Source organism: Tursiops truncatus, chromosome 15 (genome assembly GCF_011762595.2).
Source record: "Tursiops truncatus isolate mTurTru1 chromosome 15, mTurTru1.mat.Y, whole genome shotgun sequence".
Lineage (NCBI taxonomy): Eukaryota > Metazoa > Chordata > Mammalia > Artiodactyla > Delphinidae > Tursiops > Tursiops truncatus.
In genome coordinates, this window is record NC_047048.1 from 55868296 (window position 1) to 56012474 (window position 144179).

Sequence of the window (144179 nt, forward strand, 5' to 3'; positions counted from 1 at the left end):
CCAACACAACCAAAACTAAATATATTAATTATTTTTTTAAAGTAAAAGAAAATATGACAACCTCAAACCTATGGGATGCAGCAAAAGCAGGTATAAGAGGCAAGTTTATAGTAATTCAATCTCACCTCAAGAAACAAGAAAAATCTCAAATAAAAAATCTAACCTTACACCTAAAGCAACTAGATAAGGAATGAAGGAAACCTAGGGTCAGGAGAAGGAATGAAATCATAAAGATCAGAGCAGAAATAAATGAAATAGAAATGAAGAAAATAGCAAAGATCAATAAACTAAAAGTTGGTTCTTTGAGAAGATAAAAAAATGGATAAACTGTTAGCCACACTCACCAAAAAAAAAGGGAGAGGACACAAACAAATAAAATTAGAAATGAAAAAGGAGAAATCAGAACTGACACCACAGAAATACAAAGGATTATAAGAGAATACTATAAACAGTTATATGCCAATAAAGTGGACAACCACAAAGAAATGGACAAATTCTTGGAAAAGTACAATTTTCCAAGACTGAACCAAGAAGAATTAGAAAGTATAAACAAGCCTATCACAACTAATAAAATTGAAACTGTAATTAAAAATCTTCCAACAAACAAAAGTCCAGGACCAGATGGCTTAACAGGCGAATTCTATCAAACATTTAGACAAGAGCTAACACCTACTGTTCCAAAAATTGCAGAGGAAGGAACACTCCCAAGCTCATCCTATGAGGCCACCATCACCCTAATACCAAAACCAGACAAAGATGCAACAAAAAAAGAAAATTACAGACCAATCTCACTGATGAATATAGATGCAAAAATCCTGAACAAAATCCTAGCAGACAGAATCCAACAGCACATTAAAAGGATCATACACCATGACCAAGTGACATTTATCCCAAGGATGCAAGGATTCTTCAATATATGCAAAACAGTCAATGTGATACACCATATTAACAAATTAAAGAATAAAAACTGGGCTTCCCTGGTGGCGCAGTGTTTGAGAGTCCACCTGCCGATGCAGGGGACGCGGGCTCATGCCCCAGTCTGGGAAGATCCCACATGCCACGGAGCAGCTGGGCCCGTGAGCCATGGCCACTGAGCCTGTGCATCCGGAGCCTGTGCTCTGCAATGGGAGAGGCCACAACAGTGAGAGGCCCGCATACTGCAAAAAAAAAAAAAAAAAAAAAAAAAGAATAAAAACCGTATGATCATCTCAACAGATGCAGAAAATGCTTTTGACAAAATTCAACACCCATTTACAATAAAAACTCTCTAGAAAGTGGGAATAGAGGGAACCTACCCCAACATAATAAAGGCCATATGTGACAAACCCACAGCAAACATCATTCTCAATGGTGAAAAACTAAAAGCAGTTCCACTAAGATCAGTAACAAGACAAGGATGTCTACTCTCGCCACTCATATTCAACATAGTTTTGGAAGTCCTAGCCATGGCAATCAGAGAAGAAAAAGAAATAAAAGGAATACAGATTGGAAAAGAAGAAGTAAAACTGTCTACTGTTTGCAGATGACATGATACTATACATAGAGAATCCTAAAGATGCCACCAGAAAACTACTAGAGCTAATCAATGAATTTGGTAAAGTTGCAGGATACAAAATTAATGCACAGAAATCTCTTGCATTCCTATACACTAACAACAAAAGATCAGAAAGAGAAATTAAGGAAACAGTCCCATTGACCATTGCAACAAAAAGAATAAAATATCGAGGAATAAAACTACCTAAGGAGACAAAAGACTTGTACTCAGAAAACTATAAGACACTGATGAAAGAAATCAAAGATGACAGAAACAGATGGAGAGATACCCCATGTTCTTGAATTGGAAGAATCACTATTGTGAAAATGACTATACTACCCAAAGCAATCTACAGATTCAATGCAATAACTATCAAATTACCAGTGGCATTTTTTACAGAACTAGAACAAAAATTCTTAAAATATGTATGGAGACACAAAAAGCCCCAAATAGCAAAAGCACTCTTGAGGGAAAAAAACAGAGCTGGAGGAATCAGACTCGCTGACTTCAGACTATACTATAAAGCTACAGTAATCAAGACAGTATGATACTGGCACAAAAGCAGAAATACAGGTCAAAGGAACAGGATAGAAAGCCCAGAGATAAACCTACACACCAATGGTCAACTAATCTCTGACAAAGGAGGCAAGGATATACAATGGAGAAAAGACAGTCTCTTCAATAAGTGGTGCTGGGAAAACTGAACAGTACATGTAAAAGAATGAAATTAGAACAGTCCCTGACACCATACAAAACAATAAACTCAAAATGGATTAGAGACCTAAATGTAAGACCAGACACTATAAAACTCTTAGAGGAAAAGATAGGAAGAACACTCTTTGACATAAATCACAGTGAGATCTTTTTTGATCCACCTCCTAGAGTAATGGAAATGAAAACAAAAATAAACAAATGGGACCTAATTAAACTTAAAAGCTTTTTCAAAGCAAAGGAAACTACAAACAAGATGAAAAGACAACCCTGAGAATGGGAGAAAATATTTGTACATGAATCAATGGACAAAGGATTAATCTCAAAAATCTCCAAGCAGCTCATGCAGCTCAATATTTAAAATAAAAAAAAAACCCAATCAAAAGATAGGCAGAAGTCCTAAATAGACATTTCTCCAAAGAACACATAAAGATGGCCAAGACGCACATGAAAAGCTGCTCAACATCACTAATTATTAGAGAAATGTAAATCAAAACTACAATGAGGTATCACCTTACACCAGTTAGAATGGGCATCATCAGAAAATCTACACACAACAAATGCTGGAGAGGGTGTGGAGAAAAGGGAACCCTCTTGCATTGTTGCTGGGAATGTAAATTGATACAGCCACTATGGAGAACAGTACGGAGGTTCCTTAAAGAACTAAAAATAGAACTATCATATGACCCAGCAATTCCATTACTGGGCATATACCCAGAGAAAACCATAATTCAAAAAGACACATGCACCCCAATGTTCATTGTAGCACTATTTACAATAGCCAGGTCATGGAAGCAACCTAAATGCCCATCGGCAGATGAATGGATAAAGAAGATGTGGTACATATATACAATGGAATATTACCCAGCCATAAAAAGGAATGAAACTGAGTCATTTGTAGAGGCATGGATGGACCTACAGACCATCATACAGAGTGAAGTAAGTCAGAAGTGCAAAGCAAATATCATATGTTAACGCATATATGTGGAATCTAGAAAAGTGGTACAGATGAACTGGTTTGCAAGGCAGAAACAAAGACAAGACGTAGAGAACAAACGTATGGACATGAAGAGGGGAAAGCCAGGGATAGGGTGGTGGTGGGATGAATTGGGAGATTGGGATTGACATATATACATTAATATGTATAAAATAGATAACTAATAAGAAGCTGCTGTATAAATAAATAAATTAAAAAAAAAAACACTACTTAACACCATACACAAAAATAAACTCCAAATAGATTAAAGACCTAAATGTAAGACCAGACACTATAAAAACTTTTAGAGGAAAACATAGGAAAAACACTCTTTGACATAAACCACTGCAAGATCCTTTTGACCCACCTCCTAGAATAATGAAAATAAAAACAAAAATGAAAAATGGGACCTAATGAAACTTAAAAGCTTTTGCACAACAAAGGAAATCATAAGCAAGATGAAAAGGCAACCCTCAGAATGGGAGAAAATATTTGCAAATGAAGCAACAGACAAAGGATTAATCTCCAAAATATATAAACAGCCCATGGAGCTCAATATCATAAAAACAAACAACACAATTAAAAAATAGGCAGAAGACCTAAATAGATATTTCACCAGAGAAGGCATATAGATGGCCAAGAGGCACATGAAAAGATGCTCAACATCACTAATTATTAGAGAAATGCAAATCAAAACTACATTGAGGTAGCACCTCACACTGGTCAGAATGGCCATCATCAAAAAATCTACAAACAATAAATGCTGGAGAGGGTGTGGAGAAAATGGAACCCTTTTGCACTGTTGGTGGGAATGTAAATTGATACAGCCACTACGGAGAACCTTAAAAAACTAAAAATAAAACTACCATATGACCCAGCAATCCCACTACTAGGCATACACCCTGAGAAAACCATAATTCAAAAGGACACTTATATCCCAATGATGATTACAGCACTATTTACCATAGCCAGGACATGGAAACAACCTAAATGTCCATCAACAGATGAATGGATGAAGAAGATGTGACACACATATACAATGTAACATTACTCAGACATAAAAAGAGATGAAATTGAGTTATTTGTAGTGAGGTGGATGCACCTATAGTCTGTCATACAGAGTGAAGTAAGTCAGAAAGAGAAAAATAAATAACATATGCATATATATATATATATATATATATAAACAAAAAATAATAAAAGGTTCTGATGAACCTAGGCACAGGACAGGAATAAAGATGCAGACCTTCAGAATGTACTTGAGGACATGGGGAGGGGGAAGGGTAAGTTGGGACGAAGTGAGAGAGTAGCATTGACATATATACACTACCAAATGTAAAATAGATAATGGGTAGCAGCTGCATAGCACAGGGAAATCAGCTTGGTGCTTTGTGACCACCGAGAGGGGTGGGATAAGGAGGGTGGGACGGAGACACAAGAAGGAGGGGATATTGGGATATATGTATACATATAGATGATTCACTTTGTTATACAGCAGAAACTAACACAACATTGTAAAGCAATTATACTCCAATAAAGATGTTAAAAAAAAAAGGTGTGGTACATATATACAATGGAATATTACTCAGCCATAAAAAGGAATGAAATTGGGTCATTTGTAGAGATGTAGTTGGACCTAGAGTCTGTTACACAGAGTGAAGTAAGCCAGAAAGAGAAAAATGAATATCATATATTAACGCATATACGTGGAATCTAGAAAAATGGTACAGATGAACCTATTTCCAGGGCAGGAATAGGGAAGCAGATGTAGAGAAAGACATGTGAACACAGGGAGAAAGGGGAGGGTGGGGCGAATTGGGAGATTAGGTTTGACATAAATACACTACCATGTGTAAAATGATAGCTAGTGGGAACCTGATGACTAGCACAGGGAGTGCAGCTCAGTGCTCTGTGACAACCTAGATGAGTGGGATTGGGGGAGTGGGAGGGAGGTCCAATGGGGAGGGGATATAGGTATACATATAGCTGATTCAGTTAATTGTATAGAAGAAACTAATACAACATTGGAAAGCAATTATACTCCAATAAAAAAATAAAAAGCATTTGCTGGACACTTGTAAATCTCTTGCAAGCAGGAAGCATGTGGAATGGTCAAGCTCATAATCAGAAGAGTTGCTTCTACCTTAGATGGTCAGTGGGTCAGTCATGATGAGTGACCCAAGCCCAGAGTGGAAACCCAAGGGTGAACAGAACCCCCATGCTCCTGCCCGCAGGGAGCCTCGAGTCTAGTGGGAGAGGCAGCCATGAACCATATCATCAGTTCAGGTGAGGACTGAAGGAAAGATGGCTGTCCTGCAGGAGCCCCTAACTAAGGGGCCTCACCAGGACTGGCAGCTGAGAAGGGCCAGTTGCTCACCAAGAGTCTCCAGTGGGATGAGAGTGGGTTAACATTGGGTTTCTTGATCTGGGCAATGGTTACACAGGTAGGTTTACTTTGTGAAAATTCAGCAAGCTATTTACCTATGATTTGTTCATTTTTCTCTATATATGTTATACTTTAAAAGTTTACTCAAAAACATTCCATTGTGTAGAAATTTGAAGTTAAATACAGATGCACAGATTTCTACATCCCTGTGTGCCCCCAGCTTCCTCTCTAGCAGCAACTCATGCCCTCAATCCTCATACTCTATGCTCTAAGCTCACCAGCCTTCATTTGGTGCCAAGAATGCCAAGATTTTCCTGGTCTGAGACTTTTCTACTCACTTTTCTTATGTCTGAGGTGCATTTGTCTGCTCTTCACAAACCTGGTATTTCTGAAAATCCAATCTCAGTTGAAATGCCACACTCTCACCTAAGTTGCCCAGTGCCCTCCATGATCCGGCACAGTGCCTTGTGTGTGTTCCTTGCACTAGATTCATTGCACTTTTGTTTTTATCATCTGTCTCCCATGATAGACTATAAGACCTGTGAAAGTCAGAGCTGTGTCTTGCTCAACATTTTATCACCAGTGACCAGTAAAGTGCCAAATATATAGTGCCTGATACACTTGTAATTCATATTTGAATGAATGAATCAAGAAATGGAAGGCAATGCTCAACCCAAAAGAGTGGAGCAATATGTGGCCTTTCTGGCACTGTGGTAAGGAGTGAGTGAGGTTTCAAAGATGACATAAATGTATGGAGAAATATACCATGTTCTTGGATTGGAAGAATCAATATTGTGAAAATGACAATACTACCCAAAGCAATCTACAGATTCAATGCAATCCCTATCAAACTACCAATGGCATTCTTCACAAAATTAGAACAAAAAATGTTACTATTCATATGGAAACACAAAAGACTCCAAATAGTCAAAGCAATCTTGAGAAAGAAAAATGGAGTTGGAGGAATCAGGCTCCCTGACTTCAAACTATACTACAAAGTTACAGTAATCAAGACAATATGGTACTGGCACAAAAACAGAAATATAGATCAATGGTACCGGATAGAATGCCCAGAGCTAAACCCATGCACATATGGTCACCTAATTTATGACAAAGGAGGCAAGAATATACAATGGAGGAAAAACAGCCTCTTTAATAAGTGGTGCTGGGAAAACTGGACAGCTACATGTAAAAGAATGAAATTAGAACACTACCTAACACCATACACAAAAATAAACTCCAAATGGATTAAAGACCTAAATGTAAGACCAGACACTATAAAACTCTTAAAGGAAAACATAGGAAAAACAATTTTTGACATAAAACACAGCAAGATATTTTTTGACCCACCTCCTACAGTAATGAAAATAAAAACAAAAATGAACGAATAGGACCTAATTAAACTTAAAAGATTTTGCACAGCAAAGGAAACCATAAACAAGACAAAAAGACAACACTTACAATGGGAGAAAATATTTGCAAATGAAACAACTGACAAAGGATTAATCGCCAAAATATACAAACAGCTCATGGAACTCAATATCAAAAACACAAACAATCCAATTAAAAAATGGGCGGGAAACCTAAATAGACATTTCACCAAGGAAGATATACAGATGGCCAAGAGGCACATGAAAAGATGCTCAACACCAAATGCATTATCTATAGATAATAATACATGAACCCCTTGCGCCTTGCTGCTCATGGCTTGTCAGATTCATGCCAACCTGGTAAATCAGCACTGGGCTTGAACTCCACACCCTTTGTATTGAATTCTCAGCTGTTTATTACCAGTTTAGCACCCAGGTTTTGTTATTGGTTCCCATTTGTTTGCATCGTTGGTGGAATTAGGACATTCCTTTTCATCTTTTTGGTTCTCTTTTATGCTTCTATTTTGAGTGATGCTGTTAAAGTTGTTTTTTGTCACAAGAAGGAGAAGCACAAGGAAAAACACAGACATAGGCCCCCTTTAGGCTTGTTGATCAAGCCAGCCTCATACCCCTCATAGGTGACTTTGTGGTTCTCATTTATACTGGCTGTAGGTCACCAATAAAACTGGGTAACATTCTTCTTTCATCCCAACACTTTTCCCAGACAGAGTATTCTCCCTGGTTTTCTGTAGGGAGTAAATTGTCAGCTCTGCATTTGGAGACAGCCAACTGTCAAGCTGAGGGTCCGAGACACAAGATGCCCAAACATCACATTTCTATCCACCATTGCCAGCTCTCATGGGGTCATCAAAATCCTCTCCTCCTCCAGGAAAAACTACTGGTTTTTGTATGTATTCTCATTAGAATCCTAATTCTCTCTCTAAATGGATAAACTTCATCAGGGATCATTTGGACCTGCAATTGCCACTCTAGGAAATATGTGACTTGAACAAAATTGTTCATTTTAGAGGTGCTTTAGAAAACAAAAGGAATAAGATACTTTGATCAGTATTCAGAGGCTTCCAAAGGAAATTCTGATTTTAAAACTGCTTCACTAAAAGATTCTTTGGCCTATAATGAGCAATAGGCCAAACTTAGGCAACAACAAACTAGACTCATTTTTATAATAAATCTCCCCCGTCCTTTTCCTCCAGTTAATTCTTTAGATCTAATCCTACCTCTTCCACCTTCTCCTCCCAAATGTTCAGCCTTCACACCTCCACTGATGCTTCCCTCCTCATCCCCTGTCTAGGCCTTACACTTTCCTAACAAATCCAAAGATCTTTAAATATCAGTTACCTCTAAAGATATAGATAGCCCTTCCATAAGGTAGCTATGCAGACAGCTGTAGAATTTAAACCTTGGACCAGAGCTGAATTAATGACTATAATTAAGGATTGTCCTAAACCCAGACAAGACCAGCAGCTAGTCACAGAAGAATTTAGAATTCTTTTGGGCACATATGACCCAGGGTTTCCTGACCTATATCAATTTTTTACATGTTGGTCAGAACCTCAGGTACTGAATCATGGATGACAAAAGCTGATTAGACTGACTTAGATTCCTCTTTCTACTATAAACTTGAAGGTCAAAAACAGGTCCAAAAAGCAGGGTAAAGTCTCCTAAAAGCCATAGCTAAAACATTTCTATAAAAATCTATTGGCCCATAATTCAATTATGCAAAAGTATAAAAGTTGGGCTATGGTTCCCTGTTGTTTGCTCAAACACTAACCTAGGTGTTGCAGTGAAGGTATGTTGTAGATGAGATTAACATCTACAATCAGTTTACTTAAAATAAAGGATACTACCCTCAATAATGTGGGTGGGCTTCATCCAATCAATTGATGGTATTAGGAGCATAAACTGAGGTTTCCCAGAGAAAAGAAATTCTGCCTAAATAATGTAAAATAGGGGAGAGCAGCCAAGATGGCAGAATAGAAAGACCCTGAGCTCAGCTCTTTTCATGAGCACACCAAAATCACAATTATCTACAAACCAATCACAGATTAAAAAGACTGGAACCTACCAGAAAAGCTCTTCTATGACTAAAGATATAGAGAAGGAAGCACAATGAGACAGGTAGGAGGGGCAAATTCATGATATAATTAAGTTCCATACCCTCGGTGGGTGATGCACAAACTGGAGAATAATTATATTGCAGAGGTTCTCACACAAGAGTGAGAGTTCTGAGCCCTACATCAGGCTCCCCAGTCTGGGGGTCCTGCACTGAGAAAACAAGGCCAGCAGGGCTTAGTTTTGGGAGCCCCACAGGACTGGGGAAAATAGAGACTTCACTCTTAAAGGGCACACACAAAATCTCATGCACACTGGGACTCAGGGCTAAAGAAGTAATTTGATAGGAGTCAGGGTCAGACACACTTGCTGGTCTTGGAGAGTCTCCTTAAATGTAAATGGAGTGAATGCCCCAACCAAAAGACACAGAGTGGCTGAATACATACAAAAACAAGACCTGTATATATACTGCCTATAAGAGACTCACTTCAGCTCTAGAGACACATACACACTGAAAGTAAAGAGATGGAAAAAGATATTCCATATAAATGGAAACCAAAAGAAAGCTGGAGCAGCTATACTTACATAAGCTAAATAGACTTTAAAATAAAAACTGTTACAAGAGACAAAGAACCCTAAAGATGCTACCAGAAAACTACTAGAGCTAATCAATGAATTTGGTAAAGTAGCAGGATACAAAATTAATGCACAGAAATCTCTTGCATTCCTATACACTAATGATAAAAAATCTGAAAATGAAATTAAGAAAACACTCCCATTTACCACTGCAACAAAAAGAATAAAATATTTAGGAAGAAACCTACCTAAGGAGACAAAAGCCCTGTATGCAGAAAATTATAAGACACTGATGAAAGAAATTAAAGTTGATATAAATAGATGGAGAGATATATCGTGTTCTTGGGTTGGAAGAATCAACATTATGAAAATGACTCTACTACCCAAAGCATTCTACAGATTCAATGCAATCCCTATCAAACTACCACTGGCATTTTTCACAGAACTAGAACAAAAAATTTCACAATTTGTATGGAAACACAAAAGACCCTGAATAGACAAATCAATATTGAGAAAGAAAAACGGAGCTGGAGAAATCAGGCTCCCTGACTTCAGTCTATACTACAAAGCTATAGTAATCAAGACAATATGGTACTGGCAAAGAAACAGAAATATAGATCAATGGAACAGGATAGAAAGCCCAGAGATAAAGCCACACACATATGGTCACCTTATCTTTGATAAAGGAGGCAAGAATATACAATGGAGAAAAGACAGCCTCTTCAATAAGTGGTGCTGGGAAAACTGGAGAGCTACATGTAAAACAGTGAAATTAGAACACTCCCTAACACCATACACAAAAATAAAATCAAAATGGATTAAAGACCTAAATTTAAGGCCAGACACCATCAAACTCTTAGAGGAAAACATAGGCAGAACACTCTTTGACATAAATCACAGCAAGATCCTTTTGACCCACCTCCTAGAGAAATGGAAATAAAAACAAAAATAAACAAATGGGACCTAATGAAACTTAACAGCTTTTGCACAGCAAAGGAAACCATAAACAAGATGAAAAGAGAAAACTCAGAATGGGAGAAAATATTTGCAAATGAAGCAACTGACAAAGGATTAATCTCCAAAACTTACAAGCAGCCCATGCAGCTCAGTAACAAAAAAACAAACAACCCAATCCAAAAATGGGCGGAAGACCTACATAGACATTTCTCCAAAGAGGACATACAGATTGCCAACAAACACATGAAAGAATGCTCAACATCATTAATCATTAGAGAAATGCAAATCAAAACTACAATGAGATATCATCTCACACCAGTCAGAATGGCCATCATCAAAAAATCTAGAAACAATAAATGCTGGAGAGGGTGTGGAGAAAAGGGAACACTCTTGCACTGTTGGTGGGAATGTAAATGATACAGCCACTATGGAGAATAGTATGGAGGTTCCTTAAAAAACTAAAAATAGACCTACCATATGACCCAGCAATCCCACTACTGGGCATATACCCTGAGAAAACCATAATTCAAAAAGAGTCATGTACCAAAATGTTCATTGCAGCTCTATTTACAATAGCCAGGAGATGGAAGCAACCTAAGTGTCCAACAACAGATGAATGGATAAAGAAGGTGTGGCACATATATAAAATGGAATATTACTCAGCCATAAAAAGAAACGAAATTGAGATATTCAATTTCATAGTGAGGTGGATGGACCTAGAGTCTGTCACACAGAGTGAAGTAAGTCAGAAAGAGAAAAACAAATACTGTATGCTAACACATATGTATGGAATCTAAGAAGAAAAATAATGTCATGAAGAACCTAGGGGTAGGACGGGAATAAAGAAACAGACCTACTAGAGCAAGGACTTGAGGATATGGGGAGGGGATAGGGTAAGCTGTGACAAAGTGAGAGAGTGGCATGGACATATATACACAACCAAACGCAAAATAGATAGCTAGTGGGAAGCAGCCGCATAGCACAGGGAGATCAGCTCAGTGCTTTGTGACCACCTAGAGGGGTGGGATAGGGAGGGTGGGAGGGAGGGAGATGCAAGAGGGAAGAGATATGGGAACATATGTATATGTATAACTGATTTACTTTGTTATAAAGCAGAAACTAACACACCATTGTAAAGCAATTATACTCCAATAAAGATGTTAAAAAAAAAACTAAAAATAGAACGACCATGCGACCAAGCAATCCCACTACTGAGCATATACCCTGAGAATACCATAATTCAAAAAGAGTCATGTACCAAAATATTCATTGCAGCTCTATTTACAATAGCCAGGACATGGAAGCAACCTAAGTGTCCATCAACAGATGAATGGATAAAGAAGGTGTGGCACATACATACAATGGAATATTACTGAGCCATAAAAAGGAACAAAACTGAGTTATTTGTAGTGAGGTGGCTGGACCTAGAGTCTGTCATACAGAGTGAAGTAAGTCAGAAGGAGAAAAACAAATACCATATGCTAACACATACGTATGGAATCTAAAAAAAAAATGGTCATGAAGAACCTAGAGGCAAGATGGGAATAAAGATGCAGACCTACTAAAGAATGGACTTGAGGATATGGCGAGGGGGAAGGGTAAGCTGGGAAAAAATGAGAGAGTGGCATGGACATATATACACTACCAAACGTAAAATAGATAGCTAGTGAGAAGCAGCCACATAGCACAGGGAGATCAGCTCAGTGCTTTATGACCAGATAGAGGGGTGGGATAGGGAGGGTGGGAGGGTGGGAGATGCAAGAGGGAAGAGATATGGGGACATACATATATGTATAACTGATTCACTTTGTTATAAAGCAGAAACTAACACACCATTGTAAAGCAATTATACTCCAATAGAGATGTTTTTAAAAAAAGACGAAGAAGGACACTACATACTGATCAAGGGATCAGATGAAGAAGTTATAACATTGTAAATATATATACATCTGACATAGGACCCATAAATATATGAGACAAGTATTAACAGACATAAAAGGAGAGATTGACAGTAACACAATAACAGTAGGGGACTTTAACACCACACTTACACCAATGGACAGATCATCCAGACAGAAAATCAATAAGAAAACACAGGCCTTAATACATTAGACCAACTGGACTTAATTGATATCTATATAGAGCATTCCATATGAATGCAGCAGAATACACATTCTTTTCAAGTGCACATGGAACAGTCTCCAGGATAGATCACATGCAAGGTCACAAAACAATCTTCAGTATATTTAGGAAATTAAAATCATATCAAGCATCTTTTCCAACCACAACACTATGAGACTAGAAATCAACTACAAGAAAAAAACTGTGAAAAACACAAACACATGGAGGCCAAACCATGTGGATGGCCAAAACAACCAATGGATCACTGAAGAAATTAAAGAGGAAATCAAAAATTACCAAGAGAAAAATGAAAACAAAAACACCTATGGGATGCAACAAAAGCAGTTCCAAGAGGGAAGTTTATATCAATACAATCTTACCTCAAGAAACCAAAAAAAATATCTCAAATAAACACCCTTACCTTACACCTAAAGAAACTTGAGAAAAACAAAACCCAAAGTTAGTAGAAGGAAAGGAATAATAAAGATCAGAGCAGAAATAAATGACATAGAGACTTTAAAAAAACGATAGAAAAGATCAATGAAACTAAAAGCTGGTTTTTAAAAAGATAAACAAAATTGATAAACCTTTAGCCAGACTCATCAAGAAAAAAAGGGAGAGGGATCAAATCAATAAAACTAGAAATGAAAAGGATAAGTTACAAATAACACTACAGAAATACAAAGGATCATGAGAGACTACTACAAACAACTATATACCAATAAAATAGACAACCTAGAAGAAATGGACAAATTCTTACAAAGGTAAAATCTCTCAAGACTGAACCAGAGAAAAAATAGAAAATATGATCAGACTGATTACCAGGAATGAAATTGAATCAGTAATTTTAAAACTCCTAACAAATGGCTTCACAGGTGAAGTCTACCAAATATTTAGAGAAGAGTTAACACCTATCTTTCTGAAACCATTCCAAAAAAATTGCAGAGGAAGGAATACTTCTGAGCTCACTCTATAAGACCAACATCACCCTGATACCAAAAGCAGACAAAAAAAGAAAATTAGAGGCTAATATCAGTGATGAACATAGATGCAAAAACCCTCAGCAAAATAGTAACAAACCAAATCCAACAATACAGTAAAGGGATTATACACCATGATCAAGTGGGATTTAATCCAGGGATGCAAGAATTTTCAATATCTACAAACCAATCAATGTGATACACCACATTAACAAACTGAAGAGTAAAAACCATATAGATGATCACCTCATTAGATGCAGGAAAAGCTTTTGATAAAATTCAACATCCAATTATGATAAAAACTCTCCGGAAAGCAGGTAAAGAGGAAACATACCTCAACATAGTAAAGGCCGTATATATGACAAACCCACAGGTAACATCATATGCAATGATGAAAAGTTGAAAGCATTTCCTCTAAAATCAGGAACAAGGCAAGGATGTCCACTCTTGCCACATTTATTCAACATAGTTTTGGAAGTCCTAGCCACAGCAATCAGAAAAGTAAAAGAAATAAAAGCAATCCAAATTGGAAAGGAAGAAGTAAAACTATCACTGTTTGCAGATGACATGGTACTATACATAGAAAATCCTAAAGACCCCACCAGAAAACTACTGGAACTCATCAGTAAATTCAGTAAAGTTACAGGATATAAAATTAATACACAGGGGCTTCCCTGGTGGTGCAGTGGTTGAGAGTCCACCTGCTGATGCAAAGGACATGGGTTCATGTCCCGGTCTGGGAAGATCCCACATGCCACAGAGCGGCAGGGCCCATGAGCCATGGCCACTGAGCCTGCGTGTCCGGAGCCTGTGCTCCACAATGGGAGAGGCCACAACAGTGAGAGGTCCACATACCACACACACAAAAAAAAATTAATACACAGAAATCTGTTGTATTTCTATACACTAACAACATAGTATCATAAAGAGAAATTAAGGAAACAAGCCCATTTACCATCACATCAAAAAGAATAAAATACCTAGGAATAAGTCTGCCTAAGGAGGCAAAAGACCTGTACTCCAAAAACTATAAGATGCTGACAAAAGAAATTGAAGACGACAAAACAGATGGAAAGATATACCATTTTCTTGGATTGGAAGAATCAATATTGTTAAAATGACCATAGTACCTAAGGTAACCTACAGTTTCATTGCAATCCCTATCAAAATGTCAATGGCATTTTTCACAGAACTAGAACAAATAATTTTAAAATTTGTACAACAACATAAAAGACCCCTCCCAATAGCTAAGCAATTATTCAGAAAGAAGAATGAAACTGGAGGAATCATGAGCCCTGACTTTAGACTATACTACAAAGCTACAGTAGTCAAAACAGTATGGTACTGGCACAAAAACAGACACATAGATCAATGGAAAAGAATAGAGAGCTCAGAAATAAACCCACACACCTAGGGTCAATTAATCTATGACAAAGGAAGCAAGAATACACAACAGAGAAGAGACAATCTCTTCAATAAGTGGTGCTGAGAAAACTGGACAGCTACATGTAAAAGAATGAAATTAGAACATTCTCCAACACCATATACAAAAATAAACTCAAAATGTATTAAAGTCCTAAATGTAAGACAGGATAGTATAAAACTTCTAGAGGATAACATAGGCAGAACACACTTTGACATAAATCGCAGCAATATTTTTATGGATCCATCTCCCAAAGTTAAGGAAATAAAAGCCAAAGTACACAAATGGGACCTAATTAAACTTAAAAGTTTTTCCACCACAAAGGAAACCATCAACAAAACGAAAAGACAACATACTGAATGGGAGAAAGTATTTGCAAATGATATGACTGATAAGGAATTAATATTCAACATATATAAACAGCTCATACAACTCAACATTGAAAAATAAACTCCATTAATAAATGGGCAGAAGAACTGAATACACATTTCTCCAAAGAGGAAATGCAGATGACCAACAGGCACATGAAAAGATGCTCAACATCACTAATCATCAGTGAAAATCAAAACTACAATGAGATATCATCTCACACCTGTCAGAATGGCTTTCATCAAAAAGAACACAAATAATAAATGCTGGTGAGGATGTTGGAGAAAAGGCAATCCTCATATACTGTTGGTGGGAACGTAAATTTGTGCAGTCACTGTGGAAAACAGGATGGAGGTTTCTTAAAAAGCTAAAAATAGAAATACCATATGCCCCAGCAATTCCACTCCTGGGTACATATCCAAAAAGAAACCAAAAATGCTAGTTCAAAAAGATACATGGATCCCAATGTTCACAGTAGCATTATTTACAATTGCCAAGATATGGAAACAATCTAAGTCCATCAACAGATGAATGCCTAAAAAAGATGTGAGATTTTATATATATATATATAATCTCACATACACACACACACACACACACACACACACACACACACACATATATACACAATGGAATACCATTCAGCCATAAAAAAGAATGAAATTTTGCCATTTGCAGCAGCATGGATGGACTTGGAGGGAGTTAGGCTAACGGAAAAAAGTCAGACAGAGAAAGACAAATACTGTATGATATCAATGGTGTCTGGAATCTAAAAAATACAGTGAACTAGTGAATATAACCAAAAAAAAAGAAGCAGACTCACAGATATGGAGAACAAACTAGAGGTTACAATTGGGGAGGGGCAGGGAGGGGCATTTTAGGGGTGGGGAGTGGGAGGCACAAATTATTAGTTGTAAGATAGGTTTAAGGATGTACGATATGTATAATTTTTTAAATTAAAAATAAATAAACAAACAAATAAATAAAACACCTTCCCCTCAGAACAAATAAAAAAATAAAAAGCACCTTCCCCTCAAAAAAAAAGTCTACCTGAGTCTCCAGCCTGCTGGCCTGCCCTACAGATTTCAGACTCAAGACTGAAACTTAAACCCTTAATTTCCAGCCTGCCCTAAATACAGATTTTGGACTTGCCAACACACCACAATTGAGTGAGCCAATTCCTTGAAATAAAAATAAAGCTTAAATAAAGACTTCTAAATTTATTTATTTACAGATATGTATACCTCTCTCCTATTGGTTCTGTTTCTCTGGAAAACCTGACTGTTACAGCCCTGCAGATCAAAGAGCTAGATGGCCCACTTCGCAACTGACCACCTTTGTTAACAATGACATGTGTCAATATTGTAAACAGAATGCACACTGGTAAAACATCATCCCATTTTACAAACAAACAAACAAAAAAAACCCCAAGACAACTAAAAGTCTGTCAATTTAGGTCAATGAAGGTGCTACAAGAAAGGAAAATGCACCCAATATATTGTCTTACCCCTAAACATCCAAGGTATATTAACTATAAATATAGATGGTCACCCTCATCCCTGTTGACGCCTCTCAGAAGCATTCCTCCTAGGAGAAAGGTACTCATGCCTGCCCTAACAGACCAGGCTCCCTATAATGTGTGAAAACCCTCCCCAGTCTATTGCAAAAGGCTGGAACTCTGGGACCGAGACATATACTCTAACCATCAGTGACACTCGAAGGTGCACAGTCCTTCATGCTTTTGTGCATTTATTCATTTCTTCATTTGTTGATTCATACTTTCACTATCTCCAGCTACCACAGGTAAACAATGAAATTACAAAACACTAATCAACAGAGGAATAAATCAAAGATACTGGGGACCCAGAGGAGGAGGTAAATGGGATTTTTGCCAACAATCTTCATGTGGGTCAGAGTTATTATCACTATTTTACACTTATGGGGAAACGAAGGATCAGAGAGATTAAGTGACTAACCCATAGAGGACAGAGGAAGGGAGAACTGGTAGAAGCCCAAGAGATAAGGCATGGAGAACACTAAAGTGGGGAGAGCCAGCCTCACTTCCTAATTTTTTTCCTGGGACACTTGGGATTTTTTGCTTCTTCCATTCTTCCTTTCCTCCAAGGAATCATTGTCAAGGGAAATCCTCCTTTCTTCACAGTCTTCTCCAGAGACTGAATCTTGCCCCAGGAAAAAGGAAATAGAAAATGGCTCTATGCCATCTTATTTGTGAGCTGGAAGCTTGATATCCTAGCAGGAGTTGCCTCAGCCTCCCTAATTGGGATTGGAGTCATGCAACCCTCTCAAGTTGATTACATGTCACTTCCTCAGAGCTGACTGGCCTATTTTGATTCTGTTTTAGGAAATCTCCCTCATTAGCATTTGCTGCTCCATTTGGGGGTCAGGTTAGCCAAGTTTACACCTAGAATTTTCTCATATTTCTTTTCATTACCACAGAATATCCCTATGGAACTTGTTCTGCACTCCTCACAGTTCCACATCGCACAATGGGTAATCAGATCTCAGGGGCTGGAGGAGATGGTAACCTTATATGTCACCTCTACTAGGAGGTACAAAGAATTTGTAAAGTAATGAGAAACACTGGTTCTTGGAGTTAGAAGACCTAGATTGTAAGGGTGGGATTTGGGGCTGTAATAAAGGAAGGGAAGAGATTCCCCTTGCCACTGGGTGGACTCTACTAGAGAGGGAGGGGTTGCTTATTCTCCAGGGAGGTTAAAGCAATGCTAGCTGAGTTCCCACTGCCCACCTTAATTCTCCCTTTGCATTCCCAGAGCTGAGTGAATTGGAATTATCATTGTCACCAGCACATTCCCAAATGGCATTCTCAACTCTAATGTTTTTTTAGTAAGCCATACTGGAAATGTGTACATTGGGCTTGGTCTAGAAGGAATAGCCACATGAAGAGTGTCAGCGGCCTGGGTAGAATATTAGCCAGGGGTTCAGATCAGCCAACCTACCTGCTCTTTTCACAATCCACCCATCGGGAATTGCCTCATTAATGCTCCAATGGAGTCTTCCTGGGACTCTTGCTTTCCTACAGCATAATGTCCTGCAGGCTGAATGGTCATCAAGTCTATTCCCTATTCTTGAGCACTTGGCTGACCCACATTTCTCCCTTGCATCTAAGTGGGGGCATGAGCTTAGACACGAGCGCTGTGCTTGACTCCTAAAATGTCTACATAATCCTCCACAAAAGGAATCCCTTTTTTCTTTGGGCAGGTGGATGTAGACAATCTAGAAGAGGTCTCCAGGGCCCTGGAGAATTCCAGGGCTCTAGAAAATAGTGGCGTCACACATTGTGGCTTTGTCCAATATCCTGCTTCCCAGCTTATTTACTCTCCTGAAGAAAATAAAAAGAAACAAAAGAATATCTCTTCGGGGCAGAAGAAAACACAGCTGCAAAGCAAACAGCCACACCAAGGGTCCCCAGAGCAGTAGGCTGCTTGCCAGGCTTCAACAAGGAATATCATTCCACTGATGCCCATCCCCATCCTCTACCATTTCTACTATCATGGGAAATATAGTCACTAACTTCCAACTCCATTAATTTAGGCAAGTATTAGCATAAATAATCAAATAACGGGCTTCTCGTTCCCTGTAGCTTCTGTTGACATAGGAATGAGGCTGCAAAGATGAACTACCAAGTACATATCTCCTTTCTGCTTATCTTTTCAATAATATCTTTTCCCCACATACTCAACAATATCTTTTCCCCACATACTCCGTAACCCACAACCACTGAGAGGTAGCCAGCAACAAACTGTACTGTCCTTATGGTGGAAGAGAGTAGCACTGAGCCCTCACCCCTTTACCCAGTACCCCTGTTGACCATAGTAGGCATCTAGGATGAATGGCACTATTAGGGGAATTGGAAGGCTTAAGTTTGGGGTCAGTCAGGTTGTGGGTCAGCTTGTAGCCAGAGCCATTGTAAGCTTAAAGGTCAGGCCAGAGGTAGAGATCCACTTGCAGCTGAAGAATAGAAAGGATGTCTATGTTCTTCATAGGAACTGATCCCAGGAAGTGGCAGCATTAGCCAAGTTTTCTAGTTGACATACATGAATTTACACCCTTTCAGCCTCCACTGCTATTCTGAGGCAGGGAAGAATTGGAAAACAGTTCCTTTGCATTTGGATTTTCTTTGAGAATTTAATTGAAAAGAGTCTCCAGGACCCAGATACCAAACCCAAAGAAAACTTTTTGTCCATAGGAAAGATCTCCTCTTAACTCTTCTGGGTAGCACTTTCTACAATTTGAATGTAAGCCCCAGGATGGCAGGGATTTTACTTTATACAACATCATATCCCTAGTGCCAGGAAAAGTTCTTAGCATATAGCTAGTGCTTAGTTAATTTGTGTTGAATGAATGAATAAAAGTTGTCCAGGCTTGGTGGGGTAGGAAGGAACTGTAGGTTGACTGGCTGGCCCCCACAAACAGGATATCTGTCAGGAATGCCTGCCTTCTCTCCCATTCAACACCCTGACTGAAAGAAACAACCACCCTGCACCATTTCCATGAGAGTCCAAATCTCCTCATACCTCTCATGATCTCTTGTAGGGTTCCTTTAAACCTCCTCTTTAAGGGCTAAAGTCCCAGTTTACCAGCCTAGGAGTTAACTTCTCAGTTGTGGGATAAACCTTTCCTTTTTCTTTACTCTCACTCTAAAGGGATCTCATAAAGGAGATGCTTAGTTTTCCTTCTTAAACTAGAAGCCATGCTGTTGGATCACAAAGAACCCAAGGGCCACCCAGGTCTCCAGGGCTCACAGGTCCAGCAATTTGATCCCTTCCCAGATTAGAGCATAATAAACTGGTAGAGAAAGCTCACAATTTCACACCTCCTGCCTTTCCCTGTTTCTTCCCCTAGAGCTCTAGAACCTCCAAAGCCCTCTTGTAGACCAAGATCTGAGACGTGGTAGAGCTGCCCCATCTCCTTCCAGGCACACTATCCCACAATTTCTCCTCACCCTGCTGGCAAGTATACCTCCAGCCAGCCTTATGCTGGTTCTCTAGACCAGGATCAGGCACAGATCTCTATGTGACACCTGTCAGGTAGCCCCCTACCACCCCAGGCTCAGCTTAGATTTAACTTTGTCTCCTATTCCCAGTCATCCTTGAAAACTGACCCAGCCCAGAATCAGATGTACTCCACGAGGGTTATCCCTGTCTTACACTGTGAGATGGCAGCCAGTCACAGACACAGAGGCTGCCATCTGACACTCCCATGTGAGAAGCTCCTGGCCTCTCCTTCCGGAGCCCTCTGCCCCTCTCCTTCAGAGAGGAAGCCCAAACCCACAGTTCTGCTTTTGATCAGCTGCCAAATAATCCTCATAAGGCACCTTGCTTTCAACTCTCCACAGTAAGCCCCCAAAGACCCAAGTAAAAGATGGAAGATGGAATGGGAAGCTGAGGGCCTTGGAAGAGCTGTTTCTAAGCTATGACTCTAACAGCTTTGACTTCCTAGGCTGGGGAGGGGATGGGGAGGGGGGGTTACCCATCTCTCCCATTTCTCCCATTTTTCTTCTTTTCTCCAAAGCACTTTCTCATCTAGGACTCTCATACATCCTGAGATGTCATTCACAGCTAGTGGGCACTGAGGCCATGAGTTCTTTGCCCCCTCCCAGATACCTCTGTAAACAGGTCCTCATCTCCCTGGCATGGCTCAAGACTTCCTCATCCTGCACTTACTTGGTGGCATTATTCTCCCTGCAATTCCCCCCTCCCCTGGCCACCCAGAGTGTCCAACATAGCTTGACACATGACAGCAGCCTGGTTAGTATTTTTATGTTGGCCAAAGGAATGGTCTCTTTTTGTTTCTCCCTACCCAGTCTTGTTAGTCAACAAGAGGCTCCTGAAACCCACCCCTCCACCTGTGGCCCGAGTTCATACCAGCTCCACATTCCCTCTGTCCTCTGTCCTACCTGTTCAAATCCTGCCCTGCGTAGTCCCACTCAGCTAACAAATATAGGCACTGCTCTGGGGCCCTAACAGATATTAATTCATTCAGTCTTCACGCTGGTAGGTAGACACTACTCTTATCTTCATTTTACAGATGAGAAACTAAGACACAAAGAGGTCAAACAGCTAACATAGGGCGGAGCCTAGATTTGGAGCCAGACTGTCTGCCCCACCTCCTTTAACCATCCCGCCAAGTGGCCTTTCCCACCCTCCAGTACTTAAACCCTCCCTCCCTAGAACGAGGCCACTTATTTAGTGTAGCAATGGGAAGTTTTATTTCGACAGCCGATATGGAGTAAAGTAACAGTGCAGAAGTTGGTGTATGCAGACCAGTGTGTCCTGGGCAGGGTCTGAAGGCTGTAACCATATAAGTAGTCTCTTGTTCCTTCGCCCATCATAGGCCCGCAAAGCTTCCGACACCCTCTGGAGCTCTCCACGCCACGGCACTGGACAGAGGTGTTTGAGACCCTCCTTTGTCCAGTCCCCTGAGAGAAGGAAGGAGGTGCAGCAGCTCCATCCGCGGCATGGCGTGGTCCCGTCAGCAGGCTGCAGATCCCCGGCGCTTGCTGCTCTCTGGCGGCCGGAGCCGGGAGTCCGGGGACCCGGGAATCGCACCTTCTACACTCGGCGCGCCCAAGGGCACCAGCAGTGACCGAGACGCTGGGGAAAGGGCGGGAGGGAGACTTAACTGAGTGGTAAGAGAGAGGAGGCGGGGTAGGGGCGCGGGAGGTGGAAGGGAGCGGACCGCGAGGGGAGAGGGCGGGCGTGAGCACCAGCGGCGCGGCGGGGGTGGCTTCCGCGGGGTCGGAGCGCGAGCCAGCGCCACCGCCCTTTGGGACCCCGGAACGCCAGCTCGCCCAGAGCGCAGATTCCCTTCTTCCGGCAACTGTGGCGCTGGGTCCCTCGGTGCCAGCGTCCCCTCTTCATCCCCGGCGCTGCCCTTCCTCCGCTCCGTCCCGGCCCCGCGCCCAGTAGCTAGCTCCTCAGTGGTCGCCGCCCGCACCGCCCGGCCCCGAGCCGCCGCTTTGCCCGCTCGCCTGGGCACGCTGCGAGAGAGGCGCGCGTCGCCAGCTCGGGCTCTTCGGTCCCACTCCGCAGCCGCCCGCTCCGCTCGCGGGCAGCAGTGCTCCACGTCACAGGAACTGAGGCAGGACCCCGACAGGACCAGCGCGCGGGTCTGGAGCCGGAGCCCCCAGCCCTACCAGTCGCTCGTCCTGCGCCCAGCCCCGGTCCCCGACGGCTGCGCGTTGAGATGACTTTCCGCTATCTCCTGAACGTCAGTTTCGAGGGACCCTGCTCAGACAGCAGCGCCGGGAGCTCCAGCGCGGGCGGTGGCGGGGGTGGCGCGGGCGGCGCGGCCGCCTCCGAGGGCCGGGCGGTGGACGGCGTGCGGGTGACCGCAGGCGGTAGCAGCGGCGGCGGCGTGGTGGGCGCGGGCAACGGCGAGGACAACCGGAGCTCCGCTGGGGAGCCGGGGAGCACTGGCGCCGGCGGCGAGGTGAACGGCACGGCCGCCGTCGGGGGGCTGGTGGTGAGTGCGCAGGGCGTGGGCGTGGGCGTCTTCCTGGCTGCCTTCATCCTCACGGCCGTGGCGGGCAACCTGATGGTCATCCTCTCCGTGGCCTGCAACCGCCACCTGCAGACGGTCACAAACTATTTCATTGTGAACCTGGCCGTGGCCGACCTGCTGCTGAGCACCACAGTGCTCCCCTTCTCGGCCACCATGGAGGTTCTGGGCTTCTGGGCCTTCGGCCGGGCCTTCTGCGACGTGTGGGCCGCCGTGGATGTGCTGTGCTGCACGGCCTCCATCCTCAGCCTCTGCACAATCTCGGTGGACCGGTACGTGGGCGTGCGCCACTCGCTCAAGTACCCAGCAATCATGACCGAGCGCAAGGCGGCCGCCATCCTGGCGCTGCTCTGGGCCGTAGCCCTCGTGGTGTCTGTGGGGCCGCTGCTGGGCTGGAAGGAGCCGGTGCCCCCTGACGAGCGCTTCTGCGGCATCACGGAGGAGGCAGGATACGCTGTTTTCTCCTCCCTGTGCTCTTTCTACCTGCCTATGGCCGTCATTGTGGTCATGTACTGCCGCGTGTATGTGGTAGCGCGAAGCACCACGCGCAGCCTGGAGGCGGGAGTCAAGCGCGAGCGGGGCAAGGCCTCAGAGGTGGTGCTGCGCATCCACTGTCGCGGCGCAAGCACTGGCTCAGACGGAGCCCACGGTGGGATGCGCAGCGCCAAGGGCCACACCTTCCGCAGCTCACTGTCAGTGCGTCTGCTCAAGTTCTCCCGTGAGAAGAAGGCGGCCAAGACGCTGGCCATCGTCGTGGGCGTCTTCGTGCTCTGCTGGTTCCCCTTTTTCTTCGTTCTGCCACTGGGTGAGTGATCCCTCTCCCACCAGCCCCTTCTCTTCCTCCCTGAGCCTGTGACCGTCCCTTCCTGGCACCCAGACTTGTATGGCCCTTCCCAGTGGAGGGTGACTCTCCACCTGAACATGGAAGGTTTACTGCCTGGTCTCTTAGACACGTGCGCATGCTGCCTTGTGGGACACAAATAGGTTCTTCATGCTTGCAGGATTTGTTTTATGAGCTTCTAACTTTTCTGGCCTTCCCCCTTCTTCACTGCCATTACAAGCCCTGGGCTTGTTTTACACTCCCCACTCCTCTAAATACAAAAGGTCAGTGGAAATCTGTGCAGGCATCTGCTCCCATAGTATGTGGCAAGCAGTGTAGGTGCTTGTCTACATATCTCCCTCCCTCCACCACCAGGGCCTACATTCATTCATGGGCAGCAATCCCTGGCCAGTCTACGTGAACATCAGCAGACACCGGAAGCCACCTGCTTTCTCTGTTTGGAAGCTGGGCCCCCCTGGGAGGCCCTCCCCAGCTGGTATCTGTGAATGCTGTGGGCTCTCATTTCTGAAATCTCCTCTTGGTGGGGGGGGGGGGGGTCTGTGTGGGGGTGAGAAAGAAAGGGAAAGGGCATCTTATCAAATGGAAAGTTAATATTGTTCATCGTAGTTTCTTAAATTTACGGAGTCCTAGCACTTCTGGAGAACTTTGTTATTTCTTTCACAGGCTTTCCTGTAGTCTGGGAGGTGGGCAACTGTTCTCAGGACCTTCCTCCCATGCCTTGAGGCCCCTCCTGGAAGCCTTGGGGCTTGGTCAGCACAGGGAGAAGAAAGGGAACGGCATCTATGGGGTTGCTTTTGCCCTGAGTCACTGCACCCACAGGTGCAACCAGCCAGCCCAAGCCAGGACCTCCCATGTACCTGTAATCACCCACATTGAACAGATGATAACATTTCGCCATATTTGCCTCAGATCACTTCCTCTCTCTCTTTTCAGATAAACAGAACAGCCACAACTAAGTTCCCTCCTCCTGTCCCTTCCTCATTTTCTCCCTCTCTCTGCAGAGGTAAATCTGGTGTTTATCACTCCCACACACATGTTTATACCCTTACTACAAACACCTGAATCTATAATAATAAATAGCATTGTTTTGTGTGTCCTTTGGACTTATATAAATTGCACCAGCTGTGCACATCCATCTTCCGTTTGCCCTTTTCACCCAATGTTTTGTTGTTGAGATTTATCCGTTCTGGTTATTTTAGCAACAGTATAGTATTCTGTTTGAAAGTATGCCATGGTGTGTTGATGCAGTCTCCTGCTGAGTGTTCGGTTTTTCTAATTTTTCGCTGTTATAATCTACACTGCAAAAGGCTACTGTTTTTTGAGGTCGAGATCACGTCTCCCTCTTCCAAAAAGCATCCCTAAATCTCCATGGCCTCTGCCCTTGCTGGCAGACACTGCTCTTCCTCAACCCCTCATCTCTGCTGCTCCTCACACCTCGCGTGGGAACCCTGGGGCTATCTTGCCTCTCCCTTCCTGCCCGTCTGCACTGTGCCCAGCCTCCCATGGCATCTCACCAAGTCTAGAACAAAGCCCAGGGCCACAATGGAGCTGAATTTAGTGGAATCTAGTAATAATGAGCAAGCAGGACAGAGGCCAAGCAGGGAAACAGAATATTCTGATCTGCCATGACGTGGCTTGGAGGGCAGGACAGCAGAGAGAACAGGAGGACAGAGCCTGTGGTACAAGCAGGAGTGGCCTGAGGGTTGTGCAGGAAGAAGGGGGGCCAGGAGCAAACCCCCCCCCCAGGAGCTCTGGGGCCAGGCCTGGGAGGAGGGAGGCATCTTTGGAGGAACAGGGAACATTCTGAGCAGCAACTTTTGGGGTTGAATGTGGAATCCAAGGGGCTGGCATATTTTGGTAGGAGGTGCCAGTATGTGCTTGGAGGAAGAGGATGTTGGGAACTTAGGTAAGGGGACCAAGGATGGATATGGTTGCAGAAGCAGGAGTGTGGGGTACAGTCTCCCAGAAAGAGGATGGATGGGCAAAGAGAAGAGGTGGGCTGGGGAAGGAGCCTTGGGGAGTACCCACTTTGAAAGAACCCAGAAGGAGGCAGAGAAGGGGGCAGCCAGGAGAAGGTGGTACCGCCCTCCTTGCAGGCCCTGGTTCCCACACCAGGTGTGAGGAACAGCAAACGTGGGAGGATTGAGAAAAAGCACTGTGTGCCAGCCAGGGCCACAGGCCATGGAAATGAAGGTGCCCAGTAGGGCCACAACCTGGGGTTGTTGAGCAGACCCAGGGTGCCCTTCACCCACATCTCCACACACAAAGCCAAGTGGAAGCAGGAGCCCCAGCCACAGCAGTGATATGGCCAGTGAGCAGCCCAAATAGCCCGGAGGATATCAAAAGCTTTAGGAAGTGGGCCCAGGGTCCCAGTGGTACACGCACAGGGGGCCATGAACAGCCATCTATCACCTGAAATGTTTTAGTCAAGCCAGAGCTGCAGCAGAGGGAGATATAGACAAGGTATGCTGACCTGTGGGGCCATTGGGGCTCAAGTTGCTGGGCAGGAAAGAATGGCACACAAGCACAGGGCACCTAAAATCCTGAGGGTCTCAGAGAGGGACTAGGGGTCATCCCCCACACCTCCGTTTCCCTGTCTGTGACTCGATCTAGGCAGTGACTACATTGGTGAATATATATGTAAAGTCATCAGTCTATACTCTTAAAATGTACACACTTTATAAACTTGACTGTCAGTATCTTATGCCTTAATGAGAGAGAGAGAGGGAGAGAAGGCGGGAGGAGGCAGGAGGAGGTTGTGAGCCATCTGAGGAAATGGTGTCTAGGCTGGAAAGCACACTTTGGCAGCCAGGTGTGGAGGGCAGATTCAGCGTTTGCGTCTCAGAGTGCTGGCCAAGTACCGAAGGACCCATCTCCACAGGCTCCCTGAGGTGGTGCAGGGTCCACAGACTCAAGGAGAGAGGCAGGGGGTGCGCTGCAGCAAGTTCTCAGGAATGGCATTACTGTTCCCTGGCCCAAAAGCCTGAAGAAGAGGCTGGCATTACATCTCCTATCTGTGCCTTTGTGGCACCTGGCACATAGTAGATGCTTGGTCAGTGTGTGTATAGGAGGAAGAAGTGGCAGAACCCATGGCCTTTTCACATCCTTCCGTGCCGAGGATCTGGTTGACAAAGCACAGCCCTCTATCTTTACTATTATTATTATTATTATTCCTGTGGTAAGAACATAACATGAGATCTACCCTTTTAACAAATTTTTAAGCATGCAGTATTGTTAACTCTAGGCACAAGGTTGTACAGCAGATCTGTAGAATTTATTCATCTTGCTTAACTAAAACTTTATGCCTATTGATTAGCAACTTCCCATTTCCCCCTCCCCTCAGCCCCTGGCACCCACCATTCCACTCTTTCTTTGAATTTGACTATTTTAGCTACATTCATGGAAGTGGAGTCATGCAGTCCTTCTGTGACTGGCTTATTTCACTTAGTATAACAGCCTCTGTGTAAGCAGAGACCTCCCTTACTCGCAATGCATTGGGGGTGATCCCCATTTATGTGACCTAAAAAAGTTTTTAAACATAACAGCTAACATTTATTGAGTGATTATTATGAACAAGCAGTGAGCTAGGGGTTTTATTTTCCATTTTTAAAAATCATGGATAGTTTCAAACACATAAGTAGACAGAACGGTGTGATGGCCCCAGCTTCAACAATATCAACCCAAGGCTGATCTTCGTTCATTTCAAACCCCGCCCACTTTCCACCACTGCTTATTATTTTGAAGAAAATCCCAGACACCATATCAGTTCATCTGTAAATTCTTCAATGTATATTTCTAGAAGAACTTTTAAAAAATAACCACAATCCATTATAACACAAAAAATAGTTGTTTAATAGTACCAAATATCTTAGTGTTCAAATGTTGCTGATTGCCTCATAAAATTTTAGTTTATTTGTTTGAATCAGGGTCCAAAAAAAAGTACATACATTGCATGCACTTGATTTGTCTCCTCAGTTTCTTTGATTAATAAGATTCCCCTACCCCCACCTTTTCCCTTTCAGCTTGTTTGGTGAAGAAACCAGATTGTTTGTCCCAAAGGAGTTACCCACAGTTTGGAGTTTGCATCCCTATTAGTGCCATTTAATGTGTCCCCTTGTTCCGTGTACTTCCTGTAAACTGGCTTGATCAGATTCAAGTTCAGTGTTTGGGACAAGATTTCTTTTCTTTTGTGATGTTAAGATTGATCAGGGGTTCAGATGCAGTCAGCCTGATTCATTCATTATAAAATGTCCCATCAGCTTTTCACCTGCTAGTTTTAGCAGCCATTGACCATGGCCTGGACCCATTATATCACTGGGACTGAAAGTGGTGATATCCAAATTCTGTCATTCCTTCTGCATTTGTAGACTAAAATTCTAAAAAGAATTCACCACTAGCTGTTTGGTCACTTGAAATAGAGTACATACAGCAAAATCAGGAGAGCTGCTCGATGCTCTCCTTTATCAAAAGAAGAGTCGGGCTTCCCTGGTGGCGCAGTGGTTGAGAGTCCGCCTGCCGATGCAGGGGACATGGGTTCGTGCCCCGGTCCGGGAGGATCCCACATGCCGCGGAGCGGCTATGCCCGTGAGCCATGGCTGCTGAGCCTGCGCGTCCGGAGCCTGTTGCTCTGCAACGGGAGAGGCCACAACAGTGAGAGGTCCGCGTACCGCAAAAAAAAAAAAAAAAAAAAGAAGAGTCAATTTCCTAGCAATCTTTCCAAAGGAGACCAATAGGTTTTTTAGTACCATGTTAAAAGTGATTTTTAAATCTGTCACACATTATAGACATCACTATTTTGGGGTTGGCCAATGGGTGCCCTTGGCCCTAGGGTCCTTGTTACTTCCTGCCTAGGTCAGAGATCAGAGGTCAAACTGAAGCCAGGGTTAAGGGTCAGTTGACAGACATGCTTTAAGCTTTAAATCTCACCAAATGCCTCAGCACCTGCTTACCTCCCCCCAGGCTCAGTTCCAGGCTCGCTTCTGCCCCAGATCCTGGCCATGAGGGCCCTGAGCATTGCCATAGGACATGACCACTTCCTGTGTGGCTTGGTCCTCCCAGACCGCCAGAGCCTTTGAGCCCACTCCTCATGGGAAAGTCTCTGAGTTCCTGAGCCCACCTCTGACCCCACCTGAACCCTGCCCCATCCTGCTTCATGAGCTATATGCCCACCAAAAAGGTCTCCTTGAATGCTAGAAGATTTGCCTGCCCTCCTTTGCAGATGGTGACCCAGCAGAACATTGGCCTGGGCCCCTGAGAGCCAGCATTGGGACCTAGTGGGCAATGCCCCAGCAACTCAGTGCTGGGACTCCTGGACAGAGTGACCACTGTCTGGGAACTTCTCTCCTCTGGCGAAAGCACTGATCCGCTCCAACTTATGAGCCATTTGTCAGTGTGGCCTGAGAACTGAAAGGTTCATGTTCAGATCAGGGTCATGTTCAGCCGAGCACAAGGGCCATTTGGCAGGGACTTCAGCCTTGGGCACGCAGAGCTTGGGGTGTGACCACTCCAAGGCCGCAGATCAGGGAATGAGCTAAGAAGTGACAAGAGTGGAAAAGAGAGGGAGAGAGGGAAGGTGGAGAGAGAGAAAGGGGAGAAGGGGAGGGAGAAGAGCTGAAGGGGAATGGGTGGGGTCCAGTGTAGGACACTGAACAGGTCTGTGACTCATCTCCCTGCCTTGGGCCCCACCAGGCAGCCTCTGTGGCTCTAGGAACTACCCCTCCCTGCCAATCCGCACAGCTGCAGAAGGATGTCCAGGGCCAGACCAGTAGCTCTAGGCCAGCCCCACAGAGCTCAAGGATCCTGAGGTAAACACAGGGCACAGAAGGACTTCTGATCTATTCTTTGTCTATCTCAAGCCAGAGGACCCACCAGTTACCTCTCACCATGGAAGATTGGCAATGCAAGGAATTCAAGAGATTTAGCTTGGCACAGCTAGCCCCACAATATCCTCAACTCTGTGTCTTTATAATCCATCTGAGACCTGGACCCTATTCAGGTCACCTCTTCCTGACAGCCTTTTATGATTGTCTCTGCTTCAAAATGGCCTTATCTCTTACCATCTCTCCCTCCCCTTCTCTGTTCCAGCAGTCCTAACTTCTTGGTTGTCCTTGAACTTGTGCGGTACCCTGCTGCCTCAGGGCCTTTGCACATGCCCTCTCCTCTGTCTGGAATTCTCTTTCTTCAGGTAGATGCATGACTCACTCCCCCAGAGGGTCTTCAGGTCTCAGCTCAAGTGTGCCTTATGAGAGAGGCCGACCCTTTAAAATATTGCAAAGAGGTCCGCTGCTTCCCAGCCTCTCTTGGGGAAGGTGCAATTGAGTTCTAGAGTCAGAAGCACTGAGTGAGCAGCTGAAAGAACTAGGAGAGAGAAAGGGAGTCTAGGACTGGGAATTCCATCTCTGCTAGCCCTGTTGGCAGAGAAAGACCTGAATATGGTACATGGTATTTTTAACCCCTCTATTTCTTTCTGGCTAGAGAAAATGGCTGCTTGTGGATAGAAAAGTCACTGGTGAGGCAGGAGGTGGGAAAGGGGAAAGGCTGGGGTGCAGCCTAATAGTTCATGGTTGGCTGCAAGCTATGAACAAGACTGACTGTGAATTATGACATTCTGCCAAGAACAAGTTCCCTTCTGGTGATGCCAAAAGAGTGCTGTTAATCACACAGTCCCCCCTTGGCTTCAGCGCTGTCACTCCTCAGCGAGGCTTGGCCAGATTGGCCAGTTTCAGCCTTAACCACCATCTCAGCAGCATCTCCTGGGCCTGGACATTGCTCTTACTTAGGAGAGGGGACTGGCCTGTGATAAGGCTGCAGACCTCCGCCGCCAATCTCAGCCTGCCTTAGTTTCCCCAACAGTGTGCAGGCCAGGCTAGCCCAGCCAACATGCCAAAGAGTGGGGTAACCTGCTGACACAGGAGAGGCCCTGCCTCTTCTGACTAGTGGATGTTCAGCATCCCTGGACATTACGTTAGACTCCTGACAAAGGCACCCCAAAACAGGGAATAGGGGAAGGCAGGTGGGAGCAAGCTTGACGGATACATGCAAGAAAAGGCCAAGGAGCAGAGAGAAGCAGGCAAGAGTTGTGTTTGCAGTCGTCTCCTACCTACATCCTGACCACCTCTCCTCATAGGTAGGTCAATGTGTTCACTCCTGTGCTCCAGCCTGCCTGTTGAGTGGAGAGAAATGGGCATGAACATGCAAATTCATGCCCTGCCTTTCTCAGCAGTGGGCGGAAGAGTTGAAACAGTGACCAAGAGCTAATCCCTGGATTATAGGTTTAGGACCAATCAAGAGAGCTTGAAGACACATCCATGCAAAGAGTGTCCTGGGTCATGTCCCTGTACGTAGAGACTGAGACAGGAGTTCTTATGCGAGTGATGGATTGAGGGAAGCTCTCAGGAGGTACCTGGGAGGGAGGGAAGCAGGATAAGTCAGAAAAGAGCTAAACCTAGGATGTGGTCTCAAAGTCTGGCCTCAGCCTGATCCCTGGAACAAGAACGACAGCAGAGAATTGTGCCACCTCAAGACAAGGAGTCTGGCCTTTTCCATCCCTGCTGTCTATCACTGGCTGTGGGCTGCCACCTTGGTGGGAAGGTGTCATCTCCCAGTTGAAGCAGCTCCCATTGGTCAAGGGCAATTCTCCATTAGCAGCCAACTATAAGCCATTAGCAGCCAACACTCACAGTAGCTGGGGACCAGGGGCACCTGGGTGGGGCACTAATAGCATCAACTTCAAACCTTAAAGGTGACTTTTGAGCAAAGACTTGAAGAAGGGGAAGGAGATGGCCAAGTGGCTTTCTGGGGCTCCTTCCAGGAGGCTGGGGTCTGTTTCCTGAGATGCAGCGAGCAGGCAACAGCCCAGCCTTTCTGAGTGTTCTGGATGGGCATGTGTGCACAGGAGCCGAATTCAATGTGGCAGTCCTCACAGGCCACCCTAAAGGCCATAGAGAAGGCCAATGAATGCCACTTGGTGGAGGCAGAATCAAGAAGTGCTCAAAGGCACACACACTCCAGAAACCAGTCTCACCTCCGCAGACCCCGGGAGTGGAATTAATCACAGAACTGCTCCTGGAGAGGTGGTTCTATGCCCAAGTCTGAAGAACTGGAGAGACCTGCTATGGAGAAAGGAAGAGGGCCATCTTCCAGACCAGGCCAAATGTACGAAAGTCCAGAGGTAGGGATGGGCATGCTGCTTGTGGATCAGCTGCTGGAAGGTATTGAGTCTTTGTGGATCCTGACCCCAGGACCCCTGGAAGACCAGGGGAAGTTTTTTTTCTATCTTTTCATGATGTCAAGGAAAGACCAAGCACTTTAGGGCTAGACTGACGCAGGTTCAAATCCTGATGCTGCCACTTGCCCTCCGGAGATAACTAGAATCTCTGCAAAGTGGGATGCTAATGCCACGAGAATTAAATGAGAAGTGCTACATACAGGGCCCAGCATGCAGCCTGGTAGGTACTGAACACTCAGAAAGCAAGCGTGAGCTCCCATTTCCTTCCTCGTCACTTTAGAGGCTACCTACATCTACGCAAACAGCACTTATTCACTCACTCAACAGATACTTTATGACCCCTGCTCTGGATCAGGCAAGTGTGTTAGAGGCTGGGATGAAAAGAATAATTAATCCCATCCCTGTCCTCAAGAAACCTAGAGTCTAGGAGAGTAGATAGAGCAGTAACAAATTTTATTTGTTAAGATGCAGGCGTGCATAAAAGGGCACCTAACCCAGGCTTGGTGGGGGAGGACACCTGACCTGGGCTGGAGGGATGGGTGGACGGAAGCAGAAAGCACCGTGGGAGCAGTTAGAGCCACGCAGGAAGGCAGAAGGAGCCCAGCCTCTGTGGGAAGACATGCTTGTGGCTTCGTATGGCCAATTTGGGAGGGATGTAAGCTGAAGACAGCTTAGGATTCTAAAAAGACTTGAATGCAACACAAGAAAATTTGGGTTTATTCCTCAGAGCCATTAGAAGCCACCAACGTTTTCAGAGGGGAAAGGAGAGAAACCATTTTTTTTTACAATAAGTCTCCAGCAGCTGTGTGCAGAGTAGAGGAGACAAGGGACCACTGGGGGCTGTCACAGCCATGTAAACAAAATGAGATGCCAGAGTCAGCAAAGGCTTCAGGAATGAGGTGAAGGGAGGGACTCCACTAGAGAGAAAACTGAATGTACCAGACATGGTGACATATAGCGTAGAAAAGAGGGACTCATTCAGCAAACTCAGCAAGTGTTGAGCGCCTACTGTGTTCAGTGTGTTCATGAGGTCTTCTGGGCAATGGGAGTGCAGCATCAAGCAAAACAGACACTAGTCCTGCCCCATGGACTCTTACTGCAGGCAGAAAGGTGATAGACAAAATGAAGAATAACTCAAATAGTACAAGAGAAGGTGATAAGGGCCACAGATAGAGCCAGCTGAGGGAGATGGGAGTATGGGGTGGGGGACACTGCAATTTTTTTTATTGTAGTTGATTTATAATATCGTGTTGTTTTCAGTTGTACAGCAAAGTGATTCAGTTTTTTTTCAGATTATTTTCCTTTATAGATTATTATGAGATACTGAATACAGTCCCATGTGCTATACAGTAAATTATTGTTGCTTATCTATTTTATGTATAGTAGTTTGTGTCTGTTAATCTCACACTCCTAATTTGTCCCTCCCTCCCTCCCTCTCCCCTTTGGTAACTATAAGTTTGTTTTCTATGTCTGTGAGTCTGTTTCTGTTTTGTATATGGATTCATTTGTATTATTTTTTAGATTCCACATGTAAGTCATATAATATTGGTCTTTCTCTGACTTACTTCACTTAGTATGACAATCTCTAGGTCCATCCATGTTGCTGCAAGTGGCAATATTTCATTCTTTTTATGGCTGAGTAACATTCCATTGTTTATATATACCACATCATCTTAAACCAGTCATCTGTTGGTGGGCCCTTGGGTTGTTTCCAGGCACACTGCAATTTTAGATGAGAGGTCAGGGAGCCATGTGGATTTCTGGGGGAAGAAGATTCTGGGGAAAAGCAAATGCAAAGGCCCAAGGAGGGAGTGTGTCTGGCATGTCCAAGAAGCAAAAGGAGGGTAGTGTGGCTGGAACAGAGTGGGGGGGGGGGAGTAGGAGAGGATGTCAGGGGGTCAGGGGACCACATGTCGAGCTGTGAGGGGGAATGGCAGCCCTTAGAGGGTTTTGAGCTTGAGGAGTGACATGATCTATTTCTATTGGGTTGGCCAAAAAGTTCCTTCGGTTTTAAAGTAAAAATAAAAGACACATATTTAGTTTCACCCAGAACTTTATTGAACAACATAGTCACTGTTTTGTTCCACTACCTTCTGAAATTTTTCAGACAACTTCATAATTCCATCTTTCCAAAACTTTTTATCTTTTTGAGCAAAGAACTGTTCCTTTTACAGTCTTCCAGGGAATTGAAATTTTTTTCTGTTAAGAGAATTTTGTAAAGACTGAAAAATATGGAAATCCGAAGGTGCAATGTCTGGTGAATATGGTCAATAGATCAGAACTTCCCACCCAAGCTGTAACAGTTTTTGCCTGGTCATCAAAGAAACATGTGGCCTTGCGTTATCCTGACGGAAGATTATGCATTTTCTGTTGACTAATTCCAGATGGTTTTTGTTGAGTGCTGCTTTCAGTTGGTCTAATTGGGAGCAGTACTTGTTGGAATTAATCATTTGGTTTTCCAAAAGGAGCTCATAATAGAGGACTCCCTTCCAATCCCACCATATACACAACATCATCTTCTTTGGATGAAGACTGGCCTTTGGTGTGGTTGGTGGTGGTTCATTTCGCTTGCCCCACCATCTCTTCCATTCCACATTATTGTACAGTATCCACTTTTCATCGCCCGTCACAATTTCTTTTAAAAACAGAAACTTTTCATTACGTTTAAGTAGATAATCACATGTGGAAATACAGTCAAGAAGGTTTTTTCGCTTAACTTCTGTGGAACCCAAGCATCCAAGCGATTCACATAACCAAGCTGGTGCAAATGATTTTCAACACTTGATTTGGATATTTTGAGTATGTCAGCTATCTCCCACGTGGTATAATGTTGATGGTTCTCAATTAATGTCTCGATTTGATCCCTGTCAGCTTCAACTGGTCTACCCGACCATGGAGCATCGTCCAGCAAGAAATCTCCAGCATGAAATTTCACAAACCACTTTTGACACGTTCGATCAGTCACAGCACCTTTTCCATACACTGCACAAATCTTTTTTTTTACGTTTCAGTTGCATTTTTACCTTTCTTGAAATAATAAAGCATAATATGCTGTAAATGATGCTTTTCTTCTTCCATCTTCAATATTAAAATAGCTACATAAAAATTCACCAATTTTGATAAGTTTGTTTTTAAATGCATGCTGATATGACAGCTGTCACAATACAATCTAACAAAATTGTTTTGAATGAAGTTAAAGATAACTAAGCACTACTCGAGCCATCTTATGGAAGAAACTGAACAAAACTTTTGCCCAACCCAATATTTTTAAAGGATCATTCTAGCTGCCAAGTTGAGGGTAGATTTCAGGCTGCAACAGTACATGCAAGAGACAGTCGGGAGGCTGCTGAATTACTCAAGGGGAGAGGGGATTGTGTCTCAGACAGGGTAGGAGGGCACAGGGAGGAGGGTAGTGGTTGAGTTTCAACCTCATCCCCTTCTGCTGTGCACTCAATCACTCCATTCTATCCACACTAGCCTTGTCATTGTTCTGCAAACATACCAGGGCCACCTCAGGCCCTTTGCACTTGCTGTTTCCTCTACCTGGAATGCTTTTCCCCAAAATGTCCACATGCCTCATTCAGCTCTTTACTCAGACGTCATATTCTCAGCAGTTTACCCAAAATTTATAGCACCACCCCCAGCCACACGCACACACATACATAAACACAACTAGGTATCTTCCTTCCCTGCTTTGTTTTTTATTAGCATGTTTTATTATCTGATACGTTTGTATTTTCCTTGTTTATCATATGTTTTGCTGGTCTTGCCCTATGAAATGTAAGCTTTATGAGGGCAGGATAAGTGTGAGATGCCAGTAGACATCCAAGTGGAAATGTCTGGGAGGCAGTGAGTCTTGGATCTATGAGTCTAGAATTTGGGAGAGCAAACTGAGCTGGAGATAGAACTGTGGGCATTACCAGCCAACAGTCTGTGAGCCTGGCTGAAATTGCCAAGAGAATGCAAAGAGAAGAGATTACAAGACTCTTCTTATAAGGGCACTCCTACACGTAGCAGTGGGGACATGAGGAAGGAGCAAAGGCAATTGACAAGGAGTAGAAAATCCAAGAGAATGGTGCCCCAAAAGCCCCGGGTGAGATGAGAAGTGTCCAGGATGGATGAGAGCTGTATCTGCATGTGGGAGGGCTGGGGTGGAGTGGGGCAGTGGGGCAAAGCAGTGGAGTGAAAAGCAGGTGGGGAAGAGGAGATGGCATGTGTGGATAGAAAGCGTGGAGGGAATGAAGTCATAGCCAGAGAACCAGCAAAGAGGGTGCAGCTGTGACAGAGGCAAGCTCACGAGTGACTGATGGGTCGAGAGCTCTACAACACAAGTAGGGACGTGAACCTTGGGTGGGAGGAGAGACTCCTTTCTTACAAAGGAGGAAGACAGGTGAAGAAGGTTTAAGTGAGTGCCCAACTTCTTTGTCTTGTTTTCTCTGTGAAACAGGAAGTGAGATCAATTGCTTTGGAGAAGGGAAAGGGGCAGACTGCAGAGCCTGTGGAGAGGGGTAAAGGCTCAAAGGAGCTGGTGCAGGAATAGGTGGGGGTGGGGGAGTGGGCTGAGAATGGGTGGCAAGATTGCTTGAAGCCAGGACACAGAGCTGAGGTTGGAGACCCTAAGCGTGTTCAGAGTGTGGGTGAATCTCTCCAGAGTTAGGCTCTGGCTGGATAAATACAACCCAAATCCAGAAGGACATGCACATGGAAGGACTGAGGAAAGAATGGCTGGGGTGCAAGTGAGGAGAAGTCTCAGCTAAGCAGAGATGATAGGAGAAATCCAAGGGGCTGGCAGGTCAAAGTTCAGATGAGAAAAAGAGAGAGGACAGAAAGCTGCAGTCAGCAGTGGAATATAGATTTAAGTGAAGAAATGAACTGCTCAGCCTTATGTTTTAAAAGGACACACACACCCCCAGCTGCTATGTGGAGAACAGGGTACTATGGGGGGCACAGGGGCAGGAACAGAGAGCCCACTTGGAAGGGCACTGTAGGTAGATGATGATAGTAGCTGGGACCAGGGTGGTAATGGGGAATGGTGCAAAGTGGGGGATTCAGGACTAACGGGAGTTGGTGATGGATGGGATGCAGAGTGTGACAGAAGGAGAGGGGTCAGAATGTGTGGAGCACCTACGATGTGCCAAGGATGGTGTGGGGAGCTCTCCATTTAAGGATCAGATAGATGGGAAACTGGTAGTTACCCGCAGTGTTCTTGGCATTGAGAAGTGAATAGATGTGCTAGGGGAGGGGGGAATACAACTAACTCTGCTGGGTCGGGAGGGGATGGTGTGACGAAAGCTCCCAGGAGGAGGTGCCACTGGAGCCAGCACTACCAGGTGGAGGAAGGAGGAAGGGCAGTCCAGGATGATCCTGTGCAAAAGCACAGAGACAAGACTGGGGAGCCCGCTGTGGCCAGAGGGCAGTGAACAGTCAGTGTGGCAACTTAGCTGATGCACATGAAGACAGAAGAGAAGCGGGAATTGCAAGAGAAAGGAGAACAAGGAGGTGGTGCTGGGCGCCTGGATGGCGGGAGGCCGAGAGAGGACGGTCCCATGAGCACCTGTTTCCAGTGACAACTGCCAAGATGAGTTAGCACAGCTGTGCTTTATGCCTGCAAGAATGGCTGTGGACAATGTGGGGAGTAGGAGAGGGAGCCAGCTCAGGACAGAGAAGGGGAGTGCCAGGTACTGGGAGACAGAGGCCTTGCCTCAGAGCCCCCATGTACCCATTGAAGCTTTCCTGTAGCTGGGCTTCCGGGGCTGGCAGAGGCTTGTGCTGGGCAGCTGGAGAGGACTGTGAAGGCAAGAGAGGTGAAACCAAGTGGTCGACCTAAGAGGCCATAAGTCAGAGTAGCTGGAGGAGGAGAAAGTTGGGAGTGGCTGAGAAGGGGCTTGTCCACTGATGCCCTGACAGCAGGGCAGTGCTGCAGGGATAATGCCAGTGAGCACCCTCGGGAGTCTCAGGACAGTTACCCACCTCGTCCATGGCAAAGGGGAGGGAAGTGCCCACAAGCCCCTCTCCCCCGACCCAGAGATCCTTAAAAGAGGCTGTGGGCAGAAGAGAGAACGTTGGGGCAGGCAGGCAGCAAAGAGTGAGGCAGGGTGCAAGGAGGCATGGGGGTAGACTGCAGCACTCTGGGCAGAAGTAGGTGTGAGGCTCAGGACTGCCATATGTGAAAGGAACAGAGTAAAAATCTCTTAGGAGCTCCTGCCTGTGAAAGCTGGAACCCAAGGCACAGACGTCTGTATTTTCCAGGCAAGATGTCTGTGCACAGAGGGCAGACAGCAATGAAACAAAATTGTGGCGACTGCTGTCAGTGCCCCACCCATCCCCCCTGAACATGGGTCACTTTCCGCCCCAGCAGCTGCCTCCATATCTTCGCCTGCAGCATTCTCTGACCAGCAATATCCTCACTGTCCACCCATACAGCAAGCAGGAAGTATGGAAAATTAACACCCTGAGGGAGCAACCCAAACACTGGCTTATGGTAATGGGAGTATAGATACCCCACCTCCCTCACCTTACTGATCCTGTTCTCCAGTCCCCCAGAGCTCCCAGTGAGAGTGACTAACTTGTTAACTCTCCTTTTATTGGCTTCCTTCTCTTCCCTCTTTTTATCACACTTCACTATTGGTGTTTCATTTACCTTCCAAATTAACAACTTGCATTTGAATCCTTATCTCAGGTCTGCTTCTGGGAGACCCCAAAGTAAGACAGAACCCTCAGCAGGACACAGTAGGAAAAACCTGGGGCTGAAAGGCTGAGTTTGTATCCCAGCTCCTTTGTGTGTAAGGAATTCCCAGCTGGCAGCAGGCTTCTGCATAGGTTGGTTGAGCATGAATTAGAATTTTAATGCTTAAAACAAGGCCCAGGCCACACTACTATATGCCATGTTGCCCACCAATCCGAATCAAAACCACACCAATAACAAAGCCCTTTGGCTGGCTTTTGGCTTACTGCCTAAAGCATAGTCCCCTGATTTGTCATCCTGGGCTAAATATAAAAGAATTCTAGCCTGAGTCAGAAAGTTATTTTCAGCACTCTGTCTTATTTTGCAGCCATTAAGGGATGCTGTTCAGAAGGCTGCCTTCCTGGAGGCTAAGGTCAACACTGGTGGCCCCCACATTCCAGGGACAACTGCCCAATTCTTCTCCCAAGGGAAATTATCTCCTTACATTTTGATTGATGCCCCAGCCTCCCCCAAACCCACCAGGTCTTGGCTACTGTTTCTGGCCACTCTCCAGAGCTGGGAATGGGGTCCCTTCCCAGGGCTGAGGTCTCCTCTCTCAAAAGCCACAGAAGTAGGGAAAGGGGCAGTGAACAGACTCCAGTATTTACTACAAAACTGCGAAGTCTTGTGCCCTGAAATTTATGAATTGTCACAAAATCCCTTCAGAGAAATTGTTGTATGTATCTCACAGAAAAGAAGAGTGAGACTTAGATGGCCAAATAACTTGCTCAAGGCTGCGTGACCAGGGTTTGAAAATGCTGTGCCACGCGATACTGCCTGACACTCCTCTTCCTCCACAGTGTCTCTTAGCATCAGGAATCCCACTGGGTGGGAGGTGGGTGATACGCAAGGGTCCCCAGGTCAAAGAGAGGGGCATGATGCCTCTGCTCCCTCAGTAGGGGACACTGCTCTTATTTCTTTGAGGGCAAGGAGAAAAGAAAGCAGGTCTTGCTTTGTCAAGGACCACTACCCCTGGTCTGCTCAGCCTGGCAGACACCTGAAGCTTTTGCCTGGGATGGGACGCTCCTGCCGCCTACCCCCAACCCCTGCTGATGTTGAGGATAGTGAGGGTGACAAAGTGGCCTCTGCTTCCTGGGTGATGTCTTTGCATTTTGTTAGGTGCCTTTGGAGACATGACTCCTTGAGGTCTATGGTGGGGAAGACAGGGGAAAGGTGTGCAGGGAGGAGGGTCTTCCTGGCACAGCTCAGACCCCAGTGTCCCCACCTCCTCCTGCCTGGCACTCTGCTCCCTTTCCAAGCCATCCCAGAAGCCTTCCTGACCACTTCCCGCTTCCACTGGGACAGCCCCACTACCCTGCATTCTGACAGCTCATGGGCATTGTGTTTATTGAGGCTTAATTCTAGGTTCTATCTCTTGCCTGCTCAAAAATATCCATGGCTCCTAACTACCCACAAAATAAAAGCCACTTCCCAGCATTTAAGGCCCTTCACCATTTGTCTCAAATGAAGTTTTCTGAGCATATCCTACAGGACATTCCCATGCCCCAAACTTGTTATCCTCTTGCCCACCTGTCCCTTCCACTCCTGATACCCTCTGCCCTTCCTCATCCTGCCTGGCTCCTGTCCATCCTGAGACCCTGGAAGCCCCCCGCCCCAATATACTGAGCACCACCATCATCCCACCTGCATGCCCATGATATGTGACCCACATTGCTACCGGGAGAGCAAGGCCTCAGGTGTTTGATGACAGCCCAGCACAGTGCCTGGCTCAGGGCAAGCCTTGGTCAACATTTAATTCAGGAGTTCTTACCCTTTTTATGCTAGGGACTACTTGGGCATCTGGCAAAGTGTATGGAGCCTTTCTCAGAGTTACTCTTTCAAATGCAAAAAATAAAATACAGAGGATTGCAGATGAAATCGACTTCATTTAATTGAAATCTGTGATTTAGTCTCCAATGTGTTTCCATGTGAAGGCTTTAAATAACAAGATCTAGTGGCGTGTTCTAGTGACTAACACTTCCAAATAGTGAGAAGCATAGACAATATTCCAAAATATCTGTAGCAACTGCTAATATTAGGGGGTAAACTGCCAATATTGCACCAGTTTTGAGCTACAAAACAGTGATTTCATATCGTTTTGTCTAATTCTACTCAGGTTTGTTGCTTACACTCGCTGGAAATGCTCAATTTCAGGTAAACGTGAGTAAAGCTGAAGATGACTATTTTTTTCTCATTCAAGTTTATGGACACCCTCGAATTATATCAGGGACTCATTGAGGAGAGATATCTTGAGAGCCACTGGTTGATGAATGGCCAGGGCCCCTGAAAGGGGTGGGGGGAGGGGGAGTAGTGCAGAGAGGGTGGCCCCTTTGCACCAGGCGCTGCTGGAACTCCCTCTCCCTGAGCATCTAACCAGCCTGGGTCTCTGCTTCCCACAGGCTCCCTGTTCCCACAGCTGAAGCCCTCAGAGGGCGTCTTCAAGGTTATCTTCTGGCTGGGCTACTTCAACAGTTGCGTGAACCCGCTCATCTACCCTTGCTCCAGCCGGGAGTTCAAGCGGGCCTTCCTCCGCCTCCTGCGCTGCCAATGCCATCGTAGTCGCCAGCACCACCGCCCCCTCTGGAGCATCTACAGTCACCACTGGCAAGCCTCGAATGGCGGCCCGCGCCCTGACTACGCTCCTGGCCCAGGCGCCGCACCCTCCGGGGCCCTGCTGGCCCTCACCACGCCCTCAGCCCCCGGCTCCCCAGGCACACGCAAGGCGCAGGCTCCGGTCGTCGGCCGTCGAAAGCCGCCCTGCGCCTTTCGCAAGTGGAGGCTTCTCGGGCCGTTCCGGAAACCCACCACCCCGCTGCATGCCAAGGTCTCCAGCCTGTCGCAAAAGAAACACGCCAGAGAGGCTGCGTGCGCCCTGCACTTGGAGGTGGAAGCTGTGTGCTTAGGCGTCCGCAGTGAGGCAGCTGAGGGCACTACCTGCCAGGCCTACGAATTGGCAAACTCTAGCCTTCTCCGGGAGACTGATATTTAAGGACCCCTGAGTTAGGCCGAGGAGTGTGCTGGGGGTGGGAGAAGGGTGTGGAGATGGAGGCTGGCTTTGTTCAAGAGGCCGGTGAGAATCAAGGACCCAGAAATCGATCAGGGCGACTGCTCTCCAGAATCCCCGAGGAACTGAGGTGTGGGTGAAGCCCCTGAAGGGCAGAAAGTTATGGGCTCCCCCTCCTGGACACAGATGCCCCCAGCTCCTCCTTTCAAGGGAGAGGCTGAGGGCTCCTTGGGGCCATTTGTTTCCAATCCCTGTTTGAGAAACACTGCCCCATCCATGTCTTGAACCCTGGGTAGATGGCCCCAAGTATGGCCAGGCAGCCCTGTCCCTCCTCTTGGGGAGGAAAGGGCACAGAGGCCCTGCCTGGCTGCCCCCAATGCCTCCCCTCCGGAAAAAGTCAGTGGGGCCAAAGCTTCTCAATGGACACAATTTATCCTTACTGCAGACTGGAGGAATCCAGTGGCCTGCCATTGCCACCCACAAGCTTTGGTGGCAGATTGGACGACTGTCCTACAAGCCTGTTGTATTAACCTGCGGGCCCACTTTGCCCTACTGAGGCTCCGCCCTGCCCCTCACTTTGTCTCCCCAAAGGCCTTACTGTTTACACTGTATATAGCTCCTTGTGCCTGTGCCCATCACTTCTTGCTGGGCTCTGGAACCATCAAATGGGGAGAACTTTGTCATTTTTAGACATATTTATTGGTCAGAGTACTTCTATTTTGTCCAAACTGTGCAAACTGTTCATCTTCAGCTTACAACCCATAAAGAACTACTTTTTGTTTTTCTAAAATCCTTCAAGTACTAAAGGCCCACAAGAGGATAAATTGGGTCTGTGTTCACCTTTCTAGTTTCAACCTGTCTCTTTAACTGATGGCTGCTGTCCTTTGGGACTTTCAGCATAACCAAAAGATTCGGGCATTTTGTTGGCTTTTAAAACTCACATGATTAGTCTTGGGAACAAACAGTAATTATAAGCACAAAGTTTCGCTTTTTCAGTCTCACCAGATATATCTGTGATGCTCTGAGGGCCTCAGTCTGGAAGGTGGCCATCAGTTAAATGGGTGAAACATTACTTTACATGAAAAAATGTACAAGCCCAAGTAGACAGGTATACATGGTGAGAGAACACCTACTTAGGAACCATGCTTATTGGCTTTGAGTAAAATGTCCAACACTTGTCATGTTCCCAAGAGACTACAGGTAGTTCAGTCTTCAGCTAGATAATATCAACCACATACATACAACCAGCATGGGAATGATGACTGTAGCCCAATGGACCCTTGGAAGGAGAGCTGGTTAGATAATACTCTGGGCTGTCCGGAGTGGTGGTGTTCTGAAACTGGAAGAACCAACTGCTGGGGCCAACATGAACCAGTATTTTGAGCCAAAAGCTTCCATCCTGTAGTAGGGAGGTAGTCTGTTTAAAAGGTCACCACAATTTCAGACCCCTCATCCCAATATTACAAGGTAAAAAGACAGCCAGTATCTGGGCTCGGGAGCAGAAATTTCACACTGTGGGTCTACAGCAGGTACTGGACTTTCAGGCCTGGTAACCCCCACAAGGCACAGGAGGGGCAGTTAAAAGCAGGTACCGGGAGCATGTTGCACACCCCAAAGAGGGCCCCATCTTGCAGCACACTGGCTACCCTAAAGCTGGGGACACTGGGCACAGCCCCCACAGTCTTCTCACAGAGGTGGGGGCCATCCGTCAAAGCAAAGTTCAGCAAGGAGGCAGACCCTAGTGTCAGAGGATTGAACTCTGGGCTCCCCAGCAGGGGTTCAACAGCAGGGGAGGGTCTCTAAGAGGGTTCCCACATGCCAGGGCAGCTGAGCCCACAGGAGGTCGACAGTGAGGACAAGGGAGAAATGTAGGGAGGGAGCCTTCATCAGAAGGATTTTAGGGGGCCTCCCTGTCCTGGATAACAGTGGGTGTAGAGGCAGGTGGGGTCAGCAGCTTGCCCAGTACTTTCTCTAGGCTTGATGATCAATCAGCAAAACATATCTGACCTTTAAGCCTCAGCTCATGTCTCCTGCACACGGGACTCTCTGCACACAGCTGCCTCCTCCTGTGCCCTCCACACCAGGGAAGGAGCTTTCCAGGAGAGCGGGATGGGGCTACAGAGCCCCAGAGAGGCTGTGCCACAGCAGAGGCATCCAGCATCCCAGTTCTAATCATCTGTAAAGCACTGAGCTGCTGACCTTGTTCTCAGGACATGGCAAAGAGTCCTGGAGTGGCCAAGAGGAATGGAGGGAATAGCAACAGCCCTTCTAGAGGAGGTAGCCTCTTGCAAGTGATTCTGGGACATCTGGGAGAAGGTCCTCAGGTACCCCAGCCCAGCCCATACAACTGATTAAAGAGACTGTCCCTGAGGTGCATATAAAAAATGGGGCCCTAGACTGCAGGAGGCCCCTGTGAAATGTCAAGGTGACTGGGGGAGCGGGGAAGACTCTCAGTACCCATCAAAATGGGACTAGGAGTTCCTTTACACAATCCTCAAGGGATTGAGTGAAGCCTGAAGGATTCTGTGAGTGGGAAGGAGGATGGTCTTGTGAAATGTGACAGAAACAGAAGCAAGCCTCCAAGGGCACTGGTATTTGCCCAATTTGCCCCCACCCCACACACACACACACACACACACACACACACACACACACACACGCAATTCCTTAGAAAGCTGCATTCCCACTTCCCTCCCAAGGCCCCAGCTCCAGTCTACCCTTCCTCTCCAGCTGGGCTCTTGCTACCCATCTTGCTTGCTTCCCACACTCTTTCCAGGACCTCTGACCCAGCATCCCCCAGGGCTGCTTTTGCAAGTCACCTGGGACCTTTCACTTCCCCAATCTCCTCCCCACCCCCGTCTCTGCCATAGTCCACACTGGTGGCTGCTCCCTGCTTCCTGAAATATTCCTCTCCCAGCCTGAACCACACCCCTGGGATCTTCTGGTCCCCTGACCACATACTCTCTCTCTCTCAATCTCTCTCTCTCTCTCAGTCTCTCTCTCTCTCTCTCTCTCTCTCCCCCCCTTCTCTCTCCCCCCCTTTCTCTCTCTCCCCCTCTCTCCCTCCCTCCCTCCCTCCCTCCCTCTCCCCACCCCTCTCTCTCCCTCCCTCCGTCTCTTTCCCCCGCTTTCTCTCTTTCTCTCTCCCCCTCTCTCTCTCTCCATCCCTCCCTCCCTCTCTCCCTCCCTCTCCCCCCCTCTCTCTTTCTCTCCCCCCCCTTCCTGTGCAGGTGCCTCTCTATGCCCTTAAGTGTCCCTCAGGGTTTTTTTTTCTTATCTCAACTTGCTACCCAATCTCATCCACTCCAAATCATCTAAATGACCACTTGTACATAAATGGATCCCAAGGGTCTACTCTAGCTCTAAATGCGTGCTCACCCTCCCCTGGATGACCCCAGACACCCCAAATACAAGCCCACCGGCCTCATGCAAAGCCATGTCCTCTACTCCATGCAGGCATGACAAGGCCACTGATGCTGAGGCTTCAGGCTCCCAGAGGCCCTGAGCCTGCCCGCCCTCTCCACTTGCCATTATCTTCCCAAGACCTTCTTCCCAGACCCCCTGTTCAGAATTAAGCCCTGAGTAGCCCTCAGCCTCTCCAGTAGCTCACACCAAGCTCATCCTGGCTTAGAGTCCACTGATAGAATCCATGTCTTCATCCACTATGAGGAAGTGGACTGTCTGACCCTGGGCTGCTCAAGACTAGGTATAAGTGTTCATTAAATACTAGATTGAAGGAGTTGCCCCATTACCCTTGCCTGGGACACTGCCCCAGTGCCAACCTGATAGCTGGCTGACATCACCATCTTTGCAAGACCCTCCCCTCAGCTGGTTCCACCAGTCCTCAAGGGGCTAGAGCCTGTATTCTTCCCCAGCCAGAGAGCCAGCTACACCCCGGACTTCTGCAGAAAGAAGTCCTCCTGCTCCAGGTGCCCTGCAGCCCACCCACCCCTCCCACCTGGAGCCCCACTCTCCCCTGCAGGCCCCTCACCACAATTACCACCACTACAAGCTAGTCCCTTAGTCCCTCCTGCTCCAGGCACTGACAGGTCCTGGGGAAAGGTCTGGGACCTTGGTGACCTGTCAGATCCCTGACTCCTCAGTGCCCTCCTGACCCTGTTTCTATTCCCATCCTGTCATACCCCCAGGAGGTTACATGTTCACTGTCCACTTGGAAAAGAATTTCCTTTTTTTTCTTCTTCTTGTGGTTCAGCGAAGCACAAAACCAGATGCTTGTAAAGGCTAAATCCGTCCCATAGCCTCTCAGCTCAGAATAACTCTCTGGGGAGCCCAGTGGACCCAGGTGGTGCTGGGGGTGGTACCTTTGGGAAGTGGGGCTGCACTCAGCTCTCCTGCAGGTCTGGGCTGGCGTTTCTTCCCTTCCCCCATCCACCCCTTGGTGGAAGCAGGGAAACAAAGGGAGTGCTGAACAAGCCCCTGGCCTACATTCTCAAATTGCTCTTGTCTGGAGAAGAATGAAGCAGGAATTCCAGGGTGAATTTGGAACCAAGAAGAAATCCAGGAACTGGGGCCACAACAGGCTGAGCTTTTAGAGCCAGGGGCAGGAGGGAAGGATGCGTTGGAGGAGTACCTCACCCATGACATTTGTGGACATTCCTTCCAGGAGTTCGCCATTCATGTGACTCCATCATGCTGTTTGCATCCACCTTTTTCTGTCCTGCCAGAAACCATAGGAGTCTCAGCTCTCATTCCTGAGACCAGCCACAAAGATCATGGTTCACTAGCCAGCCTATGGATTGACTAATTTGAGGTCAGGTCTGAACAGCTGAGCAGGCAGATGGGAATGAGATGGAGCATGTGATACAAAACACAGCTGTCTGTGTACCGGTGTCTGTGGGCAAAGTAATTCTCCTAGATGGGGGAGGGGTGGAGCACATAATGAAGGACATCTCTAGCACACTGGATCAGTTAAAAATGCAGCTGCAAGTAATAAGGAAGCTGCTTAAACATTGGTCATTATTTTTCTCACCTGACAATTTATGAAGTAGGTAGTTTCTGGCAGTGTAAGTCACACACACAAGCTCTTACTGTCTTTGCTTCATAGTCTTCGGTGTGTTGGTTTTTATCCTCCTTGTTGCTTCACCATGACCAATGGCACCATAACTCACATTCATATTCAAGGGGGAGAAAAACGGAGAAGGGTCTGGGCTATGGAATCTGCCTCCTTTTATCAAGATAATAAAGTTTGCCCCAAACCACCCTTCCCCAGCACACCTCCACTTGGGTCTTAAGGGCCAGAAGTGGGTGCCATGCCCACCCTGCAAGGGAGGCTGGTAAAATAAAAAACAAGATGGAGTGATTGGTTTAGAGCAGAGGTCTGCAAAGTGGGCCAAATTTAGCCCACCACCTGACTTTGTACAGCCTATGAACTAAGAACGGGTTTATACATTTTTAAATGGTTGGAGAAAAAAAAGTCAGGAGAATATTTCATGACAGGTGTATTGTATGAAAGTTATCTCTTGGCCCACAAAGCCTAAATTAAAAAAAAAAAAAATTTGTTGAAAAGTTTGTCGACCCTGCTTTAGGGCAACGTGGATCATTGCCTCCTGTTGGTAACACTGCTGTTCTGAAAAAAATCACGATTCTGGCAGCAGAAGGAAGCAATGGATATCAGGCAGGCAGCTTTCAGTGTCTGTCACATAGGCGAGTCACCACACTGCAAGCCTGTGACAGTTATCTAATCTGAAACAGCATAAGCTAACAGTTCCCCCTCTCACCACAAACATAACACAAGGGGTTTTTTTTGGAAGCCCTCTACCTCAAGGACATTTTCCCTAACTGACCAAATGTGTGGGATTTTGAAAGAGACTAGTAAAAAGTAAAAGGGGACACAACGAAATATCTGGCTGGCTGTGCCCCAAAAGGCTCAATGAGGTATTATTTGCTCAATGAACTTGCCTCCAGCCAAGGGGCAGGTCCTCAGTATTACAGGTCCAGAAAATGGGTCTGGTCGGTGTTCCACAGTGTTCCACAGTCTCATAAAAGCTGACACAGATGGCCTAACTCACTAGGACATGAAGATCATAAGCCCAAAGCCAATGTGCTCATTTTTAATGGGAACTATAATTTAACTATCACACAAGCCAATGTCCTCATGATGATAAATGAACCTGATAGGAAGTCAAACTGTAGTCTGAAAGCCACTAGTGAGTTCAGAGACCAAGCCAGGAAGTTAAAAGGAAGAGTCACTTATTTAGTGCACCAGGCATGGAGATCGGTCCCCAGGCCAGGGTTCCATCTCCCAGTGCATTGTGCCTCTGTTTCCATCATATATCCCTCTCCATCCTCCCATCTCATGCTTCAATCCCAGCCTTTTGTCTCACTCTGTACCTTGAAGTTTGCTTTACTTGTCTCTAATCTCATTTATCATGGGTCCAATTTCAGAGTGGAACCCTCAGAAGCCGGTCTTGAGAGCTTTTATGTTCAAGCTCTCAGGGAATAGTCACCCTAGTAGACAAGCCTACAAGTACCAAATGCCTGGGCCTCTTACAGATTAGGCATTTGGTATTCCTCCAACCCCAGGTGGGAAATGCACCTGCTCAGATGGGCCCAGGTGCCCTCTGATGCCTCTCAACCAGTAACAAATGGCCAGGTGACGATCAATAAACAATGCATGCATTTTATAATATTTACTGACCACCTACTATGTGCCCAGTCAATGGGGATACATCCATTTAAAAAAAAATGTCAGTCTCCATGGAGTTCTCATTTCAGGAGAGACAGGAGTGATAGGTAATAACAACAAAACATATAGTAAATGGTGATAAGCAAAAGAAATATAACAGGGAAAGGGAACAGGAAGTGTTGAGGCTACAGGATGTTGCACTTTCAGTTTGAGTACCAGGGAAGGTCTCAGGTAGAAGGTGATGTGTGAGAAAAGGCCTGAAGATGGTAATGATGTAAACCATGCAGAGTGCTGGGAGAAAGCATTCCAGGCAGAGGGAACAGCAGGTGCAAAGTCCTAACTTAGGAGGAGACCTGGTATGATCAGATTAGCGAGGACTGTCCTACTGCCAAGAATTGTTTTCTGAGCAGCTGAGAACAAAGTAATGATCACCCATCCTCCTGATTCCCTGCAGGAACTTTCTACCTTCAGAAAAGACTTTAATACTGTCCAAACTTGTGGGTCTGGGTCAGAAGGGACCTTGAGAGCAGAGGGAAACATTGTAGCTTCTCAGGTTCTCCATTTGGTGGAAGAGGAGTAGCAGCAACTCTGAATTTTTAGAACAAACTTCTTCCTCATGAGCTGAGAACTGGGCAGTGGCAGTTAGAAGATCTTTCTGTAGTCTGGTAGAACGGAACTAAAAAAATGCCACTGGCTTCTATCTCTTCCAGCTCCTTAAGCCACAGTCAAGCCATGAAATGAATCCTCCAGGAATCTGAATCCCTTGGCCCATTCCTGCCAGGCCCCTTTGCTGGAACTGTACCACCCTGTAGCGTGGATGGCTTCCCAGTCTATGGGCCATTGCTCACTCTATCACTAGTGCCTAGAAATATCCTTCTTGGGCTAGATGACTCCCCCATAGAGAGGTGTAACAGTCAACTATTGCCATGATAATGCTGCAAAACAAGCCACCCCTAAATTCACAGGTTATAAGAACAAGCATTTGTTTTTCTTGTTTATGTGTCTGTCTGCAGGTGGTAGGTTTGGTTCCAGGCTTCTGTAGGCTCACATCTATTCCCCTTTCTCCATGTTCTCCTTGAAACATCAGCTATCAGGGACCTGTTCTTCTTATGACAAATGGCAAGTAAACGAGAGGCCAAACCCAACTGTGCAAGCATGCTGGGAGCTTCTGCTCATACCACATCATGTCTGTTCATTTTCTGTTGGTCAAAACAAGTCAGATGGCCAAGCCCAAAGTCAATGGGGCAGGAAAATATATTCTGCTCCCAGAGGAAGAGGAAAGAGATTGAATATTTGCTGAATAATCTTTAATCCATTATAGGGAGCTGGGTTAGGACTTCAACACATGAATTTGAGGGGACATAATTCAGCCAATAACAACCTCTTTAGTGGGAGGAGATGCAAGATCACACAGCAAAGCAGGGAGAAATGAAGAACTGAGGTCACTTTTGCCATTAACAACCACAACTGGCAACACCAATCTAGCTTTTGCCCCGAGCCAGAACAAGCTCTATTAAAAGGAATCAGGGTTCCCTGGAGAAATGGCTGTTTCAATGACAGAAGCAGGAAATATACAAGATAAGCCTGGAGCATCTTACTAGTGCAGAAAGTAAGGAAGTGCCCAAAAAAGAAAAAAAACCCACGCATTGATGGGGGCATGTCAAAGGGACATAGGAGCCAAATGAAAGAGCTCCCAGTGACCAAAGTGGGAACAATTTAACAACAGTATAAAGTAGTATTAGATTATAATCCAAAGTATAAAATAAATATCCATGAGTCCATTCTGATATAAATAAATGATTGAATAAGTTAATAAATAGAGAGAGGTAAGGGAAGAGAAGGGACAATTTTCATACGTAGAAGAATTCCAAATAAATTATGTAGATACTCTACTCTAAAGGAGGGAAGTATAACTCCTTAAGTGTGGGCTGCAAAGCGACTTCCTTCCGAAGAGGACAGTATGATGGCGCAGGGTGGGAGGTGGGTGGTGGTGGGGGTAGGGGTGGAGATAACTTTACAGTACAGAAACCTGACAAAGTCTATCTCAGCAAAGTGATCAAGGTCATGTGATGAGATGAAAATGGCACTTTTAACTCTGTGGTTTTCCTCCAGAAACCTATAACTCCAGTCTAGTCATGAGAAAAACATCAGACAAATTCTAATAGAGGTCCATCCTACAATATGCCTGACTATACTCAAAACTGTTAAGATCATCAAAGACAAGGAGAGTCTGAGAAAACATCACAACCAAGAGGAACTTAATGAAACATGATGGCTAAATGTAATGTGGCATCCTGGATAGAATTCTGGAACAGAAAAAGACATTAGTTTATTCATTTAACCTGTGGACTTTATTTAATAATAATATACCAATATTGGTTCATTGATTATAACAAATGTATCATATTAATGTAAGATTTTTTTCTGTAGTTGGATTTTTTAAAATATTTTATCTATCTATCTATCTATCTATCTATTTATTTATTTGGCTGCGCCAGGTCCTAGTTGCAGCACATGGGATCTTCATTGCAGCATGCAGGATCTTTTAGTTGCAGCATGCAAGATCTTTTTCAGTTGCAGCATGGGGATCTTTTAGTTGCAGCATGCGAGATCTTTTTTAGTTGAGGCATGTGGGGTCTTTTAGTTGCGGCATGCGGGATCTTTTAGGTGCAGTACGTGGGATCTTTAGTTGAGGCATGCAGGATCTTTTAGTTGCAGCACGTGAGATCTTTTTTATTTGCGGCATGCGGGATCTTTTAGTTGCGGCATGCAGAATCTTTAGTTGCGGTATGTGGGGTCCTCACTTGTGGCATGCAGGGTCTTTAGTGCGGCATGCGGGGTCTTTAGTTGCAGCATGCAAACTCTTAGTTGCAGTATGTGGGATCTAGTTCCCTGACCAGGGATCGAACCCGGGACCCCTGCATTGGGAGCGTGGAGTTTTAGCCACTGGACAACCAGGGAAGTCCTGTAAAATGTTAATAATAGGGAAAATGGAGGTAGGGTCTATATACTCACTTTTTCTGTACATCTAAAACTGTTCTTAAAAAAGTCTATTAATACAAAAAAACTGATAGGGTTGAAAGGATAAAGAAATACACAATTATAATTGGACACTTCAACTATTCTCTCAACAATCAGTAGAAATAGACAGAAAATCAGCAAGGATACAGAGGAAATCAACAACACTGTCAGCCAGCAGGATCTGATCAACATCTGTAGAACACTCCACCCAACAACAGCACACTACACATCCTTTGCAAGCACCATAGATCATACACCAAGATAGACCATATCCTGGGCTATAAAACAAACCTCAACAAACTTAAAAGAATTGAAATCATACAGTCCAGATTCACTTGGGGAATAAAATAAGTTCATACTTCTTATTTATTTACTTAATAAACTTATTTACTGAAGCATAATTAAACATTTCTAGCACAGAAGCTGGCACACAAGAGTCTGCTGGATGAACAAAATAGTGAATGAACGAATGAATAAAAAAGAAAATATCTTGGGGGCCAATATTGGGGGGGAATCTTACTTTATTAACTTATTCAGCATTAATTAAAGGTACTTTCTATGATTCATTGAATTTTTTTTTTTTTTATTCAGAAAAGCTCACAGAATCCAGGACACAAATGTTCCCTGTGCAGCAAGAGGGTTGCATTCCAAAATGGCCAGCAGATGGCGCCAAAGGATGTGGTTCAGCCCATGAGGTTGTGCTTCCGCAGACCTAGAGGTCCTCCTCACCTCTCCCAGCCATGAAAAGGAGAGCCAGCCCAGTCCTTCCTGTGTCTCCCTCTGCGGCCTGAGGACCCCCACCAACCACTGCTAGGGTGAGGATAGTAAGGATGCAGAGAGAGCAAGTGTAGGAAATGCTAACGTGATGCTTGGCCGAAAGAGAGGCAAGGAAAAGTGGGAGTAAGATGAGGGTTGGTGATGGGAAAGATGTGAGGACACTGAAGTGTGGGTGGCAAGCACGGAGTGGAGAGAATGCGGATAGGAAAGGACAAGCAAAGTCCCTGAGTTTGGGGCATGGGATGCACAAGTGATGGGTCACACACTTCCATCGTGCCTGGGAAAGGTCTAAAAGAGCAATCCCCAACATTTTTGGCACCATGGACCGGTTTCGTGGAAGACAATTTTTCCACAGACCGGGGGAGCAGGGAGGATGGTTCAGGCGGTAATGCAAACAATGGGGAGCTATGGGGAGCAGCAGACGAAGCTTCGCTCACCTCCTGCTATGCAGCCCGGTTCCTAACAGGCTGCAGACCGGTACCGGTCCTTGGCCCAGGGGTTGGGGACCCCTGGTCTAAAAGGACAGGTGTGAAGGCTAGCAGTTTGTAGATTTGTCGAGGAAGTTGCCTCCAGGTGGCTTCTATTTTGTCCGTGAAGCAGGAGACCATGGTGCCTATTGACAGTTGGTGGGGGAGGGGAGGTGTCAGAGTTGAAGGGGAGCTGACAAGGGAAGCCCACGAGGACTGCTGGCCAGCACCAATGGTGGGTCTGGGGGATGACGCCATTCAGCTCAGCTTCTTCATTCACTTGTTCATTCATTCTGCAAATATTCATTGATAACCCACTATACCAGGCACTATTTTGGACAATGTAACCTACATCCTGGGGAAGGGGTCGGGGGGACAGATGGACAAATAAATAAACAAAAAAAATATGACATCATGGAAAGAGAAGGGCTATGAAGAAACAGGCAAGGGGAGGGACAAAGAGTGCTGGGAGTGCTGTGAAACGGGGTGCTTAGGGAAGTTTTCCTAGAGAAGTGACAGCTGATTAGAGAACTGAATGCAATGAGGGAAAGAGACTTGCACTACCTGGGGGCAAGCATTCCAGATAAAGGGGACAGCTAGGGCCAAAAGAAGGGGGCCACGGAAGGAAGTGGAGGCCACAGAACAGATCACACAGGACATTGGAAATCACCTTTTATGCTCAGTATGGTGGGAATCGCTGGAAACCAGGGAAGCAAATAACTGGATTCATATAGTTTAAAGGATCACACTGGCTGCTGTGTGGAGAACAGGCTAAAAGGGCCAAGCATGGAAGAAGGGACACCAGCTGGTCATTATGAGAAAACACGGCTTTCATGTGAATATACCATTATGTTTGGCAGACCATTAATTAGACAGGCAGTTCTCTAGAACTGAACCAGCAGCCCACCTCACTCTGCACCTTGGGATCACCTGTGGGCTCATCCTGACAGCCCCGAGCAAATGCAGAGTGACTCAAACCAAAGGCACTTCACTTCTACCTTTGTTTGTAGGTAGGGCAGACATTCCAAGTGGCTCCCATGAAGGCGGAGCTAATATTCCTCACCTGTTCCAGAGCAGCAACAGTGGAAAGAGACAGTATTTGCCAAGTAACCCAGGCCCCCTGAAGGAACATTTCTGAGGCTTCCACAAAGCCATAACTGAACACCTTGCCCATGGATTCACTAATGCCCACAGCACAAGAAACCATGCAACAAATTCTACATAGAATCCAGTGCCAGGAAAGAACTTTCCTCTCAAGTGACCTCCCACAGGTGACAGAAATTGTATAGCAGGCATAGGCACAGGTGTTGGCCTGAGCATGCCATATTAGATACCACTAAGAGTCATTTGGGTTTCAATCAATGCCACGGCTGTTTCAGGAACCTAATCACAGCAAGGAACTCATCCTGTGTCCCTGGTACATCTAGTCTCTGGTACATATTTCTGGTGGGCATATGCACTCATTTCTTTTCAGTATATTTCGGTATATTTTCGGTATATTTCCAGGAGTGGAAATGCTGGCAGGCACATGGCCTGCTTTAGTAGAACCTGCCACCACAGTCTCCCAGTGTGGCTGTACCCAGTTCCACTCTGTCTGGTAATGGCCTAAGATTTTTTTTGATGGCACCAGCCTCTTCTTTTTATCACATAGTAACTAGAATAAGCCTGCACTGTGGCACCAAACAGACCTTGGATCAAGTCTCAGCATCACCACCTACCTGAGTGATCTTAGGCGCATTACTTGCATTACTTAACTCTCTGGAGGTTTTGCTTCCCTGATGGGATGAATCACCCTCCCCAGCCTGAGCTGGCATCCATGTCAAATTAAGAGACTCTACCTCCAGCACTTACGACTACCCTCCTGACTTGGGCACACCTGAAGCTCCCCAACATGCAATCACCAAATAAACATTTCCAGCCCTTCACCCTCATAGAGTTCTTCAAAATTCCTACACCTGTGATCCAGAGACTCTAAGTATTACTTTCATCCCCCATACTTATGTGATGGGCCACTTCTTTCACCACTTTCCCTAGCACAGTTGGTGGGGAAAATCCAGGACATGGGGAGGGTCCAAGACTGTATCACTTGTCCATTTAAGTATTGTTATGGAAATAGCTCCAAGATACATTATGTTAACTAAAACAAGCAAAATGCAGAACAGGATGAATACTTTGTCACTTTAGCATAAAAAGGAGAGAGAACAGTATACATTTACAGTGACATATCTAAAAACGGATACACAAGATACTAATAACACGGGGCCATTGGAAGTGGCAATGGTATTGGGGACAGGCGTGGGAGGAGGTTGTTCAGTGTATCCTTTTATGACTTTAGAGCTTTAACTACATTGATAGATCCTCTATTCAAAAAAATTTTTTAAATATATACTTACAGTTTTTCAAGTTATGCATCAGGCGAACATGAATCCCTGACATAAACTCCATGAGGGATGTCTGGTGGGTCAACCCTGGCAAAGCAAGGATGCCTATTAGATATGTCCATGTAGGCGTGTGTGTAGGGGTGTATATGCATGTAGGAGGGTGTGCATGTAGGGATGTGCAGGCAGGTGCAGGGAGGCGTGCAGAGGAATATCTATGTGTTAGACATGTCCATCACAGCCTGAGGTGAAGGGGGAAAGGACGTAGAGTCATATCAAGGGCACTGCCCTATACTTCTGAAGAGTGGACCCAACCTAAGTTCATAGAGTTAGACCAGGGGGTGCACCTGACTTTTCATCACTTCCTCCACCACCCAACCCCTCAACCCTATAGAATTCAAACTCTGTCACTAGAAATCTGGAGTAAGAAAATGACTAAATGTTCTTTAAGGTTTTATGCATGTGTGTAAGTGTAGTTACGTATAGGTGTAAGGGTGTGGGGTAGTGTATCTGTGTGGGAGTGATGTATGTGTGTGTGGGTATATAAGGGGTGTATATGTGAGTGTCTGTGTTTTCACTCAGCAAAAAAATGGCTGGACTATCCACCTTCCCAGAAGTCAACAGAAGCTAAGCCAAGGGCCAGACCCAGGGCCCTGTGGCCAGGTGACACTGATTAATAATTAACACATCTGAGCTTGGCATGGAGCCACAACAGGTGTCCCCTCCCATAAAACTCACCTTCACTCCATGTGGCCATGTTACCCGATCAGGCTCTGAGAAGTCTGGCAAATGGCCAACAGGCAGACCCAGGCCTGTCCTGAAGGAGCTGAGGCTGGGCAGTGAGGGGCCCTTACTCCAGAGGGGTCTCACGGGCAGGAAAGGAAACAACCACAAACAGATTGGGGTGAGGGGATGCCCCTTCCACTAAAGGCAGGCACCTTCCTTTCTGGGGGTATAGCCAGACCACAGCACCCCCACCATCCTTTCACTCAAAGAGGATATGACAGATAAACACAGACACACATACACACACGTACACACACACACACACACACACACACACACACATATACACACAAGGCTAAGAAAAACGGAAGAGAGAAGCTGAGGAGCACAGGAAGGGCAAGCCTCTTTTATTATCCCAAAATGCAGAGTATTGAAGGCACTTACAATAACAAGTTCAGAGATGAGGGGAGGCATGGGGAGGTCAGAGGTCAGAGCACAGAGGTAAATCAACAGACCCCACCCTGGTCACCACCCAGCAAGGAGAAAAGGAAAAGCTACAGGGCCAGGTCTGAAGCCATTTAGATGTCTAGCTCTACAAAAGATACAAATCCATTCTCCAGAGGATTAGGAAATGAGGAGTACACAACAGCAAGGGGCAGGGCTGAAAGTCACAAGTTAGTGGTTCTTTAAGGAACACGCTCGGTAGCGAGGAGGCCCTCAGGTCCCCTGCTGGAAGAGGTCTCGGTACATCTCAATGAGACGGGCAGCCTCGCGCTGGCCAGAGAGCAGAGCACCATGGGTGGTGGAATAGTACTTGCGGTGGGTGGCCTCACCTGAGAACAGCACCTGCATGGGCTGGGCAGGGGGACAGGGAAGTGAAGGTGGAGGAGCAAGAAAGGCTACCTGTCTGCCCCAGAACCACCCATCCATACTACAAGTCAGAGAGGAATAAGCAGGCATCTGAGATGCAGGTACTATTTCCACAGGATGAGGAGTTGCCCATCCCCATCTTCCCCTGCTTCTTCCCCAAACATCCAGGCCTCAGTCCTTTCTGCTCTGAGGCTTTCATGAGTCCTGTCTCTACAATTTCAGAGACTCACTGTGCCTCTTACTAGTGAACTCAGGGAATGAGTTAACCTCCCTAAGCTTTGATTTTCTCATCTCCAAAATGGGTTTATACCCTCTACTTCTGAGAGTGGGTGTAAGAATTAAGTGAAATAATGTATCGAAAGGACTCAGAACCTGAAAGAATATAAGCACTCAATAAAGTTAGGCAGTAATTTAACAAACCTTTATGGAGCCTCTATTAGGTTCCAGGGACTGTTCTGGGCACTTGGAAGATAAAAGGTGACCAGGCAGCTGCTTTGAGGAGCTTCCTTGCTGGTGGGGAAGCCAGACACGAAACCCAATTACTAAATGGCGTCATACGTGACGTGATGGGTGTTTGGGCGAGGTGCTGAGAGCCCAGGAAAGAGGCCCACTGTCAGGGAGATCACACAAAGCTTCCCAGAGGACAGGACCTTTGGGCTTCTTCTCGGAAGATGCTGGATAAATAAACAGGCAAAGGACGTTTCAGGAAGAAGGAAAAATGGGGGCAAAAATGCACCAAAACAGGCCTGGTCTAGGAGACAGTGAGAATTTTGGTATAGCCAGGGCTCAACCTTAAGAAAGGAGGCTGTTTAGGTGGGGTCCAAGCACAGAACTAATGCTTGCATTCCAAGCTTGAGTTTGGATTTTACTCCAGTACATCTCAAACTGAATGTGCAAAGGTACCAGCTGGGGACCCTGGTAGGATGCAGTTTCTAATTCACCAGGTCTGGGGTGGGCTGAGAGTCTGCACATCTAACATGCTCCCACATGATGCCAGTGCTGCTTGTCCATGGACCACCCACCTTGAGTAGTGAGGTTTTAACCCACCAACAAAGAGCCCACAGAGGTGGTTAAGCTGAAAAGGGGGCACATATTGTGGCAGAGGGCAAGCTCCCTACTCCCACATCCATTCTCTTTCTCCTCAGTAACAAAAATCCTGTCTTTTAACTGGGTCCATTGCCATCCGGGAAAAAAAAAAAAAAAGATGTATCCCAACCTAGTATCCCACTAGCAGCTGGTGGAGTCATGTGACTAAGTTCTAGCCAATCAACTTCAAGTTCACTGTTGCTCAGAAACACTGACTCAGCCCAGGGGTTCCCTTCTTTTACCCATCAGCCTGTCACAGATATGAGAGCAAGAGCAGCAGCCTCCACAGACCTCTTGGACCACAAGGTGGCCTGGAAGATGGAGCCAGGTGCTACTGATGCTGGGCCCTGACACCTACCTCCGGATTTCCTTTTATGTGACCTAAGTAAAGTTCCATCTTGTTTAAACCACGGTTTGTTTTGTTTTGCTTTTTGTTATATGCACTAGTCCTAACTGATGCAGGTGACAAGAAAAGGTGTGCTTTTCAGGAGGATGGCTGTAGCAGCAGTGAAGGCCTTTTCCTCTCTCCCCCTGAGCACAGCCAGGGCAGGCACAACACATATTGGTTGACTACAATCTTCTTCACCAACTACACCAAAGAATTATTTTAAATATAATTCTGTTGGGGTTTTAACATTTATTTTATGTGTGTGCTTGGTGGGGAAAACTCAAAATTTACTTCATGGGAACAGAAATATATAGAGATAATTTCTTTTCAATTTATTATTTTTCTGTGTATATTATTACATAGTTGATGTAATTTGGGGGAGGGTCAGTATTCTCAATTTTATTTTCTAAAACATATTGGGGAAAATAAACAAAACATACTCGGTCAGTGCTGTCCAAAAGAACTTTCCACGATGACAGAAATGCTCTATAGTGACACACTCTAACATTGTAACCATGAGTGACACGTGGCTCTCAAACTTGAAAGGTAGCTAGTGCAACTGACGAACAAAATGTTGGATTTATTACTTTAAAGCTAATGGCTACCATATTGGACAGCACAGCATTAAATGGCTCAGTTTTTATAACCTCAAGAAAGAGTTTAACACATCTCAATTTGACTCTGTTCTTCCAGATGTTGAGTGCACATTGTCTGTTTTCTCCTTCATTATGGGAGCTACTCCATCTATCTTACCTTGGCACTCCTCAGTGAACACTACCCTCCCACTCCTCCCCTGGACCAAACACACATACAAAATGCCCACCGCACCCCTCACAGATCCCCTCACTCTGCACCCCCTCCCTCACATACCCAGCACACCCACACTCACCGCTGTCTTGGAGCTCTCCGTGTATGGCAGGGGCTTGGCCAGCTTCTCCACATCTGCCCCACTCGAGCCCACCTGTGTATATGAATAGGATCCCCGGAAGTAGGGGTTGCTGCCCCAGGCTGAGCGCAGAATTCGCCGAGGCTTTGGAATGTTGGGGTTCCCTGTTGGGGAGTGAGAAGAGCCAAGGGGGGGGAGAATATGAAATGGCTGCACACAGAAGACACCCCTGAGAAGACAACTCCCACTCTACCTCTAGGGCTCCAGGAAGGCCAGGCTGCTACGGATAAACATGGAGTATGGAGGAGGGAGGGATGGAGGCTGGGGTTCAAGCTGTGTACCCCTCAACGCCTCGTTGTGACCCCCAGCAAAATACCTCCTCTCTGTGGACCTTAATTTTCCTATCTGAAAAACATTCCAGATAATAATGTTCCCCCTTCCAATTTTAGGGGTTCTTGTGAGACTCTTCTGGGATAGTGGAGGAAAGATGTTCAACTAAAAATCAGACAGAAAAAAACCACAAATCCATCTCTTAGCAAGACAACATGAGTAGGAAATCGGCAATCTGAGGTTTTGCGGTGAAATCTGAGTTTTTCACCAACAGCCCTTAGAAACAGAGAAGAAATACAGAGCCTGTGGTTTTGAGTGTCTCAAGTTCCAAACAGGGGGAGAGCCTGCAATTTAGGAGGCCAAGGCCAAGACGCAGTGCCCTACCGCATCTCTCCCAGTGGGCACACCACCTCAGTGTCACGACCTAGGGACAAGGATGCTAGCACACAGTTCAGGAGACCCAGAGGGTCTAGCGGAGGAGGGCAGACGCAGCGAGGCCCATGGAGCAGGCAGCGGGACAGGGACAGGGACGCACCTGTGAACTGCCGCAGCATCTCTGTGCAGATCTCAGCCACTGCCTCGTCATCACACTTCTCCATGACAAGGGCCTCCTCCCCACAGATCCAGCCACTCAGCACGTGGCCGTAGCGCTCAGGCGGGTAGAGGACATCAAAGCCACAGATCTTGCGGTACCAGAGCTCGGGTGGGTAAGTGAGCGTGTGGCTCTCCGCCTCGTCCTCCCACACAAACTGTAGGCTGTTGCACTCGGGGCCCCAGAAGGGCTCCTCGAATTCTAGAAAGATCTTGTCGGTGGTGCCGATGCCCAGTCGGTGGATGGCAGCCACCTTCTCAGCGGGCAGGCCTGGCCGGAAGAAGCTGGCATGCTGCGTCTTGAGCACGCCCAGCGACACGGTCACAATCACATGGTCTGCTGGGATCACCTCACAGTCCTCGCACTCCACCACCACCGGCCACTGCTCATCCTCATCCTGCCTCTCCCCCTGGGGCTCCTCTCCACCCTGGCTGCCCTCCCCAGTGTCATGATTATGGTTACCCTCACCCCGGGGCTCAATCTCAGGGCCCCAAGGGTGGGACGAGGCCTGGTCCCAGTGAACACAACGGACGGGTTTCCCCAGCTGGATGATGTGGGCCGGGATGCCCTCAGCCAGCAGCTCCACAACCCGCATGAAGCCCGAGGGGATGATGTGGTGGGCACCGGGAATCTCAGTCCACTCCCCAAAGGCGCTCAGGGACACCTCGTCCATGCTGTGCGAGCTACTCTCACAGCTCTCCACCTGTGGGAAGAGCCAGAGGGGAGCCAGGTGACCGCCAAGGCTGGGCAGGGGTAGGAGCAGGACTTTAGGGCAGTGCCGCCCTCCTCGGACCCAGATTCCCCAGGGTCAGTCTTCCTCACTCTGGCATTTGTACTCAACAGAGCTCCGAGATGGCAAAGATACCTTCAGGTACTGCTGGATCATGGCGAGCTTCAGGCGCTTGGTGGCCTCTGGATCATCAGGGTCGTCCCTAATGCGGTTGCGCACCTCCTCTCGGGTGAACACCCCCACGCTGTTCTGACTCTCAGCATTGACTGGTTTACCGTGCCGGAAGAACTCTTGGGTCAAGTTATAGACCTACAAAGAGACCCCAGGAGACTGAAAACACATTCACTCATCCTACCTCCATCTCAGACCTAAGAGCTCCAATTCAGTAGTCACCACCTCCAAGGTGTTCCCGGATGTGCTAAGCCCACGGGGCCTCTCCTTTGGTAAATCAACGTCGTGCTCAGTGCTGCACTGAGGCTGAACCAACCAAATCGAGGTGTGGGGCTGAATCTGGGCAGTCAGCTTCCTTGCTTCCACACACAGGAGGTGGGGTGGGTCCCAGAGGCTCTCTTACTCAGCCCCTGCTTAGAACAAAGTGAAATGTCTGGTGCCTATACAGCCTGTGGGGAAGGTACTGCCCCTACATGCGCTCTACATGGCTGAGCATACTGCCCACTGAAGAACCCAGGTCTACACACATTTCCCTTTTCCAAGAACCAAATGCACAAATTCTTCCCCTGACATTCCCGCTCAAGTGTATCTGCTTCACCCTATCCCAGGAGGGCAGTCTGGAGCTGTGGTCTGGCCAGTGTTTTGGGGGAGAGGGAGCAGTAGGGGCCTTGAAATCTGATCTTTCTGGAGACCCTCCCAATCATACTCAGGTCCACACAAAGTGTACCCTTTACTGCAGGACCCAGACGCATTTAAGGAAGATGGCCATGTTGGGGCAGGGCATGTGGAGAGGAAGGAGGCCCCAGTGCACCAAGGAATGGAAGTACACTTCACGGGCATATTTTGGCAAGAACTCCAGACCACACTTCATCAACAAAAAGCAATGAACAGTTCCTTGGAGTGGGGGCCTATTGCCTTCCCTGCCTGCCTGATACATAACTCCCACCAAACACTGGGCAGGTCTCCCTGAGGAAAGTAAGCTAGTCCTGGGTCAGGCTGGGATCCCCAAAGGGCAAGGTCTGAGCCCCAACACTCACTCAACAACCACTTACTGGGCTATGTGCCCAACACAAGTTGTAATGTTGAGGAAGACGGACATGGAACCAAGCTCTGGTCCTCACTCAAGCTGGAGAGATATCATAACTGGGCTGTTTCTATCTGATGTGCTGTGACAAGAAAGAACCCAGGGGTTGTGAGATCAGCTCAGAAAACCTTAGACAGTCAGGAGATAACCAAGTAGGCAGTGGAAAGGAGAGGGAAAGTATTTCAGGCAGAAGGAACAGCATATTCAAAGACAGGGGAGAGGGAGAGTGTAAGATGCAAAGTGGCTCTGTCTTGCTGAAGTGGGCAGTGAGGAGAAAGACAGTTGCAAGAGAGGACTTTGGAAAGGCAGGCAAGGGCCAGGGCACGAAGAACTAACAGTCATGTCAAGGACCCTGGACTTTATCTAAGACCCTGGCAGACTTCCCTAGTGGTGCAGTGGTTAAGAATCCACCTGCCAATGCAGGGGACATGGGTTCGAGCCCTGGCCCAGGAATATCCCACATGCAGCGAAGCAATTAAGCCCATGAGCCACAACTACTGAACCTGCACGCTGCAACTACTGAAGCCCGCGTGCCGCAGCTACTGAAGCCTGCGCGCCTGGAGCCCATGCTCTGCAACAAGAGAAGCCACCACAATGAGAAACCCGCGCACTGCAAGGAAGAATAGCCCCCGCTCACCGCAACTAGAGAAAAGCCCGTGAGCAGCAACAAAGACCCAATGCAGCCAAAAATAAATAAATGTATTAAAAAAAAAAAAGACCCTGGCATCACTGAAGGGTTGTGAGCATGATCACATGCCCACTCTCCCTCCCAGGACACTGGTAGGTTTGGGCTCCTTGGCCAAACATCTGTGGCTGATGCTGATTAATGGCGTGTTTCCCCTCCTAAAGTGAGTCTGAATTTGGTCAACACACATTCATAGGAATATGTCTGCCCTGCAGCCCGGCCCTGGGGCTGCTGAGTAGAGGAAGGAAAGTGGCATGGCCCACCCCCCACCACTCCACTCAAGGGAAAAGCCTCCACATAAGATAGAAACAGGAATTAAACATGTCTCTGAATATAAAGAAGAAAATGACTTAAATTATCCCTTTTTCTTCTCCCTACAGTCACAAGATGCTGGGCGTTTGGTCTTAACTGGAGTCCTCAGCAAATTCCTCACCCAGTTCCACAGCCAAGGAGTCAGGCTTTCAACTTGCCTCCTCCCTACCCCGGGTTTTTCCCTTCAGTGATAAGCAACACAGTAGCTAGTCAGCTTATGTTAACTAAAGGCCAAAATGCCCAACTGAGGACAAACAAATTTAGTCCATCTATGTGATTCTTTGTGTCAACCACTGACTAGGACAGCCTTAACTGAACATGCATTTGTCATGTTCAGTCTCCTGTCCTGGGTTAAATGACATCTTCCCAATGTGATGCAAGGGAAATGGGACAGGTCTGTAACAGCTAATAATACTCACCCCAATCCTCATTAAGCACTTTTCATTGGGATCTCATTTAACCGTCATAACACTATGAAGTAGGTATAACTGTGTTCATTTTACAGGTGAGGAAAGTAAGGCTCAGAGAGGCTCAATAACTTGCTCACGATTATACAGCTAATAAATGGTAGAACTGGTATTGGGTTGGCCAAAAAGTACCTTCGGGTTTTTTTTGTTTTTTATAAATTTATTTATTTATCTTTAGCTGCGTTGGGTCTTCGTTGTGGTGCATGGGCTTCTCATTGCGGTGGCCTCTCTTGTTGCAGAGCACAGGCTCTAGGCGCACGGGATTCAGTAGTTGTGGCTCGCAGGCTCCAGAGCGCAGGCTCAGTAGTTGTGGAGCACGGGCCCAGTTGCTCCAAGGCATGTGGGATCTTCCCGGACCAGGGCTCAAACCCATGTCCCCTGCACTGGCAGGCGGACTCCCAACCACTGCACCACAAGGGAAGTCCCAGTACCTTCGGTTTTTGAGTAAAAATAAAAGACACATTTTTCAATTTCACCAAGAACTTTATTGAGCAACATATTCACCATCTTGTCCCACTACCTTCTGCCATTTTTCAGGCACCTTCATAATTCCATCTTCCCAAAACTTTTTACCTTTTTGAGCAAAGAACTGTTCCAGGTGCCTTTTACAGTCTTCCAGGGAATTGAAATTTCTTCCATGAAGAGAATTTTGTAAAGACCGAAATAAACGGAAATCCAAAGTTGCAATGTCTGGTGAATACAGCGGATGAATCAGAACTTCCCAGCCAAGCTGTAACAGTTTTTGCCTGGTCATTGAAGAAACATGAGGTCCTGCGTTATCCTGATGGAAGATTATGCATTTTCTGTTGACTAATTCCAGACACTTTTCCTCGACTGTTGCTTTCTAATTGGGAGCAGTACTTGATGGAATTAATCATTTGGTTTTCCAGAAGGAGCTCATAATAAAGGGCTCCCTTCCAATCCCACCATATACACAACATCATCTTCTTTGGATGAAGATTGGCCTTTGGTGTAGTTGGTGGTGGTTCATTTCGCTTGCCCCACCATCTCTTCCGTTCCACATTATTGTACAGTATCCACTTTTCATTGCCCATCACAATTTGTTTTAAAAACGGACCATTTTCATTATGTTTAAGTACAGAATCACATGCAGAAATACAGTCAAGAAGGTTTTTTCGCTTAACTTTTGTGGAACCCAAACATCAAAGTGATTCACATAACCAAGCTGGTACGAATGATTTTCACTGCTTGATTTGGATATTTTGAGTATGTCGGCTATCTCCCGCGTGGTATAACGTTGATCATACTCAATTAATGTCTCGATTTGATCGCTATCAGCTTCAACTGGTCTACCCAACCATGGAGCATTGTCCAGCAAGAAATCTCCAGCATGAAACTTCACAAACCACTTTTGACACGTTTGATCAGTCACAGCACCTTTTCCATACACTGCACATCTTTTTTTGCGTTTCAGTTGCATTTTCACCTTTCTTGAAATAATAAAGCATAATATGCTGAAAATGTTGCTATTTTTCTTCCATCTTCAATATTAAAATGGCTACATAAAAATTCACCAATTTTGATAAGTTTTTTTTTAAATGCACGCTGATATGACAGCTGTCATATCAGCGTGCAACTAACAAAATTGTTCTGAATGAATTTAAAGACAACAAAGTACCACTAGAGCCATCTTACGGAAAAAAACGAATGAACTGTTTAGCCAACCCAATATTTGAATCAAGGTAATCTTGCTACAGAGATTAAGCTCTATATGTTAACTACTGAACAAACTCATTTATTTGTTAACAAATATAATACATTCAAATGAGTAGCCCTTCAAAGTCATCACCTTGGGAGGGAGGCTACATATTTATTATGAAACCACCCTCAGGCAAGGCTTCACATTCTTAGAGCACACCTCTTCAGAATGGCCTCCAGCACTGTCTAACAGCTATATAAGGAAATCTCTCTTTTGACTTCATTAACACCTCTTCCTTCTGACCCAAAGCAGCACCACCCAGAGTGATAACCCACCTTTATCCATCCTACTTTCCATGACTCACACTCTTGGCTTTCAAAAATCAAACCCACAAGCAGAAGTTGATGATGATCTACTTTGAGGGATATTTAAAAGAACAAGTAAGTCATGGACCCTGAAAGTCATTCTCAAGAGGCATCCAGGCTTGAAGCACTCACAATAACATGGGAATCATGTTATTGATGGGAATCAATAACAATAACATGGGAATCATGTGACTGATTCCCAGTAGACCAAGAAGGTCTACTTTGAAGAATACTAATTCTTACCTGCTTAATAATAATATTAGAAGTGAGAACACACAACACTATAGGATTGTACATAACATACTAGGTGGGTGCACACACATAAGACAGTGAGTGTGCCTGCCCTCCACTGAGCAGGGATAACCCCAAAGCAAGAGTCATTTCTCCTTTCCCATGCCCAAAAGACATAGAAAATGTACAATAGGTGGCTGTTGACCAATTTACTGACCTGAAGTGAAGGGTCATTACACTATAAATGACAAGCTATCAGAAGGCAAGATCTACATGTTACCTTGCTTGTTCTTTGCAGTTCACAGCACCACTGAAAGTTACTAAAAATATTAACATTCTTTTTAAAAACCTGAATAAGACAAGGATGTGTGTCATTGATATTTCTATCCAACACTGTACTGGAGATTGACAGTGCAGTAAGGCAAGAAAAAAAAATTAATAGTTTTAAGTTATGCTGTCTAATACAATAGCCACTAGATCTCTATAGCAATTTAAAATTAAATTAAGCATTTAGTTTCTCAGTATTACTAGCTACATTTCAAGAGCTCAAAGGCCACATGTGGCTAGTGACTGCCAAACTGGATAGATGTCTAAAACATCTTCATTATCGTGGAAAATTCTATTGGACAACGCTGGTCTGAGGATTAGAAAGGAAAAAGCAAAATTCTCATTCTTTTGGTATATAGGATTATACACATAAAATTCCAAAATACCATTAGAACATAAATTAATGTGGTATATTAATAGATATAGTATTAGAGTTAAAATAATAATTTAGCAAGGTAGCTAAAATCAATAAATAAAAATCAGTTATAAATACCCATGACATTTTGCACATAACTAGAAAAAATAATCTTAAAATTTATATGGAGGGCTTCCCTGGTGGCGCAGTGGTTGAGAGTCCACCTGCCGATGCAGGGGACACGGGTTCGTACCCCAGTCCAGGAAGATCCCACATGCCACGGAGCGGCTAGGCCCATGAGCCATGGCCACTAAGCCTGCGTGTCCAGAGCCTGTGCTCCGCAACGGGAGAGGCCACAACAGTGAGAGGCCCATGTACCGCAAAAAAAAAAAAAAGAAAAAAAAAAGAAATTTATATGGAACCACTAAAGGTCCCAAATTGTCAATGAAATTTGAGAAAAAAGAACAAAGCTGGAGGTATCACACTCCCTGACTTCAGACTATACTACAAAGCTACAGCAATCAAAACAGCATGGTACTGGCATAAAAAGAGACACATAGATCAATGGAACAGAACAGAGAGCCCAGAAATAAACCCACACACAATTAATCTTTGATAAAGGAGGCAGAATATACATGGAAAAAAGACAGTCTCTTCAATAAGTGTTGGGAAGTGTCTCTTCAATAAGTGTTGGGTGTTGGGAAAACTGAACAGCCACATGTGAAAGACTGAAATTAGAACACTTTCTCACACCATATACAAAACTAAACTCAAAATGGATTAAAGACCTAAACGTAACAATGGAAACAATGAAACTCCTAGAAGAGCATAAGCAGAACACTCTTTGACATAAATTGTAGCAATTTTTTTTCAATCAGTCTCCTAAGGCAAAAGAAACAAAAGCAAAAACAAATTTAATTTAATTTAACCTAAAAGTTTTTGCACAGCAAAGGAAACCATTAACAAAACAAAAAGCCAGCCTACCGAATGGAAGAAAGTATTTGCCAATGATATGACCAATAAGGGGTAAATATCCAAAATATATAAAACAGCTCATACAACTCAATATCAAAAAAGCTATCAACTCGATTAAAAAAATGGGCAGAAGATCTGAATAGACATTTTTCCAAAGAAGTTATACAGATGGCCAACAGGCACATGAAAAGATGCTCAACGCAGCTAATCATCAGAGAAATGCAAATTAAAATGACAATGAGATATCAGCTCACACCTGTCAGAACAGCTATCATCAAAAAGAACACAAATAATAAATGTTGGTGAGGATGTGGAGAAAAGGGAACCCTTGTGCACTGTTGCTGGGAATGTAAATTGGTGCAGCCACTGTGGAAAACAGTATGGATGTTCCTCAAAAAATTAAAAATATAACTACCATATAACCCAGCAATTCCATTCCTGGGTATATATCCACAGAAAAAGAAAACACTAATTTGAAGAGATATTTATACCCCAAAGTTCACTGCAACATTGTTTACAATAGCCAAGCTATGGGAGCAGCCTAAGTGCCCATCAACAGATGAATGGATAAAGAAGATGTTAGACAGATAGGTAGACAGATATAAAATATATAGTTATATAGTTATATATATTATATATATAATATAATATATATATACACACACACAATGGAATTTTACTCAGCCATAAAAAAGAATGAAAATCTGCCATTTGCAACAACATGAATGGACCTAGAGGTTTAGTGAAATAAGTGAGACAGAGAAAGACAAATACTCTATGTTATCACTGATATGTGGAATCTACAAAATAAAACAATTGAACAGAACAAAACAGAAATAGACTCAGATATAGAGAACAAACTAGTGGTTACCAGTGGAGAGAAGGAAGTGGGGAGGGGCAAGACAGGGGTATGGGATTAAGAGATACAAATTGCTATGTATAAAATAAATAAGCAACACGGATATATTGCACACAGCAGGGAAATATAACCATTATTTTGTAATAACTTTAAATGGAGTATAACGTATAAAAATGTTGAATCACTATGCTGCACACCTGAAACTAATATAATACTGTAAATCAACTACACTTCAATTAAAAAAAAGATGCAGTTATAATTCTATACACGGGGAACAATTTGAAAATAAAGTATTTTAAAATTACCATTTAAAAGAGTATCCAAGAGCAATAACAACAGTAATCATACCCACTTATCTAGTAATAAATCTAATAAAAGATGTTTAAGGACTTTATGGGGAAATATTTGATCATGAGTATCACTAATCTCTTACCTAGTACTGCTCCACTCATTGTCTTCATTCTACCCTCAGATTGTCCTGATTTTCCAAATGCAGGGCCCAGAGAATGTGCAGACATGACCAGGATCGTAGAAGACCCCAGCAGGTCGCCCAGGCCCCTCAAGTCTGATACATACACACACCCACACCCACACACACACACACACTGCCAGGGCGTTCCCTGCCCCACAAACCCTTGTGCCCAACTATCCCCCTAATACCTCACCTCGTTGTATAAATCACTGAATTCCTCAACCACATCCTTGGGGATCCTGCAGCCATGGTTGGTGAGGTAGCAGGCCACGCCATTCTTGGAGTAGAGGCTGATGCGGCCCACACTGCGCTCCCCATCAGTTGTCTCTTCCAGAAGGCCATTGGCTTCTGCTAGATGATAGATGGGATTCCCGTGGGAGCCATGGATCCACGTGGCTCCCAGCTCAAAGGTGGCGTGTCCTGATGGCGACAATAGGCTCTTATAGGGGCAAGGAAGAGAGCCAGAACACTGCCTCACCCTCCTTCCTCCAAGAGGATCCTTCCATCCCCAACAACAGGGGGAAGGAAGGGGATTAGGTACCGCTCTAGCAACGAACCAAAATCTTCAGTGAAAATATCTCAGCAGAAACCACATGTGGCACAAAATGGATTCTACTTTATAGCTAACTTCTACCCTGAATAACTCTATGATCTGACACCAAGTCATCTCACTGGAATAATTAGAAGACTCTCCTAAGATAACACCAGACAACAGACCTCTCCTCCTCCTCAGGAGAACTTCTATGGGTACCAGTGGGTACAATGGGCCCAGTGAGGGGAGCAAGGATCCTTGAAATACCCAGTGAGGAGGTCCAGCCTTCCAGACCCAAGGTCCCCATTTGGTCTTATTCCAATTCCTCAAAATCCAGTGGCCCAAGAGTCTAAGCCACTCTGCCAGATGGAAAATGGTCACCTCCCAACACAGTCTGGGGCAGAAGAAAGAAGGCAAACATTCCAGTTTGGAAGACTCCTCCCCAAGGCAGTCTAAAACAGACTTCTGGAGAAAACTAAGCTTTCTCATCCTATGGCACAGGTGGCAGAACCCTAAGAGTCTGACTGGGGCAGAGGGAAACTCCTGGGCCCAGTTGGGACAGGGCTGGTGGCTCATTTTACCACCCCATCCATAGCCAAGGTATCAGATGCTCTGAGGCAAGTTGTCACTGTGCCTGTGCCTATTTCCTCTTCTGGGCCTCAGTTTCCTTTTCTCATGCTGCATGCTGTGATACATTTGTCTCCTCCCTTGCCTAGCTCCCAGGGAAGCTGAAACAATGAAAGGAAAACAGGAACATTTTTTGGTGTTTCGTTTTGTTTTTGGAGGCCTGATTCAAGACATCATGTGTGGTAACTTTTTTGCCAAGATGGTCACAATAATCCCTCCTATCCTTACACACATGGCCCTTTGCAATGTGACTTTGACAGTCCTGCCATCAAGAGATGGAGTCTTTCCGCACCCCTTGACTCTGGGCTTGGCTTGTGACTTGCTTTGATTAACAGAATGCAATGAAAGCAATGTTTGTGGTTTCAGAGCCTAGGCCTCAAGACACCGTGTGGCTTCCACTCTCTAGACTGTGACCACCATGAAGAGAAACCCAAATTTCTGGAGCCACAGAATATCAGCAAATAAAATGATGTTGTTTTAAGCCACTACATTTTAGGGTGGTCTGTTAATGCAGCAATAGTTATCTAATACACTATAACAGACAACACTCACCCCTCACCCCAGGAACTGGGCATTTCTCTTTTTTGTGTCTTCTCTTTCCTGGGCTGCTTCTAATTAAACCATCAGTTACTTAAAAAAAAAAAAAAAAGAAAGAAAAGCTCTGTGTGCATCTATGTGCCAAACACAGAGCAAGAGAAAACACAATCAACCTCAAGCCACAGCCAGCAAGACAGAATTTCCTGGTGACTCTGGAATCAGAGGCAGGAGTGTGTGGGTCCCTTTGTCCAGGGAAAGTGGGCAGACCAGAAGGCACGAAAAGCTAGAAACCCAGTGCCCTTCTTCCTCCACGGGGTTCCTGGGGGGTGGGGGTGGGGGGCACTGGGGACATTTATTACTAATTCTCCTTTAGAGCCTCAGGCTCCCCAAGGTCTTTTGCCTGGTTTGAGCTCCCAATAGGAGCAAAAGGGGCCTGTACCCTCCCCAGGGTACACCAGGGAGCTCCAAGTCATAGTCACCGGGCAGTGATGTCCAGGCATGGGGTATCCAGGCATAAGCAGGAACGAGGTGAGCAGCTCAAGGTCAGCAGCAAGGTCAGTGCTCCACTCCATCCCCCAAGCTTTACAAGGAGGTGGGGTAGCCCAGAGTACACCTCAGTCTGAGGATGTTTCCTGCCCTCTCCCACAGGCCTCTCACCTTTGTCATCCTTGTTACATCCTGCATCCAAAGGGTACCAGGCACCATCTCCACATCTACCTCACGGTGTCCTTGGGGCTTCTGGTCATCGCCGCTGCCCTTACCACCGGGATTCACAGCTAGCATCTCACACTGCTGCAGGTCCAACTGCAGCCTGGGCTTTCAGCCCTGGGTGTCTGCACACACAACACACACACATACGCCCTTGCCTGGATTTGCTCTCCCGTATCCTGGCAGGGTCTGCCTTGATCTGATTCTTCACATATATCATGTGTGCAATTCCATGTGTGCAATTACCCCCTTCCTTCTTTTCACTACCTAGCCAACTCCCCTCATCACCTGAGGTCCACCCAAGCTCCCTCCCCTCTGAGGAAGGCTTCCTGCCATGTGCATCCCCTCAGCCTCCTGCAGCCCCATCCTTTCCACCTCCCTCCCTTCTACAATCACTTCCCTGCACAGCACGTCTCGGCTGCCAACTACCACTGAAACTGGGCTGTTTGTCCTCCCGTCTTCTGCTTTTATGTCAGACCCTGAATGTCTTATCAAGATTCAAGAACCACAAATGGAGCCATCCCATCCCTAAGGCTCCTAGTCAGCCAATCAGGTGTTGAGCAAAGAGTCTCAGGGCTTCCCAGCTGGCTGTCCCCAGGTTTGCACATGCCTTGGACTGCACTTTCATCCTCACTGCCAACACATACTCCTGTGTGTGCCAGGGGAAGACAGACATAATTTCACATACACCTTCCAGGAAATACTCTAAGGGAAGACTTTTAATGTGATCAAAGTTTTTGAAAGAAGAGAGAAGGTTGCTCCTCAACCTCTGCTTATTCTAAGTCTGTCCACCTACTTCTCTGAGCCAATTGCCCCATTCATCAAAAGTAAGCACACAGAATCTGCTTGGCCTTGCTGCCCATGTAGCAACAGACACAAAATCCTCTGGAGGGTCAGTGTAGCCCACACACTCCAGGCCACCATGAGTGGTCCCACTGGGCCATTTTCATGGTCAGACCCCCTGGATGGGAAACCCCTCTGACTTCTACCTGCATTTCAGGCAATTTCCCACCCTCTAGGACCCCTGGCAAAACCTGCCCAGCCCTAGGGTATGTCTCTTATCTGGCTGCTTTCTGCAGAGGCCTTATTTCTCTGCAACCTGGAGAGACCCTCCTCCTCGACAATCCTAAGACCTGCCCATCACTCACAAGGAGGCCCAAAGTCTTCTTCCACCTCCATTGCCCTTACCTCCTATTGTCCCAGGGCTAGCGCTCAGTCATGATAACACTAATTCATACTCAAAAGTTAACAACTAATAGAAACTTGCAGAATTCCCCTTCTTGTGAAATAGAAACCAGTCTACCCACTGCGAAGTTTGGTCCTGGGTGTCCTTTCCCTCCTAAACACTGTGAACTCTAGATCGTGTTCCAAAGATAGAGGCCAGAGCCCCATCCTGCCCACCTCAGAAGGGTGCTGAGAGGGGCAAAGGAAGGGAAAATGCCCAGGCAGCATGCATGATAGAACACTAACCCCCGGGAAGAAGATAAAATAACGAGATTTCAGGCTAGGTCAGGGCACTGGGAGATAAGAAGTGACCTTAGGAGATGACTGGACTGAGGTGAACTGAGGCACTTACCAAGCTTCACACTCTGTACGCGGCCACCAATGCGGGTGGAAGCCTCAAGCACAGTGACATCCGTAAAGCCCTGCTCCAGAAGTGCTTTGGCAGCAGCCAGGCCAGCCAAGCCGGCGCCGATCACCACCACACGAGGCTGTCCCCTTCTCCGCAGGCCACGACTGAGAGGGTCATCCGCACTGTCACCACTGGATTCACAACTTTGCATACCGTCCACACTCGCCTCCTAGGAACCTGCAGGGGGCAGGGGGTCACAGCTCACCTGCTCTGCCTTCACTTCCCACCTGCCCCAAGAGATGCTCACAGGCTCTGCCTTCAAGGGGGGACCCTGAGCCCTCTCAAGCCCTTCCGAGGACCTGGGCAAGAAGAGCCAACTCCAAAGGATGTGGGGAAGGAGGGAGGGAGCCACAGGGAAGGAAACAGGCAGGGAGGATGCACCGTGGGCCCCCCTCAGCAAAAAGTGGAGCTGACAGCCCACCCCAAACCCCTGAAATCCATCAATCCCATCTCAAACCTAGCAGGCACCGCCTCTTCCCCAAGGATGAGACAAGAGTCAGTAAGACAAGAGTCTTGGTCTTGTATGACCAAGAAGGTCAAAATCAGGAGAAACTGATCCTGGTGCTGCTAACCCTGGACCAACACCGCCTAGCACAGCCCAGCACAGCCCAGTACCACTGCTGTGGTCCAGCTCACACTGACCTCAGGATGCTCTCATGAACCCCAGGATGCTTGTACAGACCTCAGGGTGCTGGAGCCAACCCCAGGATACTTGCACACACTGCACTAGACCCTCTGCTCTCCCTCCCTCCCCTGGCCCTTCCCTGGCACTCACTCTCCCTTGCCCTGTCTTCTCTTCTCCTCTTGCTTTCAGCTAGTTTTTCACAGCCTCAATGAGGTGGCAGTTTGGTAGGCAGGACACAGTCCCACCCTCCCCCCAGAAAGTGCCACGAGGCTGGTATCGAATGAACCTCTGCTATTCTGGGTAGGTCTCCAGTTTTTTTTCCCAGGCCACCCAGCCTCTCAGTCACCACAAAGCAGCGAAGAGCCCAGGAAACAGTGGACCGTGAGGACCCGTGGCACCAGAGGCCAGACATCAAATTGACAGTTACGCTAAGCCAGCTTGCTCAGAGACGCCAGCCTAGGGAGCTGACGGGAGGCCAAGGGGGTCCGTGAATCTGGCCCCAGGGCTGGGAGAGGCTACCCTTCTATTCCTGGAGTGCCTACAAGGGTTTGAAGGTATCTGTGGGCCATCCCAAGGGGCCACTCAGATCTGATCCTGTCTGCATTCCTTTCCTGACCCAAGCTGCCTAAGGTTTCAGTGGCAGAAGTTGCATACTGTCCAGTTAGTTACCCATACCATCCATAGTATCCAGGACCTAACAGGGGAGTGAGTGTGAGTGGAAAGTAGCTGCTGGGCAGTGGACAGGGGGCATATAAAAAGCTGTCACCCATACCTAATCAAGCTAAGTAAAACACTTCCTATGACACAGCAGTCCCACTCGCAAGAATACACCCAAGAGAAACAGGGTATACTCCACCAAATAGACATAGAATGTTCCTAGCAGCTTTATTCATGATAACCAAAAACAAATATCCCAAAGGTCCGTCAACAGAAGAATAGATAAATATACTGTCCTATTTGTAGCATATTCATACAAGGGAATATTCTTCAGCAATAAACAGAACTAAACTACTCTCAACACTATTACATTGAACAAAAGAAGCCAGAGACAAAAGAGCTCCATATGGTATGACTCCATTTACGTGAAATCCATAAAGAGGTAAAATGAATCTGTGATGACAGAAGAGAGACTGGGAGGAGGGGAATGAGTGAAAAGGGTCAGAAGGGAACTTTCTGGGGTGGAAGGAATATGTATCTTTATATGAATGGTGGTTACACAATGTACATAGTTGTATACTTAGGATTTGTGCCACTCACTGCATATATGTATGCATATACATCTCAATAACTATTCAGATATTCATTCCTGGTTCACTATAAAAAATAAAATAAAAGCTGTGCGCTAACTTCCTCCTTCACACGCCTCAAGGTCTGACCACTTAGATTTCCACTCCACCTCTAACATCTTTTTATCACAGATTTTAGAAGGGGTCTTTTTCTAAATATTCTCAGTCTGAGAAGCTGCTCCTTGCACCTCCCCCGCCCACTTCACCTGCCGATGCCACACCTGGGCACGGACAGGAATGTCACCCCACTCCTGCTCTCAAACTCCCTCCAAACTACACCCCACCCCCACCCCCGGGCGGCCAACTCGGTGCGGGACTGGTTCCCTAGAGGGCCGGAAGGTGGCGCCCGAGGCCCAGAAACCCTCAGAGGCAGGGGCTCCCCACACAGCCTGGATCCCTGCCTTCTTCTAGGAGAGCCTGTGTCCCGGCTTTCCCATTCCTCCCTCCTATGTCTGTCTGTCCTTCTGCGGTCCACCTCACCCCCCACCCCCGTCCCAGTGATGTTCTGTTCGGCCTCCTGGGAGCATGGAGGTCAGAGCTGGCGCAAGCCCTTACCTCCCCTCCCCCTTACCCTTCCTTCTCTCCCCCTCTGCCACCTTCCCATCCCTCCCCCAGGTTCTGGCGGAAGACTAGAGGACTAAAATTAGAGGTGAGGGTGTGGCTGACTGCACCAGAGGCCAGCAGGGAGGAAGAGTCCGCCCCGCGGCGCTGGCAAGGAGCGTGCTCTGCGTCAGGTTTGTAAACACACAGGGAGCTAAGAGCTGCTGCTGTCGGCCTCCACAGCTGGGCACCCTGCTATGCTAAGCCAGAGTCGAGACTGCCCACCTCGCCCCCACGCCCCAGTTCCCCAGGACTGGGGGGCTCCGCCTGTGCGCTGCTCTCTAGGCCTCCAGTCCCACCCCCAGCCTGAGGCGGCCCTCCCCAAAACAACCACTTTTACACAGTAAAGGGGTGGGATCGCTACAGTGGTTTTCAGACCTTACTGGTGGAACCCCTTCTCGAAAAGCTCCTGTGGAGACCAGGGTGTAACTGGGTTGAAACTGGAGTTCCCGCTACCTCCGGAGGTCCCTAAGGTCTCATGGCAGAACCTCCCAGGCTCCCTGGAGCACCACCTATGAAAACCCAGGGATTAGGGTAAACTGCAGCCTTGGGTAGAGGTAAGGAATGCTTGGGGCAGTGGTGCATTCCCAGGGGGCTACCTGAACTTCCTGGCTTCCCAGCCTCCCTTTCCTTCTCTCTGAAGTGGCCCAGCTTGTCCTAACTGCATTATGTGACAGTTAAATAAGGCCCTATATGGATGTCAAGAGACTGTCAGCATTTTTAAGAGCCTTGTGCGGGAAAATCATTTGTAAAGTTCTGTAGCTAAATTATGAATACACTGCCTTTAGTACAGGCTTCAGGAATGGATTGTGGGAAATGCAGGCACGCAGTCTGCCTTTAAGATGAACACAGAAAGAACCCCAAGTTCCCAACATATTAGAGACCTTCAACTCAAAGAGACATCACACATATGGTGCCATGGTGGGAGCAAGTAAACAGGGACCATATAGGTCACCTATTCCCCTGGCCCTCACTGCTAACCCCATAGTTCTGTCTCTCCGCAGGCCTTGTCCCAGATGAGCCTGTCAACCCCTGGGTCTCCCGCAAGAAGCCAGAGAAACCACATGCACAGTCCACAGATGGCAAAAATGAGGCATCTGCCTCATGGTCTCCCATAATGGCCCATGGGGCCAATGTACCCTGGGGTCCAAACTGAATGGAAGAGAGAAAACTGTATGTAGCAACACCCACTGTGTGCTGGGCCCTCAGCTAAATGCTGAACTGGAGTTTTGGGCCCTCTTATCTCAGGATGCGGGGCGGGGGGGGGGGCACATTTGTCTTCTGTTGGTTTGTGTCATCTCTTCCTTTGGAATTTTTTTAATCTTATGAGAAAATGCCTAAGAAGAATCACTTAATGTTCCTTGGTGCCTCCCTGTCCTTCTCTTGCCTTCAGTAAATTAAATAAATAAATAACATCCCCCTCCTTGATCTGTATGCACAGGAGAAACAGAACACCCTGAACTTTTTTGAGCAGATAAAGGAGAGAAGAAAAAAGTGTTGGCTCAGCCAGGCAGGGAGGGGGAGGAGGGAGGCACAGGGCAACAGACACTTGCCTACTTGCTCCTGTTTCCAAGGCAAAATAGGGGTGGGAGGCTGGGGCCACTGTGTCCCCAGGCAGGCCATGCCTAGCAGCTTCAAGAAATCAGGTCCACCCCCATTCAACATGCCCAAATGCCCCACTGCCTCCCACCCTTACCCCACCCCGCTCCACCCCCACCCCCACCCCCACTTCTCTGGCCTGCAGGCCACCACCTCCCCCTGCAGGCCAGAGCCAACACTACCCTGACTGAACCTGCCCAAGAAGCCAAATTGGAAAGAAGGCAGCAGGGAAAGAAGAGGGAAGAAAGGTCCTGTCCCATGGCAGGGTCACCAAAGAAGGATGGATGAAGATTAGGAGGCCCTGGGAGTGAATCACAAGAAGGGTCAGTGGCCCAGGTTGGTGCAGGACACCCCTTCCTCCTCAGTGTTGGAGTCCACTTCAGTTCATCAGGCAATCAGCAGGTCACTTCCCTCCTTAACACTGACCACTACAACAAAAACAATGCCACAAGGGGCCCAGCCTCCCAGGTGCCCCATACCCTTCCAGAGTTGCCCCTCAGAAGAAACAAAAGAAGTCTGCCCATCCTTGGCTCCCTTCTGAACACCGCCTACTCCCAAATATGTCTGTCTCCCTGTCCTTTCCCCAAGGTCACTCCAGGATAAATGACCATTTCCCAGAGAAGAGTATGGCCAAGGTATTTAGCCCACCTGGACCTTAGGGTCCAGACTCCAACAGCTGAAGCACTCTAAAATGGGCCCATCCCAGGACTTCCCTAGCAGTCCGGTGGTTAAGACTCTGTGCTTCCAACGCAAGGGGCACGAGTTGGATCCCTGGTCAGCGAACTAATAAAATCCCACATGCCGCATGGTGTGACCAAAAAAAATTAATTAAAAAAAAATGGGCCCACCCTTTCCAATAAGCAGGCTTCTCTCCTCCAAGCCACACATTTGTTCATGTGAGCTCTGTCCAGGGCTTTGGGGGCCACCTGCACCTTCCCCATCAGGGACTTACAAGTGTCACCTCCCAACAGATACTCCTAGTGCCCTAGGGCAGCAACCCAACCTCAGTTTCCCTGAAGGAATCCCTCTCTGCCTCAGGCTTCTAACAGGAGGAAGGGAGGGGGAGGGAAGCTGGGGTACTGGTCCTGAGGAATCTCTCTGGACTGCCTGGCAGTTTGGGGGCGGGGGGTGGGGCTGCAGATTTGGATTCTCGAGGACCCCCCCAGACAATGCAATTATTCTTCAAATGTAAAAAACGCCCAGAAATCCCATACCAGCTGCTTTGCAGAGTGGCCCAGACAAAGGGACTCTGTGTCTGCCCATGAGGCTCCTCCCACCCGTAAAACCCAAGGAGAGACTGAGCCTGAACTCCTCCCAGCCAGACCCTCCCAGTCTTCCTCACCCAGGCCAGTCAGCCAGGAAGTGAAAGAAGTCGGATTTCTGGGCCAGGCCTGGCCAGCCACGGAAGGTAGATTGGGGTGGATAAACATGGGGACAGGGCAGGAGCAGCCTGTCAGCCCAGAAGGCACAGGGGGAAGGGAGAGAACATTGGCCTGGGAGCCCAGAGACCTGGATTCGGGCCCCAGCTCAGTCTCTCTTGGCAGGTGACCCCAGACCAGTGTCTTCCCTTCTCTGGGCCTCACCTGGCCAATACCTCTGAACTCACCCCAAGGACACAGCATCTGTACCCCGCCTCCTGGACGTAGTTATCTAAGCCCCGTCTGATGCTTAACTGCCTGCCTCCCTCAGTCTTTAAACTTTCCCATCTGTAAAATGGGGATACAGCTACCTGGTGGGACTGCTGGGAGAATTAAATGATAGCACAGGTAAAAGGTGTGGCCACCTGCCAGGGCCCCCTCAGAGTGGCAGGGAGAGGGAGGATAATCCCCAAAATGACTAGTACGGAGGAGGGAGCCACCTGTCCCAGGACCCAGAGCTCCATTTCATGTGTAAAAGAACCCAAGTCTTCACCTGAGCTTAGACTCCAGCCTCAACCTTGGCCCCAACCCTAATATCAGAGTGGACCTTGATATTGACATCAGTCAGACTATCCCACAGCCTGTGTTTGACTGACCCCCAACCCTGACTCAGCCTGACCATCCCACCAGTCTTGGCCAGAGAAGGGGTGGGGAGTAGGCATCAGATACAGTGGCCGTTAGCCAACCCTAAGCTCAATCAATAAAAGAGACAAGGCACGGGGGCCTCGTTCTGCAGAGCCCTCCAGCCAGCAATGTTCTCTGGCCCTCACAGGCCGACATGAGGAAGGGGCTCTAGGGGCCCCATCTTCCTTCCTGGCACTTAGACTTTTCTCCAAGCACAATGTCTTTATTACCCACACCTGTTCCCTGCAACCAGATGCGTAAAGTCCCTAAAAACACAATTTTAAAAGGCTTTGTAAGCCTTTTTCAGAAGAGAAGTGGGGAGCCTGTATTGCATGGAAAAAGACAGCCCTAAACTCAGTGTTTGAGGGAGGGGAGGCCAGAGCCAAAGGCATGGCCCACAAAGGCACTGGTGGGCAGGAGGGGAAGGTATTCCTGGAGAGGTGAGTGCTCTGGCTGGCTTCTGTTCCCCTTGATGCTCTGCAAGGTGGGATAGACCTGAGTGAATTGTTTCAGGACCCCCAGCTTATAGCTGCCTGCAGAGACAGAAACTGGAGATTACCTGAGTGAGGGTGGAGGAGGGGAAGAAAGCATGGACAGAAGTCAGAGAAAGGGTTGGGTCTTTCTGATGGGCATAAAGCTCAGCTGGCAGTGGAGAGAGAAACAGAGGTGCAGATGGACCAGGGCAGAGTCCAGGACTGCATTCCTGCCCCCATACTCACACCCAAAGAGCTTTATCCCAAACTCCATCCTAGAGATGCCATCCACCTTCAGCAAAAATGAATGGATCACGCTCTGACAATAGATCAGATCAGGTACTAGTCATCTAAGCATCTCCTATGAACCTTTCAAAATCTGGGCCAGCCCCACCAGCTCAGCTTCCATCTCTGATCCATGCATGCCCTGGTTTCCCATCTTTGTGTGTGTCTGCACACAGAGGTCCTAACTGGCCAGGTCACCTCTCTGCAAGCAAGGCCCACATTCTTCCCCTTAGATCCCAGATCTTCCAGAGGCAGGCACAGCCCACGCTCCCTCAGCCCAGAGAGAGGTCAGGGGTCTGACATGATGGCTGCCACTCCTGGAGAAGATGAAATTGCCCAGACAGCAGCTTTTGTCCCTAACCACCATTCCCTTGGGTGAGTTCATTAGCACCTGAGCTTCAGTCACCCCATCTGTAGAATGGGAACAGTCACCCCTACCTTGAATGAGGCCAGCCCTGACCCCAGACCCTATTAGCCAGTTTCCTTTTCCTCAGCAAAGTCCTAAAGGAACAGGTTTCACTGTGGCTCCCTTTAGCAATCCTTAGGATGAGAACTCATGGCCTGTATTCCCTCCCTCTGAGCAGGATGTGACACCCAAACTCTAAACCCGCCCCCCTAGGAAGTCATGAACCACAGAAATGTAAGAGACCACAGAACTGGTTACTATGCCAGTGACTACATTGGTGTGAGACTGCCCTTAGTGACATCAAATCAGGCCATGAGCAGCGGAGGGCTGATGGGAGATGGTACACACAGTCACTCACTACCCTGGGAAAGGCTGAATCTGGAGAGAGAAAACCAGCCTCAAGACCATACCAGCCCTCTTCTGAAGCACCCAAGTCACCATGGCCCCTGGGGAACCCCAGGAAGACACCTTTCTTCCTCTCTCTCTCTCCCTTTCCCTCTCTCCCCACCTCCCTTTAGTCTTTCTCTCTCTCTCTCTCTCTCTCTCTCTCTCTCTCTCTCACACACACACACACACACACACACACACACACACACACACACTTCCCTTATGTTTCCCTTGATGACTCAGCTTGCTAAATAGCCTCCTCCTTTGGGAATACCTTATTGCACCATGGTTTTCATACAGGCCCTTGTTTTTGAATACCAGGGGTTTGAGGCTCCACAACTTTTTAGATGAGTGACCTGAGCCTCAGTTTCTTCATCATTAGAATGGGGATAAAGAGTCCCTGCCTCACAGGGTTGAGTGTGACAATGCAGAGTGCTTAGCCCAGAGCCAGGCACGTAGCAGCAATGGTTTTTATATTAGCTTTCCTACAGGCCTAAGTCTGCACACTACCGGGGTCACCACAGGGATGGCTGGGCCAGGACATCAGACATGGGTGGGGATGGGAAATCCAGCCAGTAGAGAGGTCACAGACCCTCCTGCATGATGACTCCAAAGCAAGACCTCCAGGCCTCAGAACTACACCACCCCACAGTGGCACTGCTATGGTCTGATGACGGGGAGGAATAGAGAAGTAAGAGAGAAGGGCCACACCACTTACTGGGGGCACTTGCTCCATCCAGGCAAGGTCTGTGAGGCTGAAACTGCAAAAACAGGACAACCTGTATGGTCACCAGCCTCCAAGATGGCCCTCAATGATCCTCCCCTCATGGTACTCATGCCCTACAGTCCCCTCCCAAGCTGATCTGTGTAGCCAATAGGATATTGTAGAAATATGGAGTGTGACTTTCAAAACTAGGGCATAATACACACTGTGGCTTCCACCTTGCTCTGTTAGACTGCTTACAAGAGGGGAAGCTAATCACCATGTTGTGAAGAAACCCACATAAGCCCACTGAGAGGCAAGGAACTGAGTCCTACCATCAGCCAAACCATCCTGCTAAGCATGTGACTGAACCACCCTGGAAGCAAATCCACCAGCCCCAGTGAAGCCTTCTGATGACTGCACTCCCAGCCATCACCTTGACTGCAACCTCCTAAGAGATCTCAAACCAGAAACAACTAAACTGCTTCCAAATTCCTGACCCACAGAAACTATGAGGATAATAACTGTTTATTGTCATTTTAAACTACTAAGTTTTGGGGTAGTTTGTTACACAGCACCAGGTAACTAACAGTCAGCAGTTCTCTCTCCTTGGAAACCCCCCAGAGTAGAGACCCCAAGGTAAACTCCCCATCCTACTCAGGGTCCCAGCTCCCTCTTTTCTAAAACTCAGGGCTGGGGTTAAGTGAGCAGAGAGCCTGGCCCAGGCCCTACAGCATACAAGGCCCAGGAGACAGGAATGCCTTCCCAGCCTGTGCATTACACTCACCTGGAGATTTTTACAAAAGACCGATACCAAGCCCGGAGATTGGGTCATCTAAGACTCTTCCGGGTGGGGTCCACGCATGGAAATTTTTTAAGGACTCTACATGATGCTAACATATAGCCAAGGTTAAGAATCACTTCTCTACAGCAGATTCCAAATGCAGATTCCAGGCCAGCCCAGAACATCTGGGATCTGCCTGTACAGGAGTAGAGGAGGCAGAGAGAGCAGAAAGGCCAGGCAGTACCCAAGGTCCACTCCCCACCTTCCAGCTTAGGCTGAGGGTCTCCCTCTGTCCTCCCTCCCCAGCTGCTGCCCGACTCCCAAAGCACTCTGCATTGAACACCTGTAATGTACCTCTGCTCACAGGGACTGCTCCCTCAGAGAGAACCCAGGGTGCAGGGACGGGGTCTAACTCTGAGTGACCCAGGGAAGACTGTTTTCTCATCTGCAAAATGAGTATTGCCATCACACCTGCTCTGCTCTCTAATAGGTATTAGGCTACCACTCAGAAGTTTTCAGAGAGATTTATTTTTTGTCTCCCTCAAGGCAGTTTCCCACTCCTTCATAGCAGCATTATTCACAATAGCCAAAAGGTAGAATCCACTCAAGTCTCCATCGATGGATGAATAAACAAAATGTGGTACATGCACATAATGGAATATTATTCAGCCTTGAAAAGGAAATTCTGACACATGCTACAACATGGATGAACCTTGAAGACATGATGCTAAGTGAAATAAACTAGTCACAAAAGGACAAATACTGTATGATTCTACTTACATGAGGTACCTAGAGAGTAGTCAAATTCACAGAGACAGAAAGTCGAATGGTGGTTGTCAGGGGCAGGGGAGGGAGGAAATGGGGAGTTAGTGTTTAAAGGATACAGAATTTCAGTTTTGGAAGATGAAAAATAGTTCTGAAGATGGATGGTGGTGATGGTAGCACAACAATGTGAATATATTTAATACCACTGAGCTCTATACTTAAAAATGGTTAAAATGATAAAATTTATGTTATGTATATTTTACCACAATAAAAACAACAAGAACAACAAAAAGTTGAGTGAGTGCTACTCTGTACCAGGCACTCGAGATACTGAAACAGCCAGATGCCTCCCCTTGGAGGATCAGGGGTGACAGGTGCCACAAAGCAAAGCAGGAAAGGGGAGAGGCAGCTGCTCTGTGTAGGGAGGTCAGGGAAGCCTCTCTGACAAGGGGACACCAGAACAGAGGAAGTGACAGGCAGGAGAGGACCAGAGGGCAAAAAGTGCTATGGTGACCTCCTAGGGACTTGCTGAATGATGAAATATGGGGGTAAGAGCAAGGATGGGGTCAGGATGACTTGGGTGACCAGTCATGACACCAGGACCAACCCTTACAAGTTCTGTGTCAAGTGGTCATCTCCTTTCCCCTTCACAACAAGCCTGTGAGGTAGGAAAGACAAAAAGTTGGTGCAAGACCCACAGGTGGGAGGAGGGCCCCGGTGGTCTGACTCCAGAGCCCAGTTCTCCCCTTGGGGCTATCACAAGAGTTGGGAACGCTTCTCCAGGCCATCTCCCATCGAAGGGCTGAGCCTGCCTCCAAACACACAGCCCAGGGCCCCTCTCCTAGCCCCACTGCATAGGGCATCACATGCAGGCATGGCCCTGACCAGCCCCTGACCTGGGTTAGTGTCCCCACATGGAGATCCACCCATTCAGCAGTTGGGGCACTTGAAGCCTGGGAGGTGTGAATTGGCAGATGAAGAGGTAGCCTCCCGGCAGGCTCCTCCCCTCTCCCTGACAGGAGCCACAGGCCTCACAGTTCTGGAGGGAAGGAGGACAGCACAGTCAGCACTTTCCCCTGACTCTTTCAAAACCACTGACAAGAACTGAGGCTTGTGAGACAGCTCAGCCGGTGCAGTTCCCCCTTGCTGGCCCCTCGTGACTCTGCACAAAGCCCGTCTGTGCTTCGGCTCCAGCCCCTGGGGGAGGCGGGGGAGGGAGGGGGGTCTCCTGCAGGCCAATCCTCTCTCCTGAGCCACGGGTGGGTCCCCACTCTGCCCAGCCCAGGACTCGTGCTCCTGGCCCACAGGGCAGACCGTAGCCCTGACAGCAAGGCTGGGCTGTCCAAGGCTTTTGCTGGGTTCAGGCAGTACTTGTGGGAAGAGGGTCCCCTCCACTGTAAACTCTCTTCCTGCAAAGCTCCCTCTTCTATGCTCATCCCCCACCCCCAACCCCCATTCAGCATGGTTTATCACAGAGCAAAGGTGGCGTGCATGAACACAACATGGAAAAAAGAAAACATCCCCCAAAAATCTAGCCAACAGATAACCCCCATAGCAAATCTCTATTTATTAAGCCCTTCATGTGCCAGGTCCCACGCTGGGCACTTTCCATTCATGGCATCATTTAATCCTCCCAAACACCTGGTGCCCATTTTATAGATGAGGAAATATCAGAAAGGTTCACAGGTGTGATGGAGGCCACCCAGACAGAGTGAGGGGTAAAGCAGGGCTTGAGAATGCTCAGCTCTTCTCTCTCTACCCAGCACTTGCCCACCTCTCAGGCCCTCACTCAGCCTCCCGGGGCAGCAGGCCTAAGGACAGCCCTCAGCCTGGCACTTCTGTCTTACCCGTCCCCACGCACTGACACTGCACACATTGTACCAGGCACCCGGGGCTAGCAGGAGGTGTCCCCAAGCCTGGCAGCTTACCCCAGCTACACTGCCAAAACTGGGGCTGCCGCCGGGAGATCACCTGCCTCCTGGCCAGGGCGTTAGTCAGGTGGGCTGCAGGCCAGCCACCCTGGTCTCCCTGCCCCACAGGGACTGGCTTAAGGCTGGCCAGACCACAGCCCTTTGCCCTTGATTTTATCCTCCATAAAGAGTGACAAGGATAGTGGTCTAATGGCTTTTGGCAGCACAAAAGAAAATTCTAAGAGCAACTAAATGATAATTCCCTCTAAACAGTCACCTGCTGTTCATCTGGCCCAAGATTTTCCCCTCCTGGTAACTCCAAGGTGGTTTAACTGTGCTCTCCTAACAAGTCCTAGCACAGGATCTCCTGACACAGGATCACCCAATAAAGGGCTCTTCATAAAGTTCAACCCTGAAGCAGAACACCACCCTCCCCCACCCCTGCCAACCTCAGAAAGAGCTGGAACTCGGTCTGAAAAGCCAATGGTGTTCATTTCAAAATGCACCCATGGGCCCCATGATTCAATCCATAAAACACCTATGGAGTTAAGACGCTGAGCTTAGACAATAAACATATTCTTCAAGTTCTTTTATTGAGTTCAAAGAGAGCTTTTGGAATCAAGAAATGTCTGTTCTTATAATTCTATCATCATTGTTACCACTATTTTTCACTGAGTACGTCCAAGGTACAGAGGGCAATGCTAAGCATTTCACGTGGAATATTTCGGTTAATCTTCATGTCACTATCCCCCTTCTACAGAGGAAGAAACTGAGTTTCAGAGAGTTTCCACAACCTGTCATCTAACATAAGGCACTCCAAAATATACTCAGTAAGATACTAAAGCTCAGGCTTTACTCTTTTTTTAAAACCGAGGAATGAATCAAGTTTATCACCTTTTCTTGAGTTACTTTCTCAGATTAACTCAAAAGTTTTCCATTAATTGTATATGATTTTTTAATTTTCCAAAATAGAAAAGATAAAAGAGATATGTTTATTTAACATTTAAAGGCCTCATTTTAAAATCTTTCCTATGAATGTCTGCCCACTGGTGGTCCTGCGTGTCTCCTACTTAGCTGACTCAAGGTCTAGTTATTTGCCAGTCCACTAGGAGCACCCATCAGTGTCTTCTCCCTAGAGTCAGGAGTTTGGGGGAGCTGGGCTGGGCTGGCTTGGGGAAGAGGTCTGGTTGTGGGTAGGAAGGCATGGTTGAAGGTTTGGAGACGGGCTCTGAGGGGTCTGTGACTTGAGGAAAGGGCATGAAACCAGATGTCCTAGAACCTGGGCTTGAGACCCAGTCATGCCATTTGCTGGCACTGCCAGTGTTCCTATTTGTGAAATAGCTCATGCCCCGTGGGCTACATGGGGAGGACAGGAATTATGGGTCTACCAGGGCCTGGCACAAGGCTGCAGAGGGTGGCTGGGTTCTTCGTTCTGTTTCCTAATAAATTACAACTCATTTCCAAGTGCTGCTTCTCTTGGTCTTAAATCACACCTTCCTTAACACCCTCCTGCAAGAAGCAGCTAGATGATAAACGAATCTGGACTGAGGGGCAGGGGTACTGGACCTACCCTCGCCGCACAACAGCCAAGCTACCCTGGTCTGATTGAACCCAAATGCTTTTCTTCATCCTCCCTCCTACTGACCCCTGATTTAGAGAGAGCAAGAAAAAGTCTTGGGCTCCTGCCTATTTGAGGAAGAAAGAGACAGGGTCAAAGGAAGAAGAAAGTGCAGCTGAACTGGGTAAGAAAGCTCGCTGAGCACCCCCTACCAGGGTCTCCCTGAGGGCTGTTGTCACTACGTAGGCCTGTTACCCACATCGCACCATTACAGCAACTTCTGGGTTGCTGTTTGAAATGCTGCACCCCATCACTTCCACCTGAGCTGCTGAACAAAGAGTCCTCACACCTCAGAGGATATGAGGTGTGGTGAGGGGCAAGGCAGGGTGGCCTCACTGACCTTCTCTCCCAGCGACAGGGGAGGCAGGACGAGCACGAGCCCAGGGACTCTCCCTGTCCTACACTTTAGACACCCCTTCCAGGAAGGTGACAAGAGTGAGATTCCTAAACTGTTGGGAAAATGACTCAGAGCTCTGATAATCTGAGGGTCATATTAGCAACTCGCCCCTCCCCATGCTTGAGACATGAAAGCACACAGCAATTCTCTGAGGAAGCCCAGTGAGGGGGGAGGGGTCCTGTACCCCCAACCCACCATCACACCCTGCCACTTTTCTCACTAAACCACTGATCTGATCAAACCACTGCCCTGCTCAAAAACCTTCAATGGCTCCCAGTGGGCTAATGAATGAAGGCAGGTCCCTGACACCTCCTCCCTGCCCTCAGCCCCACTGTCTCCTACATACACCCACTGGACCCCAGGACTCCCATACCCAGACTAGGCCCACAGGGCCCAGGGTGGCCTGTGAAGTCTCCTCACTCTGCCCAGATATCCCCACCCTGCTAGCCACTCCCTCAGGAAGTCAGTCCTCACTCTTTTCTTGCCTTTCTGGAAAATCACCCCTCTGTTCTAATCAAGACCCTATCCTGAGCCTGACATGCTCTCTGCTGACCTTTGTGCCTCTCAAATCCCTGACGAGTGTCCCCTTCCCTGGGTCCTTCCTGGAGACACTGCCTGCAGCCATGTCAATCACATTGAGAGCAGCCAACAAGAATCTGGGTGTCACAACAACCCTATCAGGGAGGTAACATTATCCCCACGGTACAAATGAGGATAGTGAGGCACAGAGAGGTTTTACCTTCTTGCCCAGGGATCACAACCTCACTCTCTGAGATGAGAGGCTGGGAAAGAACTTGCAGGGCAAGAAGATGGGAGGGAAGGATGGGGTAGGAGGCCCTCCCAGAATCCAGAAGACCCAGGCCTGGCTACTATTGGGTCCCTTGCCCACCCACCCAGTGAAGCAAAGCTGCTGCCACTAGAACCCAGGGTGGGTTCTGGGCCCCAGTCCCCTCCAGGCCATCCCTCCCTCTACAGTACCCTTTTCTTCCACTAACTCTCCAAATGTACCCACCCCACCAAGTCCACCTCCCCCAGGAAGCTATTGTTCCATCCGACCTTCCCTCCCTGGCACTTCTGGGCCCACCCATCACCCGTGTTTGTAGTCTCTCATGGAGCAGCATCCTCCCACATCAGCCCTTCCAACCAGGTGTTCTATTGGTCAGTTGGTCATTATTAGGATGTCTTCAAAAAAAAAATTGTCTATGGTCTAATCAGTTTAGAAAACACCAGTTTCTTTTCTACAGCACTTGTCAAAGCCTTTAATTCTCTTAAATGCATTCTGAATCTCCCATAGGATAGTGGAGTGGATTTTCCAGTTTCTACCCTTGTTTGTTCCCTGAACCCTTGAGGTTTCTCAGAACAGTCTTTGAGAAATGCCACCTCCTCCCACCCCCTCAGGACAGCCTGGCACAGCAGGGAGCACATGGGTAGGAATCAAGAGGGGGAGTGGGGGGGGGGTTATCCTTTTAGGAGTTATAAGTGACATTTTGAGAGCTTAGCCTGAAAGCCCCTCTTGGCACTGCCCAGGGCAACAGAACCTCTGCCTTTAGTGTCTGCCCTTCCCACCTTTCTTTGGGTGAGGTGACTGCCTACCCTCCTGCTAGGGTCTAGAGGGACCTCATCTGACCAGTGGTATCAGATACCACCCTTCAGCCTCTGCAAAGCCCAGAGAACAAGGGGTCTTGGGAGATCCCCAAATCAAGCTGGACAGCTCTTCTGGGCAAATTGCTCATTCGACTCCATCATCAGCATGCAAGTTTCAATAGTAAACCAAAATTAAAATGTATTAAGCTGCCATTCTGGGAAGATATAGTGCTCTACTCAACAAACCCTGCAACTCTCCACCCTGCTCCCCAGAGAGGGGACTGAATCCCTCAATTTACAGGAAACTGAGTCCTCAGAGCAGAGCACACACTTGCCTGTAGTGTCTCAGCCAGGGGCAGAGCAGAATGAAGCATCCAGGCCTCCCCACTTCCAGGTGCACTGGGGAGGCGGCCTGAGTGGGATAAGACCCCAACAGCAGCTCATGCAACCATCAGGGCAGCTACAAGGACTCACGCAGGCCAGGCAGGGGTCAGGGATGCTCGCTGGGGGTGAGAGCTCAACAGCTGGGGGAACTTTAGGGGCTTTCAGGGGAAGATGGCATGTCTAAGGCTGGCGTCAGCTGTTTCCCCAATCTCCTTGGCCCAACCCTGGCTGGAGGAAGAGTGCTCACCCCAGATTGGCTAACCACAGGGCCGGGCTTGGCTGTGGGGAAAGATAAGACACCCTACATGCCATCTCCATGTCACCCTGCCCTGGGGCAGTCGCCTAAAACACTTTCTCATGGTTTTGGGAGCTCCTCAAAGTCAGGCACCCTAGAAATCAGGCCTTTCTCCCAGCCTGAGATCCAAGTCCCCAGAAGCACCTCACCCAGCCCCACCCCGCCAACAGAGTAGCCCCTGCATCCCATACCCTCCACATGCTCCCCTCTGCCCTGCCCCCATACAAGCAGTCTATATGCCTCCCCAACACAGTTCACAGGAGCCAGGACAGTCCCCTTTATCTGTTTCGGGTCTCACCTGATCTGTGCCCATCCCTGTACCTGCCTGGCCCAAAGTCCCCAGTCTCAACCCTCACTACACAAAGATAACCCATGGGCCAGCAGCATCATACCACCCAGGAGCTTGTTAGAAAACACAGAGTCTCAGGTCCCACCCCAGACCTGCTGAATTGGAACCTGAATTTTAACAAGCTGTCCACATGTATGCTAGAGTTTGGGAAGTAATTTTATGGACCACTGCTCTAATCAACTCCTTGCACCTATGGCCTATAAGCTTCGATGGCTCCCCAGGGCCTAGTGAATCAAGTCTAGACTCAGTGGCTTGACAATCAATGCTCTGACTGACTTGTCCAGGGCTCCCCCTCCACCTCAGGAATGCCATCCCCTCCTGTGTCGGTCAAAGCTACCCAAGACTTCAGGGCGCTCTAAAAGCACCTCCTCCTCCAAGAAGCTGGTCTGAACTGCACCTCATTACATCACATCTGGCATAGCTCATTCTTATTTCCTGGTGAGTGGGGACCCTGTCCTGTGTTCCCAGTGGCCCCAAGCACCAGGGTGGGGCATAGAAGATGCCAGATGCCAACCACAGGTAACAAGGCCCAGTGTCCAGTTGTTGGAAAGTCCACCCTCAGCTCTAGCCTGCTGGACTCAGGCTCTGCCACAGCCTTCACCTCAACTCAGCAGGCAAGGACTCAAGCAGTGGGGACAAGCCTCCTGCATACTCCAGAGAAGGAGCACTCCTCAGAAACATGGGCCTAGTGAGCTTCCAGCAGCAATGTGCTTGCTCTGGGCCTCAGTTTCCCAAAATGCAGAAGAGAATGCCACTGAGTCTGCCTCCCTCTTTTCCTGGGGGGCTGGGAGGATCTGAGATAGATGAGCAGATCCCCTAAACCCTGGGGTCAGAACTTGCAGCAAACAGACTCCAGCCCTGTGTGGTCAGCAAACCCTTTCTCAGCCTATTAGCCAGGCCCCTGGGAGGCCAAGTCACCTGCCCAGAGGTGTCCTCATGACCAAACAGGAAAGCCTCAAAGGACAAGGCTGTCTGTAGGAACTGGCTGGCCCAGTTCCTACAGACGGGCATCCCATGGGGAGTCCTCGCTCTTTACCCTGGGTCTGCAAGAAGGTACTCAAGCATGTAACCTCAAGGAGTTCCTGGCTTCTACAACCTCTGGGGAGCAAAAAAAAAAAGTCTCTCTAATCTCATTTTACAGACAGACAAAAAGGGGTAAGGACAGGGACAATACTGAAGTGGATTAAGCTCTTTTCAGTTCCCATTTCTCTGTTCCCCCAGCTCTGCTCCCACCTTCAGTCCAGCCCAACTCAGACCCCCATCCAGGTTTCCCAAGGCCAAGTCTGAAGCTCCACCTCACAACATCCTAGATGGAATACAAAACAGGCCAGTTTATCTGCAGAGTTCCTACCTCACCTCTCTGGGCTCTCCAGAGGCAGATGAAGAGGGCAATGTGGCAATGCTGAACCCAGAGAAGTGACACTCCAATGGTGGCATCTCAAGCAGGGAGCTGTTTTTGTACGAGAAGTAGTTGTCCTCCCTAGCTCCCGGAAATCACAGTGTGCGTGACATCCAACTACCTGGCCTGGGCCCAAAGCCCCTCCTGGAAGAAACAGAGAGACTCAGCTGCCCACTCTGAGTGAGGACCCCTTCTACCTTACAGGGTGTGACTTCTTTCCTACTTCCCCAGCCCCAAGGCCAGGCACCTCTGCGGGTCACGAAAAAACATTTGTTAAGAAGACTTCAGCTGGCGCATATCTGAGAGGCATGAAAGAAGTGACAGAGTAGAGTGTCTTAGAGCATTTATTCTGGAGCCAGGCTGCCTAGGTTCAAATCCTTGCTCTGTCACTACCAAGCTGTATGACTGTGCCTCAGTCTTCCAGTCTGTAAAATGGGAATAAGACCTACTTTACAGAGCTGTTAAGAGGATTCAAGGAGGACTTCCCTGGTGGTGCAGTGGTTAAGAATCCGCCTGCCAATTCAGGGGACACGGGTTCAAGCCCTGGTCCAGGAAGATCCCACATGCCGCGGAGCAACTAAGCCTGTGTGCCATAACTACTGAGCCTGTGCTCTAGAGCCCACGAGCCACAACTACTGAGCCCATGTGCCACAACTAATGAAGCCCATGCACCTAGAGCCCGTGCTCCGCAACAAGAGAAGCCACTACAATGAAGAGTAGCCCCCGCTCGCTGCAACTAGAAAAAGCCCATGTGCAGCAACAAAGACCCAATGCAGCCAAAAATAAAAAGATAAATAAATTTATTAAAAAGAAAAGAGGATCAAAGGAGCTAATATTTGCAAAGTCTTTAGAACACTGCCTGGCACGCAGTGAGTATACCAGGGCCCTGGCCTAGCCTCTTGGCCTCTGCCTGATTTCTCCCACCCAGGATACCCTCATTTCTTCCATCTATCCTAGCTCAAAGCCTTTCCTAGGCATGCCAGCCCAGCCCTGATCTGAACCCCTATCCCCTAGTTCCAGCGCTCACCTCCCAATGTTACCTTGGTCCATCACCAGTCCCCCTGTCCAGGGCCAAGCTTCCCTCTCCCAGATCTGAGGTCCCTCAGTTCTTAGCCCTCCATTCTGAGAGCACTAGCCAAACAGCTCAATTCTCAGTTGGCTCCTCTGTGCAAAAAGGGGAGCTGTGGGTGGAAAGACAAGGGTCTACAGAGACCCCCAACTCCAGCTTCTTCCTCCCCTTCAACTCCCTGCCCTGAGGGCTAGGCGCCCAGCAGCCACCCAAGAGACTGGGTAAAGTAAAGCCCTGGCTGCCCAGGCCATCCCCATCTCACGAGTTAGAAATCACACACAAGCACACAGGCACACACCGCTCTGTTGACCCAGGCTGGATTTCCACCAAAGAGAGCAAAGGAAATCATTTCTCCCCAACCCACAGCAACCCACATCAACTCCACACACCCCCAGACCCACCCAATCTCCCACTAGGCATACAGGCCTGCCTTTGAGCCTTCCCTTTTTCCCACTGACCCCCTCAGATTCTTGCAGTGATTTGCACAACTGCTTTCATGGAAAGAAAATAAAAATCCTTAGGATCACCTGAGGTTTACAAGGGGCTCCTGCACTGCCCTGACCTTTCCACCTGGCTCAATATTTCCTGAGTATCAGCTACATGCCAGGTACTGTGCTAAATGCTCTAGATTCAGCAGTGGGCCATTCAGTCAAGGTTCCAGCCCTTAGAAAGCCAGAAAAAGTAAACAGACAACTGCAACAAATGGTTATGAACTGTGATAAGCACAATGAAGAAAGTAAACCAGGTGCTACGATGAATTACAGGGAATGATGGGCTTCTACCAAGACTGGGAAGGCATATTTAAGCTGAGACCTGAAAAATAAGAAGGAGCATAGCCAGCCCAGTAGAAAACCTTGGAAGAACATTCCAGGCAGAGAAAACAACACAGGCAAAGGACACAGGGCAGGAAAAAGCTTAGGTGTTCAAGGGGCAGAAGTGATTCAGGTGTGACTGTCAGGAAGATGAAAAGGGGACAGTGTTAGGATAAGGCTGGGGGAGGTCAGCAGTGACCAGACCTTGGAAGATCTGAAAGGCCAGGGAAAAGATTTGAAACTTAATTCCAAGTACAACAGGGAGCTATTGAGGGTCTTAGAGCAATGAGACTAAATATTTTTCTAAATTGTTCTTGCTGCTCTGTTAAAATGGATTTGAGGAGGCAACTGCAGACTTAGGGAAAGCAGGCAAAAGCTACTACAATATTCAGGCAAGATATAAAAGGTGGCTTGGCCTGGGGCAGTAGCCTAGGGCAGCAGCAGTGGAGTCAGAGCATGAAGAATAGGCCTGAGATAGATTTGGCAAAAGGAACCAAAAGCACTTGCTGTAGCACTAGATGTGGAGAGGGAGGAAAAGGGTGGAGATGATGCTACCCGGTTTCCTTTCTTTAATGGTGGGTGGGTTACAGGCCCTTTACTGAGATGGGAAGGCCTGCGGAGAGTCATGCTTGGGGAGCACAGTCAGGGTTCTGTTTCACCCATATTAACTTTTTCATACCTATGACACCTTAAGTCATCAGATGGGTGGCTGGATAGAGAGGTTGGGACTGGAGATAAAATTTGCTACTTAAAATCATGAGAATGAAAATGATATACACTTAAGACCTGTGTTTGTAAATAAATGTTTGATTTTAAGAATTATAAGAAAAAATGAGAGCTTGAGGGGTATGTAAATAGAAGGGACTCAGGGGAGAGGAGGGGGCTGAGAACAGAGCCCAGGGATCCTCCAACATTCAGAGTGAGTGAAGGAGTTGTCCTTAAAGACAAGTAAGGAAGGGCTTGGGTGGGGGGAAAGGGGGGTTGGTAAGGAAGAAAACCAGGAGAAGCCAAGAAAGGATATGGGAGAGAATGATCAAGACCAAGGGAGGTCAAGGAAGACCTACTTGTGGGGGAGTGTAAATCAAGGGAGACCTTTACTTGGTAGTTTCAGTGAATCGGTGGGACCAAAGCCAGGTCAAGTGAGCTGAAGAACCCAGGGACCACAGGTACAGACAGCTCTCTGGAGAAGTTTTGCTGTGAAGGGAAGTGGAGAAGTGTGTCTTTAGCTAGGGGAGAATGAGGGATGAAGGCAAAAAAGGGGGCCATAAAATGGAGGGGAGCAGTGGCAAAGCATGTTCTTACACTGTTGTGAATGATCCAGGGGGAAAGTAGCCACTTTTAACACTGGAGAGAGGGGAAGTAACTTGAAGAATGGGGGACAGGGAGCAGACCATCTTGGAACCCTAGTTAGGCATTAGCCTGTGGCAGGAGCCCAGCTAACAAGAGGAAAGGGGAGGGGGGCAAAGAAGCAAAACGCAGACGTGGGGCCTTCGCTACACACACTTTCAGATGCACACCTACCCATTCCAGTGACCCCCCTAGACACTTCCCGTTTTGCTGCCTGCTCCAAACACGGACAAGTTACCCACCCCCTCCGCGGATTGGCACGGGATGTGCCACCACAGGCAGACTGTTCAACCAACCTGTGGGCACATTTCACCACAGGTGCCAGCCACGGCGCTTCTCTTATCAGGCCATACACCCCTTCCTGGTGCAAGCTCCGAGGGGGACCCCAGGCCCCTCACCGGCTCTACCGGAGCCCCAGCCCCCACCCCTGGGCAGTGGCTTCTCTGAGTCCCTCTCCCAAATTAAGCATTCGACACTCCCTACCCCATTCCGAGCCTGGCTCTCGCCTAGCCCAGCGCAGCCCATTAGCCCCTAGTTGGCTCTTCGGAGACAGCTGCTCCCCACATTGTCCAGGGGATACCCCGAGGAGACCACCTGGACGCCCTTTGGGAGGGCGGCCCAGCCCCTCCCCGTGTCCCAGCCGTTGCCCCGGCGCCTCCTCTTCCCTCCCCAGTGCCCATGCTCTGGGCGGCCCAAGCCGTCGCGGGGCGTCCGCGCCCGGCTTTGTCTGCGCCCACGGAGCGCGCCCGCCGGGCGCCGCCGGTGCTCCCCAGCTGCACGCAGCCGTAGGGTCCTGCCTGCCTTCCACCCTCCCACAGCCCCCCGCCTCGGGACCTCCGCCACCCTGCCTGACCGCCGCCTCCCACGACGCGAGCGAAGGGGCGCGGCGCCCACAGCCCTCGCCGGCCTCCGGGAATGCCGGGCACCCTGGCCCTCCCGCCAGAGCGCCGCTCCGGCTGCCGGAGCCCCGGGCCGGCCGAGCCCTCGGGGCCGCGGCGGGCCCCTCACCCTCCCGCGGCGGACGCAGCCCCAGCCTGCGCTCGAGCGGGGCCGGCGACCGGGGATCGGGGAGCCGGGAGCAGGCGCGCGTGGTACCTTTCCCTGCTGAGCCGGGGAAGTGAGTTTGCGACGAGCGGCTCTCCACCTCGGCCTCCTCCGCCTCCCCTTCTCTTCAGCCGCCTGGCTTCCTTCTCCAGCCGCCGCCGGGACCGTAGGGGCCCGAGCCAGCCGCTGCGGCCTGTGTGGGGCCCCGCTCCGCCTAGCGTCCCCGGCCCACCCCTCCCAATCTGTTCAGGCCCGGCCCCCTCTCCGCCTCGGGGCGGGGACGCACCGAGCTCCTCCCCCGACCCGCCCGCCGTGGGTGGGGAGGCTGGAGGCTGCGTTGGCAGAGAACTTCAGGGACCCACCTTGCGGAGGGACCCGGGCCCAGCGCTCCCCACCTGGGTTCCACGGCCCCCTCCTCAAGCTGGGCGCAGAACGTCCCCACCTGTCCCCAAAAGAAAAGCAGGCAGCCCAGCCTTGCGCGCCCTGTGCTTGGGCGTAACGTGGAGCCGAAGCTGCCTGCCAGGTGACGAGCAGAGCAAGGATGCAGGCCTCAGTTTACCCGCAGAACTCGAAACCCTCCTGTTGAAAGGAATGGGCGCCTCTCTCTCCTCCCGGAGCTGCCTTCACTCCGGCAGACCCTCCACTGGATCTCAGTTGTGGTCAGAGGGCTCGTCCCCAAGGGGCCACCTCCAACCTCATTTTCTCTGCAACACTACCGCCGCACCCAGCCACCACCACCCCCTCCCATACCTCCTCGCATTAATCTCGAACCTTCAACTGCAAGGGGAAAGGGGGCATTCAAATCGCTGGAGCCTGTCCCTTCACAGCCACGACATTGAGCAGAGGTGGCCTCTGTTAGAAATATCTTTCACTGGTACCTACTGCCTCGTCCTGAATTTAATAAAACCCGAAGCAACTGTAAGTATGAGGGTCATTTTTTTCCTTTAAAAAAATCAAAGATTTGGAGGTTATTTGTTTATTCTTTTTCTATTTGAGATTCTGCTCCCCAGTAGTCTTTCATTGTTCTACTTTAAGAGGGGGTAGGGGGCAGTGGTCTCTGACAATTTCATTCTGTTTAACCTGTGAGCATCTCCAGGGCCTCCTGGGGCTGATAGAGATCCAGTCCAACGGGGGCAAGCCTTCTGTGGAAGCTGGGTCCCTGCCTGAACTGTCTTTCAGGCTGAGGAGGGTGCCCCACCTAACCTGGACCCCACAGGGAACCCACCGGGCCCCAGTGCAGAGCATAGGTCCACATGGGTCCAGAGGCCAGGAAGACAGAGGTATTCCCTGCAGAAATGGAGTATGATGCTCCCCTGAAAGAAGGACACTCTTGAGTACAGACTGCAGGCCAGGGACAAGGTGAATTTCAGGTGAGGTTTCTTCTTAGCGCAAAGTCCTTGTCATTGCCCAAGCTATTCCCTCCACCTAGAAGCCTTTCTCCCTGCTCCTAACAAACCGCTGTGTCCCCTTGGAGTTAAATGTCAGGTTAAATGTCACACCCTCCTTTGTGAATCCTTCCCTGTCACCAAGGAGAGCAGAATATTTATAAGTGGCCTCTCAGGATTAGCTTTCTTGGGTTTGGATTCTGCCTCCACATGGCCTTGGGGAAGTTAATCTGTGTATCAGTTTTCTCATCTGTAAAATGGTCTCTACTCCAAAGACTTGTATTAAACAAGATTAAGATGGACTTGACAGGGCTTCCCTGGTGGTGCAGTGGTTAAGAATCCGCCTGCCCATGCAGGGGACACGGGTTCAAGCCCTGGTCCTGGAAGATCCCACATGCCACGGAGCAACTAAGCCCATGTGCCACAACTACTGAGCCTGCACTCTAGAGCCCATGGGCCGCAACTACTGAAGCTCGCACGCCTAGACCCCGTGCTCCACAACAAAAGAAGCCACGGTAATGAGAAGCCCACACACCGCAATGAAGAGTAGCCCCTGCTCACCACAGCTAGAGAAAAGCCCGTGCGCAGTAACAAAAGACCCAACACAGCCAAAAATAAAATAAATAAAATAAATTCATTTTAAAAAAATCTTACACTCTTTAAAAAAAAGAAAAAGGTGGACGTGACAAATTACAAATGATGGGAAACTATTTAAATTGACTTGTTGTAAGCAAATAGGAAATGTACAGGCTCACATAACAGAAGACTTCAATGGTATGACTGATCCAGTACCAAGAAGCTCAAAAAAATATCGACTTGGTCTTCCTCTTCTCATCTCTCATCTCTGTTCTTTGCAGCAGCAGGATGGCTGCCAGCAGCTCTAGGCTCCATCCTCACAGCCCAAGTCCTCATTTCTTTCAGCTGTCCCAGCAAAAAGCAAAGGTTACAGCAAGTTGGCTCTGACTGGGTCACATGTCATTGTTGGGGCCTGAATCACAAGCCCAACCCTGGGGTCGATCCCATCTAAACCACAGGGATGGAGAGTGAGGAAGGGTGAAGTCAGGGTTTACCATTAGAAGATGAATGGACCCCAAACTGTGTGCCAAGCACACAGTAGGTTCACAAAAATGTATTAGCCATTATTGAAGACCTTCATTATGTTTCAGTGGTGCCCACTACCTTCTGAACATTCTTCTATGTTTGGGAAGCTTTCCTGCACCACCTACTTTCAAAGCCAGAAACACTCTTTCCCAATCTCCTGGCATCATCCAACTCCTGCCAACCAGATGCACTATTGCAAATTTTCACATGGAAGTGAGCAATGTCTGGGGACAGGCATCACCCAGAATCCATTCAGGAGGAGAATAGTACTGGTGGCACCTGGCTTTAGGAACAACAGTGGCAGAGGTGCTGGAGTACCTGCCAAAAAAATGAAGGCGCACATTTCAGTTGTCTATTGCTGTGTAACAAACCACCCCCAAAACTTAGTGGCTTAAAAGAACAATGATTTCTTCCTTACAATTCTTTTGGTGTACTGGGCCCAGCTAGATTGTTCTTCTGCTGCATTCAGTGTTGACTAGGGACATCAACTGGAAGCTTGTCTGGAGCTGAAACAATCCAAATGGCTTCTCTTTCCATGTGAGCTCTCCAACAAAATATACTAACAACATGGCAGCCTGGCTTCCCAGAGGGTGAAAATGGAAGCTGCCAGGCATCTTAAGACCTAGGCCTAGAACTGCCAATTCATTATTTCTGTCACATTCTGTTAGCTAAAGAAAGTCACAAAGCCAGCTCAGATTCAAGGGGAGGATAAACTGACTCTACCTCTTGATGGGAGGAAGTGGGGTGCTATATTAGTTTACTAGGGCTGCTGCAACAAAGTCCCACAAACTGGGTGTCTTAATCAATGTATTGTCTCATACTTGTGGAGGTTGGAAGTCTGAGACCAAGGTGTCGGGGGGGGTTGATTCCTTTTATGAGAGAAAGAGAATCTGTTCCATTCCTCTCTCCTAGCTTCTGATGGTTTGGTGTTCCTGGGCTTGTAGATGCAACACCCCAGTCTTCATTCCTTTATCTTCATGTGAGTTCTCCCAGTGTGCCTATGCCTATCTCTGTGCCCAAATTCCCCCTTATAAAGACACCAATGGACTAGCGCCCACCCTGATGACTTCATTTTAACTTGATACCTCTGTAAAGACACTATCTCCAAATAAGGTCACATTCTGAGGTCCTGTGGATTAGGACTCCAATATATCTCCAACATATCCAAGATGTCTATTGGGAGGGACATAATTCAACCCATAACAAATGTGCATACAGGAATAGAAGGAATCCTTAGGAACCATCTTTGCAGATAATCTACCACAAAGCAGAAGCCCCAAGAAATACCTCTCTCTTATCTTCAAGAACAGATTCCTTGGGTAGGCAGTTTTAACTAGGGCCTGGAACTTTAAATGCTCCTTACACATCAAGCCACCAGCATCAGCCTTGGGTATAACCTGTTTTCCTGTCCCCCCAAGGGAGACTTTGGAGCCTGATTTGTGCAAAGTGGCCTGGAGTTAAGACAGCTCCTCATTGTTTTCTCCAGAATGACAAGAGGAAGAAGGTCAGGCTCAGGCACCTGACCAGCTGTGAGGCCTTTAGCAAGTTTGCCAGATTCCCTTTTCTTATCCTTTAAATGGGGGTAGTGATAAAAGCCTGTCTCTCAGGGTTGTGGTGAAAATTTAAAAGAATAAAGGATGTGAAAACTGATGTCTAAACCATCAGGCCCCCTCTAGATATCAGTAATTATTAACATCAGTCTCTGCCACGTCAGTACAGCTGACTTACACTGCATTTTGAGTTGAAACATTAGTAAAGCGTTAATCATAGACTTCACGTGTGTGGAGAACTTCACAGTTTACAATGTACTTCCACACCCACCATCATAGGGAGTTGGGTCTCCCTGTGTTATGAGAACAGAGCCCTTGAAGAAGGGCTTTAAAAAGTGTATTAGTAACAATAATGCTGCCTGCTATAGCAAGGAGACCCAAAAATACAGTGGTTCAAACATAATAGAAATGTATATCTTACCCACATGATAAAGAAGTGTTCCCATTTCATAACGGCCTTCCTCCACATAGTTATTCAGGGATCTAGGCTCATTTCAATTTATGCCTACAGCAACCATTAGAGCCTTATAGTCACCTGCACAATGCCAGCAGCAGAGGAAAGCCTTAGCTTGAAAAATGACATTACTTCAACTCACATACCATTAGCCAAAACAAGTCACATAGTCACACCTAAATACAAGGAAGGCTGGGAAATGTGTTCTAGCTGGGAGCCCAGGAAGGGTAGGAAAGTGATTTTTGGTGAAGAGCCAGCAGCCTCTTCCATGGGGGAGTTTATAAAGTTCTAGAAGGGATGGGTCACATATTCCCAAGGCAGTATAGTTTCTGGTTGGAGGATGCAGTGAGTTGACGTATGGGCCATAATTCTTCATTTCCCTGTGTAGTATTGTGCTCCCATATTATTGCCATGGACTCAGGGAGGTGGAGTATATTTTCCCACCCACTGATATTGGGCTTGACCGTATGACTTTCTCTGGTCAATGAAATGGGGTAGAAGTGGTAGTGTGTCAGTTGTGAGCCTCAGTCTTAAGAGTTCCTGCATATTTCTACTTCCTTCTTATGCTTTCACCATCTCCATTAGAAATGCTCCCCTGGATAACTACTGCCCTTCAGTCTGGGGCCAAAGAATGAAGACACAAGAAGCAGACCAGAGCTCAACCCAGCACTTAGAGCCAAACTCCCTAAGGCCATTTATCTTGAAGCGCCTGTCTGATGCAAGCCTAGATAAGCCAGCACCCAGCCAACTTATAGATACATGAGATCAACAGTCATCTCAGTCAACCCACATACACATGAGAAATAAATACTAGTTGTTTTATGCCACCGAGGTTTCATGGTTGTTGCACAGCACTGTTGTGGTAATAGCTGCTGATATAGAAGGACAAATAAAGAGTATCATCGTTCCCCACTCCCAGCCTTTTACAAGTTATGTCTATTCCATCTGATTGAAGAAAGAGTTAGAAAACAAGAGAGTACTTGGCTCAAAACCGGGCATGCAGTATATTAATATTGCATCTGAAGTCAAGGCCAAACTGTATACTTTATCTTGTCCTCACCACACATCCTGACTGGTGTCCTTAGGTTTCTCCTCCAGGACAGGATTCCCTGATCTTCAGCCAACTTCCTTGGTCACTGTACATTTATTCTGATGGAATAATGATGCACTAATGAAAATACACTAACAGACACAGCCAAAGGATACAAGCTCCATTGCTGTAAGTCTTCAGCTTTGTACACCCAGCAGCAGGAGATACTGAGCAGACTCTAATGGAGGGACCAGCACCTGTGGCCTTCAGATTCCCATTAAAGGAGGCCAGCTGCAGCTAAGACCACCCCATCAAGATGAGCCTTCTGAAAGCAATCTTGAGAAATAAAAACAGAGCTGGAGGAGTCAGGCTTCCTGACTTCAGACTATACAAAGCTACAGGAATCAAGACAGACTTTTCAAAGCTACAGGAATCAAGACAGTATGGTACTGGCACAAAAACAGAAATATAGATCAATGGAACAGGATAGAAAGCCCAGAGATAAACTCACGCACATATGGTCACCTTATTTTTTATAAAGGAGGCAAGAATATACAATGGAGAAAAGACAGCCTCTTCAATAAGTGGTGCTGGGAAAGCAGGACAGCTACATGTAAAAGAATGAAATTAGAACACTCCCTAACACCATACACAAAAATAAACTCAAAATGGGTTAAAGAGTTTCCCTGGTGGCGCAGTGGTTGAGAGTCCGCCTGCGGATGCAGGGGACACGGGTTCATGCCCTGGTCCAGGAAGATCCCACATACTGCGGAGCGGCTAGGCCCGTGAGCCATGGCCGCTGAGCCTGCGCGTCTGGAGCCTGTGCTCCGCAACGGGAGAGGCCACAACAGTGAGAGGCCCACGTACTGCAAAAAAAAAAAAAAAAGGATTAAAGACCTAAATGTAAGGCCAGACACTAGAAAACTCTTAGAGGAAAACATAGGCAGAACACTCTATGACGTAAATCATAGCAAGGTCCTTTTTGACCCACCTCCTAGAGAAATAAAAATAAAAACAAAAATAAACAAATGGGACCTAATGAAACTTAAAAGCTTTTGCACAGCAAAGGAAAACATAAACAAGACGAAAAGACAACTCTCAGAATGGGAGAAAATATTTGTAAATGAAGCAACTGACAAAGGATTAATCTCCAAAATTTCCAAGCAGCTCATGCAGCTCAATATCAAAAAAACAAACAACCCAATACAAAAATGGGCAGAAGACCTAAACAGATATTTCTACAAAGAAGATATACAGATTGCCAACAAACACATGAAAGGATACAACATCACTAATCATTAGAGAAATGCAAATGAAAACTGCAATGAGGTATCACCGCACACTGGTCAGAATGACCATCATCAAAAAATCTACTAACAATAAATGCTGGAGAGGGTGTGGAGAAAAGGGAACCCTCTTGCACTGTTGGTGGGAATGTAAATTGATACAGCCACTGTGGAGAACAGTATGGAGGTTCCTTAAAAAACTAAAAATAGAACTACCATACGACCCAGCAATCCCACTACTGGGCATATACCCTGAGAAAACCATAATTCAAAAAGAATCATGTACTACAATGTTCATTGCAGCACTATTTACAATAGCCAGGACATGGAAGCAACCTAAGTGTCCATCGACAGATGAATGGATAAAGAAGATGTGGCACATATATATAATGAAATATTACTCAGCCATAAAAAGAAATGAAATTGAGTTATTTGTAGTGAGGTGGCTAGACCTAGAATCTGTCATACAGAGTGAACTAAGTCAGAAAGGGAAAAATACCGTATGCTAACACATATATATGGAATCTAAAAAAAAAAAAAAATTGGTTCTGAAGATCCTAGAGGCAGGACAGGAATAAAGACGCAGACGTAGAGAATGTACTTGAGGACACGGGGAGGGGGAAGGGTAAGCTGGGATGAAGTGAGAGAGTGGCACGGACACGTATACACTACCAAATGTAAAATAGATAGCTAGTGGAAAGCAGCCGCATAGCACAGGGAGATCAGCTAGGTGCTTTGTGACCACCTAGAGGGGTGGGATAGGAAAGGTGGGAGGGAGACGCAAGAGGGAGGAGATATGGGGATAAATGTATATGTATAGCTGATTCACTTTGTTATAAAGCACAGACTAATACAGCATTGTAAAGCAATTATACTCCAATAAAGATTTAAAAAATTTTTTAATTAAAAAAAAAGATGAGCCTCCTGACAGATCCACTAAAGCATGTTCTTTCAGACTGCATACAAAGCACTGGGGGACTCTGTTAAATACATGTTCTGACTCAGCAGCTCTGGGGTGGGGTCTGAGATTCTGCATTTCTAACCAGCTCCCAGGTGAAGTTGATGCCCCTGATCCTCAGGCCAGACTTTAAGTAACAAAGCTCCAAAGCAAAGGTATCAACCTTAGCTGAATAATGGAATAACCTAGGAAGCTTTAAAAAGCACTGACACCTGGGTCCCACCCCTAAAGGTTCTGATGCAGGGGGTCTGGGGTACCACTTGGGCATCCTGATTATTCCAATGTGTAGCCACTGCTCTGAAAACACCCTCTGCTGTTTTCAGGGGATTTGTGCCCTCTTGCCTCCTCCCTGCTTTTCTGGAGGCTCTGGCTCTGCTTGCCTGCCTATGCTTTACTTTACCAAGTAAGGGAATTTAATTTTTTTAACTAAAATTATTCCCATTTTGTGAAAGAAGAGACAATTAAACACCAATCAAAAAGGTAAAATAAGAAGACAAAAATGAAGTCCTTTAAATTGAACAAACATGACCTTGTGAAAGTCCCACCCTCCTGCTCTTCCTTTCCTAGTTCACTGGTACCTGGTGCAGAGAATCCTAGGGCCCCGTGTGCAGCCCAGGGCCTCCTTCTGTCCACCTGGAAAGTTGGCCATTGAGATGGGAAGGCCTTAACAACTCCAAAACCAGGTGTAAATAAGTGAAATATGTTTGCTTTCTAACCCAATAGTTTAATACCTGTTTTATATCAAAACAAGGATAGAAACATGGAGATGAACTTAAATTTTATGTAGTTTTTTAGATGAAATGCCAGACTTCAAAGTAATTCAGGGTCTGCTACCGATGGCCTCGGGTTGGAGGTGGGGGCCGACTTTTGGAGGGTTTGGAAGGGTTGCCAGATTTAGTAAATAAAAATTTAGGACACCCAGTTCAATCTGAATTTCAGACAATGAGTCATTTCTTAGTGGAAGCATGGGCCCCAGTCACACAGTAATGAGTGATGGAGTTGTGCCCCTGAACCCATGTCTGTCTGGTTCTTCACCGTCATAGTTGGATGCAATCAGGCCAGGACGTAGACCCTGGCGAGCTCCAGAAGACCTCAGGAATTCTGCAAAGCATCAAAGGGCATCTACCTAGACTCTAAGCTTATGTGGGTTTTATTTGTTCCTTGGATTTTTTGTTTGTTTGTTTGACCATCTTTGTCTACTTGGGCTCTTGTGCTCAGAGTTTAGCGGTCGGGGCGTAGGCAATCACCTTGAAAGCAGAGCACCATCTTCTTGGCCTCGATTCCTCCATGCCTCCACCACCATCTGTCCCCCACACGTCTAGCCTTACTCCCGCCCTTTCCCCACTCGTACCACCAACCCCTAGAAACCTTGTCAATCTCCAGCCTAACCCTGTATAGTAGCCACTGCACAGGATTTGGAGAAACCAAGAAAAACAAAGATGTGTGTCTCAATCACATGAACTAGTCAAGAGAGGCAGAGCAGAGAAGGGGCGTGGTTAAGGGTGAACCATTCTCCAAGCTCTTTGCCGTCTCTGGTCCTAATGCCCTCATATAGAAGTGGGAGCTCTGAGCAAGATGCCTTCTAACATTTAACATTATCCCCTCTGGGTGCTGCCCTTCTGGCTTCTGAGACCTCCCCACCCTCCGAAGAGCTGTGCATTGTGCACTCAGCTTCAGTCAGGAGATATTTTCTGAGCCCTGAGTCTGTGCCAAGCTCAGTCCAGGGGACTGTCTCACAACATCCCAGACATCAGAGTGGGACAGCCCAGGACCTCATAGCTCTGGTTGGGCAGACTGACCTGGCCATGGCTGAGTGTGTGTGCCTGTGTGTGTCAGCATCCTGGCCCCCACCCCACCCTGGGAAGCTGTGGCAGACAGCGTTTTTGACCACAATGCACTGTGTCAGTGACAAGTAAACAGGATGGGTTGATTGCTGCTTCCATAAGCAGATGCCAGTCACCATCTAAAGAGGAAAGAAAACACTCAACCCATGGGGAGGGGAACCTTCACTACTCACTGTGTTGTAGGATAGAGGGGAGGAATGGATACAGAAAAACAAAGATGGACAGAGAAGCAGTGAAGGAGACAGGGAGAAGAAAACCAGAGCCAGCATCATAGGCAGTACCAAAACCAAAGTCTTGGGCTGCTGTGTTTCCACCAGCTGCTCTGTGCCTCCAGAGGTGCCCCTACTTGCCAAGCTCCCTTTCCTCAGGCCTGCCTCCCCACATCTGACCTCCTGCCCCTCCTCCCATGCAGGCCTCCCCACCCTCCTGCAGGCCCTGATCAGGCTATAGCTTGTCCTAGAAATCCTCGAGGACAAACCATCTCCAGGGCTCCCTCCCTTTTGCACAGAAAAGTTCCAAAGTGTGTCTGTCTCCAGCCAGATATATTCCTGGAGGACACATCTCTCTCCTTTTGGGCCACTTCTGAGTCTATTAATATTGTAGGATACTCAATTTCTCCCATTTTCAAATAGGGACACTGAGCCCTTTGTTGGTCCACCCAGGGCCACCAGAAAATGAACAAATTTTGCCTCCTGCATTTTAGCCCTTCATCTCCTATCCTCTTTCCTGGTCCACTTATCCCTGATCTTTCTTGGCCTGCCTTTCCGGGTCTCTGTGTCTTAATAGGAGCACCCAGGGCTGGTGACTCAGGTAGGTGGAGGCTGGGGCTACCAACTTCCTGGGAGGAGCATTTACCCCTTAAACAGACCATCCTCTGAGTCACTGGGAGGACTGGGAGATCCTGGAGGTTGGCAGAGACTGACTCATCCTTGTCTTTATTTAGTGGAGAAGGAAAAGGCCTCACACATAGGAGAATGGCCAGTTCATCATTGTTTCCCCACAGACTTGAAAGCTGGAATTGAGCCATGTGGAACAGTGGAGCAGGTCCCTGTGACAACCCTGGAAGACATGACCTGGGGAGAGAAAGGAGAGTCCAGGGTCCTTTCAAAACACTGTGGCAGGAGCAAAGATCAAGATACACAAAACATTCAAATTCAGACTCAGAAAAATAAAAAGTGCATTTGAAGGATGTGTTTGCCTTGTGAAATAATCTTTCATCAGAAAGATCAGAGCTCCTTTAAACAGCATTCTGTTCTTGGCAATTCCCAGGATTTGTTTATAGATCTGTCACTAGTTAAGAGAGAAGACACTCCAGAGCTCACAGCACTAGGAACTTCTGCCGCAGAGAACGGTAGCCGTTCTCACCTACAAGATGCAGATCATCCCCAGTGCCCTCAAGTTCCTTCACTCTAGTTCAGAGCTTCTCAAACTTTCAGAGTTCTGATGTGCATTTTTATCATCTCTACATTTTCTTTTGTGAAGTGTCTGTTCAAATCCTTTGCCCATTTTTTATTGGGTTGTTTGTTTTATCATTGAATTGAGAGCTCCTTGTAGATTTCTTTTTTTTTTTTTTTTTTTTTTTTGCGATACGTGGGCTTCTCACTGCTGTGGCCTCTTCTGTTGCAGAGCACAGGCTCCGGACACGCAGGCTCAGCGGCCATGGCCCACGGGCCCAGCCGCTCCACAGCATGTGGGATCTTCCCAGACCGGGGCACGAACCCATGTCCCCTGCATCGGCAGGCGGACTCTCAACCACTGTGCCACCAGGGAAGCCCCTAGATTTCATTTTTTAAACAGTAAAAAAGCCTTGAAATGAGTCCATAATGTGTTTCCTTTAAGCCATATTTTTCTCTCTCTGGTTTCCATCACAAATTTCAAAATAAAGGTAGTCATAATTTTTCTGATGACAGCAAATACTCTGGCCTTGAAATGACTTTCTCTCAACCCCCTAAACGCATTTGGTAGCAGTGGTTTTATTTTCCATTTCAGAAGCTCCTAAGAATTGGGCAAGTGGGGAAGCCATAACAAGAGAGTGCGTATGATATTGGGAAGTGAATACAATGGAAAAACACATGAGCACATTTACTTTTTTTCTCTTCATCTATTTTTTGCATCTCAACCCTTTCATCTGAGTTCATTTTCCTTCTACCTAAAGTACTGACTGAACAATCTTTAGTAAAGTTCAGCTGGGGATAAAGTCATAATTTAGATGTTCTGTTTTATGGAAATGACTTTGTTTCATCTTTCTTGAAAGATGTTTTAGCTGGGTATAGATTTCTATGGGGTTTTTTTCCCCAACACATTGAAAATATCATTCCACTTTCTTCTCACTTCTATTGCCAGCTAACTAAAAGTAATCTTTCTCTTTTTTTCTCTCTCTGGCTGCTCTTAAGATTTTTCTCTGTGTCTTTGGTTCTCTGTAGCATCACTATGATGTATCTAAGTGAAGATTTCTTTTTATGTAGACTGTTTGGAACTAAGCTTCTTAAATCTGTGGATAGGTATCTTTCAGTAGTTTCAGAAATTTTTCAGCTATTGTCTGTTCAAATATTGCCTCTGTTCCCATCTTCTATCTTGGTCTTCAACTTCAGGAACTCTGATTAAATATATATTAGAACTTCTCACTGTGTTCTCTCAGTCTCAGGCCCTCTCATCTATATTTTCATTGTTTTCATCTCTTAAGCTTATTATATCACTGTTCAAATAAATGCCCACAAAATGCATCAAGACTAAAGTACTAAGTAGATTGGTTGCCCACGGCTCCTCTATATCTATTCTAGATGGCTTTTAGCTCGTCCTTCATTGGCCCAGCCAGCATCCTTCCATTATTTTATGCATCTTTGGAGAAAATATCCTCAGAAATTGCTTTATAATTTAAAATTAGGGTGACCCAGTTTACTTGGGACAGTCCTTGCTATCCTTAAAGAGGAATCCATAACTCTTTTACTCTCTGAAGTATTCTATTTTGGAAATTTGCATATCCAAACACCTTATTCATATTAAGTATATTGGCATCTTTTGGTTAACAGCAGCTACATATAACATCACAGTGATTTCCTTGTTTTGGTAACCTATGCTTATGATATTAATTTCTTTAGTGCTTTTAGAATTGACAGTACAGTTTTGAGGTATTTAAAGAATGTGTGATTTTGTCATCATTCTCTATTTGCCTAAAATCATAGTTTCATCTTTTTTCCCAACTGAATCACATAACAAGAAATTAAACAGCTTCTGTTCAAAGCAGAAAGCTTCTGGAAACTCATTTTCAAAGCTTTAGCAATAGTTTCCACATGACACGTCAGTCATACCAGCTTCTCACTGTTTTGAAACGTCTTTCATCCAATTTGAGGGGTTTGGGAATTTCTCCTGCCTTTCATTACATTGCTTGGTGAGTGACAGGCAAGCTTTTTAGTCATAACACAGCTTCATCTGCTTATGGATATCTTCATTTTATTTCATAAAATCTCTGGTTGTTGTTTTACCAAAAAAAAAAAAGGAATGATAATTGCTTCAACATCATTTAGCTGCTTTTGCCTGCTGCTCTCTTTCTGCACATAGAATGTACACAACTTTTTATTTCAAAGCTGAGTTAATATAATATTATTAGGCAAAGTATAATGCACATTAACTTCCACACATGATGTGCCAACATGCACGTCACTCATGTGAAATGATGGCAATAAGAATAATGATGCTCAAGTTCATCCATGCTCAGGCAATGACAACTTCATCATGACTTCCACCTGGCCAAAAGCAATCACAATTTACCTTCAATTGTGAAATGTATCCCAATAACAGAAATGTTAAAATGTGAAAAAAACATGTACATCTTAGAATTGATGCAATATGTTGAAACAAAATTTGATAGCGTTATAAGAAGAAATTGACAAATCAATCGTCTTAAGGTAAATTTTTAACAAACTTCTTTCAATAATTGAGAAAAAAGTAGATTAAACATTTTTAAGGAATATAGATGGTTTGAACAATAGTATTAGTAAGCTTGATCTAAGGCATATGTATAACCTAGCACACAACAAGAGGTAAAAAAAGCACCATTCTTCTCAAGCACATATACAATATTTACCAAAAAATTGACCACAGAATAAAGCATTTCAAAACTAATGGCAAAGAATGAGTATCATAAATGTTCTCTTAATATAAAGCAATTAATTTATAAATCTGACAAAGAGATAACTAAAAACCACATTTATAAATTATTTTCAACTCATTTCTAAATCAGTTATAGATAAAATAAATTTAGTATAAAATCATATAGTAGTACAAATATGAAATAATAAAAATGTTACCTATATATTATTGGATGTGGTAGCTGCTGTTGGTGCTCCTTTAACAGGTCAACGTGCCCATCTCCAGTGTCTATGAGTATCCTGCTAGCAGCTCAGGTCTGCCCCTTATCCAGTGAATTGCCCTTACTCAGTTCATGGGATCTATCTCACCTGGGAGATTATGCCCCCATCCACCACTCCCACCAGCAGTCTGTAGCCAATCACTGATTCAAATAGGAGTACAAATGTCCAGCCCACTTGCCTCAAGGTGGGAACGGTTCTATGGCCAGGCGTGCTCTACAGCTCCCCATATATCAGGCCCAAGTAGACCGGCTGAGCCCACATCCTTGCTTAGCTCATTCCTCTGCTTTATCCAGCTTCCCTCAGCTCCGTTATTCTTAGAGCCCTCTCTCAATAAATTGTGTACACAAGAATCTCTATCTCAGGCTCTACTTCTAGGAAACATGGCATAAGATTGATATATAACCATAAATGATAATACTAGAAAAGAGGAAAGGCTGAAAATTGGGCTGTTTTAGTTTAAGTATAGTTGAAGTACAATATTATATAAGTTACAGGTGTACAATACAGTGTTTCACAATTTTTAAAATTTATGCTTCATTTGTAGTTATTATAAAATATTGGCTATATTCCATGTTGTACAATATATCCTTATAGTTTATTTAATACACATAATAGTTTTGTACCTTTTAATCCCCTGCCCCTATATTGCCCCTTTTTCCTTTCCTCTCCCCACTGGTAACCACTAATTTTTTCTCTGTATCTGTGAGTCTGTTTCTTTTTTGTTATATTCACTAGTTTGTTGTATTTCTTAGATTCCACATATAGAAAGGTTGAAAATTGTTGAGTTAATCAGCCAACATTAGACAAGAGGAAAAGAATAATAGAATAAATCTGAAGAAAGCAGAAGGAATGATATAATAAAATTAAGGAATTAAATACATATACAATATATAAGAAAAAGGCACAACTTAATGTTAAAAATGAAAAAAGGTGCATAATGATAGAAATTTAAACTATAAACAACTATGAACAACTTTTTGTTACTAAACATAGATGAAAACTTAGATGAAGTGGGTGACATTCTCATTTTATATCTATCCAAAACTGACTCAAGAAGAAATAGAAAAGCTAAATAATTTGATAACCATTTGAAAAATGTAGTCAAAAGTTTAAAAATCTACCCATTAGAAAATAGTCTCTGATGGTTTTATAGGCAGTTTCTTCGAAGCATTCAAGGGACAGATCATTCCAATCTCATGCAAACTGTTCCAGAAAATAAGAAGAGAACATGCCCCAATTTATTTTATGAGGTTAGAAAATCCTTGATGCCCAAGTCAAACAAGAATGAAATGAGAAAGAAATATCACAGATCAATATCTCTCATAAACATAGATGAAAAAATTCAAAATAAAATTCTACAAACTGTATCCAACAATGTATTTAAAGCAACAATACATCATACCCTAGTTAGATTTACCTCCAGAATTCATAAATGGTTAAACATTAAAATGTATTAAATATTCACCACATTACTAAATTTTTTAAATGCATAAGATTATCTCAAATTTTTAAAAATTTAATCCACACCCATTAAAAATAAAAATTCTTAGTTATCTAAAAACAGAATGTTGATTCTTCCAACCCAAGAACATGGTTTATCTCTCCACCTGTTTGTAACATCTTTAATTTCTTTCATCAGTGTCTTATAGTTTTTTGCATACAGGTCTTTTGTCTCCTTAGGTAGGTTTATTCCTGGGTATTTTATTATTTTTGTTGCAATAGTAAATGAGAGTGTTTTCTTAATTTCTCTTTCAGATTTTTCGTCGTTAGTGTATAGGAATGCTGCTCAATATCAAAAAAACAAACAACCCAATACAAAAATGGGCAGAAGACCTAAATAGACAATTCTACAAAGAACATATACAGATTGCCAACAAACACATGAAAGGATACTCAACATCACTAATCATTAGAGAAATGCAAATCAAAACTATGATGAGGTGTCACCTCACACTGGTCAGAATGACCATCATCAAAAAATCTACTAACAATAAATGCTGGAGAGGGTGTGGAGAAAAGGGAACCCTCTTGCACTGTTGGTGGGAATGTAAATTGATACAGCCACTATGGAGAACAGTATGGAGGTTCCTTAAAAAACTACAAATAGAACTACCATACGACCCAGCAATCCCACTACTGGGCATATACCCTGAGAAAACCTTAATTCAAAAAGAGTCATGTACCACAATGTTCATTGCAGCACTATTTATAATAGCCAGGACATGGAAGCAACCTAAGTGTCCATCAACAGATGAATGGATAAAGAAGATGTGGCACATATATACAATGAAATATTACTCAGCCATAAAAAGAAACGAAATTGAGTTATTTGTAGTGAGGTGGATGGACCTAGAGTCTGTCCTGCAGGGTGAAGTAAGTCAGAAAGAGAAAAACAAATACCGTATGCTAACACATACATATGGAATCTAAAAAAATTTTAAAAATTGTTCTGAAGAACCTAGGGGCAGGACAGGAATAAAGACGCAGACGTAGAGAATGGACTTGAGGACAAGGGGAGGGGAAAGGATAAGCTGGGACGAAGTGAGAGAGTGGCACGGACATATATACATTACCAAACGTAAAATAGATAGCTAGTGGGAAGCAGCCACATAGCACAGGGAGATCAGTTCGGTGCTTTGTGACCACCTAGAGGGGTGGGATAAGGAGGGTGGGAGGGAGACGCAAGAAGGAGGAGATATGGGGATATAAGTATACATGTAGTTGATTCACTTTGTTACTCAGTAGAAACTAACACAACATTGTAAAGCAATTATACCCCAATAAAGATGTTAAAAAATAAATAAATAAACAGAATGGAACTACCTAAACCTGGTAAAAGATATTTACCAAAATCCTTTTTAAAAAATCATACTTAATGGAGAAACATTAAATTTTTACCCTTAAAATTCTAGAATAAGACAATAAAACCCACAGTCACTGCTTCTATTCAGCTGGTACAGGAAGTCCTGGCCAGCCTCCTTCAAAAAGTTCAGGTAAACTAACTCCACATAGAAATAAGCAATAGAAAATTATCAAGGCCAAATCCCATACAGTGTTATTACTTTAAAAAAAGAGGACAAGGGGCTTCCCTGGTGGCGCAGTGGTTGAGAGTCTGCCTGCCGATGCAGGGGACGCGGGTTCGTGCCCCGGTCTGGGAGGATCCCACATGCCGCAGAGCGGCTAGGCCCGTGAACCGTGGCCGCTGAGTCTGTGCGTCCGGAGCCTGTGCTCCGCAACGGGAGAGGCCACAACGGTGAGAGGCCCACGTACCGCAAAAAAAAAAAAAGAGGACAAGGAGCAAAGTAACATCCCTACAGATAATGAACATGAGCCAGAAGGATGTGGCCACAAAGAAGATTTCAAAATGTAATGTACTATACCAAAATGAGCTAAAAGAAAATGAGAAGAACATATAAGATAGGAAATAGCAACATAAATCAAAATGGAAAGACTTAGAAATAAGGTGAGAGTGCTCAAGAGAGAATTTGAAATAAAATATCATCTCAGAGTTGAAGATTAAACTAGAATGAACACAAGTAAACTTTGTTTAACAGTACAACCAGAGAATTATATGCATCACTGCCACAAATATCCCATTGGCCTGGATACATGGCCCCATCTAGCTGCTGGGGAATCTGGGAAGTGGGGTCTTAGATGAGCAATCAAGTGCCTAGTAAAAACTTCTACTTCTACTGCCATAAAATAAAAGGAAAATAGAGAATATGGGGTACAATTTAGTAATCTTTCTAACTGCCCACCACTTTGGCCATGTAAACCCTTCTGCCCATACATGGGAAAACCTTTGCCCCTCCCCAAGGAAGATGACCCCAAAGTCTTATCCAATGAATGATTCCAGCTCAAAGTCCAGGTCCAGGGGAGATGTGCTGCTTTCCCCATCAGATCTGGATAAATTTCTCTCCATTCAGTGACCTATAAAATAAAAGACAAATCGTCCAGCCCCACCACACATGGTGATGTATACAATGCTGAAGTAGAAATAGCATAATTGCAACAGAAACTCTCATTTGAAAAATGGGAGAATGGGAAGCCTGCTCAGCAGTCAGTGGTCTAAGCTATGATCAAGCTGCACTTGGTGGACAAGGAGTTGTAAAATTTCTGCCCTGAGTTTCTCAGCTGGCTCACTTGGCTCTGCACTTTTCCTCTTTGGCCTTGGAATTGCCACTCGGAGATTAATTTTTCTCCATTTTAAAATGGGCTTTGGGACTTCCCTGGCGGTCCAGTGGTTAGGACTCTACACTCCCAATGCAGGGGGCATGAGTTCAATCCCTGGTCGGGGAACTAAGATCCTGCATGCTGCACAGCGTGGCCTAAATAAATAAATAATGAAACGGACTTTGAAACATGTGCCCTCCCTGGGTTCTGCACACCTTTCACAACTGACTTCTGACTGGTGCAGCAGGTCTGGTGTTGCTTTAAATGTTGCAGACCAGGCTTGGAATCTCTTTAGCAGTCCAGTCCCGTCCAATCTTTAGAAGCCTTCAGGTGTATATTTATCCACACTCAATTTGATGTTAAACTTACCCAAATAACAACGTTTTTTCTTTCTCTTTTTTATTTTTACATTTGAAAACTCTTGACTTTTATTCATTGGCCTCTGTATTCTGACATCCTCCATTATTTAGCTTAATGACAGCTCCCTAAGGCCTATGAAACAATAGACTTGGATTTTTCAATGTGTGTGTTTATTTCAACACCACCCAGCAATTCTTCAATTCATGGGGGACACTCACTGAGTGTCCTACAATTCAACTCAATTCTGACACTATCTACCTGGAGATAACGTCAGATCCCACAGGTTAAGGGCTCAGCCCCACAACTCTGCCCCCCTCCCACTTCAGATACCAACTGCTGCAAGTCCAGGTTGTCACCTGTGCTTCTGACTGACTGGCTATAGATCAGAGGTTCCCACAACCCCTTTCTTGGATCTGATTAACTTCTTGCTCACAGAATGCATGGAAATATTTTATTTACTATATTACTGGTTTATTATAAAAAGATATAACTCCAGAACAGCCAGACAGAAGAGGTGTGTAGTGCAAGGTATGGAGAAAGGGTGAGGAGCTTCCATGCCCTATCCAGGCATGCCACTCTCCCCATCTCCACAGGTGTGACTGAATAAATCATTGGCTATTAGTGATTGAACTCAATCTCCAGTCCCTGTCCCCTCTCTGGAAGTCAAGGGAGATGAGACTGAAAGTTGGTTGCCCTGGAAACCAGCTCCTCCATTCTTAGGGGCTTTCCAAAAGTCACCTCATTAACATAAACTCAGGTGAGGTTGAAAGGGGTTTGTTATGAATATCAAGACACCTTTATTGCTCTTATCACTTAAGAAATCCCAAGGGTTTTCAAAGCTTTATAACCAGAAACCAGGGACAAAGACCAAATATATACTTTCCATGATAAATCACAACATCACAGATGTGAAGGCAACAGCTGTATTCTGATCTTTGCTGCTAGACAGATGTTCATTGTACAGCCAAGAACCCTTCCTATAAATGCTTGAGAAAGCCTTGGGGTCCCAGTCTTAACACTTGCTTAGAATGTCTTTTCAAAGCCACCTCCTTTAAATACCCATATTCTGGGATGGTTTACCTTCAGGCTCCTTATGCTGGGATCACCCTGTTATGCCAGGTAGCCCTTGGGGAAGAACCTAAACAATCCTCCTTGCCTCTTGTGTGTGGCTACATCTGGTACAAAAAAACTAGTTCCTTTGACCCACCACCTCACAGGCTGCAGTTACTTCCCAAACACAGTCACATTTCCATTTAGATCTCAGACAGTCAGTTTGAGGCACAGTCTTTCACAGATCAACTTTCTTCGGTGAATCAGATGCCAGTCTGCTATGTCCTGCAAACTCCAGGGGGCACATATGGTGCAATCGAAGACCCTCTCATTTGACTCTAGATAAGGGAGAGCACCCCCTACCTCACCCCAAGGGAGATAGACCCATAGCACTCATTTTAACTCTCTTTCTCTGCCTTGCCAACTTCTTTTATGGGCCAGAGAGGGAAGGGTCATCTAAGGTTCCTAAAGCTGGTTTTAGAGACAGTCTTTCCACATCCTGCATAGATGGTCGAACAGGACTTCCTCTTGGTGTGGAGGTTGGGATGGTGCCACCTATTCTCTTAGGACCACAGCTGAAATCAAGGCACAAAGAGTCCAATCTTGCCATATGCATTTAACATCCTGCCACATTCAAGGGTGACAAACAACCAGCAGAAACTTCCAAACGTCAGGGATATTTTTTGACTGGAACATAAGGCTAAATTAAGCACTTCCTCTGTGGGAGGGAATGGGTTTTTTGGGGGGGTTGGGGGGTGGCTGATGACTTAATTCCAACTCTTTTTCATGAATGAATAAATAAATAAATAAATAATTCACCAGGAACATCCTCACTGCTCGGAAATTCCACAGTAAACTCAGCTCCCGACACCATTTCCTGCTGCAGACGGAAGATGGGTTCCGTTCCAGAGATTCTGGGCCCAGCCTTGGCTGGTTTCCCTGTATGGTGTGTTTATTTGGCAGTTAGCACCATCCTCCTGCATTCCTAGGTCCCATCACAGCTTTGCTCTCACTAGCTGGATACTGAGGAACAATGGAGAATGGGAGACCCACTTCAAAGAGCTTTCCCTTCCTCCATCTACCCATCCACTACTTCCAACTCCTTCCTTTTGCTCACAAAGCATACCCTCATTGGTATCTCCCTGCCTTGGGTTCTGCTTATCACCCAAGTCCCTGGAATCTTTCTGCCCTTATCACTCTATTGATACTGTCCTTCAATGATATCGTCTCCCATGGACCTTTGTACATCCTCATCTGTCTTACCCTCTTGGGATCATTTGGCTCACTAACCATTTCATCCTCCTTTGGTAGTGTTGTTGGTTTCTTTGGCACCAGGTCCTGGCTTTCCTCTCACTTCTCTGGCCACACCTCAGTCTTCTTCTAACTCTTAAATGTGGCGGTTCCTCCAGGTTTGGGGCTCAGCTCATTTCTCCTCTCAAGCCACACTCATTTCCTAGGTCTCGTGTCATTTGCCATTCATAGAGTGAAGCCCCACAAGTCTGTATCCTGGCTCTAGATGAGTCCCCTAACCTTTCATATAAACTCCCAATTATCAGATGTCTCCACTTGGATAAGCCTCAGGAAATTCAAACAAAACACGTGGGAAAGGAAGCTCATTTCCCCCACCCAGCCGTAAAATCTTATTTCTTTTTTCAAATTACCTGATTCATTGAAGGCAAAGTGTCGGTCCAGTTGCTCAAGCCAGAAATTCGGATGCTTTATCCAGTTTTGACTTATCTCCCTGCTCATCCTCCCACATCTACTCAATAACCAAACTCTGCTGATTGTAACCCCTTAAGAACCCTAATATCCATCTACTCAAGTTACACTGTGATTTTCTTCCAGATTACTGCCATAGCTCCCCAATAGTCCCTGTTTTTCTCCAATCCATTCTCCATTCAGTGGTTCATTTGTTCAAACAATATTTCTTAGAGCAGAGAAATTTATGTGGGCAGAGAAATTTTCCTGACATGAAAATCTAACCGAGGCACCTTCTACCAATTCTGATCTGCCCCGACTCCACATGCTCCCGTGTACCCTTCAGCTCCCGGGTCAGAGACCATCTGCCTCTCTGAAATGCCTTCTCTGGCCGCCCCCAGCCTCAGGGAGGCACACCTCCTCTACCTCCAAGAGCACTGAGTCCCAGTGCCTCCTCAGCCCCCCACACTGCAGATTACCTGTTCCGTGCCTCCAACACCTGCACTGCAGGCTCCCTGAGAGTAGGACTGCGTCTTGGTCTGAACTGTTCTACTCAGGAAATGTAGAATGAACAGTAATATAACAAAAGAGGAGAGTAAGTGATAATGTCAGGGAGGTGGGGTTTGCAATAGACCCTGAATCTGCAGACAGTCTGGGCAGGTGAAGCCATGCAGGGAAACATTCGGTGGAAGGAAGTGGCCCAGGAGAGAGGGCTGACAGTGACTAAGCTGGATTGTAGGACATTCTACAAGAAACTGACCTGGATTCTCAGGAATCTTTACTCTTAGGAGATGAAAAGTGTTTAGAAGTGAAATATCATGATATCTGCAATTTACTTACACATTGTTTTAGAATGTTTTCATTGCTTTCAAAATGTTTCAGGAAAAATGTATATGTTTTAATATATATAAATATATCAAATATGAAAATATATTTCCAATTTTGAATCTAGGTGGTGGGGTATATTGAAAATTTATATAGGTGTTTGTCATACTGTTCTTTCCATTTTTTTATGTATGCCAAGAAATTTTCATAATACAAAGTTGAGGAAATACAAACTTTCCATTGATGTTGTGGGTAGAGAGGAAACTGACACTCAAGGAATAGGTGTTTATAATTAATCTTATGGTTTCATTTTTAATTATTATACACATAATTCATGTCAATTGTAGAAAGTTTCAAAAATGCAAATAAACACAAACACATCAAATAGAAACCACCCATAATCACACCTCCCAAGGGGAAAAAATGCTGTAAATGTTTTACCATATTACCATAATTACCCAGGTTTTGCTGTTGTGGCTTCCAAACAGCAAAAACAGCAAACAACAGGAGTCAGAACCCCACATCCCTGAAGTGCCAAAGCAGGGAGGTGGCTAGAACTTAGACAGGTCATCCCACTGTCCTGTCCAGTGCCACCTTCTGTTGCTCCCAATAGGCTCCAAGAGGGTAGCAGATGAGAGCATATCATTTGTGAGGCCTGAGGCAGAAAACTGGGACTAGGGGAGAGATGGACACCTTCTCAGGGAGTGATAAGGTCTCTGGCCTTGGTTACTATCTCTCAGTACTGGAACCCAAGTCCCAGTCTCTCACACATGCAAACACATCTCTGTGTACATAATATGCAAACATATCCCTACACACACACACACACACACACACACACACACACACACACACACACACACACACATTTGCCATCTGCTCTGAAACGCCCAGAAACTAATTGGAGAAATTAATTCATGTCTTGCCTCTTTTTTTTTCTATTGAGGACAAAAAGTAAACATTTTCCTTCTCTCTCCTCTCAGGAAGGAGAGTTTGGGGAGGAAAATCATTGACAATTTTTTTGTGTTTCCTGGGCTCCCTATGAAACATGTCCCTGTGATGTCTGGATCAAGGGTAGATGAGTTGATTCTTTAAGACCAAGAGGAAAATGGGCCCAGCACAGTTGTGGCCACCAGGGCCTGTGACCAGGGCCCTCCCCAACTTCCCGGACTTCAAGAGGCCCTCCTGGCTGACTGCAAACCAGCATTCAAAGGAGGGTACCAAGCATAGCCATCTTGGCAGACAGGGCTTCGGAGCTAGGTTTATTTTTAGTTTTCCAAAGCAAACCAAGTGACATTTTCTTTTTACACCAGGGTCTTGTGCAGTAATTCATACCTATTGTACCAACAAGAGCCTGGGATTTGAGATAAGCAGCAACTTGGAGCAGTTGAAGTCTAGACAACCTAATTCACAGAGGGGCTCCAGAGAGTAATTCACACCAGAGTGTCCCATCTTAAGACAAGCGGTCAGCCTGTTATACCCCATCCATCAGTCATTGGCTGTGGCCCACATATGATGGGTGAGTACATAACCTCTCAGGCATTTCTGGGCATAGGGATTTAGCACAAGGCAATGCTCAATAGAAGGACCAGCTGGAGGCCTTAGAAGACACCCTCACTCATAGTAGCTAAGGAATGTCATATCTGCAGCTAAAAGGGATCTAGGCAAGTACCAGACCATCCCCTCCTGCATCTTTTGTATGAGCGACAGCTCCAAGCTAGTTCTAGAAGAGATCCAAGTAGTTCTCACACTTGGAGGGAGCATCCCCTGGAGGGCTCCTTCAAACATATGTTGCTGGGCTGCATCCCCAGAGTACCTGATTCTGTAGGCCTGGGATGAGACCTGAGAACCTGCATTCCTAACAAGTTCTCAGGTGTTGCTCTTGCTGCTGGTGTGGAGTCCAGACTGTGAGAACCACTTCTCTGGCATGTGAGACAGGCAATTCCCAATGATTAAAGGCTGAGTTGTGAGAGCAGATGGGCTTTCCTGATAAAGCCATTCTTAACATCCTGTGCTCAGCTTCCCTAAGCACTGATTCAGGACAGGATTTGGGGAAAGAGCGCAGAGGAGAGAAAGGCCAGAAGCAAAGAAGAAGGCTCAGCTGCCACAGCATGAGGCTCTCACCCTGGCTGGGAGCCCAAGTTTTCTCAATGAAGAATGGGGGCAGGAGGGCCCTGGCTCCTCTCCCAGATGGAACAAGGCCTCATGATCTGAGAGCCAGGTTTGAATCAGCTGCTCCTGGCCTCCACACCCCACCAGCGGCTCCCAGGGCCCATGCACTGGCAAAGCAGGGAAGGAAGGTCTCCCCCTTGGCTACCCGTGAGAAGCCCAAGGCCCTGAGAGCAGAAGGGACATGTCCATTGACCCAGCTCATTAAAAGCAGACCCAGGTTTGAGCCCAAGCCTCCCAAGAGACTCCCACAAGCGTGGAGAGGCTTCTTCTCATGTGTGTAGTTTTGTCCTGATCCTTCTCACACTCAACAGCAGGCCGGTGGAGCAAAGTTTCAGTGGCTCTCATCCCTTCCAGGTCTCTTTCCTTTGCAGGATCTGGGAAAGCTTTCTCTACATTCTCACACAGAACACTTCAGACACCAGGGAATTCCCTGACTGTCCAGTGGTTAGGACTTGGCGCTTTTACTGAGGTGGCCCGGGTTCAATCCCTGACCGGGAAACTAAGATCCAACCCCACTCCCCCCCAAAAAGAACACTTTGGACACAGGATGTGTGGGTTTTTTCACCAACTGGTTGTCCTATAATTTAACTCAATTCTGACACTCTCTACCTAGAGATAGCATCAGACCCCACAGGTTAAGACTGCCCCCCCTACTTCAGAATGTAAGTTGGTGGAGCCACTATGGAAAACAGTATGGAGGTTCCTCAAAAAATCAAAAATGGAACTACCGTGGGATCCAGCAATCTCACTTCTGGATTATATATCCAAAAGAAATGAAAGTAGGATCTCAAAGAGATATCTGCACCCCCATATTCATTGCAGTATTACTTACAACAGGAAAGATATGGAACCAACCTTAATTACCTGTCAATGGATGAATGGATAAAGAAGATATTGTTCATATATATACAATGAATATTACTCAGACATGAGAAAGAAGGAAATCCTGCCATTTGCAATAACTTGGATGAAACTTAAAGGCATTAATTATGCAAAGTGAGATAAGTCAGACAGAGCAGGACAAATAGGCCAAACTCAGAGAAAAAGGGAGTAGAATGGTGGTTGCCAGGGGCTGGGGTGTGGGGGAAATGGGGAGATGTTTGTCAAAGGGTACAGACTTCCAGTTGTAAGGTGAATAAGCTCTGGGGACCTAATGTACAGCATGGCGATTATAGCTAATAATATTGTAGTGTATGCTTAAAAGTTGCTAAGAGAATAGATCTTAAATGTTCTCACCACAAAAAAAATGATAACTATGTGACAGGATGGTAGTGTATGTAGGTCCATCCTAAACTCCCAATTCGTTTCACACTCTCCTTCCCCACCATGTCCACACGTCCGTTCTCTACATCTGCGTCTCTATTCCTGCCCTGCAAATAAGTTTATCTGTGCCATTTTTCTAGATTTCACATAGATGCATTAATATATGATATTTGGTTTTCTCTTTCTGACTTACTTCACTCTGTATGACAGACTCTAGGTTCATCCACATCTCTACAAATGACCCAATTATGTTCCTTTTTATGGCTGAGTAATATTCCATTGTATATACATACCACATCTTCTTTATCCATTCATCTGTTGTTGGTCATTTAGGTTGTTTCCATGTCCTGGCTACTGTAAATAATAGATAGCTAGTGGAAACAAGCTATAAAACACAGGAAGCTCAGCTCAGTGCTCTGTGATGACCTAGATGGGTGAGATGGGGGGAGTGAGACGCAGGTCCAAGAGGGAGGGGATATAGGTAAACATATAGCTGATTCACTTCATCGTACAGCAAAAGCTAACACAACATTGTAAAGCAATTATACTCCAATTTAAAGAAAAAAACTATATAACAGGATGGAGGTGTTGGCTACAAATGGTGGTAATCATTTTGCATCAAATCATCACATTGTACAACTTAAACTTATACAATGTTTCATGTTAATTATATCTCAATAAAGCTGGGGTGGGGAGGGGAAGACTACTCTCTACCTCAGACGCCTATTGCAACTCTAGGCCTCCCATACTTCTGATGGATTTTGGCTATAAATAGGGAGTTCCCATAACTGCCTCCTCAGTTCTTATAATTTGCTACAATGGCTCACTAACTCAGGGGAACACTTACGATTACTAGGTTATTATAAAGGATAGAAATGAACCATCAGATGAAGAGGTACACTGGGTGATGTCAGGAAACACTCCCTATCCAGAGACTCTGTGGGGACCCTACCCTAAGTTACCTCATTAACATAAACTCAAGTGTGATAGAAAGGGCTTGTTATTAATAACAACAGACATTCATCACTTAGGAAATTACAGAGGTTTTAAAAGCTCTGTGCCAGGAACAAAGATCAAACATACAGTTGACCCTTGAACAACGTGGGTTTGAACTGTGTGGGTCCACTTATACATGGATATTTTTCAATAGTAAATACTACAGGACAACATGATGTGCAGTTGGTTGACTCCGAGGATGTGAAGAAACCTCAGAACAACTGTAAATTATACTTGGATTTATGCCCTTGTTGTTCAAGGGTGTATATTTCTTATCACACACAAGGGAATGAACACTCTATATAAACTGGCTTTAAGCAAAAAGGGAATTCATTGATTCATATAACTGAAAGGTCCCAGGGTAGCTAGCTTCAGGAATGGCTTAATCAGGGCTCAAACAATGACTGTCTCTCAGCCTTGCCTTCCCCCAGGTTGGCTCCCACCCTGGATTTAAACGGGTGGCCGCAGCTCCAGATCTCACTGCCTCTTAGCAGATCCAACAAGAAAGAAACACTTTCTGGTTACTTAGGTCCTGGATCAGCTTTGGTTAAGCCTGACTGGCTAACTGGCTTAGGCTTAGGTCGAAGGTGAGCTAGGGGGCTGAGAGTGAGGGAAGAGAGGCTCCCCAAGGGAAAATCTTCTACTAGGAAAAGGTAGAATGGAAGTGGAGCAGCAAAACCAGCAGATGTGCACCTCAGAGAATGCTGCCTACTTTTCTGCTTGCCTTGTTGTCTGGTTATCTGGTGGCCTTGTTTTCTAATTATCTGTTTGTCTGGTTACCTGGTTGCCTGATCAAAGGGGACCTGTTCGGGGGTAGGGTGCTCTGGCTGAGGGACCCATCTTTCCTCCATTAGACCCTGAAGCTGAAGAAGGAAAAGACACGACGTCTAGGGCCCTGGTTCCCAATTAGCTGTGGATGGAAGGTATGGTAGACATGTCTGGGGCAACATGAGGGAGAGTCCCCACTTCTCCTTGGGTGCTTTCCAAATAACTGAGTTCCTGGGTACTCACGCCTTGACTTGGCTGTTTCTACGGATTGGGTGCTACATAGATAGGGGGTACAACAGAGAACAAAGATCCTTGTACTGTTACCAAACCGAAATTGGGTCAGCTCACCTGCCACACCACAAAGCCAATTTACTGACACCGGGTTGTAGTGAGGAAAGTATAGCATTTATCGCACACACCAAGCAAAGAGTACAGTAAGTACCCTACTTACAAACCTTCAAGCTGCGAACTTTCAAAGACGCAAACGTACATTCATGTGTCCAATCATGTAAGTTAGTTCATATGTCTGGCATACACTGTCACGTGCATGCATCCTCTGCAAGTGGCTGTGCTTTTGTGTACTTTACTGTACAGTACTGTATAGAGTACAGTAGTACAGTATCTTTATTTCAAGCCCAGGATGTCCAGAAGCAAGGGTAAAAGCAGCAGTGATGTAGCTGGTACTGTTAAGATGTAGCAGCGGTGATGTAGCTGGTATCTCCTACTGCTGACAATCCTTCAGCTCTACCATCTCTCACCTCCTCTCCCTCCTCCAGTCAGTAACTCTTCTTGCCTGTTCACTTGATGCCAGCCCCTGTGTGCCAGCTGTTGTACTGTACTATTCAAGGTACTGTTCTGTAATATTAAAAGTGTTTTCTTTTTTGTGTTTCTTTTTAACATCTTTATTGGAGTATAATTGCTTTACAATGGTGTGTTAGTTTCTGCTTTACGACAAAGTGAATCAGTTATACATATACATATGTTCCCATATCTCTTCCCTCTTGAATCTCCCTCCCTCCCACCCTCCCTATCCCACCCCTCCAGGTGGTCACAAACCACCGAGCTGATCTCCCTGTGCCATGCGGCTGCTTCCCACTAGCTATCTATTTTACGTTTGGTAGTGTACATATGTCCATGCCTCTCTCTCACTTTGTCCCAGCTTACCCTTCCCCCTCCCCATATCCTCAAGTCCATTCTCTAGTAGGTCTGTGTCTTTATTCCCATCTTGCCCCTAGGATCTTCATGACCATTTTTTTTTTTAGATTCCATATATATGTGTTAGCATACGGTATTTGTTTTTCTCTTTCTGACTTACTTCACTCTGTAGTGAAGGTCCATCCTTCACTACAGAGTGTACTCTAGGTCCATCCACCTCACTATAAATAACTCAATTTCATTTCTTTTTATGGCTGAGTAATATTTCATTGTATATATGTGCCACATCTTCTTTATCCATTCCTCTGTCGATGGACACTTAGGTTGCTTCCATGTCCTGGCTATTGTAAATAGAGCTGCAATGAACATTGTAGTACATGATTCTTTTTGAATTATGGTTTTCTCAGGGTATATGCCCAGTAGTGGGATTGCTGGATCATATGGTAGTTCTATTTGTAGTTTTTTAAGGAACCTCCATACTGTTCTCCATAGTGGCTGTATCAATTTACATTCCCACCAACAGTGCAAGAGAGTTCCCTTTTCTCCACACCCTCTCCAGCATTTATTGTTTGTAGATTTTTTGATGATGGCCATTCTGACTGGTGTGAGATGATATCTCATTGTAGTTTTGATTTGCATTTCTCTAATGATTAATGATGTTGAGCATTCTTTCATGTGTTTGTTGGCAATCTGTATATCTTCTCTGTAGAAATCTCTGTTTAGGTCTTCTGCCCATTTTTGGATTGAGTTGCTTGGTTTTTTGATATTGAGCTGTTTGTGTGTGAAAAGTATTATAAACCTATTATAGTACAGTACTATATAGCTGATTGTATTAATTGGGTACCTAGGCTAGCTTTGCTGGACTTATGCACAAATTGGTCTTACAAACACGCTCTCAGAACACCACTGGTTCATATGTAGGAGACTTACTGTATGGGTGGCTCAAGCTCAAAAGACCCGAAATTCTCAAAGGCTGCAGGGTACATGACTTTCTTCTGATTGGTTGGTGGTGAGGTAGCAGGGTGGTGTTCCAGCAATCTCAGTCATCAACCTTCTGATTCCAACCAGTCTGGGGTCTCAGCATGTAGTTACCTCCTCCACCTGGCCAGGGGCCGGGGTGGGGGGGCGGGAGGGGCGTAGATGCTGCAGAACAACTCAAAGGCAAGTATCAGATTGTTCTGTATATCCCTTGAGAAGGAACTAGGACTCTGCTTTGTCGCTGCACTGTTATTTCTTGGCTGATTTTCCTTTGTTTCTGCAGTCCCTTCCTCTCCTAATTATGCCCTTTGGAACTTAGAGAAAGTCTAAGAGGCTGAAGCCTTTTTCCTAGAAACAAGACATAGGGGTCATGGAAAGGCTTTTATATATGGGAGGGCCCCAAGGGGTCCTGCTCAGTTTGAATCCACCCTTTTCTTTGATGCTCCTTAATCTTGAGGGGAACAAGTGCAGGACAAGAAACTGAATGAAGTTTTGGATAGAGAGGTTAACCATAAACTCGGCAGAGGAACTCCGTTTTAGGGGCACTCAATTTCAGTATCAGTCAGGGTCCCAGAAGGAAATAGATGCAAATTCAAATTAGGATAATTCTGGGAGAGTTTAATAAAGGGACAGTTTACAAAAGTTTAGGGAGCATATGGGAAAATCTCAAGGGAAGGAACAGTAGAGACAGCTGGATTCTATGACCACCCCACCCCGGTTCTGACAGGCCAAGGGGAGGGAGCTGTTAGCCAGGAGGTTTAAAACCTGGAGGCAGAGAGGGCTACATGGAGATGGCTGCCTGACAAGAAGTTGTGACCTAGGAGACAGACACAGCCAGGGCCCGGGAGGCTCCAGGAGGGAGCTGGGGGAATAAATGTTCCACCTCTCTCATTTCTCCCTCCCTGCAATTTCCTGCTGCTGACAGGATTAGTCACACCCAACCAGAAGCCAGAGTAAAGGCAGCCCACTGGAGTAGTCACACAGATCAGCCTCTTGGGCTGGGAGAAGCTGGGGGAGTAGGCCTGGAGAGAGCCTAGAGGAGCCCTATGCATGGGGAGTCTGTCTGGGGTACTCTCCAGGGGCTGCTGAGATCTAAATCCAGAGGTCTGGTGGCCAGGACAGAGGAATGGGAACTCAAGGGATCAGACCCATATCCCAGAGCAGACAAGGCAAATACAGCAGTAGAGAAAGGTGAGTAAGGACCCACCCTGGGGATCAGCCAGGCCAGAGGCAGAAAAGGCCCTATATGCTACCAGGACTCCAGGAGCCTGGGAGGCAGCCCAGTGAGAAAGGCTAGGTGCGCAGAGAACACTTGATTCAAGTATCTCTGAGACAATAGTCGTCCTGAGCTGAGTAAAGGACACATTTTGACTTTTTCTCTGAGCAGCTCCAGGGCTCCTCCTTGGTACAAGTAAAGTTGCTGACAAGCTCCATCACGCTAAGAAGTAAGGGCTGCAGTCAGAGGCAGCTTCGTGTGTGTGTAATCTGTACAGTCACACAAAGCCCCACACGTGGCTTAATGCTCCACTGTCACTGTCTTGAAATTCTTCATAATTTTTGAACAAGAACCCATGCATCTGCATTTTACACAGGGCTCCACAAATCATACAGCTGGTCCTGAGTGCAGTTTGCTAACATTTTCAAAGTACCTGGAAGAGGGCAATGCTTACCCCACAGGGTTTCATGCAGAGTCAGAATATGACAGGCTGGTAGGGGAGATATTTAGGCTGGGGGTGGGGAGTATGCTTTTGGAGTCCCTTGTAGGCCAGGTAGATGCATGCCTACTGCACCCAGGGTAGCTCCACCAAGAACATGAAGACCAAAGGCAAAACAAACCCCAGGAGGCAGCCACAGAAAAGAGTAGCATCCTGATATCAGTGACTGTTGGAGAAGGTCGTTTGCCCTTGGCCCTGCAGGCTGTGGGCTGAGGGGCTGCCTCACCTCCAGGTCTTCAGCCTGAGATGGTCCAGATTTTGAGAGCGCACACAGCACCAACTGCCCTGCCAAGGGTGCCAGGGTTATTTGGCAGCCCCCAGTGCCTGGGGTCCTCTTACATCCTATGACACAACTCAAGCATCTTAGGTGTCTGAAAGGGGGTAGACAGGAGCCACCCTGGGTGGCCCAAGGGCAGGAGGTCAGGAATGGTAGAGCAAGGAGCCACCAGCGAGCCAGACCCGTTCAGGTCTCCCATCCCTCATTCACTGCCTGATATGCTTACATGGCCACTCCTGTGGGTAGGAGAGTACAGAGATGGACAAGAGAAAGGCTAGTGCTATGTCTCCCCAACAGCAAAATTCTATGCAGGGCACTAACAAGGCTCTCCTAGCAGTGCTATGAGGTAGGCACTAGTATTACCTCCATTGTACAAAGTTTTATGGTCCTGGAACCACAGTGGGTACCAGCAGCCAGTAAAAGCCCCAGACAAAGAGATACAGGTGCTGGCTGGTGGCAGTCATAACATTGGGGAAATGAGTGGGGCTCAGATAGCATCCACTGCACCTGGCACGAAGCCTGTGGAGTCTGACTGTACGTTGTGCTTGGCAGTACATGAGGGGAAGCAGAGATGCTGCATACTGTGCCCTGTTTGTGAGATCGTAGGCCAGAATTCCTTTATAAACAAGCTGTCTCTAATAATAGCCCTATGAGAAAAGTCTTATTAATTGCCCCCATTTCACCAATGAGGAAACTGAGGCTCAGAATGATGTGTCTTGCCCAAGCCACACCCAGATGGTAAATGGCAGAGCTGAAATTCAAACCCAGGTCAGTCCGACTCCAGGGAAGATACAAAGAGAGCATGAGGATGAGCAAGATGCAGGAGACAGGAGATGCTACTGGGAAGTTAAAAGGCCTTTAGTGCCATAGGGAGCTGCTGAAAAATTCTGAACCAGTGTCACAATCAGGTTTGAGGTTTCTAGAGGTTTCTCTGGCCTTGTGGGGGGAACTGAGTGGGGCTTGGGGCAAGACTGGAGTCAGGAAAGGCAGGGGGAGGCTTCTGCATTAAAAGCAAAAGTGGGTTGCTCTTAATGAGCCTGTGCTTACCTCACAGTCCTGTGCTGCCCCCAAGTGGTATTTCAACAGATTTGATCCCTTCAAACAAGCGCTTGGAGCGACACTGGAGGGTTCTCATCTGGAGGGATTATTAAAACACAAAGATTCTGACTCAGTAGGTCTGGGGTGGGCCCAAGAATTTGCCTTTCTAGCAAGTTTCCAGGTGATGCTGATGGTCTAGAAACCACACTTTGAGAACCATAGGCTTAGTTGCTTTCATGGGACTACCCTGTCAGGCTGCCCAGTGGGAAAAAGGGGATTAAAGAGGATTTTGACCCTTGAGAGCTACAATCTCAGAGACACCCAAAGCAAATGGGGAATGCTTCTGAAGGTTCTGGGCTCTGAGAACTGTTAGGACTCAAACGAGCCACTTCCGGAGGGGGCAGGAGCTTTGGGGCATCTGTGAAATGGCTGCCTCATTTCCACGTCATTTTATATGTCATCTTTAGCAATAGAAAACATTTTTCATCACTGTTCTGAGACTTTACATGTTCTAATTCAATTAATTCTCACAAGTCTGTGAAGTAAATTCTGTTATTATCCTCCTGGATGAGCTGAGTTGTGTCTCCCCAAAATTCACATTTGAAGTCCTAACCTCCAATAAGCTCATAATGTGACTGTGTTTGAAGATAAGGTCTTTAAAGAGGTAATTAAGTTAAAATGAGGTGACTTCCCTGGAGGTCCAGTGGTTAAGACTTCACCTTCCTATGCAGGGGGTGCGGGTTCAATCCCTGGTTGGGGGAGCTAAGATCCCACCTGCCTCAGGGCCAAAAAAACAAAACATAAAGCAGACGCAATATTGAAACAAATTCAGTAAAGACTTTAAAAATGGTCCACATCAAAGAAAAAATTTAAAAAGTTAAAATGAGGTCATTAGGGTAGGCTTTAAACCAATATGACTGATGTCCTTATAAGAAGAATAAATTTGGACAGACACATATGGAGGGAGGACCATATGAAGAGAAGGGAGGAGATGGCCATCTACAAGCCAAGAAAAGAGGCCTCAGAAGAAACCAAGCCTACTGACACCTTGAACTCAGACTTCTAGCCTTCAGAACTGTGAGAAAATAAATTTATGTTGCTTAAGCCACCCAGTTTGTGGTACTTTGTTATGGAAGCCCTTGTAAATGAGTACATCCCATTTACAAATAAGGAAACTGAGGCACACAGAGGTTAAATAACATGCCCAGTTGCTGCCTGAACCCAAGTAGACTGGCTCCGAGCTACATTTTTTTTTTTGAGCCACTGGTACTATGTTCCCCAAAATGAGGGAGTCTTGCCCTCATTCCCTCCCCTGTACTGCCTCCCTCCCCATCACCCACCACCACAGAGTGGGAGCTTCTTCAGCTCTTCTTGGACTGTTCAAATGGTTACCTGAAACTCATCCCACCACACTTCTCGCACTTCCATCCCTTCCTCCTCACTGCAGCACATTGCTCCCCTCCACTAGTGATTTTTCTCTGGTCCAAATCAACCTGTCCCTCCCCTGCCTAAAGCCCTCAATGGCTCCCCACTGCCTTCAGGATGAAGCTTTTCAAAGCCAGTTGCAGACATCACGACACATCATTCCTCAATATTTCAACATGTGTTATCAACCCAAGGAGTCAGGATGAACCCCAGCATAGCATAGCAAGCAGGGTGTCTAAGTGATGACCACAACTACAGGAGGTCTCTCTTCTCTTGTTGTGGCATGTTAACTGGCTCTGCTGCTTGCTTTTTAGCTTGTGTTTTGAGCTATGGTGTTTGTGCTGCATTTGCTGAGTCCTATTGAGCACCAGCTATAGATTTTACCAGCCTGTGTTGGGAAGTTTCAATCGTTGGCATTTAGGGACAGAAGTATGAGATTGGGGCCCTCCTTAAAATGGTCCTGGGTTGTGTACCTTGGCGTGGACCTAGATATGTGTCTCATTGAATTGTATGTCTCAATTCCAGCAAAAACTATGGCTGACACTAGGCTCAGGGGAATGACTCTTACACTGTAACTATTGGTTGTGTGACCAATGTCCTGTGCAATAGTCAGACCCAGTGATGCTCGCTCATGTGAAAGAGGACAGTCACTATGTGGCCTGCTGAGGACCACATTCCTAAAAGCAGGTGGTTCACTAGGACCTATGAGTTTCAAGTTCTTCTGCTGCTGCTGTCAGTGCAAAAGGTGATGGAGAAGACACCATGGCACCCCAAGGCACAAACCCTCGTGAAAAGTGCCTCAAATGCTTTATCCCTGCCCCTCTTAAAGGGCTAGAGGATACCATGACCCCATTGAACAACTGTAAAAGGGACCAAAAGAGACTCTGACATCAACTGAGTGTGATGTCTTATCAACACAACTCCGCTCCCTGCTTAGGCTGTGGTTCCTTAGCCAATAAGGTGACAGTTACCAGGCAGGAGGCCTCTAACTCTGATGATGCTAATTTGAGGCTCTCTAGAGGAAGAAATTTATAAATATGAGAAGGGTAGAGGAGATCTGTCCCAAAGTATAGTCACTAACCACCTCCCCCACAAGATACCTGGATACAGGGGGAGAAAATAAAAACATAAGTCTAAATTCGAAATGGCCTGACTGGAAATCCAAAATTTGCTAAAAGAATACATACAACTTGCCTTTTTCATTTATCATGTTGCTAAAATAGACTAGTTCATTCATTTCTAACTACTATTAAACATTCTATAGTATGATTAAATCATAGTTTGCTTACCTTTTTGTTTGCTGAGGGACAATTAGATGCTTTACATTTTTCATTGTTTCAAGTTGCAAAACGATTCATATAATGTAAAATACTTTATGTAAAAATTTCACATATATATTATTTAAATGTAGTACATTTAAGTAAATATAAAATGTAAAAGTAAAACATGCATGGATATGACACAGGAATTTCAGGATAATGGTAACCCTTAGGGAGGGAAAAAGAAAGAGAGGGAGAAGAGGATGACTTTTAGTTTTTTTATTGTAAAAAGCTCTAAGGCAGGCTTCCCTGGTGGCTCAGTAGTTAAGAATCTGCCTGCCAATGCAGGGGACACGGGTTCGAGCCCTGGTCCAGGAAGATCCCACATGCCACGGAGCAACTAAGCCCATGCGCCACAACTACGGAGCCTGGGCTCTAGTGCCCGTGAGCCACAACTACTGAAGCCCACGAGCCTAGAGCCTGTGCTCCGCAGCAAGGGAAGCCACCACAATGAGAAGCCCGCACACCGCAACGAAGAGTAGCCCCCACTTGCCGCAACTAGAGAAAGCCCGCACGCAGCAACGAAGACCCAATGCGGCCAAAAATAAATAAAATAAAATAAATAAATTTATTTTAAAAAAAAGCTCTAAGGCAAATATGACAAAAGTTGACCTCTATTAATCTCAGTGGTGAGTACAAAGGCATTTGTTATATTATTTTTATACTTTTATGTATATTAAAAATGTTTCATAGTTGAAAATAGTTTTAAAGAATTTAACATGAAATAAAAATGATTCGGAAAAAAAATATATACAGTAAAAGGATATAAGGGTGCTAATAGGTTTTTGCAAGTCTGCAACATGGGTTCTGAATTAACTTTCACATCTGCTGAAAATCACCAATTGGCAAACTTTCATGCCTTAAGACAGGAGTTCAAATTATACTTACACCAGGGAATCACACTAAATTTAAATGAGATACCCTCTATAATCTTAGGGGGCAGTCACTAAACATAAAATAGAGTAGAAACAGGTATGCCTCACCTTAACCATTGCCTTGACTAAATTTTCTACAGTCATAGCACCCACTGCCCTAAAATATTCCATAGTGGGCATGGATGCTCTCACCCAATGATTGATACAATTAAATTAAGTCTTTGGCACTTAACAATCAGCTTGGCAAAATGGAACCCAATAGGCTTCCATCTTCCCTAACCCTGGTGGCACAGTGGTTAAGAATCTGCCTGCCAATGCAGGGGACATGGTTTTGAGCCATAGTCTGGGAAGATCCCACATGCCGTGGAGCAACTAAGCCCGGGTGCCACAACTACTGAGCCCATGTGCCACAACTACTGAGCCCATGTGCCACAACTACTGAAGCCCACATGCCTAGAGCCGGTGCTCTGCAACAAGAGAAGCCACTGCAGTTGAGTCCATGCACCGCAACGAAGAGTAGCCCCCGCTCACCGCAACTAGAGAAAGCCCGTGCACAAAAACAAAGACCCAATGCAGCCAAAAGTAAATAAATAAAATTTTTTAAAAACCCATTATACAAGACTTTTTTAGAGAAGGGGTGATTCTCCACTGTTTTTCCATTTAACAGCCTGTTCATAAACCTAGAAAGAATTAATGGTCCCTCACAGTGGATTACCATAATCTTAATACTGTGGTCTTGCCCAATAAGACCCCCATATCCAATATTTAAATTACTGACTAAATCCAATCAGCAACTAGAACATATTTTGCTATTAGAGAGTTGGCTAATGTGTTTTGTTCAGTACCTATCTCAACAGCTTCTTCCCCTTCAGAGAGAAACAATTCACCTTTACCTGGCTCCAAGGGGGTACTTCCACAGCTCTGCCATCACACCCAATCTTTCCAGGCAAGATCTTAACCACATCCAATTTTTTCCAGGAGCACAGGCATGATATCGCACTGGTGACATCCTCCTCCTCCAAGGAAATTCATTTGACACACTCATTCAGGACATAAAAATACAAAGGAATTCACAACTAAGGGAATAGGCCATTGCCCCACACATAGTACAAGACCCATCACCTGAATTTATCTGGTCAGCCAAGGGTCACTTTGTCCCTGACACTGTTAAGAAACAGCTATTGACTCTAGCACCTACAACATTAAAAGAAGCCTGATATCTTTTATGTCTTTTTGGATTCTGGAAGCAACATATTCCTAATTTACAAATTTTTCTTAAGCCCCTGTATACTGTTTTTCACCAATCAGCCCACCTTGAATGGGGAGCTTACAACAAAAAGCTCTAGAACATGTCCAAATTGCATTACAACAGGCACTCCTCTTCATACCCCTCCTCCAAAGACTCCTTCACTATAGAGGCTTTCTCATGCCTCCCAAAGTCTCTGGACCAACCACAATGGTCATGAATTGTCCATGGGTTTTTGATGCATTGCCCTCCCTAGCCCCATATACCATTAGAATGGCAAGTGCTGGCTGCATACAGAACTCTTCTGGAAACAGAGGCTCTCACAGACTCTGAGCCTGTGACCCTCCATACCCAGCTGCCCATTATGCCTTGGGTCATGGAAGCAGCCCCCCAAAAGCTCAGCATAACTTACTGAGGCCTTCTTGCAAAAACAGAAATGGTACCTACGGAATAGAGCTAAATTGGGGCCCTCTGGTGAGTTCTACTTGCAGGAGGCAGTGGTCGCCCCTGTCCTCAGTCCCTTGCCAAAAGCCATGATGCTGAATGAGGTCACCCCTTGGCTACCTGGGCAGCCCCTGGAATCGAATGAATAAATAGGAAAGGTAGTCCATATATCTTACAGACACCATCACACAAAACAGAGATTAATGGAAAGTTGCTGCTTTTCATACCTTAACCAGGATAACCCTGATAAAGGACAGGACTCAAGGGTCAGCACAGTTGGCCAAACTTCAGGTAGTCATCTTAGCACTGGATACTTTGGCCAACAATTGGCCCTATCTACACACTTTTTAAGACTCTTGGACCATTGCCAGTGGTCTTGCTATTTGGTCTGACCAATGGCAGCAACAATTCCTTATGCAAGGTCACCCCCCTTTGGGGTAAGGAATTCTGAGACTTTCTTGCTTCACAGATACTCAAAATGTAAATCAAAGTCACACATATTTCTGCACACACTAAAACCACAAGTTTACAATGCCTCATCAAAACGTTCCTTATCCCCTTAGGAATTCCAGGCATCATTGATAGTTACAAAGCTACCCATTTCTCTTCTCAGAATACACAATACTCAGCTTCAAAAAAAAAAAAACAGCTTTATTAAGGTATTTAATTTGCATACCATATAATTCCCCACTTAAGGTATACAAGTCAATGGCTTTTAGTATATTCACAGATTTGTGCAACCATCACCATAATCGATTTTGGAACATTTCATTCCCCCAAAAAGAATTCTGTATGCCTTAGCTATCACCCCTCTAGCTCCTCATCACTCACCCAGCCCTACACAGGGCTGTCTGTCTCTATAGATTTGTCTAGTCTGGGTACTTCATGTAAATGAAATTATACTCTATGAGGTCTTTTGTATATGAATTCTTTATATATAAATAGTATAATGTTTTCAAAGTTCATCCATACTGTAGCATGTATTAGGTTTCATTCTTTTAATGGCTAAATAATATTCCATTGTATGGATATATCACATTTTTCTTATCCTGTCATCAGTTGATGGACATTCACAACTCAATGTGAATAACTATTATGAATAATGTTGATGTGGATATTCATGTACAAGTCTTTGTATGTTTGTACATTTTCATTTCTCTTGAATATGTATTTAGGAGTAAGAATTGCTAGATGATATGATAACTCTATGTTTAATCATCTGAGGAACTGCCAGACTGTTTTCCAAAGTGGCTGCACTCATTTACACTCCCACCAGCAGTGTATAAAGATTATAATTTCTGTACATCCTCATAAACACATGTTATTGTCTATCTTTTTTTTTATTACAGCCACCTGTATATGTGTGAAGTGGTATCTCATAGTTTTGATGTGCATTTCTCTGATGGCTAATGATGTTGAACATCTTTTCATGTGCTTATTGGCCATTTGTATATCATCTTTGGTGAAATGTCTATTCAATTCTTTGCCTATTTAAAAAAATTTAATTGTGGTAAAATTTATATAATATGAAATTTACAATTTTAGTCTTTTTTTTTTGCAGTACGCGGGCCTCTCACTGCTGTGGCCTCTTCCGTTGCGGAGCAACAGGCTCCGGACGCGCAGGCTCAGCGGCCATGGCCCACGGGCCCAGCCGCTCTGCGGCATGTGGGATCCTCCCGGACCGGGGCACGAACCCGTGTCCCCTGCATTGGCAGGCAGACTCTCAACCACTGCGCCACCAGGGAAGCCCCATTTTAGTCATTTTTAAAGGTACAATTCAGTGGTATTAAGTATATTCATAATGTTGAATAACCATCATCACTATCTATTTCCAGAACTCTTTTATCACCCAAAAAGAAACTTTGTACCCATTAAACAATAATTCTCTGTTTACCCCTCCCCTTGGCTCCTGGAAACCTCTAATTTACTCTCTGCCTCTATGAATTAACGTATTTTATATTTTTTATACAAACTACATACAGTCATACAATTTTTTTACACTTTTGAAAATAATAGTTTTTATTGAAATAGAAAATCTATCGTACATACCTCTTAAAATTCTATTTATCTTCCGTTTTATTCAAGATTCAACGGGATACCATTTTAAAGAATACTATACAAGAGGATCTCTATTTTAATCATTATATTGGGCTCCTAATTTCATTCTAACTTTATTTTAATCAATCCAAAACAATCCAAAATAACACAATATTGCCATATAAACTAGCATTTCCCAAAATGTGTTATAAGCTACATACACTATTGATAGATTTGAAATAAAATATATTTATAAATACATTTAAAAAATAATGTATTTATGTTGTTATGATGCAAGAATGCACTTTTAAGAAAGACATGGTATACCAAACACAAGAATATCTGGAAGTTGCATGGAAATGCTTTTGTATTTAATAACAAAATGATGTAATTCTAATAATTGGTTATTTTATCATTATTAAATTTTCCTAAGCATATGTAAATTATGTATTATTTCATCAATGTGATCATTTTTATAGTTTTCTTTGCTTCAAGTGTACATAGAACTATTAACTCCTGATAGTTTTCCATCAGTAAATTATTACTTCAAATTTTTTTTCATGTTCAGTTAACTCTGGAAAACACTGCCACAGTTAAAAGAGATGTCTCCAAACCAAAGTTCAAATTAAATAGCTCTATGGTTTACATTGCCCCATTCTGAGGCTCAGAAAATACCTGGTAGCTTTTGTAGTTGATACTAATTCAGATGGGAGCTGTATTTCAGTTACACTGATTTGTGAGTATTTCTTTGGTAAAAGAAGACAGCGGGTGAATTCCCTTTTCACATGCAGTAATAAGTGCACATTTTCTGTCTTAGTGTTTATTCTAACCAAGATTACTGGGAGTAATGTAACCAGTTTACATTTACCCAAAAAATGTTTATTTCAAGTGGCAAAATTTACTAAAAATTTAATTGCTTATTAAGTAATTCTCTCAGCATATAGTGTTATATATGTATTTTTTTTAATTTTTCAGATTCTTTTCCACTATAGGTTGTTACAAGATATTGAATATAGTTCCCAGTGCTATACAGTAGATCTTTGTTTTTTGTCAATTTTATATATAGTAGTATCTGTTAATCCCAAGCTCCTAATTTATCCTTCCCCCCTTTCCCCTTCTGTAATCATAAGTTTGTTTCCTATGTCTGTGAGTCTATTTCTGTTTGGTTTTTTTAATAAATTTATTTATTTATTTTTGGTTGTGTTGGGTCTTCGTTGCTGTGCGTGGGCTGTCTCTAGTTGCAGCGAGCAGGGGTTACTCTTCGCTGCGGTGTGCAGGCTTCTCATTGCGGTGGCTTCTCTTGTAGCGGAGCATGGGCTCTAGGCCTGTGGGCTTCAATAGTTGTGGCACATGGGCTTACTTTCTCCACAGCATGTGGGATCTTCCTAGACCAGGGATTGAACCCTTGTGCCCTGCATTGGCTGGTGGATTCTTAACCACTGTGCCAGCAGGGAAGTCCCTCTATTTCTGTTTTGTAAATAAGTTCATTTGTATCATTTATTTAGATTCCACATGTAAGTGATAGCATATGATATTTGTCTTTGTCTGACTTACTTCAACTGTCATACAATATTGAAATTATGCAATATTGTCATTTTGTATCTAGCCTATTTCTCTTAGCATAATGTTTACAAGGTTCATCAATGTTGTAACCTGTATCAGTGCTTCATTCCTTCTTATGGCTGAATAATATCCCATTGTATGGATATACAACATTTTGTTTATCCATTCATCTGTTGATGGACAGTTGGGTTGTTTTCATGTTTTGGCTATTGTGAATAATGTTGATATGAACATTCATGTACAATTATCTGTTTGAGTTCCTGTTTTCATTTCTTCCGGGTATATACCTAGGAGTGGAATTGTTGGGACATATGGTAATTCTAACTGCCAAACTGTTTTCCACGGTGACTGTATCATTTTACATTCTACTAGGAATGCACAAGGGTTTCAATTTCTCCACATCCTCACCAACATTTGTTATTTTCCATTTTTTAAATTACAGCCATCATAGTGTGTGTAAAATGGTAGCTCGTTGTGGTTTTGTTGTGCATTTCTCTAATGATTAATGATATTGAATACTTTTCATGTAATTATGGGCCTTTAGAGAGATATCTTTTAGATATCTACTTTAGAGATATATCTTTTAGATATATTTAGATATCTGCTTTAGAGAGATATCTTTTCAAGTTGTTTGCCCATTTTAAAATTGGGTTGTTTGTCTTTTTGTTGTTGGATTGCAGGAGTTCTTTAAATATTCAGGGTATGAAACCTTTATATGATTCACAGATATTTTCTCCTATAGGTGGCTTTCTCACTCTATTGATAGTCTTCATTTCTGTAAATTGGATTATTTGTCTTTTATTATTGAGTTGTAAAAGTTCTTTATATAGTCTAGATACTAGATTCTATGTATTCTGATACTAGAATAAAGATTCTTTATATATATAGATAGTTCTTTATATATATAGAAAGATAAAGTTCTATATAGAACTTTATAGATAAAGTTCTATATAGAACTCTATATCTTTCTATAGAAAGATAAAGTTCTTTATATATATAGATAAATCCCTCATCAGATATATGATTTGCAAAATTTCTCCCCCACTATGTGGGTTGTTTTTTTACTTTCTTCTGGTATCGTTTGAGGCACAAACACTTTTAATTGTGATGATGAACACTGGACTCTTAAATAAGACATCTAACAGAACTTTCACATCCCTTATCAGACTCAGACTGCAGGTCTCACAGAGCACCAAAATGGCTTACTTAAACAAGTTCAAACTCAATCAAATGAAACATGGCACATTTCACTCATCAGTCACACATGAAGGGTGAGTGGTAACAAAGAGTCTGATTCCATTTTTTTTTTTACATCTTTATAGGAGTATAATTGCCTTACAATAGTGTGTTAGTTTCTGCTTTACAACAAAGTGAATCAGTTATACATATACATATGTTCCCATACCTCCTCCCTCTTGCGTCTCCCTCCCTCCGTCCCACCCTCCCTATCCCACCCATCCAGGTGGTCACAAAGCACTGAACTGATCTCCCTATGCTATGTGGCTTCTTCCCACTAGCTATCTATTTTACGTTTGGTAGTGTATATATGCCCATGCCACTATCTCACTTTGTCACAGCTTACCCTTCCCCCTCCACATATCCTCAAGTCCATTCTCTAGGAGGTCTGTGTCTTTGTTCCCATCTTACCCCTAGGTTCTTCATAACATTATTTTTTCTTAAATTCCATATATATGTGTTAGCATACGGTATTTGTCTTTCTCTTTCTGACTTACTTCACTCTGTATGACAGACTCTAGGTCCATCGACCTCATTACAAATAGCTCAATTTCGTTTATTTTTATGGCTGAGTAATATTCCATTGTATATATGTGTCACAGCTTCTTTATCCATTCATACGATGATGGACTCTAAGGTTGTTTCCATCTCCTGGCTATTGTAAATAGAGCTGCAATGAACATTTTGGTACATGACTCTTTTTGAATTATGGTTTTCTCAGGGTATATGCCCAGTAGTGGGATTGCTGGGTCATATGGTAGTTCTATTTGTAGTTTTTTAAGGAACCTCCATACTGTTCTCCAAATTGGCTGTACCAATTCACATTCCCACCAGCAGTGAAAGAGTGTTTCCTTTTCTCCACACCCTCTCCAGCATTTATTGTTTCTAGGTTTTTGATGATGGCCATTCTGACCAGTATGAGATGATATCTCATTGTAGTTTTGATTTGCATTTCTCTAATGATTAATGATGTTGAACATTCTTTCATGTGTTTGTTGGCAATCTGTATACCTTCTTTGGAGAAATGTCTATTTAGGACTTCTGCCTATTTTTGGATTGGGTGTTCTGTTTTTTTGTTATTGAACTGCATGAGCTGCTTATAAATTTTGGAGATTAATCCTTTGTCAGTTGCTTCATTTGCAAATATTTTCTCCCATTCTGAGGGTTGTCTTTTGATCTTGTTTATGGTTTCCTTTGCTGTGCAAAAGCTTTGAAGTTTCATTAGGTCCCATTTGTTTATTTTTTGTTTTTATTTCCATTTCTCTAGGAGGTGGGTCAGAAAGGATCTTGCTGTGATTTATGTCATAGAGTGTTCTGCCTATGTTTTCCTCTAAGAGTTTGATAGTTTCTGGCCTTACATTTAGGTCTTTAATCCATTTTGAGCTTATTTTTGTGTACGGTGTTAGGGAGTGTTCTAATCTCATACTTTTACATGTACCTGTCCAGTTTTCCCAGCACCACTATTGAAGAGGCTGTCCTTTCTCCACTGTACATTCCTGCCTCCTTTATCAAAGATAAGGTGACCATATGTGCGTGGGTTTATCTCTGGGCTTTCTATCCTGTTCCATTGATCTATATTTCTGTTTTTGTGCCAGTACCACACTGTCTTGATTACTGTAGCTTTGTAGTGTAGTCTGAAGCCAGGGAGCCTGATTCCTCCAGCTCCGTTTTTTGTTCTCAAGATTGCTTTGGCTATTCGGGGTCATTTGTGTTTCCATACAAATTGTGAAATTTTTTGTTCTAGTTCTGTGAAAAATGCCAGTGGTAGTTTGATAGGGATCGCATTGAATATATAGATTGCTTTGGGTAGTAGAGTCATTTTCACAATGTTGATTCTTCCAATCCAAGAACATGGTGTATCTCTCCATCTATTTGTATCATCTTTAATTTCTTTCATCAGTGTCTTATAATTTTCTGCATAAAGGTCTTCTGTCTCCTTAGGTAGATATTTATTCCTAGATATTTTATTCTTTTGTTGCCATGGTAAATGGGAGTGTTTTCTTGATTTCACTTTCAGATTTTTCATCATTAGTGTATAGGAGTGTCAGATATTTCTGTGCATTAATTTTGTATCCTGCTACTTTACCAAATTCATTGATTAGCTCTAGTAGTTTTCTGGTAGCATCTTTAGGATTCTCTATGTATAGTATCATGTCATCTGCAGACAGTGACAGTTTTACTTCTTCTTTTCTGATTTGGATTCCTTTTATTTCCTTTTCTTCTCTGATTGCTGTGGCTAAAACTTCCAAAACTATATTGAATAATAGTGGTGAGAGTGGGCAACCTTGTCTTGTTCCTGATCTTAGTGGAAATGCTTTCCGTTTTTCACCATTGAGGAAAATGTTGGCTGTGTTTGTCATATATGGCCTTTATTATGTTGAGGAAAGTTCCCTCTATGCCTACTTTCTGGAGGGTTTTTATCATAAATCGGTGTTGAATTTTGTCGAAAGCTTTCTCTGCATCTATTGAGATGATCATATGGTTTTTCTCCTTCAATTTTTTAATATGGTTTATCACATTGATTGATTTGTGTATATTGAAGAATCATTGCATTCCTGGAATAAACCCCACTTGATCATGGTGTATGATCCTTTTAATGTGCTGTTGGATTCTGTTTGATAGTATTTTGTTGAGGATTTTTGCATCTATGTTCATCAGTGATATTCGCCTGTAGTTTTCTTTCTTTGTGACATCCTTTTCTGGTTTTGGTATCAAGGTGATGGTGGCCTTGTAGAATGAGTTTGGGAGTGTTCCTCCCTCTGCTATATTTTGGAAGAGTTTGAGAAGGATAGGTGTTAGCTCTTCTCTAAATGTTTGATAGAATTCGCCTGTGAAGCCATCTGGTCCTGGGCTTTTGTTTGTTGGAAGAATTTTAATCATAGTTTCAATTTCAGTGCTTGTGATTGGTCTGTTCATATTTTCTATTTCTTCCTGATTCAGTCTTGGCAGGTTGTGCATTTCTAAGAATTTGTCCATTTCTTCCAGGTTGTCCATTTTATTTGCATAGAGTTGCCTGTAGTAATCTCTCATGATCTTTTGTATTTCTGCAGTGTCAGTTGTTACTTCTCCTTTTTCATTTCTAATTCTATTGATTTGAGTCTTCTCCCTTTTTTTCTTGATGAGTCTGGCTAATGGCTTATCAATTTTGTTTATCTTCTCAAAGAACCAGCTTTTAGTTTTATTGATCTTTGCTATTGTTTCCTTCATTTCTTTTTCATTTATTTCTGATCTGATCCTTATGATTTCTTTCCTTCTGCTAACTTTGGGGTTTTTTTTGTTTTTTTTTTCTCTAATTGATTTAGGTGCAAGGTTAGGTTGTTTATTCGAGATGTTTCCTGTTTCTTAAGGTAGGATAGTATTGCTATAAACGTCCCGCTTAGAACTGCGTTTGCTGCATCCCATAGGTTTTGGGTCGTCGTGTCTCCATTGTCATTTGTTTCTAGGTATTTTTTGATTTCCTCTTTGATTTCTTCAGTGATCACTTCGTTATTAAGTAGTGTATTGTTTAGGCTCCATGTGTTTGTATTTTTTACAGATCTTTTCCTGTAATTGGTATCTAGTCTCATAACATTGCGGTCAGAAAAGATACTTGATACGATTTCAATTTTCTTAAATTTACCAAGGCTTGATTTGTGACCCAAGATATGATCTATCCTGGAGAATGTTCCATGAGCACTTGAGAAAAATGTGCATTCTATTGTTTTTGGATGGAATGTCCTATAAATATCAATTAAGTCTACCTTGTTTAATGTATCATTTAAAGCTTGTGTTTCCTTATTTATGTTCATTTTGGATGATCTGCCCATTGGTGAAAGTGGGGTGTTAAAGTCCCCTACTATGAATGTGTTACTGTCGATTTCCCCTTTTACAGCCATTAGTATTTGCCTTATGTTTTGAGGTGCTCCTATGTTGGGTGCATAAATATTTACAATTGTTATATCTTCTTCTTGGATCGATCCCTTGATCATTATGTAGTGTCCTTCTTTGTCTCTTGTAATAGTCTTTATTTTAAAGTCTATTTTGTCTGATATGAGAATTGCTACTCCAGCTTTCTTTTGGTTTCCATTTGCATGCAATATCTTTTTCCATCCCCTTACTTTCAGTCTGTATGTGTCTCTAGGTCTGAAGTTGGTCTCTTGTAGACAGCATATATATTGGTGTTGTTTTTGTATCCATTCAGCCAATCTGTGTCTTTTGGTGGGAGCATTTAGTCCATTTACATTTAAGATAATTATCAATACGTATTTTCCTATTCCCATTTTCTTAATTGTTTTGGGTTCGTTATTGTAGGTCTTTCCCTTCTCTTGTGTTTCTTGCCTAGAGAAGTTCCTTTAGCATTTGTTGTAAAGCTGGTTTGGTGGTGCTAAACTCTCTCAACTTTTCTTGTCTGTAAAGGTTTTAATTTCTCCATCAAATCTGAATGAGATCCTTGCTGGGTAGAGTAATCTGGTTGCAGGTTTTTCTCCTTCGTCACTTTAAATATGTCCTGCCAGTCCCTTCTGGCTTGCAGAGTTTCTGCTGAAAGCTCAGCTGTTAACCTTATGGGGATTCCCTTGTGTGTTATTTGTTGTTTTTCCCTTGCTGCTTTTAATATGTTTTCTTTGTATTTAATTTTTGACAGTTTGCTCAATATGTGTCTTGGCGTGTTTCTCCTTGGATTTATCCTGTATGGGACTCTCTGTGCTTCCTGGACTTGATTAACTATTTCTTTTCCCATATTAGGGAAGTTTTCAACTACAGTCTCTTGAAATATTTTCTCAATCCCTTTCTTTTTCTCTTCTTCTTCTGGAACCCCTATAATTCGAATGTTGGTGCGTTTAATGTTGTCCCAGAGGTCTCTGAGACTGTCCTCAGTTCTTTTCATTCTTTTTTCTTTATTCTGCTCTGCAGTAGTTATTTCCACTATTTTATCTTCCAGGTCACTTATCCGTTCTTCTGCCTCAGTTATTCTGCTATTGATCCCTTCTAGAGTATATTAAATTTCATTTATTGTGTTGTTCATCGTTGCTTGTTTCAACTTTAGTTCTTCTAGGTCCTTGCTAAATGTTTCTTGCATTTTCTCTATTCTTTTTCCAAGATTTTGGATCATCTTTACTATCATTATTCTGAATTCTTTTTCAGGTAGACTGCCTATTTCCTCTTCATTTGTTAGGTCTTGTGGGTTTTTACCTTGCTCATTCATCTGTGTGTTTTTCTGTTTTCTCATTTTGCTTATCTTACAGTGTTTGGGGTCTCCTTTTTGCAGGCTGCAGGTTCACAGTTCCTGTTGTTTTTGGTGTCTGTCCCCAGTGGCTAAATTTGGTTCAGTGGGTTGTGTAGGCTTCCTGTTGGAGGGAACTAGTGCCTGTGTTCTGGTGGATGAGGCTGGATCTTGTCTTTATGGTGGGCATGTCCACGTCTGGTGGTGTGTTTTGGGGTGTCTGTGGACTTATTATGATTTTAGGCAGCCTCTCTGCTAATGGGTGGGTTTGTGTGTCTGTCTTGCTAGTTGTTTGGCATAGGGTTTCTAGCACTGTAGCTTGCTGGTCATTGAGTGAAGCTGGGTGCTGGTTTTGAGATGGAGATCACTGGGAGATTTTTGCCATTTGATATTATGTGGAGCTGGGAGGTCTCCTGTGGACCAGTGTCCTGAAGTTGGCTCTTCCACCTCCCAGGCACAGCACTGACTCCTGGGTGCATCACCAAGAGCCTTTCATCCACACGGCTCAGAATAAAAGGGAGAAAAACTAGAAAGAAAGAAACAAGGAAAGAAAGAAAGAAAGAAAGAAAGAGGATAGAATAAAATAAAGTTAAATAAAATAAAATAAAGTTATTAAAATAAAAAATAATTATTAAGAAAAAAATTTTTTTAAGAAAATAAAAACGGACAGATAGAACCCTAGGACAAATGGTGAAAGCAAAGTTATACAGACAAAATCTCACACAGAAGCATACACATACACACTCAGAAAAAGAGGAAAAGGGGGAAAAAAATCATAAATCTTGCTCCCAAAGCCCACCTCCTCAATTTGGGATGATTCGTTGTCTATTCATGTATTCCACAGATGCAGGGTACATCAAGTTGATTGTGGAGCTTTAATCCACTGTTTCTGAGGCTGCTGGGTGAGATTTCCCCTTCTCTTCTTTGTTCACACAGCTCCTGGGGTTCAGCTGTGGATTTGGCCCTGCCTCTGCGTGTAGGCCGCCTGAGGGTGTCGGTTCTTCCCTCAGACAGGACGGGGTTAAAGGAGCCGCTGATTTGGGGGCTCTGGCTCACTCAGGCCGGGGGAAGGGAGGGGTGCGGATGCGGGGCAAGCCTGCGGCGGCAGAGGCCATCGGAACTTTGCACCATCCTGAGGTGCACCGTGCGTTCTCCCAGGGAAGTTGTCCCTGGATCCCAGGACCCTGGCAGTGGCAGGCTGCACAGGCTCCCGGGAAGGGATGTGTGGATAGTGACCTGTGCTCGCCCACAGGCTTCTTAGTGGCGGCAGCAGCAGCCTTAGCATCTCATGCCCGTCTCTGGGGTCCACGCTGTTAGCTGCGGCTCGCGCCCGTCTCTGGAGCTCCTTTAAGCAGTGCTCTTAATACCCTCTCCTCGCGCACCAGGAAACAAAGAGGGAAGAAAAGGTCTCTTGTCTGTTCGGCAGGTCCAGACTTTTCCCCGGACTCCCTCCCAGCTAACCGTGGTGCACTAACCCCCTGCAGGCTGTGTTCACGCCACCAACCCCAGTTCTC

At 45.6% G+C, this 144179-nt stretch overlaps 2 protein-coding genes across 18 annotated transcripts; one reads left to right on the top strand and one right to left on the bottom strand.

Moving 5' to 3' along the window:
• Positions 1-21690: 21690 nt before the first annotated feature.
• Positions 21691-42653, top strand: ADRA1D (adrenoceptor alpha 1D). 7 transcript variants are annotated; one of them, XM_033841379.2, is made up of 4 exons: positions 21691-23823; positions 24214-24334; positions 40927-40970; positions 41210-42653. In XM_033841379.2, the coding sequence occupies exons 1-4, from the start codon at positions 22704-22706 to the stop codon at positions 41797-41799; spliced, it is 1875 nt and encodes a 624-aa protein (XP_033697270.1). In that variant the 5' UTR covers positions 21691-22703; the 3' UTR covers positions 41800-42653. The 7 variants fall into 7 exon arrangements, with proteins under 7 accessions (XP_033697270.1, XP_033697271.1, XP_033697274.1 ...); XM_033841380.2 differs by having other exon boundaries at positions 40927-40964; XM_033841383.2 differs by lacking the exon at positions 40927-40970 and having other exon boundaries at positions 41210-41507.
• Positions 28297-95063, bottom strand: SMOX (spermine oxidase). Of its 11 annotated transcripts, XM_033841387.2 has the most exons (13): positions 94926-95060; positions 93548-93677; positions 72655-72888; positions 70386-70463; positions 68868-69094; positions 60847-61020; positions 59925-60684; positions 59063-59223; positions 57120-57209; positions 55842-56684; positions 55119-55193; positions 46411-46492; positions 33705-35181 (listed from the first exon to the last, which is right to left on the bottom strand). In XM_033841387.2, exons 3-10 carry the CDS (start codon positions 72860-72862, stop codon positions 56547-56549), a joined length of 1836 nt encoding a protein of 611 aa, XP_033697278.1. In that variant the 5' UTR covers positions 72863-72888; positions 93548-93677; positions 94926-95060; the 3' UTR covers positions 33705-35181; positions 46411-46492; positions 55119-55193; positions 55842-56546. The 11 variants fall into 11 exon arrangements, with proteins under 11 accessions (XP_073648812.1, XP_073648813.1, XP_073648814.1 ...); XM_073792709.1 differs by lacking the exons at positions 70386-70463; positions 93548-93677 and having other exon boundaries at positions 94926-95063; XM_033841386.2 differs by lacking the exons at positions 46411-46492; positions 93548-93677 and having other exon boundaries at positions 94926-95063.
• Between the last annotated feature and the right edge of the window lie 49116 nt (positions 95064-144179).

Bases quoted from the DNA above. Each gene is read 5' to 3' on its own strand.
- ADRA1D (XM_033841379.2), top strand. From the start codon at position 22,704: ATGACTTTCCGCTATCTCCTGAACGTCAGTTTCGAGGGACCCTGCTCA. The intron at 24,335-40,926 runs GTATCTGTGAAT...AATTCTACTCAG, and splicing joins TGGGAGGCCCTCCCCAGCTG to GTTTGTTGCTTACACTCGCT. The intron at 40,971-41,209 runs GTGAGTAAAGCT...TGCTTCCCACAG, and splicing joins ATGCTCAATTTCAGGTAAAC to GCTCCCTGTTCCCACAGCTG.
- SMOX (XM_033841386.2), bottom strand. From the start codon at position 72,862: ATGCAAAGTTGTGAATCCAGTGGTGACAGTGCGGATGACCCTCTCAGT. The intron at 70,464-72,654 runs GTAAGTGCCTCA...TTTTTTTTTAAG, and splicing joins CGTACAGAGTGTGAAGCTTG to TAACTGATGGTTTAATTAGA. The intron at 61,021-68,867 runs GTGAGGTATTAG...GTCTCTTTGTAG, and splicing joins TCAGTGATTTATACAACGAG to GTCTATAACTTGACCCAAGA.